Source organism: Hemitrygon akajei, chromosome 23 (assembly GCF_048418815.1).
Source record: "Hemitrygon akajei chromosome 23, sHemAka1.3, whole genome shotgun sequence".
NCBI lineage: Eukaryota > Metazoa > Chordata > Chondrichthyes > Myliobatiformes > Dasyatidae > Hemitrygon > Hemitrygon akajei.
Window position 1 is genome coordinate 36,592,368 of NC_133146.1, and position 144,179 is coordinate 36,736,546.

General features: G+C 38.4%; 3 protein-coding genes across 5 annotated transcripts; 1 reads left to right on the forward strand and 2 right to left on the reverse strand.

Moving 5' to 3' along the window:
- Positions 1 to 8,292: 8,292 nt before the first annotated feature.
- Positions 8,293 to 81,827, reverse strand: LOC140715353 (kinesin-like protein KIF20B). 3 transcript variants are annotated; one of them, XM_073027418.1, is made up of 34 exons: positions 81,709 to 81,827; positions 78,736 to 78,892; positions 72,491 to 72,589; positions 72,289 to 72,399; positions 67,718 to 67,853; positions 67,445 to 67,629; positions 64,996 to 65,047; positions 63,328 to 63,552; positions 63,103 to 63,214; positions 62,883 to 62,951; positions 58,021 to 58,167; positions 56,318 to 56,480; positions 54,939 to 55,211; positions 53,964 to 54,103; positions 52,931 to 53,078; positions 50,769 to 51,006; positions 48,332 to 48,387; positions 46,927 to 47,031; positions 41,408 to 41,555; positions 39,291 to 40,521; positions 36,986 to 37,124; positions 33,256 to 33,378; positions 29,745 to 29,882; positions 29,373 to 29,472; positions 25,478 to 25,603; positions 24,968 to 25,119; positions 24,236 to 24,391; positions 22,092 to 22,268; positions 21,482 to 21,679; positions 20,539 to 20,607; positions 15,830 to 15,934; positions 10,910 to 11,045; positions 9,050 to 9,189; positions 8,293 to 8,531 (listed from the first exon to the last, which is right to left on the reverse strand). In XM_073027418.1, the coding sequence occupies exons 2-34, from the start codon at positions 78,889 to 78,891 to the stop codon at positions 8,448 to 8,450; spliced, it is 5,637 nt and encodes a 1,878-aa protein (XP_072883519.1). In that variant the 5' UTR covers position 78,892; positions 81,709 to 81,827; the 3' UTR covers positions 8,293 to 8,447. The 3 variants fall into 3 exon arrangements, with proteins under 3 accessions (XP_072883519.1, XP_072883518.1, XP_072883520.1); XM_073027417.1 differs by having other exon boundaries at positions 63,328 to 63,555; XM_073027419.1 differs by lacking the exon at positions 20,539 to 20,607 and having other exon boundaries at positions 63,328 to 63,555.
- Positions 81,828 to 81,913: 86 nt separating this feature from the next.
- rpp30 (ribonuclease P/MRP 30 subunit) lies at positions 81,914 to 119,145 on the forward strand. Its single transcript, XM_073027421.1, has 11 exons — positions 81,914 to 82,341; positions 84,973 to 85,028; positions 87,238 to 87,294; positions 91,320 to 91,394; positions 93,680 to 93,751; positions 95,287 to 95,376; positions 107,715 to 107,831; positions 110,045 to 110,074; positions 110,874 to 110,911; positions 113,708 to 113,787; positions 118,739 to 119,145. The coding sequence occupies exons 1-11, from the start codon at positions 82,260 to 82,262 to the stop codon at positions 118,852 to 118,854; spliced, it is 813 nt and encodes a 270-aa protein (XP_072883522.1). The 5' UTR covers positions 81,914 to 82,259; the 3' UTR covers positions 118,855 to 119,145.
- A 3,765-nt stretch (positions 119,146 to 122,910) lies between these two features.
- ankrd1b (ankyrin repeat domain 1b (cardiac muscle)) lies at positions 122,911 to 129,505 on the reverse strand. Its single transcript, XM_073027420.1, has 9 exons — positions 129,371 to 129,505; positions 127,428 to 127,634; positions 127,124 to 127,255; positions 126,937 to 127,044; positions 126,742 to 126,840; positions 126,370 to 126,468; positions 126,171 to 126,269; positions 125,528 to 125,626; positions 122,911 to 124,233 (listed from the first exon to the last, which is right to left on the reverse strand). Exons 1-9 carry the CDS (start codon positions 129,395 to 129,397, stop codon positions 124,135 to 124,137), a joined length of 969 nt encoding a protein of 322 aa, XP_072883521.1. The 5' UTR covers positions 129,398 to 129,505; the 3' UTR covers positions 122,911 to 124,134.
- Positions 129,506 to 144,179: the final 14,674 nt, after the last annotated feature.

The following is a 144,179-nucleotide window of genomic DNA, read 5'->3' on the forward strand; positions in this document are numbered from 1 at the left end:
AGGAGCAACACCTTGCATTCCTTCTGAGTAGCCTCCAACCTGATGGCATGAATATCGATTTCTCCTTCTGTTAAAAGAAAAAGTTTCCTCCCCCTCCCCCCTTCTCCCATTCCGGCCTCCTACCTACCCAGCACTTCTCCAAGGTGCCCTTCCTCTTTCCCTTTCTTCTATGGTCCATTCTCCTCTCCTATCAGATTCCGTTCTCTCCAGCTCTTTACCTTTCCCACCCACCTGGTTTTAACTATCACCTTCCCTTGCCCCCACCTTTTTATTCTGGCACCTTCCCCCTTCCTTTCCAGTCCTGAAGAAGGGTCTCAGTCTAAAACGTTGACTGTTGGTTCACTTCCATGGATGCTGCCTGACCTGCTGAGTTCCTCCAGCATTTTGTGTGTTGCACTTCAGGTTTTCAGCATCTGCAGAATTTCTCATGTCTACTCTTTAAAATCTCTTTAGGTATTTCCAAGAGAACAACATGTTCCACTAATTCTTTCTGCTCCCTGTTTAACAATAGTACAGGTTAACCTCAGCTCTGTATCTTCAATATTGTATTCATTTATTTTAAGTGAAAGTAAGTAGACCAAATAATTAATTTGACCTACATGACTTAGCCTTTGACATACATTCACATATTGTCATTTCAAGGCCCAGGTAGAATTGAATAGTTTAGAATAGAAATTCATTTTAAATGGTATTGCATTGCTGCATTTTCAGTTCTATTGCAACAAAAATACTGTCGCATTAAAAAGCCATAATTTGTTTTGTCCCATTCTTCAAGCTGGTTAAAGTTATGATGTGGTATTGAGGGATTTGTTGCAGAAGTCGAAGCAACATAGTTTGGATGAGATGTTAAAGAGTTTCTGGTGTTCAGAAAGGTCCTTTGGCATTTTTCAAAGATGAGAGTAAATTTAACAATACAAAATGGTTGTTTCTTCCCATATATGGGATTTATGCAAAACAAATCTGCTGGGTATGCCTGCAAGACAATTGCTCTTTAGAAATAATGCAATGGTTTTAAAGTGCTTCAGGCCATCATGTGTACATTGAAGCATTACATATATTACTTTTCTATGTCTATCAGGCAAACTAAAACAATATATTTTTCTTTGACTTGATTAAAATTATTATTGGTAATTAGAACCCTTGTTTTACATGGTATTTCATGAATAATTTAAAGTTTACCCCAAGGCATAGAAAACATATAATGTTTCAGAGTATTCACTCTGTGCTTTATTATCTTAAGCAGCACCTCTGCCCTCCAGGAGAATCAATGGGTACCTTCTATGGAATAGTTCCATTATGGTAAATCTCTACGCAAAAAGACAAATTAGGCTTGCATTAATTTACTTCAGTTTCTTAACAGAGCAAAGCATGTTCAAAATCATTCTTATCTATTACACTGAAGAGGCAAGAATTTTTATTAGTATGTTGTGTAAATTCTTACAGCTTCCTTGTTTTTATGTCTGCTCAATGCATAATCAAAACAAAAGCTTAATTGTGTTTCCTTTTACATCTGTCCAGATCAGAATCTCAGACTTGGGCTTGTTTAATTGAATGATGTATATCATAATTATGTGACTCAATTAATTATGCAAATTTGAAGCCCCGAGAGTCTGACTTCACTGATTTATTAATTAGAAGGAAAAGGAATAGCAAACGTAAATGTCAAGTGGAAGGACATTGGAAATGAGTAGACATTATTTGCCTACGTTTTGCTTTGAGAATTCTGAACTAAAAAGAAACACACTTCAAAAGATCCACAAAGCAGACAAGATGTCAACATTTTGTTTGTCCGACTGTCCTTACACCAATAGAGCAAGAGAAATAGATCAGAAGACAGTAGAATGGGGTTGAGAAGCCACAATCAAATGACATAGCAGATTTGATGGGTTCAATGGCTTAATTCTGCTACGTCTTAGAGCCTTATTACGTGCCTATGGCCCAGGCAGAAGCAGAGAGCAAATCTACCACATCTCACAGTTGGTGAATTATTTTCTGTACAACATGGCAGTTCTAGATGGCAGTAGCACAAAGGGTACACACATTGTCAAGTGGTAAACTAGAAATTGTGCATTGAAATTACCTGTCTTTAGCTGATTATAATCAATCTGTACTATTAATAAAGCACCTCTGTATTATAAAAAATTCCGGCAAAGCCACTGCCATATTCGGCCATCTTTTACAAGGGTATATGATGGTAAAGAGCCACTGCTGAAAACTAGATGTTCACAGAATTTCATGTACATCTTAATGAAGTTGCCAGGCCAGGATTCCCTTTCATGATCTAAAGCAAAGTTGGGGTGCCTTATACCTTGATTGGAACACAGATCCATCTGTACATAGAGATCACGTGGAAGTGTTCAAATAAGAAAAGGGCACTGTACTTGGTATCAGAACATTTGTCATCCAAAAGATGCTGCCAAAAGTACCAATTAGCAGATCATTCATAGCATTACATTTCCACGTAATTGCATGCTGGTTGTAGAACTGACTTCCATATTTGCCTGTGCAAATGTTGCCATGTACCCATTATGAAAAACAACCAAATAATACAAAACTGATGGGATTTGTAGGCTTTATGATTATTTTTAAAAAACATAGAAAACCTACAGCACAATACAGGCCCTTCAGCCCACAAAGCTGTGCTGAACCTGTCCTTACCTTAGAAATTACCTAGGGTTACCCATAGCCCTTTATTTTTCTGTAGTCTAGTGTAGTTTTATCTGTTTTTTTTTTATATACATAGTTCAGTCTAGTTTTTGTAATGTGTCATGTAACACCATGGTCCTGAAAAACATTGTCTCATTTTGACTATGTACTGTACTGATCGAAATGACAATAAAAGTGTCTTGCCTTGACTGGACTTCGGAGCTGCATGTACCTATCCAGCAGTCTCTTAAAAGACCCTATTGTATCCGCCTACACCACTGTGGCTGCCAGCCCATTCCATCCACTCACCACTCTAGTAAAAAAATACTTACCCCGACATCTCCTCTGTACCTACTTCCAAACACCTTAAAACTATGCCCTCTCATGCTAGCCATTCCAGCCCTGGGAAAAAAGCTTCTGACTACCCACATGATCAATGCCTTTTCTTTGAAGGTGACTCAGAAAAATAATGACTTAAGATTCTTAAAGGACTGAATCACTTTAAGATGTTTTCCATTAGTTCAAGCTCTGAAATCTGACATTACAGACTCAAGTTTAAAACAGTAGATGGAGCTCTTTAGAGGATGGAAAATCTTTACAGAGGACAATGGAAAAGCAGAAATGAAAGGTGAAATGGAAAGATAGTTGAGGAAATGTATAAGTGAGAACAGAAGAATCGGTTATAGTTAGTGTGGTTTTCCTTTTTTTTTCTTCTTGAGTCATTGCTAATTTGGTTCCTCCAATATACTTACATCCTTGGAAACTGCATTTCATCTATCAATATTCTAAGCTAGATTATTGGCTCCTCTGGGGTACAGCAACTCAATAGGTAGTGATCCATGAGCCAGCCTCATTAGGAGATCAGAGGTGGAGAGGATCAGTAACTTTAAATTTCTTGGTGTCATCATATCAGAGGATCTTTCCTGGAACTAGCATGTAAGTTCATTTCAAACAAGGCATGGCAACACCTCTACTTCTTAAGAAGTTTGCACAGATTCAGTATGTCATCTAAACATCTGTATGAAACCTTCTCATAATATGAGTAGGCTTGCAATGGATAATGGAGTGCCAGCAAAATCAGTCCTCCAAATTCAATACATATTTGAATGGTTGTGGTTAGCTCAGTTAACAGAGATATCGGTAAGAAAGCAAACATTGTGTCAGGAGAAGAGTGATTAGAAAGGGTGACCAGTTTATAAAGAGTGGGGCAGGGAGGCATTTCCTTTGATTCTTATATTTCTGTTGTTCTTGTAAATTTCCACTACACTCTCTCCAGACTCTGCTATCCATTCCATACTATGCCAACCAGAAATGCATGTAGTATTTCCACATGTGGGCTAGTCAATGTCTGATACATGTTTAGTATAACATAGCAGGAGTAAGTTCAGCAACAAATTCAGAAGCTTAACCTGCACATGTCAAGGGGAGCTCAGAAATACCAGAACTGCAATAATTTTTTAAAAAGCAGAAAAGTTTGATTATAATGACTGCAAAAGGATTTCTGCCATAGGGAATGTTGTTTCCAGGTCCTCCTCAAATGTCTTGTCCAGTATGGTCAAAGAACTACTCCCCAAATTGCATTACAGAAAAATGGACAGAATTTCAACTGCACTTAAGTCCATGAGAAATGCAGGGAGCAGCATCAGCTACTGTTTGTGGTCCTTTTTAGCCTCATTACAAAGGGACAGAGGATCATTCTTTTCAAATCTGGCTTATGGAAAATACATTATTCACTGGTGGCTTGTAATTAATGGTTTTAGATCAATAGATCCCATCATTGTACAGAATGATGTCAAGCAAAGTTGCATCATCTCATTGACACACCAACCATTGTTGTCCCTATGATACATCTCAACTTTAACAAGCTTCCTATTAGAGTGTAGCTAATCTACAGCTTTATCTCCATTGCCTTTACTCCAGAACCTAGTGTAGTAGGAATATTTAGGGGAAATAATTAGCATGGTTAATATAATTAGGCAGGATAAACAAAGGTGCAGTTGCACAAGTAAGAACCATGTGATCTTGATTTTCAATAACATGCATTGTCACAACCTTGTGAAACAGCTTAACAAATAGGATGTATCAGCAAGACGTACTGCTCCTGCAGCTGGAAAATATGTACACACAAGCATCTTGTGTGCAGATGACATTCTGATTGAGGAAGTGCTAGGCTCTGTAACAGTATATTGTGTGGCAGAACAAGCCAGAAACATTTTGTTCTCCTAGTGCATCATTTAGGTTCAGCTCTGAAATAAACCCTCTTGCTGACTCCAGAGCTGGTTTTGAATTGCTCCAACACAGGTCATTCATTCCTACTTCAGTCAGTGAATTGCTGATCAAAGACACTATTTTTTGCTTTGTATTAGTTGAATAAATATTAACCCACAAAAACCCTGCCCCCCCCCCCCATAACTATATAATGTGACTGGATATTTTACATTTACCTCCACAGGCAAACAAGATATTCACTTTCTGAAAGCTAACGTCCAAGTCTGGACACGACTGGCAAGGTTGAAGTTTCTTCATTCTTGGTTACTTCAAGGTGGCAACCCTTGGGCCATCATATAGGAAACGCTGCATCTCTGAAGGATAATTTTTTGATCAAGGCAGAATTGGAATGACATGGATATTTTGTCACTTTATCAGATTACCAATATTGCACTACAAGTCCAAATATCAATAATAATGATTCCATGAATATAAATCAAGGGATAAAGTCAGAGCATAACTTTACAGTAGCACCTCCTGTACTGCATTATCATCACCCATTTGCACTATTTGGAGCAGGATGCATGGTTTATGGACACAATATTTGTCTTTGCTCTACATTTCTGGATAATGGCAAATAGATAATGGTATTTACAAATTCCTTTTACAGCTGACCCCCATGTCAGAGGGAGTCTTGTGTTCCTAGAAAACAATCCATTTTGTGATCATTTTGCCAGATTTGGATTTCTGTTTTTTTTTTCTCCTTTTTTTAATGTCTTCTGGCATCTTTCAGAATGAAAACCTTTTAATATATATCAAATAATACAACACTGAGCTATTCAACAGAACATGCAACATTGCCAGCAACCTTAGCAGGAAGCAATATGAAAGCGAAAAATAATGGATCATCCTAGTGATCTTCATAGCAAGATACAATTTTTCCATTTCGGTCAATAATTTGCAGTATAACCATGAGGCATTGATGAAGCATCTGGGAATGGTTAGGTCAAGGGATGAATAAGTCCTATCATTGTATGATCCCCAATGGATATTATTCAAATTTAATAATTTTGAGGTGAATCATAAACATGAGTTGAGTTAAATGTTTGATTAATTCAAAGGTTCATAATCGGAGTAGTGTTTTCCTGGTTATAGTGACAATTAGTACCGCAAGTGAGTGTGCCCAAGATTAAAATTAAGATAGTTCATTTTGATGGGAAGAATAGGTTAATTATTACTTAGAAGACAGTGGGCTACATGAAAAGGGCTCATGAAGCACATAGACGTTCTTCAATAAATTTGCATCATAGGTTAGCAAGGCAGAAAACCAAGCAGCAAGATTTAGCTCTAGATTTCTAGAACTGAAAAGTAGAAAATCATGCTAGATTTGTATTAAGCGTTGATAAACCACACTTGAAGAATATGTATTGTTTTGGCCAACCTCAAAAGGACCTAGAGGTTCAATTTAGATTCCAAGGTTTATTCCAAAAATGTGAAGATATATCAGCAAAGTATGAACAAATCACATCTCTTTACTATTGAGAAAAGGCTGACTTATTTTGATAATGTGGGTACAAAGTAATTCTGCAAAAGGGAAGAGCATAACTAGAAGCCTCCAAATTGAGAGTCACCGAAAGTGAAATGCAGTAGAGAATTCAAAAGAAACTCTACTCAAAAGGTGCTGAATACCTTCAACTTGGATTCGCAGGAAGCAATTGAAGCAATAGCACAAATGTATGCAAGGGGAGGCAGAGAAAGCACATGAATAAGGATTAAAAGGTATCAAGGTGGAGCTTAAATACCACTATGAACTGATTAGACTGAATGGCCTGTGCATCTTTCAAACATCTTTGATGAAATAAGATTGCAATAAGCTTGCAAAATCTCAGTAGACAAAGGGAAATGGTTGCCCTATTTGGCATCATTACTCTGCTAGGAAATAAAAATGTATCTTCCAATAGGCTATAACAGTTATCATTTTGCCCTTAGTCAATTAAATAGGAAAAAAATACTGTAACATTATTCATATAGGCATTAACTTTGAAAAAAGATTCATGCTGGAATCAAACATTTTAATATACAGACCTTGTCTAAGCACTTCAGTAGTGAAGATATAATTAAGTGGGAGTTAAAGAGATCACAACAAGCTAGTGCTGTGGAGACATGTGAAACAGTTTTTGAGTCACCTCTGATGTAATATGCGATTACCAGCATTTCTTATACACAGAAAATCGTTCAGAAAAGTGTACTGCCCTGATTAATACATTTTAAAGAAAAATAGCGGTGTTTCGTCTTTACTCCCACACTATCAATGGATTACAAAACCTGCAAATAACAGTACCAATTACAATGGCAGAATTTCAACCTTGTTGATAAGGTAGATACTCTCTGGTGGAAAGGCCGCAGACTCTATCCATTATAAAGTTAGCTGTTTTAAATGGAGAAAGATGATCTGCCAACAAATGATGAATCAGATTGCATAAAATGTACAACACACCTTGATTGCTGCAATTGTCTGTTACCAACCTGAGACTGTTTGTAACCAGTAGTCGCAAAGAAACACATCACCCCGCCACCCCACAGGACTCTATACTTTCAAAATGACAATATCAAAATTTTAAAATATGCAGATGCTGATAGTCAGAAATATACACAGAAAATTCTGGAAGTAATTACTATTTCACATCAGAAACATTTCAAAATTGAGTTTTAAGTTAGTAAGGAGTTGAGAAGAGATAAATAAGACACAAGCTACAGGTGCTGTGGGCATAGACTGCAGACGTCCTCTGGTAAATGAGTTAGAAGATGAAAGAACAAAAAAACATTTTGAATGAATTGTGACAACAGATTTCTGAAGGATAAGTGAGTTATTTTAAGTTGTGGAAAAATGATCCAGAAAGATCCAACATACCCAGATAGAAGATGAGGTGCTGTTCTTCAAATGTGCATTAGTCCTTGGTGCAACAGTGATGGAGGCCACAAACAGATAGGTAGAATGAGAGTGAGATGGAGAATTAAGTAGCAGGCAACAGGTAATATGGTTACCTCAGTTCACTGAATGCACATTGATCACCCAGTCAGCATTTCAAGGTAAAGACTGCACTGTGTTTGATGAGAATGCAAGTGAACATTAGTTTGGTGGGGCCAGAGTAGATTGAACCAATGGCGCTGTCTGGCAATTCAGCACGTGGATTCTTGGTAAAGGTAGAAATAGACTACAGAGAGTTGGGAACTTACAAGGCTGAAAGTTGTGTAGAGGCTATTCGGTACCAAGGGTCTTGGCCCGAAATATCGACTGTTTATTTCCCAGCGTAGATGCTGGCTGTTCTGCTGAGTTGCTCCAGCATTTTAAAATAAGATCCTTAATATCTGGTTTAAATTATGAAGCTCCATTCCTTGCTGTATTTTTCATTTGTTTTCAGATGTTATAATTCAGAATTCATTTACTCTGCATTTATTGAGTTATACAAGGTAAAAGCATGTACAAAGCATCAAACATATTTACACCTCTTTTTTTTAAACAGTTAAGAGGTCAACATACAGGCAAAAATTTTGCAATTTTAATAAAAATTCTGTACAATGAACGATGAAGATCACTTAGTCACTTTAGTAGATCTTGTTCGTAATCGTCTTTTCATGATTAAATGGTCACTTTCCTTACTGTTCAGCTCTATTATCTGTAATGTTTAAAGTTTACTGGTTAATTTCTTGTTAACATTACACAGAATTACTAAATTCTGACCATCTGATATTTGAATTACACAGTCATTTCCATCAATAAATGTATTGGACTGCTAGCTTTTGCTGATCATGAAGTATTCTCAACATTGTAGTACTGATTTATACTTAGATCAAATATTCTGTTAACTGTAGTTCTATATCAGATGATAAAATGCTTATTGCTAACATACTTTTCTAAAATCGAGATTGTTCCTAATACATAATAAAATTAGCAATTATTACTGTGTATGCCAATTGATTTTCTAGTTGTACAAGCAAAACTTTGCCTTTCTTTCTGAGCTGTAATTCTTTACTATTTCTAAATTACTAAACATTACAAAATATGCATCACTATAATCTTGTATTACCTGTATAAATACTATTCATGAAAACCACTTCAATTAAAGTACACTCTTCTGACAATAGAAAGAAACCAGTGTATTATGATTTACTGGTTTCCATAAAGTGCACTTACTGGTTGAGATGGGAAATTCATAGGTGATGATATATCTTGTTTATAAAGCTTCCGCCTTGCTCTTTTGGGTTTTGAATTGTTACAAGTAGCTTCAACTTCCAGGTTCTTGGGAGAACTTAATGTTTCCATTAACCTTTTCGCTGAAAACAGATACAAGTTATGAACAAGCAATCCACAATCTTGTAAGAAAGTTGTGCCTTATAAACACTACCATTTTATGACAGATTTCTTCAACTGGTCTTGTATCAAGTCAAAAGTAAGCTTACAATCCAATTAAGACCAACATTACTGAAAAATGTCAATTATTTGTGTGCAATATTTAGTATCTCATTCATTTTAAAATTAATTCAAGTTTTGCAGACTTAATGTGGGCTAGACCAAGTCTGTTCCCTGTAATTCCTACATTCCCTGCCCAATTGCTGTGGCATAGTTCCAATGACAACTATACCTTGGATATCAAAGTGAGGGAAAACTGCCTCTAAAGCAACAGGGGATAGGGCTTTACTAATTGGGAGGCAATTTAGCATTTTTAATTCCTCCAACACCAAGAAATATTAAAACAAGGTAATAAAAATAATTAAATAAAATTTATCAAAGCAAAATATTATTTTAAAATCACCCAATGTAAGCTGTGTATAGCAATATACCACAGCAACAGTTACTGTGGATTAATTGAATCCTAAAAAGATTGCTCTGATGCTGAACTCCTTGAATTGAGCAGTGGAGCAAACAGTGGGAATAGTCCTGACAATTAAGCCCATTATTTCACTACAGACCCTCCTCCATGTTACTATCACCCAACATGGACATATCATATAACTGAGCTCCCATAAACATTATAAATTCAAAGAAACATTCTTAAAAGAAAACCTGCTCATATACAGCTTTCCCACAGAAAAACACCATTGACTCTTAAAAGACACAGGCTGCTGTTTTCACTTCTGGAATCTACTTGGAGTGGCTTTGAAAGTTGACAAGCAATCACTTCTATTAACACTGATGCAATGATTAAACAATGTAACATGCACTGATACTTCAAGCCAATCAAATCAGACATGGAATATTGTGATTCTTTATCAACATAACTAGGCAAAGGAAGATAATAAATAAATGTTCATGTTAGCCCTCATCACAATACCGTGGACTCTGGAGGATTGGTTATTGTATTGAGTGATAAATGTGCATTTTCCAAATAATAGACTATGTTGACTTCTGCACATCTGTAAAAGTGCAACCCGTTTGTTTCCAGTGATGACATATATTTGCACGTTACACACGTAATTTGGAGAATTCTTGAGATTCAATTGACTCAATGAAATATTAAATCAAAGCATATTCTGAACGGTGGAAATATGCATAGTCTTTAAGCCTAGAATTGTAGAGAATGAAAGTCACAAAAAAATGGAATCAGGCTCTTCTGCTCATTGAGTCTACACTGCCCATTGAACATCCATTTGCACTAACTGCAGTTTACTCTCCCCACACTCCCATCAACTCCACCCAGATTCCATTACCCAATTACACATCAATGGCAATTTACTACCAATTAATCTACCAAGCCATATCTTTTGGATGTGCATAGAAACTCACAGTCACAGGGAGAATACGTAAACGCCAGAGAGCACTGGAGGTCAGGATTTAACCTAGGCCATCAGAGATTTGGGGTAGCAGTGTTACCACGCTGCCCGATACAAGTGTTTGTTCCTGTATTCACAGCAAGTGTGAAACTTGCTTGAGTTTGAACAGTCTAACCACAGAGAGCATGATTACCAAAAGGTAAACAGTTAATTTTTCCACAATTTGTCTGGTGTTCACAAATAAATTTTACAACAACTTTGGAAACAAAATTGGAATACTAACCTTTGCTCTGAAGAGCTGTTGGGGAATTTTGCAATAAATCTCCGATTTTCTGCAATGTTCCATCTTTCTTCTTGTGTGACCTGAGGCTTGAGACTGGGCAATTCTTTTCTATCCTATCATTAGGACAGTTTGCATCCTGAAACAATAGATTCTGAATTAAGACCCTGTAATTCAATAACATTGTTTTGCCATATTTCCAATTTATATTTACAATGGACCCATTCTCTAACTAGCAATTTAGTTTGACAGAAAAATTCAATCCTGAAACAAAAGTTCCATTTATCTGCTTAAAAAAAAAGCTGTAATTTACAAGCCAGAAAGGGACAAGGTATTTGACTGTCCTGCAGGAAGATGCTTAATTGATTTGTGACAAGCTAAATTATTTCTGCTTCTTGTCTGTGGTGAAATAAATGTCATCAGCATTATGCTCTTCATTTACTTGTTTTCAACACTATAAATTGTGCAAATACAATCTGAATTATGTAATTGAAAACTAATACTCTTCACACCATCCCATACACTTCTAGGTTGTTGGACATCATTTCAGAATTTCAAGAGTGTTTTCAATTGCAAGATGCTCTCTCCCCCAATGGAATTTCTGTGTCAAGAACACATACAATAATGCCACCCCCCCCCCCCCCCCCCATTCTTTGCTCCTTTAAGAGCAATGCAAAAGGACTTGGATTCTACTGCTCCAGGATTACCCAGTGAACATTTGCGTTTTAACTACCATTACACTGAACAAATAACAACTGCCAATTAAGTTAATTGCCTGATCTCCAAATTTAACTTTTCACATCCATTTCTGTCCTACCCTACCAGACTTATCCATAGAATTGCTCAATCTGGATCCCAAAATTTCCTCACCCCTCTGCAACTACTACAAACCTCACTTCCAATTGATTCTGTTGAATCCCACATTACAACCCTAATGATGCTGGTCTTTCTCTAATCTTTCAATACCTCCATTCACAGGCGACCCAATGCCATTCTCCTTACTCTACAGAATAACGCTTGTCCTGATTATCTCTGCTACTTCTACTGCAAAATGCTCATTCTAATCTTTACACTATTGGAAATATGCTTGAAACATACGCATATTTGCACAGTCATACTCATAGGATGGGCACCATGCACAGCTGAAGTTTTCAGTAGAGGCATTATAATTAAAAGGTTTGTTGGCATGTTGCTGCATACATACACACCTCATTAGGACTCACTTGAACTTTAGCATAAATCTTTTAAAAGTACACAAACTTGCACCTGACTTTCTAAGCTGATTTTCCATTGAAGCTATGTATCCAAACAAAGCAGTCCAGTGGGCAAGACACTGTTTTACATTTTAAAAGTTACATATTATTCTGATTGTTCAACAATTAAGAATGTTTTTTCCTTAAAGGTTATATTTGAATACCCATTCAAAAGCTTGCAATTTCTTTAACTACTCTTTTTTAATGGCTCTTTGCTTCATTGTCAGAAGATCATTTCTAGAATCCAAAAACTCTGAAGACTTCAGATGCTTTATCATACATGAGCTTTAATACAATTTCATTCCTGCATTTTGCTTTTCATTTAAAAATATATACTCTAATTTTTGGTCCAAACTTTGTCTGACAGCATGCTTTCCATCTTTTGTCAGACATGGTGACAATACCATACAAATAAAAAACAGAGAAGCAAACGCTGGAAATCTAAAATTAAATCAAATTACTGGAAGCATTCAACAGATTAGACAACATCTGTTGAAACAGAAAGAGATTTAACACTTCAGGTCAAAAATCCTTTTGTCAAGTGGGAGAAACTGTGTGAGAAACAGATAAGTCAAAGGGCATATGTGACAAAATAAGGCTTAAGTTTCTGTGGAGATAAGTTTTGAGGTCTCTTTGTAAATAACATACATGGCAATGAAGCATTTCCTTTATCCTAAAATGTAGCTTGCCCACTACCATATTGGGCAGAACCCCTTGACTATATCATATTACTTTATAGCACCTTTGCTGTCACTCATTCACCTGTGCAGAGAAATGATGGAATTCCATTCTAGAAGACTGCATTCAACAGATCATTCTTCATAATTTTTATTAGCAGCAACAACATTCCTTTCTAAACTCCCTGCTCCATTCTTCCATCCCCAACAAACACTCCCATTCTTAGGGCACTCTCCCATGCAAATAGGGGAAATCAAACAGTTGTCCTTTTGCCCCTTCCCTTCCAAATATCCAGACATTTCAAAAAGGTGAAATAATGCTTCCTTTTCACTTATTCCAATCCAATGTCACCACAATGTTGAATGCATGTGTTCAGTCTACAATGGCCACACTGGGCTTCCTGTTGCCTGCTGCTTTAACTCTCCATTCCACTCCTTTACAACCTCCTGCATTGATAAAACAACGTCCAAGACAAGCTTCACACCTTCCATCTGGGGATGTTGCAGCCTTCTGGACTAAATACGAAATTCTGCAACTTCAGGTAATTTGCTTTCTTATATAAGAACTAGCTATTCTTGTATCCAGCTGTGATACTGACCATTAACGCAATATATTTTTATTCAAACAACACACACAAAATGCTGGTGGAACACAGCAGGCCAGGCAGCATCTATAAGGAGAAGCACTGTCGACGTTTCAGGCCGAGACCTCTTGACCCGAAACGTCGACAGTGCTTCTTCTTATAGATGCTGCCTGGCCTGCTGTGTTCCACCAGCATTTTGTGTGTGTTGTTTGAATTTCCAGCATCTGCAGATTTCCTCATGTTTGATACTTTTATTCATTATACTTTCCACTATCTGATGAGATGGTTCACATTTTATTTGTTTGCATTTTCACCCTGTAACTGTTCTCATTAACCCACTGATTTATGCCCATGTCAACTCTGACCTAACTATGCCACATATTCCCTTTGTCCTTCCTATACTTTCATATATCTTCTCTGTAAGTTAAGAAAATCTCCTTATTTTTCCCCAATCCTGACAAAGGATAATCAACCTGAAAAGTTGACTCTATTTTTATTTCTACAGATGCTGCCTGATATGCTGAGCATTTCCAGCAACTTATTTTTGCAATGCTGAAAACAAAGACGATATTTCTTTGTGGCCCACTATTCCATATTCCAATTCTTCATACATATGCTGCCAAAAATAGGCTTTTTTGGTCTTATTTCCAATATTTAGGCATGACAAGTCGATGAGGAAGCTATGCAAATTATTGATACCTGATGAAGTTTGAGGGAATTAGCAAGGAATGGAATGGGTTAGAAGCAGAACATCAAATTTCAAAAAGAACAGAGTGAGGGGAAGAGCTCAGAGGAATTGCTTGAACTAATAGAAAGCAATTTCATAGAATAATCAAACAACATTTGGAATATTGTCATTTACAGATCCTCCCCTGCTCATCAATGCTCAACTTACATACAGCCCATACATATGAATGGATATGACAGCTGTTGCGGGCATCTTCTGCTCTGAGGAAGCTCAGTTAACAGCTGCATATCTGACTTGCAAATAGTCAGATTATGCATAGCTCACAGGAACAAAATGCTGCTGTAACATGGGGAAGATCTGTAGCTTATTTTGTAAGAAAAAAACTTGATCTGAAATTTTACATTTAATATTAGGAGTCAATTTTTTAGATCAATTCAAATAACGAAGAAAGGCAGAAAATGACTTTATAAGTTTACCAATAAGATATTAGTACTGGAAAGAAAAGGGGCAAAGCTTGCTATATAATCTTTACCCCAAATGAGTAAAAGTCCCAACTATCACTCACTAGTCTATGCATTGATATCGTACATAGCATATTGTGTCAAGGTCATAACTTCAAAACACATTCATGAATCACTATCTACGAATAGTCAAATTCTAAGGTACTGTACGATGGTACCTTTTATTGTAAAATGCAGTCATGCTAATCAATTGAAGTTTTCTGTGACATACTGGAATAAAGGCAGAGGGACTATGATGATTGATGCACTAACACTGCAGTAAAAATTGAAGCTATTTGATATCACCAACAGTAATTTTCAGGCTAAAATTTAGAGCTCTCTAATAGATTTTGCATACACTTTTAAAAGAACACCAAGATGAAAATTCACTGTGATGTAGTTCAGACCAACCAAATGTGTACTTTCATGGACGTGGAACATGTACAATCAGTGGCCACTTTATTAGGTACACCTACTTGTTAATGCACATATTTAATCAGACAATCACATGGCAGCAAATCAATGCATAAAAGCATGCAGGCATGGTTAAAAAGTCCAGTTATAGTTCTGACCAACCATCTCAATGGGAAAAAAAAAGTGATCCAAGTGACTTTGATCGTAGAATGGTTATTGGTGCCAGACGGGGTGGTTCGAGCATCTCAAACTACCGATCTCCTGGGATTGTCACACACAACAATCTCTATAGTTAACAGCAAATAGTGCAAAAAAAAAACTGAAAAAAATCCAGTGAGTGGCAATTCTGTGGGTGAAAACACCACATTAAAGAACAACTTTGATTGCACAACACATCAAACCTTCAAGTGGATTGGCTCCATCAGTAGAGTAGCAAGCCTGTTCCACTCCTGTGCCTAATAAAGTGGCCACTGAGTCTATATATTCCAGTTGTACCAAATAGTATTACAACACAAGATTTCTACAACATGAGGAAGGAAATAATTCTTTATAATATAAGCACACAAACTTCTAATTGTTACTATACCACTAGGTCTACCCTTAGATAATACTTAACAGTCAAGCTAGCTATCCAGTCTATTGGTGGTCCATGGAACTGCAGACCATCCTGACTCAGTTAAAACATAGCTTTTCATTGCAATGGGAATAGTCAATACCTGCATGATAATGACAGAATTGAAGTTATTAACAATTATGCTCTATCATAATAAAATTACAAGTTTCTGAAAAGTTAATAGATAGACCAACCTTCTCTGCCATGCTGATAATGGTGGGAGTAGAAATAACGTGAGATGCATTGCGTCCCATTCTAGATACAATTATATTTTTCCTGTTTTCGCAGTCATCATCATTCTAAGTACAAGAGAAGGTGAAAATTATTTAAAAAATTAAGCCTCAGTTCTATTTTCTTAGGAAAGGAAATTTCCAGTGCAAGTGACAACATCTGTGCATGTGTACAGATAGGGGATGGAAATTAAGGGTGAAGAATTCCATATTAAGTTACTTTACTTTGTAATGAACATTTTACAAATAGGAAATCTCTATTCCTTTCTAATTCTCGCTCTCAAAACTAACATTACCCCTGGAAGCTATGAAAAGATTCGCCCATCTCAACTAAGGCATAAAGTCTAGAATAATGGTCTCTGTAATTCACGTAACTAAATTAGATTATACATTTGGTTCTTGTAATAAAAACACTCATCTCAATAAATTATAGTAGCAAAATATACTTATAACCAAAATGTAGAAAGTGAATATCAATTAAACCTGATCAGAGACTTGCTTAACATTACTAATTCTACCACCTCATGTTGTAAACCTCAGATGTACTTTATTTTCTCTTTAAATTTCTGCCATTTAACTAAAAGTAGTGCAAATCTTGCATTATGTTTCACCAATTCTAAACTGCACTCCCTTTTCATTCTGAGACATTAAAAAATATTGATGTCATTCTTTTTTAATCCTTTGAACCACAGAAAAACAGGATCCATCTTTTTTTTTAAAATTAGTATAGGATTGAAGCTGTGCACATCAATTTATCCAATTAAATTGACTATGGTAAAAATTAGTCTTGTGAAAAACAAGCACAGTGTCAATTTCCCATTTATTTCCTAAATTAATACTATGTTTAAAATAAATCAAGCCAAAGGAATAGCTGGAATGAGTGCTGTAAAGACTAAGAGGATTTTGGATTTTGCCAGGACTAGAGCCATAGGAACAGGTTGGCTAGGCTAGGTTATCATTCCTTGGAAAATAAGAAAATAAGGGCGACCTCACAGAAATATTTAAGATCTCGAGAGGCATAGATAAGGGAATAGGAAAATTAAGGGGACAAGGATTCAAGGCCAGAAGGGAAAGATTTAAAAGGGACCTGAGGGGCAACCATTTTCATGCAGAGGGTGGTGAGTATTGTGCTAAAATCTTAGATACACATACAGCCACAGCAACTAAAGTTTTACGTAGTACTGTATTTGCCAACATGCAGCAGACAGTTTGGAAATCTGGCAGGAACAAAGGATGTGGGGAATAGCGAGGGTAGACTGTCGAGGGAGGGGTGTGGGACAGGTGGCAGAGGAGAACCAGAGGCTGGGGGGGTGGGTCAGGGAAGGGGGAGGTCATTTGATTCTATACAATTGGTTCATTACAGAACGACTCTCTGGTGCTTCCCAGTCCCTCCCTTCTCTCATCCGTTTCCCAACCATAATTCCCCCCACACCCTCTTCCTACTCTCAGTCCACATTAGAGACCCATATCAGAATCAAGTTTATCATGACTCACATGTCACGAAATGTATTTTTTTTTGCGGCAGCAGTACAATGCAATACATAAAATTACTATGGTACTGTACAAAATTCTTAGACACTCTAGATATACACATGTATGTGCCCAAGACTTTTGCACACTACTGTACATGGAACAATCTGCCAGAAGAAGTGGCTGAGGCAGGTAAAATAGTATTATTTAAGAAGCATTTGGAATAGGGATGGGGCTTAGAGCAATGTGGGTTGAAAATGGGAAATTTGGACTAGCTGTGTGGGCACCATGGTTGTCATGGACCTGCATTCATGGTATATTGTTCTATGACTCTCCAAGGCTACCTACGGTACTTATCAGCCTGGCCTGACATACTTACGGTAGGTTATGCGAGTCTGCCAAAATGCTATTTTGTTGGGTGTCTGCGATTGACCAAGTCATTGTTTCCTTTCAGTGAATATTTAATGTTACTTTCCACATGTGCACATTGGGCAATAGTTTATCACACAGGCTACTATTATTTCTTTCTATTTTCCATGGATCCCAAGTTAGAAATAAAATCTAATGCCATAAATTATTAACAAGAGAGGAAGGAATTAGGTTTAATATCTGGAACAACATTTATCAAATTTGAGTGAATGAACATTGAAAAAGTACATCTTGAAAGAAAAGTATCCTTTAAAAAACTGCAATGAAACAGTTGTGTATGAAATTTAAAATTCATTTGTCCAATACAGGCAACACATTCCTTTAGATACATTCAAGAATAGAGTGAAATTGAATCATTATTCTTCACTGCCCCGCCTCTACACATGCACATTTTGCAATGTTGATGCGTATTAGTAAAGCAATTGTTGCAAAATGCAAATTGTAAAATAGGAATGAATTTAGAAATAAGCAATGGTATATAATAAATCTCTAAATTAAAGATGCAAAAATACAGATGCTAAGAGGTTTGTTAATACTATATAACACTTTCTATACATGTTGTTAATAGGACAGCAATACTACAATGTGACTATACTCTCAAATACCAAGATTTTTATTTTGTTCTCATTAAATCTAGTTCTTTAATTGTTGTATTTTGACAAAATAGTCACATTTGTCTACTGAAGGATAGTGTTCTATTTAATTCTAGCCAACCAAAGTAAACATAATCAGCTTTCTCATCCTGAACCATACAAATTTAATCCTGGAAAAAGCCACATTTAAGCTTCCTCCAAGAAACAAAAACTGTTATCATGATGACTATAAAAGGATATTTATTAGAAATATGCATAAGATATTTACACCACACCCACTTTCAATCTAATCACCAAATAATAGAATACACTGCTAAGAGCAGTAACAATGAGCATCAGACCTATGGAGCATATTCTGGCTTGAGGTGGGCGACTAGTGTTGTTCGCGGGGATCTGTTCTGGGATGGTTGACCATTCTTAATTTTATAAATAACTTGAATGAGGAATTGGAAGGGTGTGAGATGACATGAAGATTGGAAATGCTGTAGGTAATGCAGAAGGTTGTCATAGGCTACAACTAGATAGGGACAGGATGCAGAGCTGACTGGAGAAACGGATGATGGTGTTCACTCTGGAAAAATGTGAGCTGATGCACTTCAGAAGATTGAACTTGAAGATAGAAAACAAGGTCAATGACAGGATTCTTAGCAAAGTGGAGAAACAGACAGATCTTGGGGTCAAACCCTTACATCCCTCAAAGTTACCATGCAAGCTGACAGGGTCTTTAAGGTTGCAAATTGTGCTGGCCTTCATTAGGCAGGGGACAGAGTTAAAGAGCTGCAAGATAATGTTACAGTTCTATAAAACCCTGGTTAAACCAAACTTGGAGCATTGTATCCAGTTCTGGTCATCTCATTATAGGAAGGATGTAGAAGCTTTAGAGAAGGTGCACAGGAAATTTACCAGGACGTTGTCTGGATTAGAGAACTTGTTTTAAGAAGAAAGGGTGAGTAAGCTAGAACTTTTCTCTTCAAAGCATAGGAGGATAAGAGGCGATTAGATAGAAGTGTACAAGATTATGAAAGGCATAGATCAAGTGGACAGCCAGCACTTTTTCCCACAGGGCAGCAGTAGCTATGCATTTGAGGTTCAGTAATAGCTTTTCTTTAAAAAACAACTCGAGTGGCAAGTACCTGGAACAACTGCTGGGGGTGGTCGTAAAAGGCTGATATAACAGGGACATAAATGACTCTTAGATAGGTATAGTATATGATGCAAGAAAAATTGAGGTTATGGCCTGCGTAGGAAGGAAGTATTAGATTGATCGTGGATTGTATAGGTTGGCACATCTTGGGCCAAAGGGCTCATACTCTGCTGTAGTGTTCTGTATTCAAGATTTATAGCTAGAAATGAAATCTGGGAACACCTTTCTTTTAAACACAAAGGGAGAATGAAACTCTCAAATCATCTTTCCCCAAAGGCTCTAGATTCTGAGCCAAGTTAAATTTAAAACGGAAGTCAATACTTACTTTGATGAGGTGTTGATCAAATGATTAGTAAATTAAAGATAAACCTCTTTATATCCATGGGAAGATATTGAAAACAACCATTGCTCTTATTGCATCACTAAGCTCAGAGGAAAATAATCTATTAGGGTTCCTACGTGTGACCGAACCAGCTGAACCAGACAATGCTGTCCTTTATGATAGAATCACCCACTTGCTTTGCCCAGTGAAATAGTTGACATTGGCTGGTGCCCATAACAGATGCTCATAGCCAATATTGAATACAATCAAGATATTTTAAAATTTTAAACTGTGAAGCTTTAAAAAAATTAAGATATTCAAAATTAAGACTCCAAATCATAGATATTCATAGTTTTTGAATGGCAGTTGACTTTTTTTTTTGTTTTACACATCATATACAAGCCCTGCCTCCCTTTTTGAATACTGAATTTACAAAGGAACATTTTATATTTGATTTGGATTTATTAGTTGGAGAGAGGCACAGTAAGCTGCATCCTATAAAAGCCTGGATTGCAGCTTTTCATACTTGAACTGCAGTATAATCAGAATAAGGCTTGAAAGACTCAAAAGGCTTATACTATTTAAATAGAACACTGAATTATAGATAATCAACAATTCCAATTGATTAAGGGATTAGATTGATATTTCAATTATATTTGCATTAAAGTCTCGTTGAGAAAGCTATTATGGCTTCATTCAGCTCACTAATCTGTACCTTGTAAGTGCCAGCCACTGAGGATTTCTTTGGTGAATTGCTTTTCCAGCAGGCTGACAGCATACCACTCTTGAAAAGTAATTGTAAAATGAGGGGAGGGGGAATGCATATTTCAGTAATCATAACATTTAGAAACTTTAATATTGCACCATATTTAGGATGTACCTATTTAAAATTCACTTCAAAAGATTAAACAGACCTGTTTGAAAATTATGGATAAAAGATTTTCTCAAAACAAATCACAGCTTTTAGAACGATACATTTTACAATGGATCAAAAGAAATACTTGAGACTTCAAAGATTTGAACACATATACATTAACTATAATTTTCATTCCAAAATGGTGAAAAAAATTTCAGTAACCTTGTAGATAAAAGTATCTTCGGGATACAAATTATACTAAGCAGCTGTTTAGTGGTATATGCAGCTGGCCAAATGACGGTCTCTGAAACCAGTTTTGAAAGGCTATACACATGCATGGACTGTTTCGGAACAAATCAAAACTGAGGTTCAGTTCCCTAAATCTCAGAAATAAAGTATCCTGTTTCGTTAATCTGCTCAAGCGTTCACATAAAGTCACCCAACTTTGTAAACAACTTCATGAAGCTTTAAAACTTATTTGTGTGCAACATTGCCCCACAAGCAGCAATGCAGTGACCAGAAGTGTAGGTTGAGGGATAGAACACTGGGACGCAAATTAGTACTGTATCTCACTTTTTTTTTTTTTAAAAAAAGGTACTGTTGACAGTGCAGAAGTATTGGTACTACAAAAGAGTGACAGCCCAGAATTTGAGCTCGTCTTTAAGTGGGAGTTGAATCCACAAGTTTTCTGACCCAGATGGAATGGATGCAAGGATTTAAAAAAATACATATTGTATCTACTGAACATCAAGTAGAAATCAAACAAAACTAACATAGCATGTATTTTACTTGGATTCTTTACCTCCTCCATTGCAAAGCTTTTTCTTTTTCTGTTCGTTCTGGGTATTTTCACACTAATCAAATTGCCACTTGATTCTTTCACTGACAACTTGTTCGGCTGAAGAGATGCAAAATGAATCTCTACTTCTGGTTTTGGAAATCTACTTGATTTTTCTCCATTTTCTGTTGAAATTTCTGAAGAATCGAAGACAGCCTCAGACTGACCAACAAATAGTAAAAATAAAATCTCAGTCACATAATTAATTTTAAAGTTCAAGTTATCACAATTTTACATTAAAATTATAATATCATGCTACTACTTTATCTGCTTTAGATTATTCAAGATCTGAACATGAAGCCAGCCCCTATTGTAATGAATCTTCTGTCCAGCGCCCACCCAAACCCTCCAACACAAAGAGCACCTGACCAACGTGCTACCCTGCAATTTAATATTTTCTGTTAGATAAGCAAGTAGGAATTTGCATTTTACAGAGCATCAGTCTGTCAGCCTCTTTATAACAACCTGGCCAGAATAAAGCCCTCCATCACCCCCAACATAGATCTTTCCTGAAAATGCACTTTTTCTTTAAAAAAAAAATGGAGAATGGATGTACATAAACCTCAACCCTCACCTCCACTGAGCACTCCTTTACAGATGCCTGGAGTTTTTTTATTTCTTCATCTTTCTGTTTATTGCTGGTTATAAGATTCCTGAGCTGCACTTCCAACTCCTTTACTAAGCCGTCCCTTTCTTCTCGCCATTTCTGCATTTCCTTTTCCTTCTTAGCAATTTCAGATGTTAGGTTTTCCTTAAAGAAAATTTAAAAAACTATCAATTATTCAAATATAGTTGTCATAATTAATATCTACAACTACAATTTATGTAGGAACCTCACACTTAGGACCTGCCCAGCCAACAGCATAGTTATCCTTTGGAAGATGCTATAATTTACTTTGCAATACAGTGTGGAGAAGGCCCTCCCCAGCAACCCCAATTTAATCCTAATCCAGTCTACAATGACCAATTAACCTACCCAATAGGTCTTTCAACTGCGGGAGGAAACCGGAGCACCCGGGGAAAATAACATATTCCATAAGGAGGACATTCAGAGACTTCTTACAGAACAGCACTGGAAATGAGTTCTGAACACCAGAAAGCCCAGAGCTGTAATAACGTCACACCAAATGTTACGCATTTCTTTCAAGATAAACTTTGACAAAATCAGGGATGAGGGCAGCACGATAGCATTGTAGTTAGTACAATGCTTTATAGACAGGTGACCTGGGTTCAATTCCTGCTGCCCGTAAGGAGTTTGTATGTTCTCCCCATGATTGTGTGGGTTTCCTTCCATGGTCCAAAGACATACCAGTTGGCAGGTTAATTGGTAATTGTAAATTGTCCTGTGATTAGGCTTGGATTAAATCAGTGGGTTGCTGGGTGGCATGGCTCAAAGGGCTGGAAGGGCCTATTCCACACTGTACTACAAGAAGAAAAAAATAAAATGCAGGCAAACAAGATACCATGAACAGCAAATAAGACAATTGATTCATTAAGCTGTTTTGTTTGTTTGTTTGTTTCAGAAATAATTATTAGCCAGGCAAATGACAGAATTACTCAGTTCGTACCTAAGAGGTGTCATAGGATTTTTTATATCATCAAGCTGTATACAAAATGCCCTTTAACGTATCCAAAGAATAAAGCAGCAGTTTCATTTTTCCTTGCTAGACAGAAATTTTAGCTTAAGTGAAAGACACACTATGGTAGGACTTGAATCTATAACTGAGTATTGCCAATGAAGCAACTTGAAGCTTAAAATATAAATTGCTGGAAGTTTAAAAAGACACTACAACTTGACTGCTTGAAGAGGAAGCTTTCACAACCATATATTTTTTATTAGAAGACAAATTTCACCATCAATAAAGTAATTGGATTAGGATGAATAAACTTGAGGGATCACTATTGTTGCAAGAAGTCTTTAAAGATTACAAAAAGATTGCAATTGCATTAAAAAGGAAGCAAAGTTGGAAAACATTGTTTCAGGTTCTTGAGAACTTACACATTTTCTTGATAATATTTGTGCAATTTAGTTTCTCATTCAACCTGAAGTAACACCTTGTAGTATATTAAAGTTACAGAAAAAGCAGAACTCAAAGCTAAGTATATACGAGCATAATATTTAGCAAGATTCAATTCTTTAAAGTGTTTTCACAGTCTTCAGGGTGAACTCAAGGACAGGATTTTTTGAAGTGACTAAAAGTTAGGGAAGAGCTGAGTGTGAGGTGACCTTATTGAAAGCCATTGAATGGTGAAAGGCCTTGGTGGAGTGGATGTGGAGAGGAAGTTTTCTATGGTGGGAGAGTCTAAGACCAGAGGACGTAGCCTCAGAATAGAGGAGTGTCCTTTTAGAATGGAGATGAGGAGGAATTTCTTTAGCCAGAGAATGATGAATCTGTGGAATTTGTTGCCACAGGTAGCTCTGGAGGCCCTCTTCATGTATATTTATGGGAAAGGTTGATAGATTCTTGATTGGTCAGGGCATGAAGGGATATGGAGAGAAGGCAGGAGATTGGGGCTGAGAGGAAAATTGGATCAGCCATGATGAAATGGTGGAGCAGACTTGATAGGTCAAAAGGCCTAATTCTGCTCCTACATAAGATGGGTCTTATGAAACGAAAGTGATATTTATTGATAATATTTTGTTGCAGACTTTAAATAAAACTCACGTGAATAAATTGGCAACTATATATACATTAAATCTGAATAGATTGCCCTTACCATCTCTGACTGCAATTTAGAATAATGTTCCCTTTCTTCTGTCCATTTTCTCATTTCTTTATTACGCTGATCTTCAGCTTCCTTTATTTGCTTAAAGAGAAGCATTTTCTCATTAAGCCATTTCTCCCGATTACATGTCTGCTTTTCTTCCATTTCCTAAAGAAATTGAATCAGTTTTACATTGTACACTGTAAAATGTTAAGGCATCAGCTATGCTCAAAAACCTTTAACTGTAAATAAAAATATCATTAGAAAATTAGTCTCTCCTAATAGCCAAAGATCAAATTAGGTTTTGTAGATGATCTCAGTTTTTCATTATAAATTTCCTACATCTTGAATCACAAGAAAAACTGCTTGCCCCAGTTCTACAGTATGGGCTGCTAAGAGCCCTCTTACTGGAGCTGCAAGATCCCCTTCAACTTACGACAATACATAATACGTGTCTTATCTCAGGAGAGCAATTAGATTGATGAAGAATTGGCTCAATTTTTCTTAAATAAATTAGGAAGTGAGGAAAAGGTTACCAAAAGGCAAAATTAAGTTAAGTATGAGGCAAATTATAATTTGGATAGGAAAAGAGCAATAAAATGCATCTTATTTTCACATCTCATTCTAAATAAACAACTATCCATTAATCGGTCAGCATTATACAAAAATATAATTCCTAACCTTGAATACAGGACTTGAACCAATCTTCTGATTTATAGTTATTGAGTTAATCAGAAAACTCACCACTAACTGCTTTTTCAAAGCTTCCATTTCTCCTTGAAACTGTGTTGTTTCTGTATTAACACCTTGATGTGCACTTTCCACTAAATGATTGCGTTCAAGTGTATCGCATTTCTTCTCAAGTTTTTTTGCTTGGTGCCTCCATTTTTCTAATTCTAGAAAGGGGAAATAATACTTTAAAAATCTTTTGAAAGTATACAGCTGGTCTGTTCAATAGGAAAACATAAAAGATGCTCTTTATATATATTGAAATATCTGTAGTCAGAATACAGGATTTTCAATGGATTATGTTGGTAGAAATCAGCTATAATAAAGCTCTGATGATTCCAATGGGCTTTTGCAAAGCTTTACTTCCAAAGATTCAGGAACTGAACTTTATAAGAAAGAAAAGTGTAACTTTGGATGGCTCACAAGGGTTAATCACAAGGGCAACTGCAGTGACTGACAGGTTTATATAATTCAAAATGCTTCTTTGTGGATAGCAACTATCAATAGTCATAACTGAACAATCACCTGCATTGAGTTCTTCAATTTCATTCAACTTAGCTTCAAGCAATTCATCCTGCTCAGTTTGTGTTTGTTCTTGTTCAGTTAATGTAGTTTTCATATCTTGAATTAGTCTCTCTTTGTCTTGGAGTTCTTGATGTGAATTAGAACAAAATCAACAAATTCATATTAAAGATTTAGAACTCAATCTTTAATCAAAAAAAAAATCAGTCATTCCATCGATCAAAAGTGGTGAAGTGCAGAAACATGTAGGATCTTGATTGACAAATCACATCAAAATATTATAGATAGAAGTATTCAGATAGTAGTGGCACTACAAACAACACATTTAGAATATTAGCTTGTACATTTTACAAATTTTCAGTGAATGAGATATATTATAATCCAAATGAAAAGTTATTAAATTCAACCCAAGTAAAAATCAAATCTACGCTGCCATTTGAAGAATCAGGATATTTGAATATAATCAAATGAATCTTCGCCACCCCTACTGACAAACATCTGAAACATCATCTGATCCATCCATATAATAGCAGTTAATGACTGTACCATTTGTGAGGTTCACCTGAATTACTTACATCACTTGGACAAGGGTTAATACTGGATTATCCATTCAATTTAAAATGGACCATATTGACCAAAGAAGCTCCAAACATGAACACCAAATTTCAAGTCAGGAGCATATATCCATCACATTGTCGTCTCAGGACTACTTCACCAATACAGAACAAGTGTGCTCCACCTGCTCTATACATTACAAATGGCGTACCAAAAGAAAACTATCCCAAGAGTTTAGGGACCAAGATGCTTACCAGTGATATCAAATGCACGATATGGCAAGCCAGCAAGAGCAAAATTGAATGGATTCAGGCACTTTGGCCCAACATGGTGCCCACCTAATTTCCTACATTCAGCCATATCCCTTTAAGCTTCACCCTTCCATGTACACATCCAAGAGCTTCTTAAATGGTATTATTGTACCTGCCTCAAACATTTCTTACTGCTCGTTCCATATACTCAACAACCTCTGCATGAAAGAGTTGCCCCTCAGGTCCTTTTGAAATTTTTTCCCTTGGTAAAAGACTTACTATCCACCTTATCTTTGCCTTTCTAATTTTAAACATTTCTATAAAGGACATTCCCTCATTCTATGTTGTCCCAAGAAATAAAAGCTGGCCAGGCCATTTAGCCCTGACAACATCCTCTTAAATCTTCTCTGGCTCTCTCCAGTTTAACAACACCTTCCCAATAACAGAGTGACCCAAACTCTACACAAACTCACCAATGACTAACAACTGCAATATAATGTCCCAACTCCTATACAGTGCTCTGACTGATCAAGGCCAGGGTGCGAAATGTCTTTTTCTATCTACCTGTGACACTGCTTTCAATGAATTATGCACTTCTACTTTTCAGACTTCCTATTCCATTATTCTCCCTAGTATTCAGAGGACACATCCTACAGTAGTTTGACTTTCCAAAATGTATTGCGTTACACTTATCTGTATTGAAATCCATTTGCCATACTTCAGCCCACTCCCCTAACTGATCAAGATTCTCCTGTAATCTGCGTAGCTTTCTTCACTATGAAGAACACCCATTAATGTTGTATCATTCACAAACTTACTGATCAAGACGTGTGCATTCGCATCCAAATCATTTATATAACAAGAGTCCAGACGCCAACTGCTCTGGCACATCACTAGTCAAAGGCCTCCACAACATTCAAAACCTCTGCTTCCTACCTCCAAGTACATTTTGAATTCACCTAACTATCTCTTCCTAAATATTGTGCGACCTCACTTTCCAGACCAACCTACCATGTGGGAACAAGTTGAAGATCTTGATCAAGTTCATACAAACAACATCCACTGCCCTACCCTCATCTACCTTTTTAGTCACCTCTTCAAATTAAAATGTTCATCAAGCACAACTTTCCATGCACACAACTAAGCTGACTTCTCCTAATCCATCCAAAAGCTGGTAGATCTGATCTCTCAGATTTCCCTCCAGTAACTTCCCCACATGTGATGTCAGGCTGACCACCCTGTAACTCCTTGGCTTGTCCTTGCTACCTTGTTTAAACAATAGAATAGTAGGTGCATTCCAGTATTCACCAGTAGCTAATGATTAAGCAAGTATCTCAGCAAGGCTTCTGCATTTTTCCCACTTGCCTCTCACAAATAATGTACATGGTCAGGCTGTTGGGGTTTATTAATCTTAATAAGGCTGCAAAGACCTCCTCCCTGGAAATATGAATATACTCCAAAACATGAATATACATTAAAAATCTCACCCATCTCCTGCAGCACAGCTGATCTCCGAGTCCATTCTATCCCTAGGCATCACTTTACTCCTAAAATAGCTATAGAACTTCTTAGGATTTTTCTCATGCTTACCTGCCATATCCATCTTGTACTGTCTTTGCTCTCTTTATTTCCCCTCTTAAGAGTATTAATCTTTTTATAGGCATCGAGGGTTTGCTCGATCCTGACCTCTTAAATCTAATTCCTTCTTCAGTCGATTAGAGCCTCAGTGTCTTGTCAGTCAAGGTTCCCTAAACTTGCCAGGTTCGCCCTTCACCGTAACAGGAAAATGCTGCTGTTGAACACTTGCCATTACACTTTTAGAAGCCCCCTACTTGCCATTCACTCCATTCCTTTCAAAAAGGCTCACTCAATTGACCTCAACTGGATCTTGTCTGAATCCCAGCATAAATAACTTTACAGAAACAGGTTAAACAACAACAGATGAACCAGAAATGGTTTTAAGGATCTACATTATGGAAGGAGATAAAATGGATATTTAGTATGAATTTCCACAGCTTAGGTCCTTGATAATTCAAACAACATACAGCTGCAAGTAGTTAATTTAATAAAAATTAGGACATTCAAGAGTTGAAAATTTAAAAAATGAACTGAGATGGGACTAAGTCAGGCAGCCTTAGGTGATGGTAAAGATAGATGGATGAAGACCAACTGCAAGATGAAATATTACACTGAAGTTCCAAATAGTGTGCAAGAAATTTGGTTATTAGGAATTAGAGGAATGCAAGACAATGATTTCAGGCTTCCCAGTATTTGGAGGTGGAAATTTCTTCCCACAAAATCCTATATGGTAGGCAAGCAATCAGACAATGTAGACAGTTCAGAGATTAAGAAACATGATATTAAAACTAGAGCGGGGCATTTTCAAAATACATGAGGAAATTACTAATTGAGATGGTATCACCAGGATACATTATGCACCACCCCCACTACATATATGTACATCACCTGACGTCACTTTGTGTACCTAAAATTAGTCTATGTGTACCTTACTTATACATTGAGTTTTAAAAGATAGCTTTTAACTTCATACTTATTGCGTTTTTCTTCTATTGTGCTTTTAATGCCTATCATGTTTGTATTGCTGCATCAGATTCTTCAAGTTTGTCATCCTTCAGTACATGAGTATAAAGGGAATGAATTATTTCATTGTAATCATAGGAAAGATTTAGGGAAGATAGGTAGTGGAATCAGAAGAATGAACATATGATTTAAGATCTTGATGGAAATTGACTTGGTTGTAGAATCACTTAGTGTAGAGGTAAATTGAAAAACCAATGAGGAAGTTTTATGGCACTATGTGGGATGGTAGAGAGCAGGTGGTAAATTGTTCCATTGTGTCATCTCCCAAAGAAAGAATCCAAAAGGGAAGGATTTTGTCAGAGAGGTGCAAAGACAAATCAAGAACCATTTGGAGATAAGAGCCAAGCCATTAATGGGGAAACAAAACAGACAACGAGGTGAAGAGGATTTGTTTAAGAGGCAAGGTATCCAAATATTGAGTTCCCTTGGCTAATCATTAGTAACAGAATAAAGCGAGCATTGTAAAAATCTCATTTGATGTCTTTAAATACCTTTGGTAGTAGTCTGCAAAAGACGTATAGTTTCTTCTACTTTAGTATCAGCTGGTATGTTGCATGGGTCAGGCATTGGTTTATTTTCTTCATTTGAGCCCTATGTCAAAATTATTATTATTGAAGCAATGTAGAAATCTATGTTTTGTTACAACATATGAATACATTTCAGGAAAACATTGTTTTAAAATTTTAGACACTTCCAGAAAATAATTTTGTTACTGCAGTTAGAAGGATCAAAAAAATGACATGACTATTAATAAATGCATTCAATATTTCCTCATCCCTCCTCCGATGAAGGCTGAATATTCAAATATTTAAACTGAACATTTGTAACTTGTTTATCTCTGGGAATTCTAGGACTACACCAACCTGCTGCTCCCTCGCTTGATGTTGAGTTTTATTCTCTTCCAAGAGATTTTCCAGTCCTCTTAAAGCAGCCTCTTTCTCATTTAAGTTCGTCATTAACATTTCTACTTTACTTTTCAAGTCAGCCTCATTTTGGCATGCCTAAAATAATAAGATACTTAGTTAGTAATTTAAAAGCCATCTGCACAGTATTGACAAAATATTGAGCTACTAATGTGATGCAACTAGACTTATTGAATATTGTTATAACTAAGTGATGAGGACACAGAAACCTATGGGAAGAGAATTGAAGAGCAATACAAGAACATACTTAAATGTGCAGTAGACCAAATTTATATATGGAATTAAGTTTTTTTTTTAAAAAAAACACTCCACATTTGGACATCTTCCCAGTGGCAATTTGTGAAATTACTGTGTATGTAAAGAGGCTAGATCAATCTTGTCCAAGGTTTGAGGAAAAATTGCATTTTGAAGGACATGATGAAAGAAAGACACGACTCAATTTAACTTAAACCTCAAAAAAAAAATCAGAATGCACCTGAACCTTCAAGAAAATTAAACAAGTTTTAAAAAATAGAATCAGAATTAATATCACTGGGATACATCATATTTGTTAAATTTATGGCAGCAGTACAATGAAATACATGATAAATAAATATGGAGAAAAAAACTAAGTACATGTGTGCCTATTAAATAGGTTAAAACAAGTAGTGCAAAATAACAGAAATAATAAATGTAGTGAAGTAGTGTTCATGGGTTCAATGTCCACTTAGAAAATGGATGGCAGAGGGGAAGAAGCTGTTCCTGAATCGCTGAGTGCGTGCCATTAGGCTTCTGTACGTCCGTTCCAATAGTAACAGTGTGAAGAGGGCATATCCTGCATTGTGGGCATGGACGCTGCCTGCCTAAGGCTGGTACTCGTGATAGAGACGACTAATTTTACAAGTTTCTGCAACTTATTTCAATCTTGTGCAGTAGCCCCCTCATACCAGACGGTGATGCAGCCAGTCAGAATGCTCTCCACGACAATTTGTAGAAGTTTGAATGTTTTTGTTAACAGATCAAATCTCCTCAAACTCCTAATGAAAGATAGCCATTGTCTTGCCTTCTTTATAGCTGCATCAATGTGTTACATCCTCAGAGATATTGACACCCAGGAACTTAAAATTGCTCACACTCTCCACTTCTGATCCCTCTTGAGGATTGGTTTGCGTTCCCCTGTCTTACCCTTTCTTAGGTCTTGCTTATGGTGAGTGTGAGGTTTTGCTGCAATACCACTCAACTAACTGGTATATCTCGCCCTAGTATGTATGCCCTTTCAGTTCCATCTGTAATTCTTCCAACAATGGATATATCATCAGCAAATTTATAGATGGCATTTGAGCTATGCCTAGCCACATAGTCATGGGTATAGAGTAAAGCAGTGGGCTAAGCACACATCCCTGTGGAGCGCTAGAGTTAACTGTTAGCAAGGCAGAGATGTTTTTCCAATCCGCACAGATTATGGCCTTTTGTTAGGAAGTTGAGGATCCAGTTGCAGAGGGAGATAGAGACCTAGGTTCTGTAGCTTTTTTAAAAATCAGGGGTGTAGGAATGATGGTGTTCAATAAACAACATCCTGACATAAGTACAGGTCGACCTTCTATAATCCGGCAGGCACTATTGGTACCTGAGGAGTGCTGGATTATTGAAAATGCTGAATTACAGAAGGATCATATTAAGCAATAGCTAACCGCCTCATCATACCTTTAAAATATCATGTAAGTCAGTACAAGTTAGATAATAATTTAACAGAAACATTAAATAAGTAGCAAGTGAAATTTTAATAAAGTAATACACTGTACGGCCACAGATAAAATAAAGGATACAGGTAAATGTACAGGAATTAACTTATAGAACAGTTGAGCACTTCTGCTTCTAAAGTGAGACGTTTAATAAACCTACAAGCCAAGTTACATGTCTGCAAGTGTGGGTTTGTCAGGATCATCAACATCTTCATCTTGAAAAATGAGTGAGGCGTTAGGAACTGGTGCTGAAAGTGGCACAACAGTTACTTCAAAAACTGTTGATGATGGTGGCAGCACATCTGGGTGAAGTCAGAGCAAGGAGGTCTTCTATATGCCACATTTCACACGACCGCCAGGGATTCCGGCGCTGGGCTCTTCCGTCTTCACTCGCAGTTACTGAAGGAATCCTCGTTAGGTTTCTTTTCCTCCACTTAGAAATATGCTTAAATTCAGCAGGTCGCCACATCTGATCTGAGGTCGTAGACAGAAGGGAACAGAGCACAGGCAGGGCGACGCCAGAGGGCAGTGTGCGACTGCTGGCACGCGAGCGAGAAGGCGAACCGACCCAGCGTGTGCCAGCTCCTCTGCCGCTGGCAGGTGCCGGGTGGCCGTGCCTCACATAAACGATATTAATAAATGCAAGGAAACAAGCAAGAATCACCTATCTGTGCTTACAAGAGCACGCCAACACATGAACAGATCTAATGCAACCAAAACAATGCACAGCAGATTGGCACAGTGGCCCGGAAAATTTGAAATTACAGTTGCGCGGAAAATTTGAAATCAGTGCCGGATTATCGAAAGAACTGGATTACAGGTAGTCTGATTAGTAAAGGTCGACATATATTTGCATTATCCAGGTGATTCAACGCTATGTGGAGAGCCACTGAGATCGCATCTGCCATAGACCTATTGTGGCAATAGGCAAATTATTGTGGGTCTCGGTCCTTCCTGAGACAGGTGTTGATTCTAGTCATGATAAATCTCAAAGTAGATGTGAGCACTACTGGAAGATGATCAGTGAGGTAGATCACACTGTTCTTCTTGGGCACTAGTATAATTGTTACCCTTTAGAAGCTGGTGGGAACTTTCAACTGTAGCAGTGACAGATTCTTAATTGCTCCCGGCAGTTGGTTGACACAGGCTTTCAGAGCCTTACTCCATCAGGCCCTACTGCCTTGCAAGGGTTTACACTTGCAGAGATCACAAGAGACAGAGATCACAGGATCATCAGATGCTGCAGGGATCCTCATAGCTGTGGCTTCATTCTCCCTTTCAAAGCAGCATAGAAGGCATTGAGCTTGTCTGGTAGTGAAGCAATACAAGCACCATATTGATCAAGAGCAAAATGGGCAGATCATTTTCTATTTAGATTTCTGCTCACATATTTCTGAGGGCGAGAAGGAATTCCTTAAAATCTTGATGAAGAGTTTAGGCCCAAAACATCGACTGTCTATTCCCCTCCAAAGATGCTGCCTGACCTGCCAAGTTCCTCCAGCATTTGTATGTGTTGCCCATAAACAAAGTGATATTTTTTTAAAATTTAATTCTCAGTTTACCTTCATCTACTGTATCTTTCTCATATGATGGCTAATCTTATTCAATTTCACTTTCCTGACAACCCGATGATAATCAATCCCTTTATATTCTAAAAATGCATCTAATCTTTGTATTTGTATCTTAGTATCTTAGCATTCAAAACAGCTATTTATTTAAACCAAACATACCTGTTTATACTGATGAATCATTCGCTCTTTAGTGTTAAGCTCTTGAATAGTTTGTTTCTTTATTCTCTCAAGTTCAGACACTGTTTGTCTCAGAGATTTTTCTTCTTCCCGCTTTGAGGATATCTGAAAATTTGCCAAACACACGAAAGTGAAAAATAGAATGCCAAAAATGTCCAGCAGGTTAGGCAGCCTCTGGAGAGAAGCAGCTTTAACTTTGTGGCTTTACTTTTCCTCCCCCTTTTTGCAGTTTTAAGACCCAGTTGCATCACTGCGCATCTACTGACTACACAGTTCTGTTCTACTGTCAGACTTTTGATTTCTTAGGAAATATCACAAGGTCCATACAGCTCCACTTTTCACTGTACCAAATGACTCCAAATTTCAAATTTAAACAAAAAAAAAAATCACAAATTTGCTGATTGCTTTTTGCTATCAATTTCACAAGCGTACATCAGTATTAGACTCAAAGAACCATCTATTCAATGAACATTTTCTGAGTTTCTCTAACATTGAGATCCACATACATCAAAGCTTTCCCAAGATAACCCTAACACAGGAGCAACAACTCAAAGCATCTACATCAAGAAAAAGGACGCTGCAAAACTGCATTAAATACTACATTTTAAAGAGTTTAACTAAACCCATTTAAGTTCAATTATATGTTAACAAACATTAATATATTTAGAAATTCAATATTGGATTAAATCTTTAATTAAATCTCCACCATTCGGGAGCACAAGAAGAAGCTGTGACTTCACAAACATTCACCATTGAAGATTAAAAATGCAACACTTTGCAACAGTTTAAGAGATTGGATTGTGTCCAATCAGTGAACAGGATTCATTAGAAAGGGCAAACAAAAATAAGGCAGGGCATCTGGAGTGGCCATTGTGTGAGTGGGCCAGTGTTAAAGTGAGGAGGCTTTGGTATTGGCTCCTCATTCGTTTTCTGTTAGGGCACAGTTAGTACAGTGAGGATGGCTCCAGGGGCTGTGTTGTTTTCTTTTGTGTGATATGGGAAATCTGGGAAACCTCCAGCCCCCCAGGTAGCTACATCTGTACCAAGCTATCGCTCCTTGGAGTAGGTGTTAAGGAACTGGAACTGCAGCTCGATGATCTTCAGCTAATATGGCAGATTGAGGAAGAGATAGATTAGTGCTACAAGGAGGTAGTCACCTCTAGGTTGCAGGAGGCAGGTAATGAGATGACTGTACTGGTTGCCCATTTCCCTATCTTCTCCTGTTAAGAGGGATGACCTACAGGAAGCTGGACCAACTAAGCCTTTGGCACAGAGTCTGGTTTTGTGACTCAGAAGAGAAGAGAGGCGAAGAGGACTATGGACATGATAGAGACACACAGATGGAATGTTGCCTACCAAATGCCAGTGTCAGAGATGTCTCAGATCAGGTGCATGGCATTCTAAAGAGTGAGTGTGAATAGCCAAAAGTCTTGGTATATATTGGCACTAATGACATAGATAGGAAAGGTGAAGAGGTCCTGGGGAGAGATTTTAGGGAGCTAGGCTGAAAGCTATAAAGCAGGAGCTGCAGGGCAGTAATCTCTGAATTGTTGCCTGTGCTACGCATTAGGGTAGAATAGAAGCATTTGGCAGATAAATGCATGGCTAAGGAACTAGTGCAGGGGCAAGGGTTCAGCTTCAGGATTATTAGGATCTCTTCTGGGGAAGGTACAACCTGAACCCAAGGGGGACCAATATCCTTGAGGGCAATTTGCTAAAGCTGTTTTAGAGGGTTTAAACTAAATTGACAGGGGAACCAGAGTGATAGGGCTAGATGGAGTAGTTGGTTTACAAAGGCAGTGTGTAGTGAGACTGCTAGCAAGGACAGGCTGAAGATAGGACAAAATTGCAGTTAGTAGAATGAGTTGCAATGTAAAAAGGGGGACGAAAATTGAAAAGGGTGATGAATACAGCACTGAAGGTGTTATTTCAATGCATGCAGGATATGGAATAAGATAGATAATAGCTGGGAGCTTAACATCCAAGGATTCACGTTGTATCAAAATGACAGGTAAGTAGGCAGAGGGGTTGGTGTGGCTCTGTTGGGAAAAAATGAAATTATGTAGGATCGGAAGGTGTATAATCATTGTGGATGGAGCTAAGAAAATCCAAGAGTAAAGAGACCCTAATGGGAGTCATATACAGACCTCAAAACAGTAGCAAAGATATGGGCTAGAAATTGCAACGGGACATGGAAAATGCATGTTATAAGGATAATGTTACAATAGCCATTGGGGATTTGAAAATGCAGATAGATTGGGAAAACCAGGTTGGTGCCGGATCCGAAGAGGGGGAATTTCTAGAATCCATAAAAGATGGCTTTTTGTGGCAGCTCATGGCTGAACCCACTAGGTGATCAGCTATTCTGGATTGGATGTAGTGCAATGAACCAGAATTGATTAGAGAGCTCAAGGTAAAGGAATCCTTATGGCCAATGATCACAATATGATAAAATTCATCCTGCAATTTGAGAAAGACAAAGTTAGAAATATGAATATTACAGTGGAGTAAAGGGAATTAGAGGCATGAGAGAGGGGCTATGAAAGGATGTGCTAATATTGGAGAGGGTTCAAAGGAGGTTCACTAAAATGATTGAAAGGCTTATCATACAAGGTGTTTGATGGCTCTGGGTTTGTACTCACTGGAATTCAGAAGAATGGGGGGGATCTCATTGAAATCTATTGAATATTAAAAGGTCTCAATAGCATGGACATGGAAAGGACGTTTCCTTTGGTGGGGGTGTCTTGAAGCAGAGAACATAGTGCAGAACAGAGTGAAATCCATTTAGAACAGAGTTGAGGAGAAATTTCTTTAGCCAGAGAACGGTTAATCTGTGGAATTCTTTGCCATAGGTGACTGTGGAGACCAACTCATTGGGTATATTTAAGGCAGAGGTTGATAGGTTCTTGATAAGTCAGGGCACGAAGGGATATGGGAGGAGGAGGAGATTGGGACTGAGAGGGAAATGGATCAGCCATGATAAAATTTCAGAACAGACTCGATGGACCAAATGACCCAATTCTGTTGTGATATCTTATGGTCATTCATACAAATTTCACTACTTTAGGGGCTGACAAAGTGGAGGGTCATGGCTTAGCTGGATATTAGGCATTCAGCAGTTATGAGAGTAATTTCCTCATTACAACCAAGTAACAGTGTTACATTGCACAAGCTGCCCATGTCTTGTAAGACATCACCAGTAGTGATTAGTTCAGTTTTGGGGCACAAATTGACAATAGTAGAACATCAAAAATGTAAGTAAATACTTAACACACAAACCACCATTAAGTGAGTCACCTCCTGCTGCCAGAAATTATTGGTGCATTAGCTTTGCAGACTGGTAAGAAAAAACAGCTGAAGAATTTTATTTTAAGTTAGTGGTTGCCTTGAGTTGATAGCCACTAAAGTCAATTCACTTTGGAACAAATTACAATAGAAATTTCACAATTAACACTATCAAAGCTGACAAAAGTCTTGGAAAGCTGAAAAGGCTCTTGACAGCAGAATAATATCAAATTTTCTCTACATCAAGAGATCAGTAATGCTGTTAATTACACATTTAATAATGCAATCTGTACAGTCATTCAAATGACCATTTGCATTTCAATTTCACACATCACTTAAAATATGCCTTTACTGAAAGAATGTATTTCCAGCACCTTAAAACCACATTTCAGCAGGTTTGTTTTTAAACTTTAATGATTAAACTCACCTCTGACTCAACCTGTTGCATTTGTTTCTTGACATCTACGTATTTTTCCTTGAGTTCTCTGTACTCCTCATCTTTCCTCTGAAGGTCAACTTCCAATCTTTGACATTCTGTGGCACTTTCAGAAAGTTCAATTCTCAGCCTTCAGTAGAACAAAAATATCAAATTATATTTACAAATTCTAAGAAAATGGGACAACAAAAAGCAAAATTTTAGGTGTAGCCAACTCAATCCAAACTTAACGTATTCATTCAGGTCAAACTGTCAAAACAGCAAAGTTACATTTGATTATTTGTAAAGTGCAAATTTCAAGATATCTGGATAGTTTGATGGAAACATAGCAGATTCTGAAGTTGTGTATTTGATTCAAATTGATGCATTAGTACAGAAAGGAATAATATATTGTTGTCATACTGTACCTTGGATGCTAGCTAAAAATGAAGTCACATTAATATAACTATATAACCACATAACAATTACAGCACGGAAAAAGGCCATCTCGGCCCATCTGTGCCGAACGCTTACTCTCACCTAGTCCCACCAACCTGCACTCAGCCCATAACCCTCCATTCCTTTCCTGTCCACATACCTATCCATTTATTTATTTATTTATTTATTTATTTTAAATGACATCGAACCTGCCTCTACTACTTCTACTGGAAGCTCGTTCCACACAGCTACCACTCTGAGTAAAGAAGTTCCCCCTCGTGTTACCCCTAAACTTTTGCCCCTTAACTCTCAACTCATGTCCTCTTGTTTGAATCTCCCCTACTCTCAAAGGAAAAAGCCTATCCACATCAATTCTATCTATCCCCCTCATAATTTTAAAAACCTCTATCAAGTCCCCCCTCAACCTTCTATGCTCCAAAGAATAAAGACCTAACTTATTCAACCTTTCTCTGTAACTTAGGTGCTGAAACCCAGGTAACATTCTAGTAAATCTCCTCTGTACTCTCTCTATTTTGTTGACATGTTTCTTATAATTCGGTGACCAGAACTGTACACAATACTCCAAATTTGGCCTCACCAATGCATTGTACAATTTTAACATTACATCCCAACTCCTATACTCAATGCTCTGATTTATAAAGGCTAGCATACCAAAAGCTTTCTTCACCACCCTATCCACATGAGATTCCACCTTCAGGGAACTATTCACCATTATTCCTAGATCACTCTGTTCTACTGCATTCCTCACTGCCCTACCATTTACCATGTATGTCCTATTTTGATTAATCCTACCAAAATGTAGCACCTGACACTTATCAACATTAAACTCCATCTGCCATCTTTCAGCCCACTCTTCTAACTGGCCTAAATCTCTCTGCAAGCTTTGAAAATCTACTTCATTATCCACAATGCCACCTATCTTAGTATCATCTGCATACTTACTAATCCAATTTACCACCCCATTATCCAGATCATTAATGTATATGACAAACAACATTAGACCCAGTACAGATCCCTGAGGCACACCACTAGTCACGGGCCTCCAACCTGATAAACAGTTATCCGCCACTACTCTCTGGCATCTCCCATTCAGCCATTGTTGAATCCATTTTACTACTTCAATATTAACACCTAAAGATTGAATCTTCCTAACTAACCTTCCCTGAGGAACCTTGTCAAAGGCCTTACTGAAGTCCATATAGACAACATCCACTGCTTTACCCTCGTCAATTTTCCTAGTAACCTCTTCAAAATATTCAATAAGATTTGTCAAACTTGACCTTCCACACATTCTTAACATTAAAAACAAGACTTAATATTAGACTAGGTTTCACTGATGTCTTTAATTTCCTGTATTTTTTAAACAATTTATAGACATTTGGAAGACAAAGACTGTCAAATAAAAATTTTGCACTTGAATCTTATAGATTTTGTAAACTTGCCATTATTTTGCTCATATTATTGCTTCACTATGTGCAGGTCACTTTCCTATATGTGTTTTATGTGCTGAAACAATATCCAACCAAATTTTGCTCAAAATTGGTCATGCATTACATCAAATATAATCATTGTACTTTATGTCAATTCAGGAACGTATATCTTGTATAATCATAAACTAACAAATGTTTATCAAAAGTAGATCTATATTTGCAAACATTCTTGAAACTACAATAGAAGCAAAAATTAGATGAATAAGATGATTTAATCACTATTTTCAATTTAGTAATTGTTTTTGTATTAACATGTTTGTTATTGTAAACTAATATTGCTCTGATCAAAAAGCCATTCTAGAGAAATGGATGGTCACCATGAATAGAACTTCGTGTATTTGTCATGTAATGCATTTCACGATACTTACTTATTAAATTCAAGATGCTTACTCTCCAGTTCTCCTTCCTTTTTAGATATAGTCTCTTTTATAGCATGCCAATTATCTTGCACCTCTCTGACCTCTTTCTTAAATCTAACTTCTTGAGATTTTAAATTTAGTTTAAGATCATCAACACATTTGTTGGAGTCAACAAGTTTCTTCTCCATACATTGTAAATTATTTTGCAGATTGGCAATGTATTCTTCCCTCTCTTTCAATTGTTCTTCAAATCTAGTAAGATTGGCTTTATTCTTTGAGATTTCCAACTCTTGAGCTTCCATTATGTGTCGATAATTTTCAATCTCTTTCTCAAGATCTACAATATTTCCTTTGTTTTGCATTAGAGCTTGGATCTTATTTTCAGTCTCTTTAAAATTTGCTTTGAATTCTTTAAGTTCGGCATCCTTTTCCTGAAGCAAATTCTGAGTTGTAGTTTCATTTACTTTCAGTTCAGTACATGTGGCCTGCAGGTCTGCGTTTTGCTTCTTCAGACACTTCAGCTCTTCATTCAAATCTTGGATTTGCTGGCTTTTTTGTGATGACAATTTAACTACAACCTCGTACTCTTTCTGCAGCTTTTCAATTGTCTTATGGAAGGGACCACTGTCTCGTCTTTGCACTACAGCTTTTGCCTCATCTAATTCTTGAGCAAGAATAGATAATTGTTTCTGTAGAGATTCAATTTCTGTCATTTTTTCCAGAGATTCTTTCTTTTCATTTTCCAGGAGATCCTTGGTACATTTCAGTTCTGCAATACTCAATTCAGATTCCTTCTGGAAATTTCTTAGTACGTCAATTTTATCTTCCAGTGTTTTATTTTGTACTTCTCTCTGTGTAACTTCATTCCTACACAATTCGATCTCTGTCTGGAGCTGTTTAATTTTTTCAGACTGTTGCATATTTAATTCCTTCTCCAATTTAAGTTCAAGTCCTAACTTTTCACAATTTGAATTTTGCTTTTCAATCTGTTCTGTTAGTTTGGAAATCGTCTCAGCTGAAGAAGTTAGATCCAACTGAAGCCTTTCAACACATTGATTCAATTCTTCATTTAAGCTTTTGTCATTGTTGAGATTTTCTTGGGCTAAGGTTAACTGATCCTTTAAGTTTTGTATTTCTTCATGTAATGTTATCACTGCTTTCTCTTTAGCAGTTAATTCATTTCTCATACCTTCAACTTTCCATTCAAGAGTTTTCATGCTTGTGCATTTGTTTAATGAACCTATAAAACAAGTTCAAACATCTTTGCTAAATAAAATGAAGTACATAAATTTAACACTTGATTATCAATAACAAAAGAAAACATATCAGTACTTTAGCGTAGCAGACTTCAAAAAATACTTACACATAAGCACAAATGGGCTTGTTAACATATTGCTTTTCAAACCAATGTATGAACCATAAAAAGTGAAATAGGAGAATGCATTTTTGGGAGGAATGGGAATGGGAGCAAAAAGCAGCCCATGCACCAACACTGTACCTTCACAATATTGTATGACAGATTGAAATAAACAATTAAAAGCCGAAGCAGCAACAAGTTTTTTTCTCTAAGTTTTTTTTAGAGAACGCCGAATACACACACTATTTCAAATTCCATGCATAAAATGATCCACGAGAAACCTGATGGTTGAAGATAACTGGTAGAATAGATAGGGCTGGATCCATCAATGAAGTGTACTTGAATTTTCAGAAGGCTAATTCATCAAAATTACAAACAGAAATTGCGTATAAATCCATTATGGCATCTAAAAATACAGTTTAGCAATTTTGGGGCATGCTGCTTGTCAGAAAAAAAAATCATTGCAGACTTCATTAGATTGAATGTGTGCTCACCCAGAGTGGCATTATCTATCAATTAACTTAGCTAGGTCCACACAAATTAAAGTGAAAGATTATTTTTGGCAATCTAACAATCAAACCTCTGTAGTTTGCTTTAAAAAAGTGTTCATAAGAACCCTGTGTACAAGTGCTGCAGGGAAAAATAAAAACAAAATATAATTTATAGACATGAAGATTTGTAGAAAATGCAAAACATACTCTTCAGCAGTCTAAATGCTTAACCATCAATCCTATCATACAAATATACAGCTCATAATAAAAAGTCGTACCTTTCTTGAAAGGTGGTTCATCTTCCTGTTGATAACTTTCATAAGTACCTTTGTTGTTTATTGAAGGATTTCCCATAAGCATATTGTTTGGAACTTCAGTTCTACTATATGTTTCCAACATTCCTTGAATGCTTTCCATAGTTTTGCTCTACGTATAAGAGAAAATATTTATTTAAAATACTATAGAGTCACACTATAAACTTTTCTAAAAAGATAATTGGGGCAAAGTAAAAAAAAAGCTGAAAAGGCTGATTTTTATAAAGCATACCAAGGACACAAGTCTAATTCAGGCATATTGAGGAAAAAGTACTTACTGTATTCAAAAAGGTTTTATATAATAAAGATACTTAAAATTTGAGTTCATAAGAATAACAAAGCATTATGAACCACACCCATCTAAGTATTTTATACTGATGACAAAAAAATTATCTACCAAATTATAACAAAATTTCATCAAGAAAATCAAAATCAGATTTATCACATGAAATTTGTTTTGCAGCAGCAGTACAGTGCAATACATAAAAATGCTACAGATTACAATACATATAAAAATACATAAAATTAGTGCAAAAATAGTGAAGTAGTGTTCATGGGTTCACTGTCTGTTCAGAAATCTGATAGCAGAGGGAAAGAATCCATTCTTTTTCCCTGATACTCTGAGACACAATTTTACACAATCATAAAGGATCGATTTCTTTATCTTAGATTCAGCCTGGAATTATGCAAGATAATCTATCTAGCTTCTATGGTGAAAAATACCTTTTTCTATATTTATGCCCCAATGAACAGCAGTAATATACCCATCCACATCCTCTGGAAGAATAAACAAATACATCAATAAGCAAACAATATCAGGTTGCAGCATTGTCCCATTTATACTCAGAGGTGGAAAGGACAAAGAGTCAAATATGTTGTTGAAGTTTCTTGAAAAATTACAATGATCCCACATACTCCTGGGAATCTTTAGTCCATGATCACTTAAAGAGGAAAGGTGCTTGTGGAAGGCATCAAGAACCAAATCCATGTGTGATAAGCATACTTCCTCATAAGCTACTGATCTCCCTGTCAGACACCCCCTGTTTATTCCTATGGTAGAATCTACAGGTTCCACATTGATTTCAGAACCCACAGTATCTATGGAAGTAAGCCATAAGAGTGATCTAGGAATAATGGTGAATAGTTCCCTGAAGGTGGAATCTCATGTGGATAGGGTGGTGAAGAAAGCTTTTGGTATGCTAGCCTTTATAAATCAGAGCATTGAGTATAGGAGTTGGGATGTAATGTTAAAATTGTACAAGGCATTGGTGAGGCCAAATTTGGAGTATTGTGTACAGTTCTGATCACTGAATTATAAGAAACATGTCAACAAAATAGAGAGAGTACAGAGGAGATTTACTAGAATGTTACCTGGGTTTCAGCACCTAAGTTACAGAGAAAGGTTGAACAAGTTAGGTCTTTATTCTTTGGAGCGTAGAAAGTTGAGGGGGGACTTGATATAGGTATTTAAAATTATGAGGGGGATAGATAAAGTTGACGTGGATAGGCTTTTTCCATTGAGAGTAGGGAAGATTCAAACAAGAGGACATGAGTTGAGAGTTAAGGGGCAAAAGTTTAGGAGTAACACAAGGGGGAACTTCTTTACGCAGAGAGTGGTAGCTGTGTGGAATGAGCTATCAGTACAAGGTAGAGGCAGGTTCGATTTTGTCATTAAAAAAAAAAATTTGGATAGGTATATGGACAGAAAAGGAATGGAGGGTTATGGGCTAAGTGCAGGTAGGTGGGACTAGGTGACAGCAAGCGTTCGGCACAGATGGGCCGAGATGGCCTGTTTCCGTGCTGTAATTGTTATATGGTTTACAAAGTTTGTATATGGTTTATATATCATAGCCAAGCTACTTTCCATGGAACATAGGAGACTGAGAGGAGATAGTATAGAAATCATAAATGGTATATTAAAGGTGAATGCACTCAGTCTTTTTCCCCATGGTTGGAGAAATCAAAAACTATAGGACATAGGTTTATAATGAGAAAGGAAATATTTAATAGGAACTTGATGGGTAACTTGTTTTTAATACACGAAAGGTGGTATGTATGTGGAATGAACTACCCAGAAGAACCTCTTAAAGACAGTTGGACAGGTTTATGGTTAGGAAAGGTTTAGAAGGACCTAGACACTGGCAGCTTGGATAGGCATCTTGATCAGCATGGATGGACCAGTTAGCCGAAAGGCCTGTTTGCATGCTATATGACTATAATCACTGAAAATGTGTAGTTAACAATATAAAATACAAGAAGCTTAAACTAATTTGAGTAGGTTTGCAGTTATAGGTCAGATAAATGGGGAGGATTTTAAAGGAGACTCTCTGAAATGTCTTGAACAGGTTGCAGAGGTGGTAGTGGAAGATGTATCATGAAGATACAACTACAACATTTATTAGTATACATGAGCATCAAGGTGGGCTGAAAGAACCCTTTCTCTGCTCTATTGATTTTTTTTAAACTTTCAATAAAGAAATATCCTGAAAATCACCATCTGTGATAAGTGACAGCACAAACAGTACTTTTTTTTTTTAAAGTTAGGAGTATGCAGTCTACTATACCTTATTATAATTTAGTAACAGCAACACAAAAATGAAATGGGGACCTTGATTATTTTAATAATTTGGAAACCAAATTGAGGAAATTTGAACCTTTGCAGCCCACATCAAAATAACCTATTACATTTTAGTAAGACATAATGCAAGTCAAATGTGAAGTTGAATATAAACATTGCTAATGTGTGCTGAAACACACCATTTTGACAAGAAACAAACAATTCAGATTTATGCAACTTAGTTTGAGATTAGATAGATTAGGTGTGAATGGGTAGCAGAGTAGAAGTTGGTTAACCCAAAAACCAAGCATAAAACTGCAAAATATATGATTGTGTTCAGCCAGACTGCAAACACTCTTCTATCACCTGACAACAATGCAATGATATTGTTAAAAGTACACTAAAGTACAAAAGTTCATGCCCAATCAATCGGGGATGACATCAGAGAGGAGAATCAAGCTAGTTAACAGAGCAAAATTGACTGCACTTTGACTTGATCTAAGCATTAGTGTAGTGAAAAGTCACTGCAGGATGATAGCTCAGAGCAGAGAAGCATTAGGTTACGTAGTATAATTATCAAAAGTACAAGTTTGTAATATTAACAATTGTACAATAGTTGGAATTAGATCACTACCTGAAGATAACACATAATGGAAAAACTGGGTATAATTGCAACTAAAAAGGCATAGAAGGTATTATTGAAATATAGTATTAACTAAAATAATTGTCAATAGCCTTTTTTGCTTAGTTGCACATTTCCCCTCTCAGAAGGATTCATCCAAAGCTACTGAAAGTAGTATAGATGAATTTAGGGTTTAAAATGTAAATTGCAGTCAGTACTATTTTACATGTAAACAACGTTAAATTGAAAAAGATGTGCAAGAAACTACTGCAGACCCCAGACCTAATTTGATTTTCTATAGACTTTCAAGGAGATTGGAAAAGATCCTTACGCTTTCAGCCCAAGGACAGCAACAGGTATGTTTTTGAAACAAAAGTCAAATTTACATTCAGCTGTTCACTTTAAAAAAAATTAAAATTACCACAAACCAATGGTTTTTAACCACTGTTATGTTACAATCAAGCTACACTAAGCTGTGATTCTTACATATTTTTCACTTTTTTAAAAACAAAACATTCAAGATGTTACAAAATTTAGGTGATTAGGATTCATGCACATTTGGATCTGCATAGGGTCAGTCAGCATGGCTTTGAGTGCGGTAGGTCATACCTTACAAATTCAACTGAGGTGACAAAGGTGCTTGATGAGAGTAAGGCAGTAGTTATTATCTCTATGGGCTTCAATGCACTTGATGAGGACCCTCGCAGTAGGTTGATTCAGAAGATTACAATGCATGTGATCTAGGGTGAATTGCATGTTTGGATATAGAACTGGCTTGCCCACAGATGACGGAGTAGGAGTGAAGACTGTTACTCTGGATGGAGGTTTGTGACCGGTGACCCATGGTGTTTTGCAATGATCGGTGCACCGAGACTGCCAGTTCAATAATGTGCTATTAAAAAAAACTGTTCTATTGGAATAATCAACGATGGTCATTCTAAGGACAACATATCAATAAATGAGGGTCTAACGATTAAATACAGTCTGACATGTTAGAGCACCAATGTGTTCAGTCAAACATAAGTAACTAAAAACAGTCCAGAAAAAAATCTTCATGTTTCACTCCATTGAACGTGCATTCTTTTTTTTTTTTTTTTAAAAACATGAGATAAATATAACTCTGCAGTTGGATTTCTAGACCAGGATCTTTAACTGGCCTTTAAATTTCAAAGTAAGAATGGTATAGTTTCAGTCCACCTGACTCCAGAACTTCAAGGTTTTAAAATAAAATGCTTGCCAATTGTTTTAACTCCAGGATCTCTAAGCAGGGTAACCACTAACTTCAAGCACATAGTCCTCATTAAGTATTTCTAATATTTTAGGAAGTGGTCTGCTTTGCCACATACAGAAGTGACTGAAGTGCAAACAAATATGTGTAAAAGAAACAAGAGAACAGAAATGAGAAAAAATGAATACTCATGTTAAACAAGTGTAATGCCCTTGTTAGCATCTTTACTGTTATGTTGTAGGTATTTCATTTAGCCTATTTAGGTTATTGTTGATGATAAGGAATAATGAGGAATGTGTGCCATCCAATAAGGATGGTGGGACTGGGGGAGGTTTTATTTTGGTAAGAGACATTAAGGTTGGCCTTGGAACTTTTGTTCAGTGGAAGACGAAGAGAGAAGACACTGGGGAGAACAAGTCATAGGATACGACCTGGTAGGAAACCTGTATGTTTGAGATAGATTGCGAGCGACATTCAGAAGGTGGTGTGTGCTTTCACACAGACTGAGTGCCCAGCGCATGAGCATGACCCAACTTGTGCATATTTGACTGTTTAATTTTAATGGACCCTTTTTGTTCTTTCTTTACTAACCCTTCAGTTAAGTAAGTTTCACAAGCATAACTCCTTTTGTCATATGCAGTATGCTGTCTGTTATTTCTTGACACTGAGTTGTACAGGGTAGCAAATTACACAGTATCCACACAAACCAGGGAGGGCCATTTCAATCTCATGGGTTTGGCGGGACTGGAGAGCATCTTCCCTAGATTTGCGCAACCAAGGAAACCAGTGGGGTTTCACAAGGAAGCTAATGTAGACATTAAACTTATGGGGCTCAGTATTGATATTTGATCGGATGAAAGCTCAGCACTAAGAAAATCATTTCCAAGCCCAAAAGGCATTTGAGAGTCATTTATCAAGGCAATAGTCAAATATCTTAAATTCAAAAAAGTAAGAAAGCTTAACTTGAAAGTCTTAAAATGTGTCAGTTCATGATAACTAATATAAAGTGTAAAAACTTTCATACTAAACAGATCGACTGTTCCATAATAATCTTCTAAATCTAATTAGAAACTCACATATTCGTCCATTCTTTCTTCATAACTTGCAAGCAGGTTTTTCACTTTATTCAAATCAGCATCCTTGAGAATCAATTCATCCATCAACTTTTTGATCTCCATTTCCTATGTATTTTTATTTAAACAAAAGCAGGTCAAAACACAAAATTTTCTTTTAAGTTGTAGCTGTATTGGAGCATTGGCAGTTATTAAATAAAACAGCCTAGCAGAAAGGAGAATAAAAAATAATTCCTGTACAACTTTTCTATGTCACCTTAGGGATTGCACTTATAACTGAAATGGGTTTGGCTCTTCCAGTTTTTCAGAGCATGTAAACAGAAAGCAGCTTAAATATAAGGGCTAAGCTGTGATTCATAGATGACAGAAAGATGGTGGAAAAGTAAAAGACCAAATCCCTTCCTGGAGTAACAAGTTATGTATCAGTAAATAATCAGTCAGGACATCAGACAATGTATGCACAATTAGTCATTGCTATCATTAAACTTCAAAAATCATTCCTCATGCTCCACTGCATTTCCCTTGGGTTCTGGAATTGTTTAACTCATCCATCTATCAAGCCTTGTATAGTAAACAGTTTTCTTTACAAGTTTTACTGTGCTATAAAAATAGGCTTTAAATGAATAAAAAAAATCTGTGAAAATAACTATAAGATGATTTTTACTCCATCTCCATTTTCATTTCTACCAACCATCACACTCTGCCACATTAGCTCTTGTATTAATTATTGCAGTTAAATTAATCAATCTGCAAATAGAATTGACATTTTTAAAACAAGCTACATTACAACCAATTTCATATATTAGATGAATGATGGCATCACATTAAAAAGAGAAGTCAAGGGTGCCATTAAAAAGTAACACAGAACTAACAATTTATACAGAACAAGGCACCAAATCTGACTAGAATATCATTATTTAAATTCTTGGTGTGCTATAGTAAAATCCTTCAACAGGAAAATGAAATGCAAATTGGTCTTTTTAAAATTTTATTCTCAAAGAGCTCTAAAGCAAAATGCCAAAGCAGGAGACGGGGATTCTCTGGGTACAATTGCCCCGATTTATGAAAGCTTGATTTTATGCCAATTCTCCCCATTAAAATTCACTTTGCAAAATAGAACAAATAAAATGTTTCATGGTATTCATTAATGATTGGATGCAGTATATATTCCATGAGATTAATGAAGAATAGTTATAGGGCGATTATTGAATGAAATTATACCCAATCTACATACAATATATATGATATGGTGAACTATTAAAAGCAGACATTACTGACAGAATGACTGTTTCAGGAATAGAACCCTTGCGTAATTCAGGTGCTGGCTGTACTAGCTCTTCAATAGAAACAGATATAAACTTGAGAATATTTGAAGACTTGATGTGTACTGTAATGTTAAAATAGTCACCTTATGCGCTTCATTTGATTTTCTCTCAACTTCAGTTTTTTTATATGTCTCCAATTCTAAAAAAATTAAAAACAAGAGCATTAAGTATAGAGACCTACACAAAAGTTCTGACAGCTTAGAATAAAAAAAGACAATACAGCTTTGGCAAACATTATTAGTTAATTTACTAAAAAACCTGCATAAAATTGATCAAATAGGAATTCATAACACAAGCAAGGTGCAATAATGGCTAATGGCCCAAGTGAATGATGCTTTGAGTTATCAAAACCCCTTTCTATAGGATCTTTAAATGTGTGCCTGAACATCTACATTTCAGCGACTTTGAAATTGAACTTGCTTATAACATACAACCAAAAATAACTGACAAGCCAAACAAGTATTGATAGTAAACTACGCCAACTCCAAAAAAATTCAAGTAAAAGGCAAAGTTGACCCACCAAAAAAAAAAAATCAACTCCCAACTTCCCACCCAGTATTTGGGTTGGAGCAAGTAGGTGATCAGATTCACTTGTTGGATATGCTCACATTGTATAATGAATGTTGGGCTACCATTTTAGGCACTTACTAACACATGATTTCTGCCATTTAGATCTTGCTACACTCCAACAAAAAATACCATCTTCTGAAAAGATGCACACCTAATTAATGTTTGTATAACTATCATGAAAGACGCTCATGTTCCTTATGCTGAAAGTAAGGTTATTGATTAAGCAGCTAAACATGGTTAGGCCTAGCATAAATGCAGTTATGTATTTCAACTGAGATGACTGACTTCCAACCTCTTAACCATCTTCCTTATGTGAGGTATCATTCCAGACAGTTGTTCTACTCTATCTACTTACTTCAATTTTACATGAGATGCCTCAGTCAAAGTCTACTGCAAGTCAAGTGCAATGACCCTTTGAAGTGTGATATTTCTGGACCAAGGTTACAACAAGAACTAAAGCATATTGGTCCCAGTAAAATCCAAACTTATGTGTGAGAGTAGCTTATTAGTGAGCTGCTATTATACCACTTACTAGTATTGTGAATTACTAATTCCATTATATTACTGAAGAAAAGATTCACTGATTGGCCAGGAGTTATCCAGATTAGATACGTATTATAGTGGACAGAACATAACTGGAGAACAGGACATAACTTGAGAACTTTCGACATTGTTGAGCAAATCTAGTATTGTGGCTGTAAAGGAGCAGTTTTGCTGAAGACACAACTTAACCTGGAGCACATTTTCATCATTACAGCTGTAAAGGTTATCTATCTGGTTCTGTATAGTTTGCTGTATCTAGTATTCTCAACCATTTATTAATACCACCTATACAGAATCAAATTGGTTGAAGACTGCTCTATGATGGTGGGTCCTCAGGAAAAAGCCCAAAGCAGATTTGTCTTTTTGTACTTCTTCCTGAAGATGGATGCAAGGGCTTCATGCTTCCTCTGCACTTGCTTGTTAAACTCTATTATAACTAAAGGGGATAGGAGTGCTCTTGAAGTCTCCCATGAGATCATCCAACACAATATATGACTAGATGTGGCAGAATAGTACCTGATCTTTTGCTTGTAAGATCACTTGCCTTTGGCCATCACATACCGCTTTTGCTGCCATTGCTTTTTTTTTGTTTTTAACTATGTCCAGCTTTGGCCCTTGCATGCTCTATTACAATACTCATTAAACTACTATGATACTCTTAATGGAGTGAAGGATATGCTTTGACCATGATTTTATTGATTTTTGTGAAATACAATTCTGTTGTTAGTTATGGCTCAACACCATCTTGTAAATAACTAATCTTGGTTTGCTAGTATTGCTTTCAATTTTTTTCCCCATTCCACATCATGGTACACAACATGGAAGATTCATATTAAGTCTTCAAAATGGTTTTGATTCTACAAATGATTATTGATTAATCCTATAAAAGAATTAAGTTTCCCACTTCTAATTATTCTTTAGGATGACTTTCTAGCTTTTCATTCCTAAGCTATTACTCCCATTAGGCTCTCCAATAAGTCAACCTATAGCTGGGGAAGTGATGAGCTGCTCCTGTTAAATTGTTTTTGGCAACTTATTTTTTATTCTTTCTACTTCTCTTCTAATATTTATATCTATGCACTTGTAATGCTACTGTGACATAGTAATTTCCTTTGGGATCAATAAAGTATCTATCTGTCCATCCATTCATCAAGGCTTAAAACAATTGAACCTTTCCACTGCTTTTCCATATTTCACATCAGTTGCTCAGATATCATTTATGATTGTACCATATAAACAAAGTAGACCTCTGGACTTGGTCATAGTTTCAAAAGTGAATTCTGCTATGCTATCCTTTTACTTTGCTCAGTATTAAAATAACTTCAGTTATATCCCTCCCAAAACACGACTGTAACATTAAATAACGTGCTAATTATAAAATTTCACACTATTTTCATTGAGACTTACCAGCAGTGTTCTTATTCAATTCTTCATTTGTTTTGTTAAGCTCTTGAATGACACAAGCTAAATGAGCTTCCAGTTGTGCAACAGTCTCCTGAGGATCTGGAGCAGATACCAGATGGTGTTGGATTATTTCAGCTTGCTTCTTGATTTCAGCAACATCTGGCTCCAAGGATTTGATGTATCCCATAACATTAGTATTAACCAGACTCTCATATTTTGATGAATTTGGTGGATTGGACAACTACCATTGTAAATGAGAGAAAAGATCATTGAATTGGAAATGTTAATAGCATGCTGACTAAATATCAATATTTAATCTTCCATCATATGATTAAAAACCATTGAATGTCTTTGAATATTGTTCTATTTTTAAATATGCAGATCTTAAAACAACAATCTTGCACTCGATGTCAATAAAACCAAGGAAATGATTGAGAACTTCAGTCACAGCAACACACAACCAGTCCTTATCAAGGGATCACAGTGGAAAGAGTGAGCTGCTTCAAGACAACATGTCTGAAGATCTATCCTGGGCCAAACATATTGATGCAATTACAAAGGCGGCAGAACAGCTGCTATATTTCATTACGAATTTGAGGAGACTTGTTATGTCACCAAAGACTCATGCAGGTTTCTACAGATATACAATCTACCGATAGACAATCATAACTGGTTGTATCCTCATTTGGTATGGAAGGGTCATTATTCAGGATTGAAAAAAGCTACAGAAAGTTGCAAATTCAACCAGCTCCACCATGGGCACTAGCTTCCCCAGCATCGAGGACATGTTCAAAAGGCAATAGCTCAAAAAGCTGGCATTCATCATTAAGGACCCCCAACACCCAGGACATGCCCGCTTCTCATTGCTACCATCAAGGAGGAGGAAGAGCCTGAAGACACACTCAACAATTTAGGAACAGCTTCTTCCCCACCGCCATCAGATTCTGAATGGACAACATATTTATTTATAATAGATATATTTCTTAATGTAATTTGTAGTCTTTTAATTATTTATTGCAATATACTGCTGCTGCAAAACAACATACTTCACAACATATGCCAATGATATTGAACCCGATTCTGATCTGATTTTTCAATCTGGGTATTGAGTATAGAAATGAGAAAATTATGTTGCAGTTGTACATGTCATTGGTGAGGCCATACTTGAAGAACTGGGTATGGTTTTGTCACCCTATTATAGGAAAAATGCAGTTAAACTGGAATGAGAGTATACAAGATTTATGATGAGGCGTCAGGACCAGAGGGCCTGAGTTATATGGAGAGGTTGGCCAGACTAAGTCTTTATTCCACAGAGTGAGGGGCAACCTTATAGAACTGTTTAAAATTATGAGAGGCATAGATTAGATATGATGGATGGTAACAGGTAAGAGGGGAAAATTTAAAAGGGACCTGAGGGGCAACTTTTTCAAGCAGAGGGTGTTGAATATATGAAATGAGCTGCCAAGGAAGTGGTTGAGGCAGGTGCAGTAAAGCAACATGCCGCAAGGCTTAGATGGATATCAGCCAAATACAGGAAATTGGGCCTAGCTAGATTGGCATGATGTTTAGCTTGGATTTGTTGGGCCATAGAACCTGTATTCATGCATGCTCCATGACTCTAAATATTTCCCAAAAATGAGATTTTCCCCAATCTCTATGCAAATTGAAGTCCCCCATTACAACTGTGACATTACCCTTATTACGTACCTTTTCCAGCTCCCTTTGCAATCTCAACCCCACATCTTGGCTACAACTTGGAGGCCTTGCAGTTTCTTAACTCTACCCACAAAGATTCAACATTCTCTGACCCTTTGTCACCTCTTTCTAAAGATGAAATTCCATCTCTTACCAACAGGGCGACACCACCGCCTATGCCTTTCTGCCTGTCCTTTCGATACAAAGTATACCCTATGATGTTAAGCTCCCAACTATGGCCTTCTTTCAGCCACGACTCAATGATGTGTTACATTACATTGATATGATTCTACTATTAACCAGTGCCAGAAATAACCTAAAAAAAAAACAGAAATTAGATGAGAAAGACAAAATTTCAAACCAGAGTTGGTTACATTAGGCTTTAAAAAAGCAAATACACATGTGGTTTCTCAAGAATACAAATGAATTTCTTAAATTATAGTTTCAACTGAAAACATAAACATACCCACCTGACTGACTTCTGGTTGAATACATTCTTCAGAAATAGAATTCTCATTTTGGTCAATAGCAACATATGTTTTGACTAAAGTTTGAAATATATTGTTGCGTTTTTCAATTCTATCTTCTGTTAATCTACTATCTTCCTTTGCACGTTCCCTAGGAAAAAAAAAACAATGACCTAAATGAAAAGTAAATGTAATGAAATTCCATTTAATGAATGCCATAAATGCCCAACAGGCAATGTTCCAGCTATAGAGAATCTCAATTTAGGTTAGGTTTTCGTACAGGATCTTATGAAGTGAAAAGAGTGGGAAAATTTGCATTCCTAGTGGTTCAGAGAAACTTGGAGAATGAAGTATAAAATATGGACATGGAATACAATAAACAAATGAGGATCTAGACAATATCTGAAATATACTGTTACCCTGCTATGAAACTTTCTCCTTGACAATCTGCACTGATATGTCTTTAAGACTCTTACTTTGCTAGTTTACCATTTAAAATAGGTCATGGTACTTGATCCAATGATTAAAAAAAGATGGAAAGAAGAAATCAAAAAATCAGGAAACAGGAAGAGAACCTGTTAACACTTGGAAACAGAACTGATTTGAAATTGATAATGTAAATTTGCTTTTTGCTGATTCACTGGGGGAGTTTTCTTTGATTGGAATAATCCCAAAACAATTTATTGTAGCTTATTTTGCATTGCCTAGGATATGAAAAAGACATAATAATGTTTTAAAATCTGATGATCCTTTGTACTTAAGCAATTAAGTACTCAGGAAATACACAATTATGTAACATTTACATACAAATCCAAGAAACTACTTTTTTTAAAAAAATGTCAGATCCCTCTTGCATTTTAATCGTCACAGTTTCAGACATGAAGAGGTTGAAAGCAAAGAGTGGCAGTTATCTCATATCAAAAGTTATCATAGCTTTTCTTAAGTGATTTCATAATATTAAAAATCATTCTCTCTCAAAATTGTACTTTCAAAATTGAGAACATTATTAGCTTCATTAAAATCACCCACAATATACCTTAAAGCATTTTCAAACTGAGACATGTATTTTTCCATTTCTTGGCAAACTTCTTCACGGATTTTATTTTCCATGATCACCTTTTCTTTTTTTTCCTCAACAATCTTGTTTTTCAGATCTTGTATATAAGCCAGTAGTTTCTATATTTTGAAAACAAAATTCAGAACCGAACAATTTTGTTATTTAACTCTGAAACATTTAAAAGTATAACGTGGAAAATACCATCAAACAGCACTAAACATGATGAAGTGTAGTATTCTTACAACAGCAAATTTGCAAAGCTTCTGTGCAAAGCCACAGGATGAATGTTCTACACCAATGATCCATTGGTAGGGAAAAGTTAGAAATCAAATCAACTTTACATTGGCAAAGAGGAATAGCTGACTATAATACCGATTTCTCTTCATTCTTCCCTCATCATTAAATGTTGGATTCCAAAAAGCACTATCCATAAATCTGAGGCTGACCTCTATAGACCCCTACCTTAGGAGGATCAGATAGCAGATTTTTCTCATTCAAAGAAAATAACTGCAAATCAAGGACCTGTTTCAACCAAAGTTTAAGGTAATGAACAGAATTATAACTCTTATAATGTGGCCATTTTGCGCACTGTTAAGTTGCGGAGAACTTCCATTAACAAAAACAGCCAAAGGAAAAAAAAACATGAACTAAGTCACCAGTTTTGAGATATTGACTTCAGCATACATCACAAAGTGTGGTGTTGGCTGGAACTACTAACTTCTAATTTACATTTAATAGATTAGTCACTGCTTTTTCTTTCTAATGCACATTGAATTCATTATCTGGAACATTGGTTATCAATGTAATGAACCAAACCACATCAACAACCTCCATTTAAAAATATATCATGAAGTTTATGAAGCTTTTAGCAAATAATTATCTTCAATTTAAGATTGTACACAGTAAAAAATATTTTCAGTTTTGTAGCAAGATGGAAAAATGCAATGTATTTACCTCATAATTGCTTTTTCCTATTACTATATTCTCTTCCTCTTCTTCCTCCTCTTCCTCCTCCTCTTCCATCTGCTTCACATCATTTAGATCGATTGCCTCTGAATCACCTTCCTCCATTTCAACAACATCCTCAAGACTAGCATCCCAAGAGATTGTTTCTCTTTTCACCAAAGAGGATTCAGTTTCTGCATTATTGATAATCAGTGAAAGAGCTCTGGCTGATCGTTTTGAAACCAAACGGACAGGAAAAAATTTTGAACAATCAAGCAGAATCTAGGGGAAAGAATAATTCAATAAGGCATCCAAAAATATTTTATGGGATTTACCCAAAATTGTTTAATTTCCAAGTCCATCTGGCAATAATGCGCTTAGAACGAAAAGGAAGTGCTGCTCCAAGTCATACTATAGGAGGCAGAGTCAGTTGATAGAGTGAGATCGAGAATTGAGCAACATGAGACTTATTGTCCCCACAATTCCTTTATCAAAACCTGGAAAATAGTAACTGTGCTGATAAATCTGATTCCAAATTGCAACTAGATGCTGTTAAACGATTCCCTTTGACACAAAAAGTGCCAATTACTGTGTCAAGTGTTTGAAAGATCTATACAATTAGTTCTAATCAAGACTTTTCAAATATTCAACTCCCAATTAGAATTTATCTACTACCAAGTGTTTCAGTCAATGACCTACGGACCATACCTACATGTATATGTAAGAGAAATAAACATTTCCCTTCCACTTATTGAACTATCATTTACTCAAAGCTCCTTATCATAAATCCATACATGTATGTCAATGGCTGTATGTGCAATTTGGCTTGCATTACTCTGCGTGCTTAGCAATGAGAAATGGAATAATACATTAAAAAACAGAAGCTATTGTCAGTATCTATAGATATCTAAGTTCTGAATGGCAATAGCAGTGCTAAGCATACTAAGAGTCTAGTGAAAAACAATGGTAATTTGTATTTTCCAATTATTTTCATATGCAAGTTACAGATTTGATAATATTAAATTAGTAGAATATTTGAACTGGTCTTCATTTCAACCACAATTCCTGGAAATTCTGATTAAATTCATGGAATCAAATGAGCTTACTAAGTGCCACAAGGAGAAGGTATGATGTTCTTGAAATAAAACTAAAGCAGTTATAAACTTAAATTTGTAGGAAAACAACTAAAATTTACTCAAATCCACATAATTTTGTTCCCTACCCCCAATCTGTTTGTATAGAATAAAACCATAATCACAGGTTGTTAGAGAACTTTAAACTACCACAATTATTCTGTAAATGATAGAAACCACAGAGGCATTCAATTATACAATTGAAATTTTAATCATCATATCATGACATAATAGCAGTTTATAAACTTAACTTACCTTCTGTGCGACAGCAGAGAATTTTAGGACATTAAGTGTCTCTTCATACATAGAAGCACATTGGTTGATATTAACAATCATGCAAACTTTTCCTCTCCCAGAGAAATACCCTTGGAAATAGCGAGTAAGCTTACTCTCTCTGAATGGAACATGGCTGTGTGTCCTAAGAGAAATAAAATATTTTTAAAAAGGTCATTATTTTTTGGATCTCACTGATAAGACAATCCCTTTTCTAAAGTAAGAAATGTCCAAAAAAATAACTTACAGAAATTTCATGAACATACAGTATGTCAACAGAAACTTCAATTTTAAAGAGTTCATCAGCAAAATGTTTTAAAATTTGTCTGAGATGTTTAATGCAGCAGCAGAAAACTTTAGATTTTCTGTACATTAAGCTGCTATGATTAAAAACTTGATGCCCTTGATTATAGCAGGCAAAATGAAGTTTTATCAGAGCTTTGGCAAATAAACCCAAAGTTTGAATTGTTAGGATCAATGCATTAAGTAGTAACTTGCTGGTGGATTCCGAGTCATGGTGTTAGAGCTAAGTCAGCTATTCTCAAACTATTCCAGAGATTTAATCTAGGCAAAATCTTAATGCTGAAATGCTAAAGATGCCATATTTCAGGCAAGACATTAAATCAAGCCTCTTCTGTTTCTTGTGTAGATGTAAAAGATGATTTAAAAAAACAAAAAGAAAACAAGATTATAATTCAGATTGATGTACCTTTATTTCCCTGAGTAAGATTATTCAGGTGTGTATTAAACTTGCTTTCAATGAATAAACATTCACTTCATTTATCTCACTTTACTATTTAGTACCTCAGTTAGAGCCTAAAGTTCTCAAATTTCTCTCCAGGTTCTAAGTTGATATATCTTTTTATCTCATGGAAACCCAAGCTAACTAATTTACATCAACCAGATGCACACTGAACTCAGGAGAGGAATAAACAGTCAATATTTCATCAGGGGTTGAAAGGAAGGGAAAAAGGCCAGAATACAAAGATGGGAGGAGGGGAAGGAGTACAAGCTTGCTGGGGATGGGCAAAACCAAATGAGGGGGAAGGTGGGTAGATAGGGAAGGAGGGATGAATGGATGGATGAAGTAAAAGGTTTGGAGATGTTAGGTGGAAGAGATAGATAAAAGGCTGAAGGAGGAATCTGATAGGAAAAGACAGTGGACCACATGAGGAAAGGGAGGAGGAACACCAGAGATAAGTGATGGACAGGTAAGAAGAGAAGGGACAAGAAGGAAGACTACTTTCAGATCTTTGGACGTTACACCTATCAATTGCCAAACACATTTTTATTTCAGCGTTTTTGTAAAATGTTAGTGTACAATAAATTTCCAATGAACTACCAAGATTAAGGATGAATATGAAGTTTACAAGTTTTCCAATTACAAACCTATTCATGTTCCTAAACTCACCCTTACCCTCTGACCACAAACCCTCTCTATCACAAATTCCAAACCATTAATTGTTGGATTATCAGAGATTACAAAACATCAGTCTCTCATTATTAGGGATTTCATCTTAAAATAACATGTAGACAGAGGATGAAAGCAAATTTTTAAAAAAAATCATTCATTTGCAATTTTTAACTCTGCTAAAGCTGCATTAAAATTGCATTAAAACTTAAGAATAAGTTTAAGCAAGCACTTTATTTATGAGTAGAGAGCATAGAATAAAGGTTCCTCTTACTTTGAAATTTGGTTATGTCTCAATGCATTAATGCATTTTCCAAGAATCAGCAAAGAGGTATTAATGTTTCCAGCTTCTTTCAATCTGTCACCTTCATTCTTTGTTTTTGCATTCCGTTCTGATCCCGCAAGATCACAAAGAGACAACCTGTAGGTGGAGTAGCCAAGAGCAAAAGTAACAGAACCAAAATTAAATGATTTATGCTAATATTCATCTTCTCATCATGAATTTAAACAAATCCAAATAAGTTAACCTCATTGTACCTTACAACCTCTCCATCTAGGTTTGCTGATTTACCTTTTAGAGAAGTCTTTTTAAAATTATCTTTTTAGTTAACAATTCCTCCATGGCTTCATATTTCTTCTCAAAACTCCTCAGCCTTGCATTCATCAAGTGATATCTAGACTTCCCTATTCTGACAGTCGTCAATTTTATTTATTTAGCAATACAGTATAGAGTAACACTAACCTAGTCACAGGGCAATTTACAATAACTAATTAACCCATGGTACATCTTTGAACTCTAGGAAGAAACTGGTGCACCCAGAGAAAATGCCTGCATTCCACAGGGAGGATGTACAAACTCGTAACAGAACAGCATTGGAATTCTAATCTGAACTCCAGAACTCTGAGCTATAATAGTGTCCACTAACCGCTATGCTATTCATCATAATTAAGTCAACAGTGGCAGTCGTGCTTCAACTACCACAGCCCCCATCAAATTACTCTTAAATCAATGGGCAACTCACACAAAATACCAGAGGAACTTAGCAAGTCAGTGGAGGGAAGGACTATGAATGGGATTAAATAATATTTCAAGCTGAGAAACTTCTTTTCTTCAAGATGTTTTCTTTTTTTAAAAACTGATTTCTTTGGAAGGATTTTTGGTTATCTGTTCAAACAATCTGCTAAGTGACCTAGTATCATTATTTTTTGTGTGCTAATGCCACAAATACAGTACCTGGGACATTTTTGCAATGTTAAAAGATTATTTTTACAAGATATCATGACCTTTAATTGATTGCTCTGGCAGATGCGAGACTTTTCTTGATCTGGGCATTGCTTTGCATTACAATGTGAACTAAAACTCAAGTGCAGGACTAGGACTAAACAGTATTCTGCAATTATAAGAGGTTACTCAAGTATACAGTATAATAATGATACACTTAACATAGTCCATTACAGCACAGTTAGGGACTTTCAGTCTACAATGCTGTACTGATCCTTTAACCTACTCAAAGATCAATCTAATCCTTCCTACGTAGCCCTCCATTTTTTTCTATTATCCATATACCCAAGCAATTATTAAATGCCTCCAATCTATCTGCCTCAACCAGCCCTGACAACATGTTTCATGTACCCAGCAATCAGTGTAAAAAAAAAAACAACTTAATTCTGACATTCCCCCTATACTTTCCCCCCAAATCACTTTAAAATTATGACCCTTCATATTATCCTTTTCCACTCTGGAAAAAATTCTCTGGCTATCCACAAAATCTATGCCTGTTATCATCTACATCTCTATTAAGTTACCTATCATCATCCTTTGCTCCAGAGAAAAGCCCGAACTCACTCAACCTATCCTCATAAGACACGCTCCCTAATCCAGGCAGCATCCTGATAAATATCCTCTGCAAACTGCCACATCCTGCCCATAATGAGACAACCAGACCTGAACACAATATCCAAAGTGTGGTCTAACCAGATCTATCCTAACCAGGTTTTATAGTGCTGCAATATTACCTCATGCTCTCGAACTCAATCCCAACTAATGAAGGAAAACACACGATATGCCTAACACCCCTATCAACTTGTGCAGCAGCTTGGGAGGGATCTGTGGGTGTAGACCCCATAAACCCTGTTCCTCCACACTCCTAATAATCCTGCCACCAATCTGCCTTTAATTTTGACCTCCCAAAGAGTATCACATCATAATTTCCTGGATTAAACTCCATTTGCCTCTTCTCAGCCTCTATTATGATTATTATTCTGTTACGGATTTATTGAGTATGCTCACAAGAAAATGAATCTAATGTTGTGCATGGTGACATACGTATACTTCGATAATAATTTTATTTTGAACTTAATAACCTTCCATTCCATTTCCTCAAATTTGATTATAATAATTTTTTTTAAAAATCACAAAAAGTAGGGGACCCAGAACAGATCACTGCAGAACACCACTGATCGCAGAACTCCAGGCAGAATAAATTCCATTTACAACCATTTACCTTCTATCGGCAAGCAAATTCAGAACCCACCCAGCCAAGTTTCCATGGGTTCCATGCCTCCTGACTTCATGAATGAGCCCACCATGGGAAACTTACCAAAATCCATATTTACCATATCCACTACTCCACCTTGATCAATGTGCTTTATCACATCTTTGAAGAATTCAAACAGCTTGTAGGGCATGACCTGCCCCTCACAAAGCCATGCTGACTATCCTTAATCAGACATTTCTCCAAACGCTTGTAAATCTGGTCTCTAATTCCCATGATCAATTTGACTACTAATGAATTAAAACACTACCCCTACACTTCTTCTGAACAAAGTAAAACATTCACCACCGTCCAACCTTCTGGTATATCTCCTATAGCAAGGAATATGTAAAGATGATCACCAAAGATACAGCAATCTCTTCCCATACTTCGCAAAATACCCTGTGTTATATCCCATCCAGCCCTGGGGACTTAGCTATCCTAATGATTTTCAAAACTTTAGCACATCCTCTTTCTTACTGTTGACATGTTCTATCATATCAACCTGTATTTACACTTTCGCCACATATGTCAGGGTCCCCCCTTCTCTTACTGGTGAATACTGAAGCAATGTATTCAATAAAGACCTCCCCTACCTCTTCTAACTCTAGGCACATATTTCTTCTTTTATCCCTAATGGGTCTTATCCTCACTCTAATCATCTTTCTGTTCTTTACATACATGTAAAGCACCTTTTTGTGTTTTTCTTCATCCTACTCACCAAAGCCTTCTCATGCCCTTTTCTACCTCTCCTAAGTCCATTGTTCAGCAAATTCCTGGCTACTCAGTAACTTCTAAGAAGTTAATGAGCACAGTTTTTTTTATAAACATGTACTGGACCAAGCCCATAGCTTTCTTGTCATTTATTTGACACCAACTAAATAATGGAAGCTATGAATTTAAAGAACATTTAAAGGGGAAACATCTTATGTCCCCTTGCCAATTCAACTGCCTATATACCTTTCTTAAAAACTGGTGAAAACCGAGGCATCATTTCTGTTTCTCTCCACGTTGCCTAATCTGTTAATTATTTCTGGCAATCACACTATTAGACACTGAGATAATACATGTCATTTAAACAATAATTACATATCACTGGTGCTGAAAGAAATGAAGATTTTGGTATCAGTTCTGGTTAGTGCAGAAATCTATCAACATAGAAAAAAATATTTTGTTTAAAAAAGGAAAAAAAAAGTTTCCAGCTGAATTTAAACTAATTCCTTAAAAATTAAAACAAGGTAGTAGTCATGAAGAGTCTCGGCCTGAAACGTTAACAGTTTATTCATTTCCATATGTGCTGCCTGGCCTGCTGAGTTCCTCCAGCATTTTGTGTGTTGCTCTGGATTTCCAGCATCTGCAGAATCTCTCGTGTTTTAATAGTCAGCTGTTTAGATGTACATTTTTTCTTATTTGTCATTTTTAAAACTTTATTTATCATTTTATTTCAAATTATACAAGTTGGCCATTAGGGCACAAATATACAATTTCCTGGCCTCCAGGCAAAATATTAAGATAAAGGTTCAGCAAGGAGTATTTTCTGTGCATTTTTAATAGTATACATCTTAAATTGACACGAGGAATCAAGCTTGTCCAGTTTTCTTATACCACAAGTTTGTATTGAATCTCGATTTATCATCACATATTCAGGACTTTGTACTTTTCCTGCAAAAATATCTTTGCTGTCGAAAACCATTATCCAAAATATCATTAGTGAGCAATTGTCAAATGAACAGTGTTTGCAAATGAGTGATGGGTAGAAGAACAAATTGCAACTGTCATTTTGAGTAATCTTTATACAACTTGATGCAAGAGATATGCAAACTCTACTAGATAAATTGCTTCTGAATGACAGGAATTCTTCAAGAATTTCAGAAGCAGCGCTTGTGATAAAGTGATACAGATGGAAAAATTAGAATCAGAAAAGGGCAAGGTAAATCTTCAAATGAAAGCTTTTTAAAATCATGCAGGTTGCTTATATAGCTAGTTTCAAGTGGCTTAAAAATCTCTTAACAAGTGTCATAATGCAACTACAGAAATAATTTAGGCTAGAATGATATAATAACTGAGTTTGGTTTTTGAAAACTTTGATGGAACTGACAAGGTAGATAAGATGCTGTTTTCTTCAGCTGAGCAGTTTAATGCTGAGGTCAGATCCTGGACTTCAACATTAAGGGCGAGCGAGCTAAGAATAAGATGAGATTTTTTTTTTCTTTTTACGGTGAGTGATAAATCAAAGTGTATCATAGGAATTTACTACCATATGGATTCTTTGTCCACAACCCTTTGAGTATACTCAAAGTGGTGATTGATAAGATTTTTGAACGTTATAGGAAGAATACACAAAAGGTATACTTCAAGCATAAATTGGTCATGATCGTTATTGGTAGAACAGACTCAAGGGAGCACATAGCCAACTTCCATTCTGTTGAATATCTGTGGTGAAGTTGTTGCCCAAAACATTGAGAGAATAGCAAACCTTGAAAGTTACAGTACATCATTCTCTTTTCTACAAATATTGGTCTGATAAACCTCATTGGCAGTTCTGCAATTGTATTTTCATTGAAAAGCTATCTCCTTGATTAGAATATACTACGGTACTTACTCACTGACTCGGGCAACCCGAAGACCATCTGCTTCCATGTGCAAGATTCTTATTGAAAAAGTACAGTGGCTGTAAAAAGAGCATTTTAAGAGACATTTTAAATGCACTTACAATTACTAGTTAAAAGCCATGTGTCTTTGCCCGGAAGCACACAACCAAAAGTTCAAAAATTTAATTATAACAATACACCTAATATAAATGTTGTTGAAAAGTAAAATACCTTCTACTTGAAAGATGATTGACTTTTGTAGAAGCAATACTTTGTTGTTTTCTCCCTTGTTTCAGTATCATGCATGCTTCTTCTGCATTGGAAATCTGAATCCATTTTAGATCTAAAGGAAAAGCACACTAATATCTTGGATGGATCTTAATTTATGGAATGGATAAAGTAGTTAAACAAAAAGAAAGATTACTTAATAATCAGAAATAAAATACACTCAATTACCTTTCACGTAAGTGTTGCCTTTTGCATCTTGCACAAGTCGAAGTATGTTTCTTTTCTGATATTTACATTGTACTGGATCAAGTAAATCATAAAGCGTTTCATTGTATATTTCACAAAATGAAACCCAGATCGAAAATCTGAACCTTTCTGGAGTACGCACAGCAACTTCTTCAGAACACTTTAATTGTTCACCATAATCTATACTAAGTGACTTCAGTGACTCTCCTGCTTTAAAAAAAATATTATTGTTAACCAAAACTATATCCTTTTAAAGGAGACACAATTATGAAATGGAACACAACTATCAATTGGTTTAAAGTCCATCATACAGAGCAAAAAATAGCTCCTTTGATTCACTACATCTATACTGCCAATTTACCCATCTACGATATTCCACTTACCCACTCAGTGTATAGCTTTCTATGCCTTGGCAATTCAAATATTCATCAAGATGCTTATTAAATGTTGAGAAATTATCTGCCACAATCACTTTTCCAGCCAGATCATTTCCAAATCCCAACAATCCTCTGAAAATAATTTCCTCTCAGATCCCTTCTAAATCTCCTCTCACCTTAAACTATACCCAACACACAAAATGCTGAAGGAACTCAGCAGGACAGAAAGCATTTATGGAGGGGGTGGACAGTTAAAGTTCCATGCCCAGACCCTTCATCTGGCCCAAAACTATGACTTGCCTTTGCACCTCTACAGGGAGAAAAAGATCTTTATTATCAATATTTCTCATCATTTTATAAACCAAAATGAAATCATCGCTCAGTCTCTTCCACCTATCTAGTCTCTCCTTCTAACAGAAAAGCTCCAACTCGGGCAATATCATGGTGAATCTCATCTACTCTCCAGTGCAACACATTCTTCATATAATGTGGCCATCAGAATATGCAAAATTGAGACAGACTGAGTTCATTACATAAAATTACATGATGGAAAATTGCAAGACCAATCATCTTAAAACAATGGACAAGTATTAAAAACGACCATCTGAATAGGTTACACTCTTTTGTTTTAACCCCCACTCCCTTTTTAAAAATTTTAAAACTAGACAATCACTGATATTGTTCTGGATACAGCTTACAAATCCAAGTGGAAGTACTGGTAGCCAACTATATAACTAGATCAAATAGTCACACTGTTCTACCAACGCTGTTGTACTGGGGATGTATTTCTACATTCTGCAGTTCACATTTAATTAGTCAAACTCAGACTATTGGACTCTAGAGTATCAAAGACCATCAAGATAAAACCTCTATATTTGGCCCAGTTAGATCAGTCCACGTAAATTCCTTGGACAGTAATTTGAATCAGTGGATTCCAACATCAATCTATTTTACACAACTTGCTTATTAAAATCAGTTAAATTATTAAATATATTATTTTTAAAAGTGGAACTTCCTGCATATTGTTACTTTCCAATTCACATTAAGACTTCATTGGAAATCTTATTTGCTGCAGTTTCTGGAGATCATTAGCCAAGCCAATAAAAGCCTGCCAATAATACCTTTCAATGGGCCTGTGATCTAGTCATCAACAGCACATTAGTGTTCAGTTTTCAAGGAAGCATTTTTAACTTCAATCTGTGACTGAGGTTTACATTATGCAACATGAATTCATGCATTGTACATCTTATGTTAATATGCACGGGCAACATACCTTCGGTAGCATCTAGTGAACTATGCTGATTGCTCCCATTGCACTGGTCACTCTAAAAATAAAATTAAAATGTTAGGAGCAAAGCAAGCAATGACAAATAGGAGTAGAATTGTTCTTTCAAATATGTACCTGCCCATAATCTAAATGGTTATGATACAGAGGGCTATTACATAAACTCTTCAGAATCAGGTTTAATATCACCGGCGCATGGCGTGAAATCTGTTAACTGTGCGGTAGCAGTACAATGCAATACATGCTAAATATATTTTTAAAAACTGAATTACGGTAAGTACATATTCATATATTAAATAGTTAAGTTAAAATAAGTAAGGCAAAAACAGAAATAAATTTTAAAAGTAATGAGATAGTGTTCATGGGTTCAATGTCTACTTAGAAATCGGATGGCAAAGGAGAAGAAGCTGTTCCTGAATTGCTGAGTGTGTGCCTTCAGGCTTCTGTACCTCCTTCATAACCGTAACCATGAGAAGAGGGTATATCCTGGGTGGTGGGGGTCCTTAAAAATGGACACCACTCCTTGAAGATGTCACTGATACTATGGAGGCTATTACCCATGCTGGGGCTGACTAACTTTGCATCTTTCTACAACTTACTTCAATCCTGAGCAGTAGCTGCCCCATACCAAATGGTGATGCAGGCAGTTAGAATGTTCTCCATGGTACATCTGTAGAGGTTTGAGTGTTTTAGGTGACAACCAGATCTCCTCAAACTCCTAATGAAATATAGCTGATGTCTTGCCTTCTTTATAGCTGCATCAATATGTCGCGAGCAGGTTAGGTCCTCAGAGACATTGACTCCCAGGAACCCAAATTGCTCACTCTCTCCACTTCTGATCCCTCTACGAGAATTGGTTTCTCATTCTAATTATGGCATTAACAATCACATATATGTAAATCCTGAGAAAAATGCACAACCTCCCCAATTTATTACACACATGCTTGATACAAGTTTTACTATTTTAACATACTTTAAGTAATTCCTGCAAGTTTCACACAATGATGTTATTAATATCAAAATTAGTAACACAACTCAAAACTCACCTTTCAAATTTTTATTTTATATCTCAAGTTATTTAAAATATTAGCTAGAAATTGTACTTATTCCTCAATGCTTGATTGAAAACAAATAGAAAATTCTCTTAAGAATTTGGTTACTCATTCAACATCACTGCTGTTGGATGCCAGTCACCAGACAGCATAAAACTTCAGAAATGTGAAAATTTACCAGACTTCTGTCAATTTTTTGAGGTCAGAGGTAAACAGCATATTGTGAGTGACTGCAAAAATCATCTTTTTCTTCCAGCAACCATCCAAATTTAGTGATCAATACTAACCTAAACAACTGGCTTTCAATGAGACAAAGCCTTCCTGGAGGCAACAGAAGAAGCACCCCACTACTCTCAGCTTATTGACTACCATAAAAACACTTTCCTTCTGGAACTAGCAATTCCAGTCTTTCTTTCATGCTTACGTTTAGACTGCATTAAGAAGCATGTCAGCGATTAAATTCAAATCAACTGCAAGGTGCAATCCATACATAAATCTATAACTGAAGTGCCTGGGTCTCATAAAGTAACACATTTCCTACACCAGTGCTGAAGGTTGTCCATTGTAACGTCATTCTCCATTGGTGATAGACAATTACTGGCTACTTTATTAGGTACACCTGTACACATGCTTGTTACTGCAAATAACTAGACTATCAAGCGCGTGGCAGCAACTCAATGTATAAGGCATGCAGACATAGTTAAGACATTCAGTTGTTGTTCAGACCAAACATCAGAATGGAGAAGAAATGTGGTCCACGTGATTTTAACCATAAAATGATTGCTGGTGCTAGGTTTGAGTACCTGAGAATCTGCTGATCTAGGATTTTCAAGCACAACAGTCTATAGAGTTTATAGAGAATATTGTGAAAGACAAGACATCCAGTGAGTGGCAATTTTGTGGGCAAAAATGCATTAATGAGATTGGAGAATGGTCAGATTGCTGCAAGCAGATGGGAAGGCGACAGTAATTCAATTAACTATGAGTTACAACAGTAGTGTACATAAGAGCATCTCTGAACGCAAAACAGTGAACCTTGAAGTGGATGGGCTACAGCAGCAGAGACGACACTGGGTTACACACCTTTGGCCACTTTATTAAGTACACCCCTGCATCTAATAAAGTATCCACTGAGATTATTCATTTTAATTGTAATCATCTTTGTTCACCTAGTAGAGGAATTGGATTTAGCATTCCGAAATAATGAAGTTTTTAACTTGATACAGCTCTACATAGAGCTCTTCTTATAAAGGGAGATGATTAGATTTTTCACTACCATCTGCGATAATAAAACATAACTAAATTTGAATTCATAATAGCGTAAATACTGTTTATGCATCACAGGTTTATTTAACAAAAGAAAGCTGGTAGCTTCAGTGATTTACCTCATTTAATAGGTGAAGTACTGACTTCTTCAATGTTTCCTCCTCTTTCACTTGTACGTCTGTTAATTTACTAAAGTCTGCACTTCTCTGTGGTTTAATATTCATATTTTGATATACTTTTCCTTCAATACTCTTAAATAGAACACTCATCGCCCTTGGTATGATACCCACATCATGGTCTGGTCCTGTAACAAAATAATAATTTTATGAGCAACAGTTAAGATAAAGGAGAAGCTACTTATTCCTTCTACAGAAGTATTTAAAGACCCAAACCTTGAAACGTGTAGGTTTTCCCTGAATTGGTAACACCATAAGTGAAAATTAAACAGTTCTGTCCATTCAGAACTTCCTCAATAAGGGGTTTAACTGCTCCAAATATATCTCTTTGTTTGGTTTCCGGCCCATAAACCTGGGGTGGAAAAATAAAAGAATTAGAAGCCTCCACTAACCAGTGAAACAATATTGCTACTGTCCCTATGGAACAACCTCTATACTATGCCATAAATCAAATAGTATAAACCCAATCACCAAGTCAAACACACATTTTACAATACTTTACAACAAGGAGAATACAAAGATTATATTATGGATTAATAATTCAGATCATGGTCAGTTTCATGCCTAACTTGAGTGAAACTTTGGTCAGCTCATGAGGGGAGGAGGAGGAGGACACACAAACACGCAGTTGATCTCAGTTTACAACTGATGTACTTAACATTGACTAAATCATTGCATTCAACACCTTGGAATGTCAGTCTGAGGTCTGATGTTTTAAACTGGGATTGCATTTGTTCAACTGATAAAACTATCAACTGACAAATTCATCTTCACTGCAATATACTCATGAGTCAATCCCTCAAATTCTTCAATCACAATCCAGGTATCTCCCAAATGGTGGCAACATGGGACATCAAGAAGTGACCCTGGAACCTCAACATTGATATGTGACTCTATGACATCTCATGACATGCAGGACAAACAAGCACACAAATCTCTTGCTCAGTTTTCATTTCTTGCCTTTGTCACCTTATTGATCAGTACTTCTCAATGTTGAGACTCAGAAGCAAACCACAGAATGTATTCTGGCTGGCTTCAAATACCCATCATCAAAAAATGGCTCTACAGTATGAACAATGAACAATTTGGCCATAACTTGAAGAAAACAGTTGACAGAGTAAACAGACCAATCCACTTGAGTACAATAGCCCATACCAATGTGCTGAATGTAGATGCATCTTCCATAATTTGGAGTAATGACCACATTAATCATGTTGGTATTGAAGTCACATGGGTCATGCAGCAGAACTATATTTCTTCCAGCCTGTAATCTCAGGATTTGACATATCTTTGGTACTACTTTCAGTAAACTATTTCTAATTTAACGAGTTTTGAATAGATCGAGAATATCATAATATAATTAAAAAGCTTGTAAGACAAGCCAAAGATCCCACAACCAACAGATAGGATCAAACAAATAGAATGAAAGATTAACAATATCACAACTTTGGTAGGAATAATGCCAGATGAAGGTTCTACTAACTTAGACCATAGAAACATAGAAAACCTACAGCACAATACAGGCCCTTCAGCCCACAATGCTGTGCTGAACATGTACACATTTTAGAAATTAACTAGAGTTACCCATAGGCCTCTTTTGCTAAGTTCCATGCACCTATCCAACAGTCTCTTAAAAGACCCCATCGTATCCGCCTCCACCATTGTCACCGGCAGCCCATTCCAAGCACCTACCACCCTCTGTGTAAAAAAAACTTACCCCTGACATCTCTTCTGTACCTACTTCGAAGCACCTTAAAACTGTGCCCTCTTATGTTAGTCATTTCAGCCCTGAGAAAAAGCCTCTGACTATCCACACAATCAATGCCGCTCATCATCTTATACACCTCTATCAGGTCACCTCTCATCCTCCATCGCTCCAAAGAGAAAAGGCCAAGTTCAGTCGACCTATTCTCAGAAGGTATGCTCCCCAATCCACGCAACATCCTTGTAAATCTCCTCTGCACCCTTTCTGTGGATTCTGTGAGGTGACCAGAACTGAGCATAGTACTCCAAGTGGGGTCTGACCAGTGTCCTATAAAGCTTTAACATTACCTCTCGGCTCTTAAACTCAATGCATCATATCGCTTCTTAACCAGAGTCAACTTGTGTAACAACTTTGAGTGTCCTATGGACTTGGACCTCAGGATCCCTCTGATCCTCTACACCGCCAAGAATCTTACCATTAATACTACATTCTGCCATCATATTTGACCTACCAAAATGAACAACTTCACACTGAACTGGGTTGAACTCCATCTGCAACATTTCAGCCCAGTTATGCATCCTATTGATGTCCTGCTGTAACCTGACAGCCCTCCGCACTATCCACAACATCCCCAACCTTTGTCATCAGCAAATTTACTAACCCATCCGTCCACTTCCTCATCCAGGTCATTTATAAAAATCACAAAAAATAGTGGTCCCAGAACAGATCCTTGAGGCACAACACTGGTCATGGACTTCCATGCAGAATACGACCCATCTACAACCATTCTTTGCCGTGGGCAAGCCATTTCTGGTTCCACAAAACAAGATCCCCTTGGATCCCATGCCTTCTTACTTTCTCAATAAGCCTTGCTTGGGGTACTTTATCAAATGCCTTGATGAATTTATATACACTACATCTACTGTTCTTCCTTCATCAATCTGTTTAGTCACATCCTCAAAAAAATTCAGTCAGGTTCGTAAGGCACAACCTGCATTTGACAAAGCCATGTTGACTATTCCTAATCATATTATGTCTCTCCAAATGTTCATAAATCCTGCCTCTCAGGATCTTCTCCATCAACTTACCAACCACTGGTTTTTAATTTCCTGGGCTATCTCTACTCCCATTCTTGAATAAGGGAAGAACATCTGCAACCCTCCAACCTCCAGAACCTCTCCCGTCCCCATTGATGATGCAAAGATCATTGCTAGAGGATCAGCAATCTCCTCACTCGCCTCCCACAACAGCCTGGGGTATATCTCGTTCGGCCCCAGTGATTTCTCCAACTTGATGCTTTCCAAAACCTCCAGCACATCCTCTTTCTTAATGTCAAACTTTTCAGACCGCTCTAAGTCATCCCTACAATCGTCAAGGTCCTTTACCATAGCAAATACTGAAGCAAAGTATTCATTAATCACCTCTGCTATTTATTCCATACACACTTTTCCACTGTCATACTTGATTGGTCCTATTCTCTCACTTCTTATCCTCTTGCTCTTCACATACTTGTAGAATGTCTTGGGTTTTCCTTAATCCTGCTCGCCAAGGCATTCTCATGCCCCCTTCTGGCTCTCCTAATTTCATTTTTAAGCTCCTTTATGCTAGCCGTATAAGAGATTACTACCTTTGTGTTCCTGCTTCTCAGCTTCTTTCCTAACTCCCTGCAGACTGTTTTCAGGACCTCCTCCCTTTTCCTTCCTATGTTGTTGGTACCTATATGAACCACGACCTCTGGCTGTTCTCCTTCCCACTTCAGGATATTGTGGACGCGATCAGAAACATACCAGACCCTGGCACCTGGGAGGCAAACTACCATCCGTGTTTCTTTCCTGCATCCACAGAATCGCCCGTCTGACCCCCTAACTATAGAGTCTCCCATCGCTGCTGCCATCCTCTTCCTTCCACTACCTTTCCAAGCCACTGGGCCAGAGGCACAGCCACTGTTGCTTCCCCCAGGTAGGTCGTCTCCCCCAAAAGTACTCAAACAGGAGTACTTATTGTTAAGGGGGACAGCCACAGGGGTATTTTCTAGTGTCTGACTCCTGCCCTTCCCTCTCCTGACTGTTACCCACTTATCTGTCTCCTGAGGCCCTGGTGTGACCTCTTGCCTATAGCTCCTCTCTATCACCTCCTCACTTTCCCTGACCAGACTAAGGTCATCAAGCTGCATCTCTAGTTCCCTAACCCAGTCCCTAAGGAGATGCAGTTTGACGCACCTGGCAGATGTGGCCTTCCGGAAAGTCTCCTGGACATCCCACATCTAACACCCAGTCCAGAACACCAGCCTCACAGACATACCTCTTGTTCCTCACAAGTAGCTTACATCTCCTTGAACTGTTATTGCCGAAGCCCCATTGAACCAAAGTCTTCCTACGCTGTCTCCCTCTACTCCATCACCCGCTCTATAAAGCTGTCTTCTTTTAAATCCTTCCTGCCTGTCTAGCTCGCTGATGTCCATGTGCTTGCGCCTCAATCCATACATAAAAAATTATTTTTACATGATATTTACAGTGATATTATTGTGGCCCTTCATGATGAAGAAAATATTTATTTGGGAGAGGGATGGAATTATCTTGAAAAGTACAGAATTGGTTCTGCTCCCTATTTAAGGCATTAATTACATCACTACTGCATAACTTGTACCCCACCAGTACAAAATTTAATTCAGTCTCTTGATGAAAATCACAGCACAGCAATAATCCAACAATTCTCTAGGTCATCAAATTTATAATTTACATGTGAAGTTTATGCTGCCCATTTTACTTCTTTCAGTATTAAGCTTCATATGAAATTGGACCCAAACCAATTCATTTGATTGCATTCAGTCAGAACTGCTTTTTAAAAAAAAATCAAAATAATTTGTTACACAAAAGTGAATTTCTAATTTTTTTATGCCCTTGGTTTTAAAAGATTTGTACATCAGAGCCAAAATCTTGACAAATGTAATTTTAAAACTATGCATGTTTAAAAGGATCTTACCAAATAGGCAAATACAACTTAAAGTCATAAAAACATGGATTAGTCTGTTCAAGATTACCATTACATCATACCATAATATACATAAATCTAACTTCCTTACGTGGGAAAATCTAAAGCGTTGAGCCATCTGGCCGATTCCTCGATCACTGCATCTGGAACTTCGTGGTGCTTTTAGAATCACACTAGTTGAGTTTTCTATAAACACGCAGTCCTAGGAAGAATGTCAAAATAATACATCAGATGTTCATATTCATAAAGAAAGCATTCTTCATTCAATTTAGTTAGTGATTATAGCAACCAACCTGAGATTCATTTTGTGCAATTTCAGCTTCTGTAAAAGGTCTAATACGAAGATAAACACACATATGGTCCTTTGTAGCTGAAGAATTTTGTTCAGGAACCTAAAATGGTAAGGATGCATTTAAAGTAAATTTCAGGACATAACGAATGCTTGCAGAATCCACATTTAAATTTCCATTCCTATATGCCCTTGGGAGAATAGATTTTCTTGAATAACTACAGCAGTAAAAAGGGTTGAAATATTGTTGTTAAATGAAAAATATCCAATGCTCATTGAAGCTGAGATGCAACTTGGAGCCAAACTAACATTAACCATCCCAATTGGGTTTGAGGATGTAGCCATGAGAGAGCAGCCCTAATAATGTTTTCAAGGCAACAAGGTCCCCACAAGGTTCTAATTAATGAGGAAGATTATGTCAAACAGGCCTGCCGCAGCTTCCAGTAGCACACATTCAGAATAAACTACTTATGTCAGCAATGTTACCTCTGGGGAGAGTATGTTTTTGCTACTAGTGCACACAAGTAATTAAAACTGCACAAAATTTTGTTACTCTCTATCTCATTGGCATGAGAAGTATATTTCATGATCATACACAATCCCTTTTCCCGTTCCTGATGCGGAAGCTGTTGAAAATGTGGATTTTGTGATGATTTGTTTGCAGATTTTAGAACAGTTCTAATTGAAGAAATCATTGATTCACCATGTCTAATTCCAAAGAACCAAAGTATGTGAAGTACAAAAGAACTAGTTCATTGAAAGCAGAATGGCTTAATGAAACAGCAGAAACTGCTACACTGAAAGCTCACGAAGTTAGGAACGGGTGAACTTGCTTTTTAAATTTATGGTTTTTTTTGACTATTTCAAACAACTTTAATAACATGTGAAAGACTGATGTTATTACATGCTGTTGTATTGTAAATGAGAAATAAGTCTCATTAATTGTGTATTGTTTTATTTCTTTTAAACAATGAACAACAAACTAGACTCGGTAGCTTATTATCCTTAGAATAGCTACAGGTTTACTTCCACTTAAAAAATTCAGTGCACGTTATGTTGTCACCAGGCAAAAAATTGCACAGAACAAGGTGTTTGCACACACTGGTCATTACAAATTAGAGGGAACGTTGCATGTAAGAAATAAATCGTTAAGCCAGTTAATGGGCACCTATTAAAGACTGTTCTAATTAATGTTAAACTTAAGTGTAGTTTCACATCTTCTCAAGTATTTAGATTGATACACTTAAAATGTACATCTTAGAGGTGATGCTGTGATTATGGAGAATCAGATGACCTTTTAACAAAATACACCACTCTCTGCAGGGACTGCTCCCGCTGTGATCCCCTTATGAATTCATCTTTCCCCACTAACCTCCCCCCAGCACATATCCCTGCAAGTGACAGAAATGCTGTACATGCCCATTCACCTCCTCCCTTACCTTAATTTAGGGCCCCAAGCAGTTCTTCCAGGTGAGGCAACAGTTCACCTGCGAATCTGTTGGGGTCATCTGTTGTATCCAGTACTCCCAATGCAGCCTCCTCTATACTGATAGGACCCAACATTAATTGGGGGAAAGCTTTGTCGAGTGCTTTTACTCCATCTGCCAAAACTGGAATTTTCTGGTGGCCAACCATTTAAATTCCTATCTTCATTCCTGTTCTGACATGTCGGTCCATGGCCTCCTTTTTTTTTAAATTATTTTTCTCTCTCCCTTCCCTCTTTTTCTAATCCCCATCTGGCTTCTTTTCTCCACTCACCTGCCTACAACTCCCCGCGGTGCTCCTCCTTCCCTTTCTCCCATTGTCTACTCTCCTCTATCAGATTCCTCCTTCAAGCCCTATACTTTTCCCACCCACGTGGCTTCACATATCACCTTCTGGCTATCCTCCTTCCTTTCCAGTTATGATGAAGGGTCTCGACCTGAAACATCGACTGTTTATTCATTTTCATAGGTGCTATCTGACGAGTTCCTCCAGCATTTTGCCTGCTGTTCTGTTTGCCTGCACCTGTAGAATTTTATATAACCATATAACCATATAACAATCACAGCACGGAAACAGGCCATTCCGGCCCTCCTAGTCCGTGCCGAACTCTTAATCTCACCTAGTCCCACCTACCCGCACTCAGCCCATAACCCTCCACTCCTTTCCTATCCATATACCTATCCAATTTTACCTTAAATGACACAACTGATCTGGCCTCTACTACTTCTACAGGAAGCTCATTCCACACAGCTATCACTCTCTGAGTAAAGAAATACCCCCTCGTGTTTCCCTTAAACTTTTGCCCCCTAACTCTCAAATCATGTCCTCTCGTTTGAATCTCCCCTACTCTCAATGGAAACAGCCTATTCACGTCAACTCTATCTATCCCTCTCAACATTTTAAATACCTCGATCAAATCCCCCCTCAACCTTCTACGCTCCAATGAATAGAGACCTAACTTGTTCAACCTTTCTCTGTAACTTAAGTGCTGAAACCCTGGTAACATCCTAGTAAATCGTCTCTGCACTCTCTCTAATTTATTGATATCTTTCCTATAATTCGGTGACCAGAACTGTACACAATATTCCAAATTTGGCCTTACCAATGCCTTGTACAATTTTAACATTACATCCCAACTTCTGTACTCAATGCTCTGATTTATAAAGGCCAGCGTTCCAAAAGCCTTCTTCACCACCCTATCTACATGAGACTCCACCTTCAGGGAACTATGCACTGTTATTCCTAGATCTCTCTGTTCCACTGCATTCCTCAATGCCCTACCATTTACCCTGTATGTTCTATTTGGATTATTCCTGCCAAAATGTAGAACCTCACACTTCTCAGCATTAAACTCCATCTGCCAACGTTCAGCCCATTCTTCTAACCGGCATAAATCTCCCTGCAAGCTTTGAAAACCCACCTCATTATCCACAACACCTCCTACCTTAGTATCATCAGCATACTTACTAATCCAATTTACCACCCCATCATCCAGATCATTTATGTATATTACAAACAACATTGGGCCCAAAACAGATCCCTGAGGCACCCCGCTAGTCACCGGCCTCCATCCCGATAAACAATTATCCACCACTACTCTCTGGCATCTCCCATCTAGCCACTGTTGAATCCATTTTATTACTCCAGCACTAATACCTAACGACTGAACCTTCTTAACTAACCTTCCATGTGGAACTTTGTCAAAGGCCTTGCTGAAGTCCATATAGACTACATCCACTGCCTTACCCTCGTCAACATTCCTCGTAACTACTTCAAAAAATTCAATAAGGTTTGTCAAACATGACCTTCCACGCACAAATCCATGCTGGCTACTCCTAATCAGATCCTGTCTATCCAGATAATTATAAATACTATCTCTAAGAATACTTTCCATTAATTTACCCACCACTGATGTCAAACTGACAGGTCTATAATTGCCAGGCTTACTTCTAGAACCCTTTTTAAACAATGGAACCACATGAGCAATACGCCAATCCTCCGGCACAATCCCTGTTTCTAATGACATCTGAAAGATCTCCGTCAGAGCTCCTGCTATCTCTATTTTGTGTGAAAATATCCAATCTGTGTCCTCTGTCAGTCAAATAATCAGTCATTATGTTCTCATCTTGTTTTAAGGTGGTGATCAATGATTATCCCAAGATATCAAATGAAGAATGTGGGGTAGCTGGTTTTACCAATGGCAATACAATTAAGTATTAAGGAAAGCAGCTGGGCATTCATATGTTGGAGATCATTTGCCCCTTATTAGTTAAAACAGGACATCATTAATGCTTTATAGCACATGGATTACTCATGTTGCTCATTCCTCTCTCATGTTGATAACCTTCAAGAATTCTACTGACAATATATAGAGTTCAGAGGATGGATTAGTCTTATCCTATGTATCTTGCAATCAGGCACACAATAACGTCTAGCAAATCAATCAATTTGAAGAATTTTTAGACAGCATATCAAGGTATAAAAGTACCAGTTTTATTAAGCTGATTAATCATTTTATATGAAAAAAATGGGCAATAGTTCAGGGACTGGATTAGTCTTATTCTACGAGAGGGATAGAGGAAACATGTGCCTGGAGTCAGGAGAGGTAGAGGAGGTCTTTAATGAATACTTCGCTTCAGTATTCACTGAACATGTCAACAGTAAGAGAGGATGTGCTGGAACTTTTGAAAAACATCAAGTCTGTCCAGACAAAATATAATCCAGGTTACTAAGGGAAGCAAAGGAAGAGAATGCGCCTTTGGCAATCATCTTTGTATCCTCAGGATGATTGGAGGGTGGCAAATGTTATTCCCTTGCTCAAAAAAGGGAGTATGGATAATCCTGGGAATTAGACAAGTGACTCTTACTTCAGTGGTGGGTAAATTATTGGAGAAGATTCTTAAGCAATATTTACAAGGTTTTGGAGAAGCACAATCTGATTAGGGATAGTCAACATGGCTTTATGAGGGGCAGGACATGCCTTGCGAACCTGATTGAATTCTTCAAGGATGTGTCAAAGCATATTTAACAAAATAGAGCAGTGGAAGTGGTGTATATGGATTTTAGTAAGGCATTTGTTAAGGTTCACCAGTTTATGCTCATTCAGAAAGTCAGGAGGCATAGGATCAGTGTTCCCTTTAAGATGCGTGTGTGCGCACACATCTTTTGCTACTAGCTCACAAAGGAATTTAAACTGTGCACAAAAGGTTGTCACGCTCTGCATTGTTGGCATGTTAAGTATATTTCACAATCGTATACAATCACATTTCCTTTTCCAGTTTCTGATGCAGATGCTGTTGACAATGTGGAGTTTGCGATGATTTGTCTGTAGGTTTTAGAACTGGCTTATTTATACTGTTTTTATTGAAGAAATTATTTAGTGCACACATGTTGTCACTGTGTATTTGCACGTATGTTGCAAAACAAAAACTGTACAGTACAAAATTTTTGCACACACTGGTCATTACAAATTAGAGGGAACATTACACGGGATCCAGGGAAACTTGGCCCTGTGTATACAGAATTGACCTCCCTATAGAAGGCAGAGGGTGGTTGTAGATGGAACATATTCTGCCTAGGGGTTGTTGACCAATGGTGTTCCTCAGGAATTTGTTCCTGGACCCCTGCTCATTGTGATTTTTATAAATGACTTGGATGAGTAAGTGGAAGGCAGGGCAAGTAAGTTTGTAATTGACAAAGGTTGGTGGTCTTGTGGATAGTGGAGAAAGTTGTCATAGGTTATAACAAGACATTGACAGGATGCGGAGCTGGGCTAGAATTGAATTCAACCCAGAAAAGTGCGAGCCTGATTGAATTCTTCAAGGATGTGGCAAAAAATATTTATCAAAAGTTTTTTGAAAGTTCACTTGGATGGTTGAATTTGAAGGCAGAATACGGGATGCTTGGCAATGTGGCAGTAAAGAGGGATTTGGCGCCCACGTCCATAGATCTCTCAAATTTGCTGAGCATGCTGATAGGATGTTTAAGAAGGTGCATTGTGAGTTCGCCTTCATTAGTAAGGAGGTTAAGTTCAAGAGCCACAAGGTAAAGTTGCAGCTCCACAAAACTCTGGGTAGACCACACTTAGAACATTGTGTACAGTTCTGGTTGCCTAACTATAGGAAGTATGTGGAAACTGCAGAAAGGGCGCAGAGGAAATTTCCCAGAAATACACAAGATGATAAGTGGCATAGATCAAGAGGATAGTTAAGACACATTTTCCCAGAGCTAAAATAGCTAATACGATGGGGACATAATTTTAAGGTGATAGGTGGAAAATATGGGGAGGGGGAGGAGGAGGAGGGAAGGAAGATGTAACAGGTTTTTTTTTTTTTAAAAAGCAGAGTGGTGAGTGTATGGGTTGCCCTGCAAAGAGTAGTGGTGGTGGCTATTACATATACATTGGGGACATTTAAGCAGCTGTTAGGCACATGGATGATAGAAAAAATTGGAAGGACTATGTAGAAGGGAAGTGTTAGACTGATCCTAGAGTAGGTTAAAATGTCAGCACAACAGCTTGGTCTGCAGGGCCTATACTGTGCTGTAATGTTCAATTGTCTGTGTACTATGCTGAATTAAATGAGAAACTGAAGTGAGAAATTTTTAAAACAATAAAATTTCTAAGTATAATCCCAAGGGAATGAAAACCTTAATGTATAATTTGGACCTTCACTGTGAGTACAGAAAAGCAGCTTAACAAAAGCCCAAAGAAACCCAGTTCTATTCAAACTCACATGAAATGGCCGAAGCCATAATTATATTTACCAAGTGTGATTTATTTGAACTTTCTTCCCTGCAAAGTTCATCAATCAAATCCTTTCTAATGTCAGAAAAATCCTCTGCTGTAGGAATCTCTTGATCATCACTCACAATTTCATGTGAATCTAAAAATGTGAACTTGGAATTGAGCATTGGTTCCATTCTAGAAAGAAAACAAATAGTCAAAATGAGATTGAATTTTCTGCATAATGTGATCACAATTCTAATACAACCAGCAGTGATTTGCAGAAGTGATGCATTCATGGAAGATGCTTGTTAAGAAAAATTACGCAAGTACTTGCCAAAATATACGCAGAGTGCCACGCTGAATGTAATAATCAAAGAGCATCCCTAGTGTTACTTGACCACAGGTTTCGTTCACTGTGGACTGACACGTGGATGAGGCAGGAACATGACGTCAGTATAACAAGCTGCGACGGACAGCTGAGATTTCAGTAGTGGGAAGAGAGAGGGAGAGACAGGCTTCGGATTGCAAGCTGCTGGACCAGTTTGCTACAATATGGGTAAAATACACATGCTCAAAAGATTGGGTTGATCAAAGGCATGATCATGCATTGATTGTGTGACTGTCACTTCGTATAATCCGTACGTGGATTTTTGTTGGGAGTATCCTGTGGAACCACTTTTGTTAACCCTTACCTGTATTGTGGTTACCGCTTAGAAGAAGGGATATTTCTGAGAAATGTCACATATTTCTATGTGGATTTCAGAACAACTCGACAGATAAGATCTTCGATGACTTATTTCATTTACCCAGCATGGAATCTGTGGAATTCTTCGTAATTGCCTTCTCTCTACATTTTAAACATGGATTTACAAATCTCTCCCATCATTTATTCCTTGGATTTCTGAACCTTTCTACTTTGCTATCCTAAAACTTTAAGAATTGTTCCTAAGCTTGATAGTTTGGGAGCTACATATACACACACGCATATACACGCTGTTAACTTCTGTTTATTTTGTTTAAGTTTCTATATTTTGAGTAGATACTAATAAAGATAATGGTTTTAACATTAAAACCTGACTCATTTGTGATCTATTGCTGCTAGTACGTAACACAAGTCAAACATTCCCACAAAAGAAATCAATGGAGTTACAGTGAAAATTTGTGAATTGAGGAAATACATTGAATGCTAGATGCAACTAAAAGGCACCATTGCTCAGGTGTGTAAATACCCAAACTGTTATTAAATTTCCATACAACAGATTCCAGTTAAATGCAACACATTGGGACCAGTACAATTTGGCCCAATTAAGCGGGCAACCCCAATTAGCCAATTTCATGTAAATAGTTAAAAAGGTATTAAAAAGACAAACTACTATTTAACTGATTAACAAATTGTATTTTAAATGAAATCCAAAACAGTTTAGAACACTACCAATACTACTACAGTTCTATAAAGCAGTGCATGTCCCTAATAGTTATCGATGGAGGAATTCATCCAACGTTCTTTTGGTTGACTGTAAATGAACAAAATCTGTGCTGACACCTATTGCAGATAATGGACTGCCTTTATACAATGTTTTTGAAGATTGCATCTTCCAAATCTTCGTTTTCATTGTAACATTCAAGAGGATTGTTAATACATTTATTGAATTCCTTGTAGTTCCTACCTTGATGAAATAGAAGTCATTACATTTTTACCCTCAGCTGTTTCAGGCATATGCTTGAAAGTGCATTGAGCAAAACAGTTCTGAGTTGTCTACTGCTTATTTCTCACCAACTATCAGTGCCAAAAATAACTGCATTTTGAACACAAACTCAAGCAACTGATGCTATTTGAAATCCGTTCGCTCAAAGCATGGCTTTGCAATTGCATGTTATTGATGCCAGTTAGAAACTATTCTGCAGATCTTCTGTACAGATTAAGTAGCATAGTGTCTCAAATAAACAAAGAAAGCCCCAGCTATCTTCTTAATTAGTTTTTGTTCTTTAAGAGTTGCCTCAAATAAGTGGCTGTCCTGATTAACCGATGGCCCAAGTAATCAGAAACACTGTACTTTCAAAATTATGTTTTGCTTTAACAGTGTCTCTCTCTAGACTTGTAGGAATACATTTTACTGGAATGATTATAATGAATTTCACCCACCGCCAGATTCAACAAGTGGCCTGCGCTCACCCGACTTGCCAGGTATCCCACCCACATCGCAGTAACAAATAGCTCACCTCAGCCCTCAATTCCAAGCCTCACAATGAGCCACTCTATATTGCATTTGTAGCTCATTCCACACTAAGCCATTCTTGGAAGACAATTCAAAAAAACCTACTGGCTAAATTAGAAAACTGGAAAACAAAGGACATCCAAGCAGTTAACTTATTTGATTTTTTTTTTGTTTTAGAAGATTGGTTTTCAGGCCGAAAGGAAAGAAAGAATGACTACTGTAATCAAACAACAACACACACAAAATGCTGGTGGAACACAGCAGGCCAGGCAGCATCTATAGGGAGAAGCACTGTCGACGTTTCGGGCCGAGGGTTGACAGCGCTTCTCCCTATTGATGCTGCCTGGCCTGTTGTGTTCCACCAGCATTTTGTGTGTGTTGTTTGAATTTCCAGCATCTGCAGATTTCCTCGTGTTTGTTCTACTGTAATCATCTTGGGCATGCAGGCGAATGTCAAAATTGGTGGAAACTTGGACAAGATAATACGAGATCTATGTCGAAAGTGTGAATACGTTTGATTGTCAGTACAGCCTGGGCAAAAGGGCTCATTTTCGTGGCTAGAACTCCGCGTTATACCTACAACTACCTGTAAAGCCACTTACTAAAACTATGTTGTTCATTACATTACTTGCAAACACCCAAACAATAGTGGTTTAAGACTGGTTCCAGCAATTGGTCCTCCAGCGCTATGAACAACTAACAGTGGGACCCACCAACCCAGCCGGTACTGTACTGTACTGGCGGAGCAAAATGTACAGAACCAATGAACGCGAAGTCCTCGGTAAACCCGTTTACCTGGAGGGTGAGGGTCAGCGTACACCAGAGCACAATAACACCGGATGAAGAGCCACCGTCAACAGCCGGAGACCACCACCATCCTCAGCCGCTGTCACACGGCCCGTTAACGCCGCCGTCACCCGCCTCGGATTCAAATATCCACCAATCGCCGACCGGCCGCGCTGCAGGGGCTCACGGGTATTGCCAGTGCGCATGTGCATAGTTCCGGCCGGCTCCTGTCTGTGAACTAGGCAGCGCTGTGTCTTTGGAAATTAAAGCTGAATGATACCTACCGAGATTAGTGGAAGCGATCGTGTGATTCCGTCCGGTGTTATTAGTTGTGCTGTTTTGTTTCAGTCAGATTTATTGGAAATAACGAGCTCGCGCAGAATTCTGGGAGTTGTAGTTTATCACCCGGACTGTTGTCAGTGACTACAGGCCCAGTTCGCCAGCCTGTTACTTCGTGTATGTTGTAGAACGGACGCTGGAGTCAAGCAGGATACGTTTTCAGCTCTCGTCGGGAAGATTAAGCCATTGAAGGAGTTAATTACTCGTCACATGGTGACAGCATGGCGTGTTTCGCAGATTTAAATATTATCAATGTGGGTGATAGAAAACGAATGCAAACTATAATAGAAACTGCGGCGCATCGTGAGTATCGACAAAGTCAAACGAGTTAACTACTTGGGTATCCCTCGTTTCCAGTATGTTTTTGTATGCTTTTGTGTATAGTTCATGTAGTCAGAGTTTTGCATGCAGTGTAGTAAGTGATCCACGTGTCTGTTTAAATGCATCGACTTACAATTTAACCACTTCCCCAAGTTGAAGTTAATAGGCTATTAGTTTGGGAAAACTTTAATTAAACGGTATTTTTCTCTAAAACGTACTAATAAACGTTTTCTTCCTTTTGTATTGCAGTCTTTTTTGTTTTAAAATAAACTTTATTCATAATAAAAATACATGTACAAAGAAGGAAACAGTGCAAACAGCTTTTCCATTCATGATCGCTACATTCAACAACATAAACATTTTTAAAATAAATAAAAACAAACATAACGCCATGCCATTCTGTGGTCCCTGGGATGGTATGTCCTTTTCATCCGCTTTGCTACTCAAGTGTGCTCCTTGGGTGCAGTTACCGAAGGAGCCAATGTTGGGCACCTTCCACAGAGCCTTTGGCTATACCCGGTTTCAGTGCATTCCTCCGCATGCTCTCCTACAAATTGAAATGTACGAGTCTCCAGCATTTCCTCACGGCTATGCTGTGCTGGAAGGTTAGTGACTTTTGGGTAGATTTTCAACAGCACTTGATGCCTGGCTCAATGTGTGTACCGGTGAAAGACTCACAGATCAAAGAGTTTTTTGCTGCACAGCTGTTGAGGACGAACCAGGGCATAGGCCTTAGTATTTGTTTTCATACCCTCTCTGCAAATCTACAGTCTGCAAAGAGGTGGGTGACCATCTCTTTCACACCGCAGCTATCCCAAGAGCAGTGTACATTGGGGGGGGGGGGGGTGATATGTCATCTGTACAGGAAGCCTCTTAACAGGGAGAACACATCTCACTGACAGCTAAGGAAAATAAAATCTTGGTGTGATGTGGCGATGAGGGATTCTGCAAGATTGTTTAAAGAATCTGCTAAGGGAACCACGTTACTCTTTCCAAAGTTTCTTTACAGTCAGTGGCTAAAGACTCCTCCCCCCTCTAGCACATTTTATTTCAAAACTATCCTCCCTAGTTACCTTAAAACCTCTCAGGTTATGTGTTACATCCACGTTCACCAATCATGGCTTATCTATGAAACACTAAAACATTTGCTAAATTTTTGTGGTTAGCTATAGAGTCACCTTCATTGATATCTATCATGTGTCTCGTCTGCATATGTTATGTATTTGTGGCAAATAATTGGTGTAGATCAAATTGCTAATGGGCACAAGTTTAAGTGCATCAAAATAATTAGTATGAATGGAGGCGATTAGCATTTGCTGCATGCATATGGGTTGTTTTGGAACTTTAAAAGTAAAGGCTCGTTTAATTTTTTCCCCAAGATGTATTCCCAACTACACTGGACCACTAGTGACAGGTGATGTTAGTTAGTTTATTGATTAACTAACCATTGTTAGTTTATTGATGCTAGAATCTGGAATAACACAAAAGGCACTAGAAGAGCTCGGCATATTGGGCAGCATTTATGGAAAGAGTGGAACAGTTGATGTTTTGGATTGAGAACATTTACTTGGGGAGGCCAGCCCAGGTGAAGGGTCTTTACTCAAAGTCAACTGTCCAATTTTCCTCCAGAGGTGCTAACTGACCCACTGATTATTAGTTCATAGATCTTTTATGCAGTGCCTGATTTGTATGGGAAGAACTGGTTCAAAAGAGAACTATAGGAAAGATGTCAATAAGATTGAAAAGAGTACAGAGAAAATGTACAAGGATGTTGCCCAGATTTGCGTTATGGGGAAAGGTTAAATTGGTTAGGACTTTCTACCCTGGAATGTAGGGGAATGATAGAAGATTTGATAGAGGTAAACAAAATTATGAGGGGTGTTGATGGGATAAATGCAAATTTTTCCACTGAGGTGGTGTGAGACTAGAACTGGAGGTCATGGATTTTGGGTTAGGACAACCTGAGCAGGAATTCTTTCAGTCAGAAGGTGGTCTAAGTACGTGGTGGGAGTTGTATGGAAAGCTATGATCCAGGTGCAGGTTGGTGGCAGTAGGCACTTTGCCATGGACTAGATGAACCCAAGGGTCTGTTTCTGTGCTGTAGTGCTCTATTACTGTTTTTGTTCCCATTTTTAATTGCAAGTTTTATTGTTGTTAAACTTTTGTTGTTCCTCTCCATGCCTTGTGGTGCATTGGGTGACAACTTTTGCTGTTTCCTTAGCATTTTGTCTGTTCTTTACGAGGCCGAGTTGTTAGCTTGGCACTCAACCCAGCACAAAGAGCGTGCAAGCAGCCAGTCAGATTCAAACCCGGGACCTCTCGCCATGAAGCCACTACATAACCTTCTTAATTTAATTTTTTTCTTTGAATCCAGATAATGCAATAATAGAGAAAAAATCTGTCTATTCTTTTCAAGTCTTTCAGCAGAGTGTTGTTGCTGGCTTGGGGGTATTGACATATGGAACTTAAAGCAGAATGAAATCAACCATTGACTTTTTCAATTGATATAAGTAATAAAGTCAGTTATCAGGATTTTCTAAAAACAACATTTAAAAAGTTGTAATTAACTACTTACACAAAGTATTTCAAATTTATTTTCTTTCTCTTCTTTAGTTGGTTATTCGACAGTTGCAATTAATCACGTGGTTGATTTTCAACAGAAAGGGCAGGTAAGGTAACTCAATCAATGAGTCTATTAAAACTTGATGTGGTGCTCCCCTTTCTAGCAGTTTGCCTAGTTACAAGTTTTAACACCTGGCATGTTTGGTGTAACTTCAGTTTTCATAAGTTAAATCAGAAACAATAACAACGTTTGTGTTTGCAGTCCATCCAACTGCAGGTGGGACAACTGAGTAGGAAGGCAAATGAAATATATCAGAAGTATTTAGAGAGTATAGTCTCTATAACAAGACCACATCCAGAATTTAATTGTGCAGGTTTGGTTTCCTTATGTAAGAAAAGATGCATTTGCAGTAGAGGAAGTGCAGCGACAAATTACCAATTTCTTCAAGGGATGTCAGATTTGCAAGATTAGAGACAGAGAAAAAGCAGGTACATTCTCCAATAAGAAGTTAGAAATACATAATATATAACATTGTAAAATTGTGTCTAAGCTTATATGCAAATCAGAATGGCAGTAGGCCAAATGAAATAGGTGCTGAATTAGGGTATTCAGACCTTCGAGTCTGCTCCGCTGTTCAATCATTTCTGATTTATTATCCCTCTCAACTCCATTCTCCTGCCTTCTCCCTTTAACCTCTGACAACCTTACTAATCAGACACCTATCAACCTTAGCAAGTTGATAGGTAGTGATGTTTATGCACTAGCATATCAGCTGCTCCCTGAGGAGTAACTTGGACCTGCTTCGCTTTGCCTACTGTCACAACAATTCAATAGAAATGCTATTTGTTGTCTACAGCTCAGCAATAATTCCCAAGCATCTATTCTGAATTTGTCCCAGGTAAATGCGTTTTTTTCGTTGCAAAGGATGTTTCCTGGAGTTATACAATCTGCCCTTCTTATCCACGGGTTCCACATGCGCGGATTCAACCAACCGCGGATCAGGAAATCCCTGAAGTTCTCTCTCCAGCACTCGTTGTTTGAGCATGTACAGACTATTTTTTCTTGTCATTATACCCTAAACAATACATGATAACTATTTACATTGCATTTACATTGTATTAGGTATTATAAGTAATCTAGAAATGACTTCAAAGTACAGGCAGTCCTCGGGTTATGAATGAGTTCCATTCCTGAATCCGTCTTTAAGGTGGATTTGAAGTTGGAACAGGTACAACCAGTATTATTTAGCGTCAGTTAGTCAAACGTTTTTCTTAGTATATAGTACATATTTTACCTTTCTATGCATATAAAACACTTAAGAAACATATGTACTTTAATAATTAAACCACTGCGTTGCTTAGTAATAATTGTAGCTTTCATCAGGGCAGGGCCTTTCACATGCTCTATTAAAATTGTTCCGATCATTGACCAACTGTAGCCTAACACTTTTCCAATGACCGATGGCGCTTCACCTCTTTATGATCCCTTTATTACTTCCACATTGCTTTCAATCATGATCGTGATTATTTTCGTGAACAGAAACACTGCGGATTTAGAACTGCACCGCCGAATCCTAATGTCCACTGCACTGAGACAGCTTAAATAACGTCTGGGGTTCCGCTGGGTCCTAAAGACCACTGCACTGAGACAGGTTAAATAAGGGACTTGAGCATCCGTGTTTTTTGGTATCCGCAGGGGGTCTCGGAACCAATCCCCCGCGGATAAGGAGGGCCGACTGTACTATGCAACTAAGACATAATTTGCATATGGCACTATGTGGCTCAGAGTTCACCACTGGCATTGTGTCTCCCATCTAAGTAGATGTATACTTGTTCGATATATACTCTACAACCAATCGCTGCTCTTTGTTCAAAGTAATTTTATTATTAAAGTACTGTACATATATGTCATCATATACAACCGTGAGATTTGTTTTCATGTACGTGATTTCATATATTTTCATATATTCTATATATGTCAAGCCCCATTTCCCTGTCATCAAATAATTATTATAGTAAGAGACTGGAACTCACCTGGTCCCTTTAATAGCTACATTTAAATAAAATCTATTACCAATGATTTTAATTAATTAATGATTTCACAGTATAATGTATGTACCAGCTGTAGCTTATAATTACTTTGTCTCATATAGTTTTATTGTTTTAGAGTGGAATTGATTATATTTGGCTGAATATCTTAATATAATTAGAAATATTATAAACAGTTACATTTTAATCTTGAGTGAAACCAACTCACATGCTTTAATTTAATTGACTTCCCCTTTTTGTATTTATTGTACTTAATATCTTTCTCAGGAAATTACAAATCCAGTATCCATTACAGAGCTATTTCCATCTCCACCTATTGTGCAGGTATGTACAGAAAGTAAGGCTGACTAGACCAATTTTGAAGATGCAAATAGTATTTTAATATGCAAAATTTTAGTACTATGCAGAAGTTAACTAATAATGTGATTATACAGTGGCATGCAAAGTTTGGGCACCTCTGGTCAAAATTTGTTAAATGAGTAGAACATATATGTCAAACTCAAGGCCCGCGGGCCAAATCCGGCCCGCGGTGGAATTATCTTTGGCCCACGAGATAATATCTAATTACTATTAAAGCTGGCCCCAGTAATCGAAGCGCCTATGGCGTATGATATGGCTAATGCAGAGTTTATTCAGGTACCAGGTTTTCAGGGTTTTTAGTGTTTACTCGGCAGTCTTCTTCATAAGAAATGGAATTTGTAAAGTGAAACACTTTGTAGTTATAGCAGAGACTGAGACACATGAGAGCAGGCTGAAAAAAACGGAGGCAACGAAAGCTGCGTTCGCACGCGTCCGACTGATCCGGCCCGCATGAAGCTGCATTTTGCTCAATCCGGCCTGTGACCTAAAATGAGTTTGACACCCCTGGAGTAGAAGATGAACTGATCTCCAAAAGTCATAAAGTTTAAAGATGAAACATTCTTTTAAACATTTTAAGTAAGATTAGTGTGTTATTTTTGTCTTGTACAATTTTAGAGTGGGGGGAAAAGGAAAGGAGCACCATGCAAAAGTTTGAGCACCCCAAGAGATTTGAGCTCTCAGATAATTTTTACTAAGGTCTCAGACCTTAATTAGCATGTTAGGGCTATGGCTTGTTCACAGTCATCGTTAGGAAAGGCCAGGGATGCAAATTTTGAAGCTTTATAAATACCCTGATTCCTCAAACCTTGTCTCAACAATCAGCAGCCATGGGCTCCTCTAAGCAGCTGCCTAGCACTCTGAAAGTTAAAATAAATGATGCCCACAAAGCTGGAGAACGCTATAAGAAGATAGTAAAGCACTTTCAGAAGTTTGCAAAGGAACATCTAAACAAGCCTGATGCATTTTGGAAACAAGTCCTGTGGACTGATGAAGTTAAAATAGAACTTTTTGGCTGCAATGAGCAAAGGAGAAAAAAGGATGCAGAATTTCATGAAAAGAACACCTCTCCTACTGTTAAGCACGGGGGTGGATCGATCATGCTTTGGGCTTGTGTTGCAGCCAGTGGCATGGGGAACATTTCACTGGTAGAGGGAAGAATGAATTCAATTAAATACCAGCAAATTCTGGAAGCAAACATCACACTGTCTATAAAAAAAAAAAAGCTGAAGCTGAAATGAGGATGGCTTTTACAACAGGATAATGATCCTAAACACACCTCAAAATCCACAATGAACTACCACGAGAGGTGCAAACTGAAGGTTTTGCCATGGCCCTCACAGTCCCCTGACCTGAACATCATCGAAAATCTGTGGATAAACCTCAAAAGAGCAGTGCATGCAAGACAGCCCACGAATCTCACAGAACTAGAAGCCTTTTGCAAGGAAGAATGGGCGAAAATCCTCCAAACAAGAATTGAAAGACTTAGCTGGCTAGAGAAAGCGTTTACAAGCTGTGATACTTGCCAAAGGGGATGTTACTAAGTGCTGACCATGCAGGGTTCCCAAACTTTTGCTTTGGGCCCTTTTCCTTTTTTGTTATTTTGAAACTAAAAGATGGAAATAAAAAAGTAATCTTGCTTAAAAATTAAATAAACGTATCATCTTTAACTTTATGCCTTTTGGAAATCTGGTCATCTTTTACTCACTTAGCTTTTCACAGTAACTGAAATTTTGACCAGGGATGCCCAAACTTTTGCATGCCACTGTATATTTCAGTGTTCCGATACTGGTGATGTTGCAGCTGTACATTTTTATTTAAAATAATCATTTTTCTTTTCTCTAAGTTTATTGAAATGAAGAATTTAAAGAAGTTGTAGGTACATTTTTATGTGATTAAATATACAAGAATGAACAGCTTTAAATCATTCTCCAGCAATCTGGTTGTCAAGCTTCAGTTTTTTATTAAACAGCAGCCTTTCATTGTTTTGCAGATTTCTCCTTAAATGTAAATCATTGATTTATTTAATATTTTGAACCTCTGCTTAAATGTATTATTTAATTCTTTGAGGATTTTTTTGCGGAAGAAGTATTCATATACTTTATAGATATGGTTAAAACTACTGTTTGTACTTAAATTCACAAGTATAACACCAAGTTTTAAGTACAAGTCTATTCAGTGTGTGTTCAGTTGCCTTACCGTTCAGCGTAGGCAATCATGACTCTCCACATCTATTACACGTCTATTCATTATATGCAAAAAAAGTCATAATTTTTAACATTGTTTATTTTCACTGCTGTCATCTGTGTTAGACAGTATTGTAGTGAATTGGCCTGCTAAGCTGTTCTCCTGGAGAGCAAGAATACTAAAATTAGCCATCACTTCTTCAGTTTAGTAAGGTTGGTCAGGTTATGAGGAATGTTTTTCTACACAGTGAACCATACCAGAATTGTTTGTGTGGTTGTAGATGGGTCATATTCTGCATGGAGGATGGTGACCAGTGGTGTGCCTCGGGGATCTGTTCTGGGACCCTTACTCTTTGTAATTTTTATAAATGACCTGGATGAGGAAGTGGAGGGATGGGTTAGTAAATTTGCTGATGACACAAAGGTTGGGGGTGTTGTGGATAGAGTGGAGGGCTGTCAGAGGTTACAGCGGGACATTGATAGGATGCAAAACTGGGCTGAGAAGTGGCAGATGGAGTTCAACCCAGATAAGTGTGAGGTGGTTCATTTTGGTAGGTCAAATATGATGGTAGAATATAGTATTAATGGTAAGAATCTTGGCAGCATGGAGGATCAGGGAGATCTTGGGGTCCGAGTCCATAGGACACTCAATGCTGCTGGGCAGGTTATCTCTGTGGTTGAGAAGGCATACGGTGCATTGGCCTTCATCAATCGTGGAATTGAGTTTAAGAGCCGACAGGTAATGTTGCAGCTATATAAGACATGGTCAGACCCCACTTGGAGTACTGTGCTTAATTGTGGTCGTCTCTCTACAGGAAGGACGTGGGAACCATAGACAGGGTGCAGAGGAGATTTAAAAGGATGTTGCCTGGATTGGGGAGCATGTCTTATGAGAATAGGTTGAGTAAACTCGGCCTTTTCTCCTTGGAGCGACAGAGGATGAGAGGTGACCTGATAGAGGTGTACAAGATAATGAGAGGCATTGATTATGTGGATAGTCAGAGGCTTTTCCCCAGAGCTGAAATGGTTAGCACGAGAGGGCATATTTTTAAGGTGCTTGGATGTAGGTACAGAAGAGATGTCGGGTAAGTTTTTTACGCAGAGAGTGGTGAGTGCGTGGAATGGGCCGCCAGCGGTGATGGTGGAGGCGGAAACGATAAGGTCTTTTAAGAGACTCCTGGATGGCTACTTGGAACTTAGAAAAATAGAGGGCTACGGGTAAAGCCTAGGTAGTTCTAAGGTAGGGACATGTTCGGCACAGCTTTGTGGGCGGAAGGGCCTGTATTGTGCTGTATGTTTTCTATGTTCTCTGTTTTTATGAAATTAGCCACAATTAGATAATACTGAATCTATTCAACTCCACTCAGTTTTGAGGACAGCTTTGGTTGGCATATATGTCACCATATGTACAAATATTTTAATTTTTTTTCTCCAAATTTATGACTGTGTATTGTACTGAATCTAGGAATGTATTCAAAATAGGTAGGATTGAATATTTGAACATAATAATCTTGTAAAACTCTTAAAGCAATGAATGCTACCTATTGAGGTTATCATAATGTCATTAATTTTTTGAGTGTTTAAGAGTGCATTAACTTGTATAATTGATCATCTTTACTCAATAGATTATGTATAATATCTGACTGTACTATTGCAGATGCTTTTAAGTGCTTTATAAAATCTTGTTTTGGGATGGTGTTTGTGGATGAATGATTCCAGCTAAAGGAAAAGTACATTTTTCAGTGACTTGTATGAGAAACAACTAAATATAAAACTGGTGACTTTAATAGAATTTCTGTCAAATAGGGAAAATCGAAACCAATTAAAATTCTGACCAGACTTACTTTGATTGCGTCTGATGTTTCACATTACAATCAATTGGTAAGTGTTAACATTTCTTGTCTAAGGTGTGTGTTTGGTAAATTAGTCATTTCTAATAGTTAAAATTATAACTTGATTGCAGAGATATACAAATATGCTGCCAGGAATAAAAATTGTAGAAATGAAAAAAGATAGATAAACAATGGAGATTGTTAAAAGTTGCTGAAAGTCCAGAGTAACACATACAAAGTGCTAGAGGAGCTCAGCGGGTCATGTAGCATTTATGGGGAGGAATAAAGAATTCATGTTTTAGGCCAATAGACTTAATCAGGACTGGAAATAAAGGAGAAAGAAGCCAGAATAAGAAGGTAGGGGAAGGGAAAGTGTTGGGTGAAACCAAGTGAGGAGATAGGTTGGTAGGTGGGTGGGGAGGGAGGATGAAGTGAGAAGCTAGGAGGTGATAGGTGGAAGAGATAAAGAGCTGAAGAAGGAGGAATCTGATAGGAAAGGACAGTGGACCATGGGAGAAAAGGGAGGAAGAGCAGCAGAGGAATGTGATGTGGAGATAAGAAGAGAAGGAGTAAGAGGGTAGACTGCTTCCAGATCTTTGGATGTTATACCTGTCAATTCCGAAACACGCTTTATTTCACCTTTTTTGTAAAATGTTACACAGTGTACAATAAATTTCCAAAGAACTGACAAGATTAAGAAGGAATACAAAATATACAAGATGGAAAAGGTAATTGGGCTAAAAAAGGAATCTGATAGGAAAGGAGAGTAAACCATGGAGAAAGGGAAGGAGGACGGGCACCAGAAGGAGGTGATAGACAGATGAGGAGAAGAGATGAGTCAGAATGGGAAAGGAAAAGGAGAGGGGGAGGAGTGGGGAGGAATTACCAGAAGTTGGAGACATTGATGTCCATGGTATCAGGTTGGAGGTTAACATGAGAAATTCTGCAGGTGCTGGTTGCTCCTCCAACCTAAGAGTATCCTCAAGTCAAGTCAAGTCACTTTTATTGTCATTTCGACCATAACTGCTGCCCCCATTTTCATTACGATGGTGTTGGAGATGCTGCTCCCAATCTGGACTGACTGAGGTCTCCCAGTCAGGAAGTCTAGGATCCAGTTGCAGAGGGAGGTGTTCAGGCCCAGCAGGCTCAGCTTTCCAGTTTCTGAGGGATGATTGTTGTTGAATGCTGAACTGAAGTCTATGAACAGCTTTCAAACATATGTGTCTTTTTTGTCCAGGTGGGTTAGGGCCAGTTGGAGGGTGATGGCAATGGTGTCGTCTGCTGAGTGGTTGGGACAGTATGTAAACTGCAGGGGGTCCAGTGAGGGGGGCACCAGGGTCTTGATATGCCTCATGAAGTGGCATTAGAGGAGACTGTGGAACGACATGTCAGAATGGGAATGGGAAGTGGAATTAAAATGGTAGGTCATGGAAAATCCAGCCTGTTGCAGATGGAGTGGAGATGCTCAATAAAGTAGTCTCCCAATCTATATTGGGTCTCACAAGTATGATGTCGTTCTGGTGCTTATGCCTGAAAGAGTGGGAGAGACAAAGTTTTGTCACAGCGAAACCATTCATGAATGTATATTTACAAAGTTGTGATCTGTTAGTCTCTGGGTCGAGTGATGGATGTTAAGATTAGGCTGATTTAAGTATTTGTAGACCAGTGCGGATAGATTGGAAATATATCACATGGCCAAGAATTCCTGTGAAATATGTGTTTATGACAATGTGGATTGTAACCAACCACGACAGAGAAGAGATGCAGAAAGGCAAAAATTGGATGGCCTATTGGAGCCTATTTTTGCTGCTCAAGATCTTGGACAGATCCTTACAAAGAACAATAAGGACCCAGGAGCTAGAGGAGCAGCCAGAGAAATAAAGTCAAATGCCCTCAAAGTTTATATGGAAACTTTCCTCAGTGAACAGCTTTAATTAGCCAAGCAGAATATTTTTGTTAATTGCATTTGTTGAAGTTGTACACATTGAGTGTACACATTAAATGCATGATCTTTTTGTTATGTATCGGAACAAGAAGTGTTTCTTCGTTTTATTGTGTACACACTTGTACAATATGTAAAGAATGATCAATTGCCAGATAAGTTACAATTCTTAGTAATAATGTTGATACTTCTTAAAAGGTGCAGTTCATTTTCATGATGCCTATTGTATCTGTTTAATGTATTCTATTGTCCAAAGTGGTAAACCTAATTCTGCTTTCAATCAAATGTATTGAGAGCAAAATACTAAAATTTTGTATAGTTTCCTTTTTAGTAGTTGCAGCCTCATTGAAGTGAATGTGCTGTATTGAACACTGAAACTTGTTATGTTACAGAGAACTGCTTGCCCTCAGACGACGCCCTATGATATTATAGCTGTGGAACCCAAAACAGAAAAGTTGTTTCATGTGAGTGAACTAGAATCAAGGAGATATAATTAACTACAATGTACTTACATATGAAACAATTAAAATAATTACCTTGTATTTCAGTGTCTTAGTTTGTATATGACCTTTTTTTTAATTGCTGATAGCTAATAGCAGGGCTAAAATTAACAAATAGATTAACTAAACAGAAGACCCACTTTTCCTTTTCATAACCCTTTTCCAAATCCATCATGGTCTGGTATAATCTTAATTGGTTGTTGCTATTTTAAGTTAGGTAATACACAGCATAAGACTATGCTGGGGACCTGGATCCTCAAAGTGAATATGAAAGGGATCATTGCTATAGATTTATTATAGATATAGCCTATGTGTTGCCCTCCAGTCCTTGCTACTTGGGCAGCCTCACTGTTGTCCCCAAACCTTGATGTATCTGGTATTTGCTGTAGTGCCCTTACTTGAGATATCAGATCTTCCTCCACAAGATTTGAGCTTCCCCAGATCGCCCTCCATAAATCTGGAAACACATTTTCTGCCCTTTGGAGCTGGGGTGTTCTCATTGTATTAACTAACACTCTTTAATAGTTAGATAAGGCTGGTGATGATGAGTGGGCTTTAGTGGGCTGGCCAACGAGATCTCCATTACGGGCTTAGAAGTTTAACAGAAGTTTTTCAGTAGCATCATTGAGATTGGAACAGTGTTTCAGCATTAGGCCTAGCAGTGATTTTCTTTTAAAACCATTTCCAAGATCCCACAAAGTTAGATGTTTACTATTGTTTTAATGCTCAAAAGGTATTTTTAGAACACACTCTTTTGTGTTCCTTAGCTTTGCTCCTTGCTCATTTGTTTCATTTGTAGAAGCCTATCTTCTTATCATGCTACTTCTAGCAATGTGTATGCAGCTTTAGCATAAACGGTGAGCTGGAGAAGCTCAGCGAGTGGAACAACATCTGTTTTGTGGCGGTGACTGGCAGGAATGGTGTTTGGAGAGAAATTGTTGACATTTCAGGTCAAAACTCTGCATCAGGACCATGTAACTTTATGTGCCTCTGCACAGTCTGATTTCACTGTTTATTTCTTAACAATACCTCCTGGGGCCTAGCAAACTGGTCTAATCCTATCAGATTACTGCTAATGTTAAAGACTTAGTCAATTTGTTGAATGGTCTTTGGTTTAAATAATTATTAAATACATTATAATATATTTTGAAAAAGTACTTGCATCCATTCAGCGGCTGGAAATGTAACTAAAAGGCCTGAAAGAGTTGATCATAGGTATAGTAAAGTCGCAATGAAATGTGAGTGAAAATAAATAAGAGGAAGAAAGGACAATATGAAGACTACAAAGACAAGGTAAATTTGTCAAGAGATGAAATGAAATAGTAACTGATCTAGTTACTAATAGTAAGTGAATGGTAACTTTGAGTAAGAGATCCTCTATTTTTCATTAGCATTATGAAAGTGAAAATTGCTTTCTGGAGAAATAGTGGTTAATTAAAACATACTATTTTATTTCTGTCAATAGAAACTTATTTAAATTGCAAACTATTTATTAACAGGTGGCTTGTATGACTTTAGATGTTGACCTAATTTGTATTCAAGGGATCGCAAAACTACCATTCCGTATTACCCGGCCTCCTGTGAACGGGGTACGTATTATTTGAACACAAGAATTGTATTACTCCTTTAACAGTTGGAGAAAAATACCTATTTCATGTGTGTGTTGTTTTTTTTTCCCTTTAGGAAGAACATTAATTAGTGAAATAAAAACTGAAAATGATGGGGGGGGGTGGTTCTCAGCAGCTCAATTAACAGCTGTGGAATGAGAAATGTTTAGTATTTTAGATCTGGGACCTTTCATCAGAATAGAGAGAAAAAGTTTGTTTTGGTAATAGAGGTGGTGATGGAGAGTGATTACTAGAACAATAGAATTAAAATTAATTGGGTAATAAGTTTATTATTGTCACATGTACCAAGGTACAGTGGAAAACTTTGTTTTGTATGCCATCTAGGCTGAGCCTTTCATCTAATCAAAAGTGTATTGAGATAGTACAAAATAATTTAAATAAAGTATTACAGTTACAGAGTAAGTGTGGGCAGACATTAAGGTACAAATCCACAACAAAGTGGATTGTAAAGTCACTTTAAGATGATATATGTAATTTATTGCTAATATTGTATAATCTACCGTAGTTTACTGAGAGGTCCAGCAGACCAGACAGCACAAATGGGGAAAAAAAATAAAAAGGATGACAGGCAGAAATGGCCTATTCTCATACAAAGAAAATGTCTGTTGTCTAAAGTTGAGAATTTGGTATTGGGTCATGCAGGCTACATGATGCCCAGACAGCATGTGGGGGAAGAAAGCAATGATAACATTGTGACTTTTGAATTGTTAATGATGAGGGAAGTTTTATTTTACCAAAAACACTAATAACAGGGTACAAAGGCAAAGTGGCAATGTTACTGAATTAATTCTTTACGCATCCTGCAATCGCTGTTAAATGCATCTGGTCCGCTTGCTTTTTCCCATCCATTGCTTGATTTCCAATGTTGTCAGCTGTTAACCATTTTTATTTGTAAAAGGCTTATCAAATTCCATTGTTCAGTGGCTATGGTGCACTTACCATGTGTATTTTATACATTATCACAAGTATTCACATTTTTGAATGTTATCTAAGATTATTCTTTGTACTTAGCAATTCAAAGTATTTTTCTATGGTTTCAATGCAAAAACCTGACTGAATGACCTAAGGTGTTGGTTGGAGGGTTAAACATTTCTCTTTCATGTAAGCTTCTTGCTAAGCTACATTGATTCAGTCATATGATGTCCAAAGAAATATGGTGCAAATCTAAACCAGCATCATTCTACTCATTAAAACCCTCATCATAATTGAGGTATGATCAGAAATTATGCTCAGATGACAGTGAAGGTAGTTCTAGTCTTGCTCCTGGTCTCTAAGAAGTCAATTGATATGTGGCTCTGAGGATTTAATCCAAAATGCACTACAATTTTACATACTAGTGTCATGGCCCATTCACTAAATCTTACCTCACTGACCTAAAAAGGAAGGGAAACATTCCATATCACAAAATCACATTGTGAATAATTTAATGTATTTTGTTCCAGGTATTGATTTCCATCCATACATTTATCACTTCATTTTTCAGGGGTAATACTTCTAATCTGTTTATGCTTGTTCCATATGTGTCTGCTTGCTTATCAGCTTTTTTAGCATTCATTTTTGTACAATTTTATAATTGCCTGTGTAAAATTTCCATAACACGCCTCTTGGTCAAATTCTTTTTCATATGAAGTAGACATTATGACTTGCCTGGCATATTTTGACTGCAATAATGTGCAAAAGTCTTAGGCACCCTAGCTATATATATGTGCCTAAGACTTTTGCACAGTACTGTATATACTTCAGGTCTTTGTGGATGCATTGTCATTTGGCTAAAGGATTGTTTTAATTCCAGAATGAAATTCAATGTTCGGTTTGCTTAATTGATAATTGTTCCACAAAGGCTGTCAAGCTAAATGCTGACCCTTCCAATGTCCATTTAACCTTGGGAATATCATCTACAGCTACTTAAACATCATTTGTCATTTATCTGTTTTCTCTCAGTATGAGTACCCAATTTTATTTAGTGTTATCTTACCAGCTTGTAGGTTTTTAATCCAACTAGTTGGATTCTGCATTGACATTTTTTTAATGAAAACAAAATTATCATCAAAATCTGGACCACAGGTTGAGCAGCTCCAAACTTTAACTAGTTATGTTTACATTTAAAGTCCGTTTAAATTTATTGTGTCTCTAACTTTGCACTTTGGTGCTAGGTTTTAGAATCAGAATCAAGTTTATTATCACCAGCATGTGATGTGAAATTTGTTAAGTTATCAGCAGCAGTTCAATGCAATACATAATCTAGCAGAGAGAGAAAGAAAAATAAATAAACTAAAGCATAATAATAAATAAACAAGTAAATCAATTACATATATTGAATAGGTTATTAAAAATGTGCAAAAACAGAAATACTGTATTTTTTTTAAGTGAGATGGTGTTCAAAGCTTCAATGTCCATTTACAAATTGGATGGCAGAGGGGAATAAGCTGTTCCTGAAACACTGAGTGTGTGCCTTCAGGCTTCTGTACCTCCTACCTGATGGTAACAGTGAGAAAAGGGCATGCTCTGGGTGCTGGAGGTCCTTAATAATGGATGCTGCCTTTCCTAAAGATGTCCTGGGTACCTTGTAGGCAAGTGCCCAAGATGGAGCTAACTAGATTTACAACCTTATGGAGCTTCTTTCGGTCCTGTGCAGTAGCCCCTCCATACCAGACAGTGATGCAGCCTGTCAGAATGCTCTCCACGGTACAACTATAGAAGTTTTTGAGTGTATTTGTTGACATGCCTAATCCCTTCAAACTCCTAATAAAGTATAGCTGCTCTCTTGCCTTCTTTATGATTATATCAATATGTTGGGATCAGGTTAGATCCTCAGAGATCTTGACACCCAGGAACTTGAAGCTGCTCACTCTCTCCACTTCTGATCCCTCTATGAGGATTGGTATGTGTTCATTCATCTTACCCTTCCTGAAGTCCACAATCAGCTCTTTCATCTTACTGATGTTGAGTGCCAGGTTGTTGCTGCAACACCACTCCACTAGTTGGCATATCTCACTCCTTACGCTTTCTCGTCACCACCTGAGATTCTACCAGCAATGGTTGTATCGTCAGCAAATTTGTAGATGATATTTGAGCTAAGCCTAGCCACACAGTCATGTCTATACAGAGTGTAGAGCAGTTATTATTTTGTGTCCTTCCATGCATGTTGTTTGGCTGGCATTCCACACCATGCTTCTTCATCATCAGTTTCTGATTTGCATTCAGTTTTCTATCCCTATACTTACACTTACTTATTACTCTTCCAAATTGCAGACCGTTACCCATTCACCCATTGACCAAATATCCTACCAGTTTCCCAGATTTAAATCTTTGAGGTCCTTAATCTGTTGCTCAGGTTTGGGGACCCAACATTCATTGTATCTGCTATCATATTTCTTGCAACAGTCATGAAACTGCAAAACCTCTCACATCTTGGAGAAGCAATTTTTCCAGCATAATGTTTGTTGCCCTTTCTACTGTGTGTGTTCTCCTAGCCCCATTCCCCATTCAATTCTGGTGGTTAGTTTCCAGCGACAAATTGAAATTGGTTTTGCTCAGATATCTTCTCTATCATGTAAACTACCTTAATAAGGCACTTGACCACAGGCACTGTGACCTCAATGGCTCTGGTATGGCTCACAACTCAATTTCCCACATTTTCTATTCCATTCTGTTGTGTCTCATACTCAAAATGTTCTCCACATTTGGCACATTGATATTTTAGCCTCTTGTAAGGTCTTTAACTTACTCTTCATCAAATTCTTAGCCCATCCTCTCCTTGGCCAATTTTGTTGTCGAGCGATGACTTCAGTGAATTTGTACCGACCAAAGCCTGTTTGACATGCTGTGTTGGTTTTTCGCCTTGGCTTTTCCTTTGAACTTTAAATCTCTCTCATGCATCTGTGGTCAGCTCCATCACAATTCCATCGCAGCAGTTATCAGGCAATTTCTGACTTTTTGTCGGTCACCTGCTTTTTTATGCTCAGCTCACTACCTTTTAACAGGAGGACTATTATCTGGGAATTGAATCACAATTTGAAGTGTTTTGATGCAGTTATATGAAAATTAATGTTCTATGATTAAATCAAAAAGTTGTCAAAATTTGACCAGGTGCCTGCACATTTAACAATTAGATTACAGGACACACAGAGTATTCTGTTGAAAATTGGCAGTTGAAATTTGGTCACATTTGTTTTATGCTGGCCACAAACACATGCATGTTTTGAAATGGGAAGTTGGGGAGGGGGGGGGGAATCCTCATCTCCCATTCAACTTTTTGAACTGAACCAGAAATCTTAGCATTCCTCCTGCTATATTTCATCCTAAGATAAACTGCAGACCTCTGCACCGTCACAATGATGACGGATTTCTACCTCTGTAAAAATACTATAGTTCAGCTGCTGAAGCTTGCAACCTTGGCTTTGTTACCCCCTTAATTGACTATTAATTCCTCTAAACCAGTGGTTCCCAACCTTTTTTTGGCCATGCCCCACCTAATCACCTCTAAAATCCTGATGCCCCCTGTGGTGATATATAATTCTTATTATTCAAAAAGTGAACTCCTGTTCACCTGGAGGAAGCCTAAAAGACCATTAACTTGGTTTAAACAAGCTTCCAAAGAACATGGCATTCATGAAAGAGAAAAATAAAAGAACCAAAGGACTGTTAAAGTTCTGAGGAAGAAATTACTAAGAAATTATTAAAAAAAAGAACAGTGATATTAAAATAATAATAATAATAAATAAATAAAACAATGCCGATTCGTTTCTACAGCATACAAAGACAGATACATCGTTTAAAAGAGATGACGCAATGTACACACCTTCACACCACCAAGAACCGAAAGCTACTGCAAAAAGCAGCATTGGCGCGACCTCGTACGAGTTTCTTATGCGTTTGGACGTTCATTCGTTCCTTCCTACATCAGTCAATTCATTAATTTAATTATGAAAGCCATTTGATGGTTGTAATGATGGTGATACACTATATATACAGTACATACGCAATTACACATGTACATACAAGTATTTTTATGTATGCATACTGTATATACACATATTTATTAACTTGCACACACACTCATACTCGCACAGACTAGAAAAAATTCACTGTTAATAACTCATTCTCGAATTGCCCCCCTTAAAAATCAAATTACCCCCCTGTGGGGCGTATGCCCCACGTTGGGAACCACTGCTCTAAACCCTTGCTTCCAAGCTGTCTGAGTCATCACAATTTCTTGTTCAACCATTGGTGGTTGCTGATGCACATGTTGACTCTCGGTTAAATGACATTCTAATTTAAGATCATCCTTACTTTCAAATCCCACTATGGCTTCATCCTTTTGTTACTCTGTAATCTTCCCCAGTCCTTTAATGCTTCAGTTTAACCAATTTGGGTGTTTTAAAAGCAATCAGTTTACTTGTTCCAAGTCTGTTTCCTTAGAAATGCTTGGCTACTTTATAGCTTGTGTTCACACGGGGTCTTTAATGCGGTGGAGTCTTAATGTAGACACTTCTCCACCCATGTATAGACACTTTAAATTAGGAACGCAGTAATCAATTATTTTTACAAGATTATACAACTCATTAGATTCAGAGGTCTTCCTCTCAGTCTGCCTTTGCAGAAAACAATCATGAGGGCAGAGAGGCTTTCTTGGTGGTAGGGTATTTTCATGGTGTGTTACTTTGGTGTTGTGTAGCAGTCCCTTGAGTCCTTTTGGAGAATCAAGAAGAAGCAGTTGTGGCTGCTGTCAGCTGTTGTGGAGAGGGTGTGCTTGGTTGAACAAATTGACAGTTGTGGCTAGAGTTGGTGTTGAGGGTCTCAGAAGGTCATAATCTTAAGGTTTAATATTTTATCTTGACAACTGGATGGTTTCCACTGCTAAATTCAATGACAATGAATGTCACTAGACTTGTTCAAGAACCTTAATACAATAGTGCATAAGACATATCCTCTTTGGCTGCAGGGGAAGTGCCGGAGGACTGGAGAATGGCAAATGTAGTTCCCTTGTTTAAAAAAGGTAATAGGGAGAAACCTGGGAACTATAGACTGGTGAGTCTTACGTCGGTGGTATGCAAATTACTGGAAAGGATTCTTAAGGATAGGATCTACGAGCATTTGGAGAAGTACAGTCTACTCATGGATAGTCAACATGGCTTTGTGAAGGGAAGGTCGTGCCTCACAAGCCTGATTGAGTTTTTTGAAGAGGTAACAAAAGAAATTGATGAGGGTAGGGCAGTGGATGTGGTCTACACGGACTTTAGCAAAGCATTTGACAAGGTCCCTCATGAGAGACTCATCCAGAAAGTTATGAGGCATGAGATAAGTGGAACCTTGGCTGTTTGGCTTAAAAGTTGGCTTAAAGGAAGAAAGCAGAGGGTAGTTGTGGATGGAAAGTATTCTGTCTGGAGGTCAGTGACTAGTGGAGTGCCGCAAGGATCTGTCCTGGGACCCCTGCTATTTGTGATTTTTATAAATGACCTGGATGTAGAGGTGGAAGGATGGGTGAGTAAGTTTGCAGATGACACGAAGATTGGAGGAGTTGTGGATGGAGCTGTAGGTTGTTAAAGGTTACAAGAGGATATAGACAGGCTGCAGAGTTGGGCAGAAAAATGGCAGATGAAGTTCAATCCGGGCAAGTGTGAGGTGATGCATTTTGGAAGGACAACCAGAAGACTGAGTACAGGATTGATGGTCAGTTACTTAAGAGTGTGGATGAACAAAGGGACCTTGGGGTTCAAATCCATACATCCCTCAAGGTCGCTGCACAGGTTGATAGGGTAGTTAAGAAGGCCTATGGGATGCTAGGCTTCATTAACAAGGGAATTGAGTTCAAGAGTAGAGAGCTCATGTTGCAACTCTACAAATCTCTAGTGAGACCGCACTTAAGAGTATTGTGTTCAATTCTGGTCACCTCATTATAGGAAGGATGTGGAAGCTATGGAGAGGATGCAGAGGAGATTTACCAGGATGTTGCCTGGTTTGGAGAACAAGTCATATGAAGCAAGGTTAGCAGAGCTGGGACTTTTCTCTTTGGAGCATAGAAGAATGAGAGGGGACTTGATAGAGGTCTACAAGATTATGAGAGGCATAGATAGGGTGGATAGTCAGTACCTGTTTCCCAGGGCATCAATAGCAAATACCAGAGGGCATATATACAAAATTAAGGGTGGGAAGGTTAGGGGAGACATCAGGGGTAAGTTTTTTTTACACAGAGGGTTGTGAGTACCTGGAATGACTTGCCAGGGATGGTGGTGGAGGCTAAAATATTAGGGGTATTTAAGAGCCTCTTGGACAGGCACATGGATGAAAGAAAAATAGAGGGTTATGGGGTAGTGTGGGTTTAGTACTTTTTTCTAAGGATTATATGGGTTGGCACAACATGGAGGGCTGAAGGGCCTGTACTGTGCTGTAGAGTTCTATGGTTCTATATCAAGAGCATAGGGAATCAAAAACTAGATTTTGTGTAAAAATATTTAACTGTTTTGTCATCAACCCATTAGAAACCTTAAAGCTTTGGAGTTCATTCCGTAGTTCCAAATGGGAAGACAAGAGATCAAATGTCAAGACAAGCTACCATAGTGCAATCCTGTTGGTGACTTGCATTTTTCTATCTGGGGAAAGTAGAAGAGCTGTATTTAATTTTATTTATTATGCACTTAAGTGTATTTTAAATAAAAAGAAATATGCAGATAGAAACTAAAAGCGTCCTTTAGATGGTGCTGTTGGTACAGATAAAAAAAAACTTTATCAGAGTGCACACATGTTACCGTACACAACCCTGAGATTCTTTTACTGCGAGCATCCTTAGCAAATCTATAGAACTGTAACTGTAAACAGGGTCAATGGACAACAAACTGCAAATGCAAAAATAAATAAACAGCAATAAATAACAAGATAAAAGAGTTCTTAAGTGACTGTAGGTCTCCCCTTTTGTTCAAGAGCCTGATGGTTGAAGGGTAGTAACTGCTCTTGAACCTGGTGGTGCGAATCCGAAGGCACTTGTACCTTCTACCTGAGGACAGCAGCGAGGAAAGAGCATGGCCTGGGTGGTGAGGATCTTCAATGACGGTTGCTGCTTTTCTACAGCAACATTTCATGTAGATGTGCTCAATGCTTGGGAAGGTTTTACCCATGATATAATGCACTGAGTTTACTACCTTTTATAGCATTTTCCGCTCAAACCAGGCCATAATGCAGCCAGTGAGCACACGTTCCACCACACATTGGTAGAAGTTTGCCAAGGTTCTCGATGACACGCCAAACCTCCGCAGACTCCTGTGGAAATACAGGTGCTGTTGTTCTTTCTTTGCAGTAGTATTTATATGATGAGCTCAGGACAGATGCTCTCAGATAATACAATTTAAAGTTACTGACCCTCTCCAACTCTGATCCTCCGATGATTACTGGCTCATGGACCTCTGGTTTCCCTTTCCTGAAGTCTACAAAGAGTTCCTTGGTCTTATTGACATTGTGTGAGAGGTTGTTACTACACAGCCAAATTTTCAATCTCCCTCTGTATTGGTGATTCATCGCCAACTTTGATACAACCCACAACAGTAGTGTCATCAGCAAACTTATATATGGTGTTGGAGCTGTACTTAGTCATGCAGTCATAGGTGTAAAGTGAGTAAAGCAGGGGGCTAATTACACATCCCTGTGGTGCTCCTGTGCTGATGGACATTGTAGAGGAGTTGTTTTTGCCAATCTGAACTGACTGGGACCTGCATGTGAGGCAATCCTGCTTCAAATTGTACAAGGGGTTATTGAGACACAGGTCTTGGAGTTTACTCATTAGAGTGGATGATAGTGTTAAATGCCAAGCTGTAATTGATAAAGAGCATCCCAATGGCCAGATATTCCTGGGTTGTGTGAAGAGCCAAAGAGGTAGCATCTGCTATAGACCTGATGCTTCAGAAGGTGAATTGGAGTGGATCCAAGTCACCACTCAGATAGGAGCTGATATGCTTCAATACCCACCTCTTAAAACACTTCATCACTGTGGATGTCAGTGCCACTGGGCGATAATCATTTAGATAGGTTATCACACTCTTCTTGGCACTGGTATGATTGAAGCCTGCTTGAAGCAGGTGGGTACCTCACACTGCCGGAGCGAGAGGTTGAAGATATCCATGAATATACCAGCCAGTTGGTCAGCACAGATCTTCAGTACTCGGAGAGGTACTCCGTTCAGACCAGATGTTTTCCTTGAATTCACTCTCTTGAAGGCGCCAGCATTTATTGTGTTTTAAATAATCCATATTGATTCATACAGGAAAAAGAAGATACAGGTTGAGCATCCCGTATCTGAAATGCTTGGGTCAGAAATGTTTCAGATTTTCGAAAATTTCCATCTATATAATGAGATATCTTGGGGATAGGACCCAAGTCCAAACACAAAATCCATTTACGTTACATACACAGCTTATGTGCAGCGAGTGTGAAGCTCACAGAGTGAACAGTCTGCAGATGGAGCACAGTCTTACGTGATGGAGCTCGGTCCTCCAGAGATTGTCGGAATTGAACGACCACCCCCGACTGCATCTTTAACTGGGTTATCCACCATCAGTTTCGAACAGCCACCCATTCCACAGCAACTACAACAGGAGGGGAGTAGTTTGATATATTTTTAATAATTTTGTGCATGAAACAACCATCTTCAATTTTCAGTGTGTTGTGAGAGATCTTTGCTTGTCTCATGATCAGCATACCATTAGAGCAGCATATGTTCACTCTGCTGAAGAAGCTACTCATTCAATACATGATCAAGATCTTCATTTTTAACTTTATGCAGTGTTTCTCTATTTTTCGTTAACCTCAGTTCCTTACATATGTGAGGTGACTTCTCAGAACTGTCGGTGGTACACAGAGTGCTGGGGATCGCCTGGGAGCCTTCCCAGCACCTTGTGGAGTTTTCAATTTGTGATGGCATGTCAGTGCTTGGGGGTTTTCGGATTTTGAAATTTCAGCTAAGGGGTACTCAACCTGTATTGTGAAGTTCTAAATGTTTCTATTAAATGATTATCACAAAATAAATTTTGTACATATTTGGAGGTTCAGCTGCTAAAATGTCCATTCAAAATTTATAGCAATAAATGTAATTGTCAAACATGGGCTGTTGGTTCAGCAATTGCATTTAATTTTTTTTTAAAGGAAGAAAAGTGCCATGTAAAAGTTGGAAAGTAGAACAGTAGAGCACTGGGCACACAGACATTTGGTCCACAGGGTTGTGCCAATCTTGATACCAATTTACACTATAAATGTCCTTCATTCCCTTTGTATAAGTGTGCCCATCCAAAGGCCTCTTAAGCTCCACAACACTGCTGCTAGTACACCCCCTAGTAACCCATTCCAAGTATCTACCGCTTCTTGAGTTTTTAAAAGCAAATTTGAGGGAGACCTGCTCCTCACATCACCTTTAATCTACAGTACTCTGCAAATCTCTTGGGCACATATATATAGCTAGATTACATAAGACTTGTGCACAGTACTGTAGTGATTGTATCTATTGCACTGTACTGCTGCAAAAAAAAACAAATTTCATGACATACGTGACTGATGATAAACCAGATTCTGATGTGGGTCTCTATTGTGGACTGAATGGGAAGAGAGAACATGGTTGGGAATAGCAGAAGGGAGAGGGGAGGGAGTGGGAAGCACCAGAGAGACATTCTGTAATGATCAATAAACCAATTGTTTGGAATCAAATGACCTTACCTGGTGTCTCAGGGCTGGGTGTGTCTGCACCCATGCTCCCCCCCCCCCAAAACCCTGGCACTCCTTCTCTGTCACCTATCCCACACCTTTTCTGCAGCCCCCCACCCTCACCATTCCCAACATCTTTTGCTCCCGCCAAATTGCAATTCGCTGTCCACTGTACATTGACAAAGACAGTATTGTGCAAAAGTCTTAGGCACACTAGATATATATATGTTGTTTTACATTCTGCCCTGTTTCAAGAACTCCTCTTGGATGCACTGAAGAAATCTCGCTCCATCTAAGCCTCTTGTATTAAGGAAGTTCTAGTCAATACTGGAGAGTCCCTACCATGACAACCCATTTCTTTCTGCACCTTTCTATAATATGTTCTTCCACTCTCAATGGCTTTGAGAAGGGTGGGACGGAGAGATGGCGCTATAGTATAATCTCATCAGCATAACCAAATCTTTTTAATTTCCAAACTCCACTCTAATTGCCTCTGTGGATAAACCCTCCAATGCGTCCTCTCTGAGAACTGTTGAGACATTCTCTCTTTTCAGTAGTGTAATCCTTCCATCTCTTCTTCCCCGCCTCCCCCCGCCCCCATCACATATAAAACTAACCAGGAACTTTGAGCTACCAGTCCTGTTCGTCACACAAACAGGTCTCTGTAATGGAAATGACATTGTACCTATGTACTGATCCAGCCTCGAAGTTCATCCTCTTCATCTCGCATTGAAATAAACACATTTCAGCCTATCGATCTCACCAGGTTTATTAACCTGTTCCTTGCTGTCTTTCCTCTCGGTCGTGCTTGTTATACCACCTTTCTTGCCTTCAAACCTCCCAGTGAGGATATTGATTTCCCTCCAGTTCAGATGCAAACAGTCTGGTTTGTACAGGTCCTACTTGCCATGGAAGAGGGCTCAGTGATCCATATTTTTAGCTAAGGTAGTGCAATAAGCAAACAGTGTAGCTGTTTTAAAACAGTGTCTGACTTGAAGACCAGTGCCTGTGGTGGACTTCAGTAAGGCCATTTGGAAGGCAACAAATTGGGACTTGACTGGCATAGCAGTAGTTGGAGATTGCTATTAAGTTTTCAGTAGAAGATTTGAGCCATTGAATGGTTACTCTTTAGAATCCAGTCATGATGTTGTGTACACAGATTAACTGGTTGCTGTCAAATTGGAAATAGATAAATATTTACAGGAGAAATATTGCAGGCACATGGAGAACAAGGCAGGGTGATTTGTATTAATTGGACAGCTCAGAAGACATATGACAGACAAGGGCAGCTTCCAGCATTTTGTTTCTGATAAGTTTATCTGATTTATCCCAGTTGCTGCTTGCTTCTCCTCCACTGTTCAATTGAATACAGCACCAGCACTGGCAGGAAACGAGGATATGTGTGGCCTCAGGAAGTTAATGTGGCGTTGATCATAAAGCACTGGCTGGGTCAAATGGAATCCAGCCCACTGCTACAGCTTTTGGTTTGAGGAAAATATAGGAGTTAAGTCATTGATTTTTGAGAAAAGTGGATCCTTTTTTATGCTCCCTCTGCAATGAAAATGCTGATGGATTTGGTTGTCATCTTAATTAGCCATTTTCTACTTTTGTTTTAGGCTATTGCAAGAGGAATCTATTTTGAAATAACATATTTTCCTGCTATTAATGATTCCACACTAAGAAGATACACCATTTCAAATGGAATCTGCCTGATAAATGTATGCAAAGGAAAGGTAAGGAGTGTTATTCAGATGTCTCAATGTTTAATTGAGATGAATATGGAGGAGCTCATACAAGTGTACAATTTTACTCGAGCATCCTTTCAGAAGCTGCTTTGGAATCAGAATTGGCTAGCCCACAAAAGGCAGAGGGTGATAGTAGATGTAGCTATTTGCCTTAAGGTCAGTGACAAGTGGTGCTCCCTTAGTGTCTGTTCTGGGACTCCTGCTCTTTATTCATGTTATAACTGACTTGGATGAGGAAGTGAAAGGGTGGGTTTAGAAGTTTGCAAATGACACAAAGGATGGTGGTATTGTGGATAGTGTAGAACAGTTTCCCAACTGTTTTTTTAGCCCAATGCCCCCCTAAAGCACTTTCATACTTGCCAACGCCCCTTTTAGGCACAATATACTTCCTGGCACCCCTATAGTGTAAAAACATGTCTACCATATTCTAACATCAGAGAAATGATTCTGCTTTAATTTTCCCTATGTCTTTAAACCTACACAGTACCTTTGCGTTGCACAACAGCTTCGAGATCAATGTGATCCTTGAGCTTGAGTTGAAATATCTGGTTCAAGTTATGACAGCAAAAGCTGTCCCCACACGTAACAATGTCCAAGTGATTTCTGTTTTTTGTGAGTCCGTGGTTCATTGTACTGAAGCCTCTTTCAACAAGGTAGGAGGATGGAAATGCAATAAAAAGCAGTTTGGTTCTTCTAAGACCAGGAAATGTCACGTGACAGTGTAGCCACATACCACAAAATCCAACATTTTTGAAAAGCATTTTTGCTTCTTCTTCATTCTGAATTTCAATAATATCTTCTTACAAGCTCTCTTCCTGTTCTTCCACCTTGCAAAAAAATAGGTTAACTACCCAGTTTGAAATTTCCAGATTGTTCAAATCCTTGAATCAATTCTGAAAATCCTTTAGTGACTGCAGGTGTAAGCAGTTGTCTTGCAAATCACTGTCTGTGACAGAGAGTGCTATACTTTCCATGCAGGGAAACTGTGAGGACATTCTTTTCCCAATGTTTTGCTTATATATTTCCAATTTTCCAATAAAAGTGAAATCGCACTTTTTGCCTGGATTAAATTGTAATTCTCACCCTGCAGTTTCATATTTAGAATGTTTATTTTGGGTGAGGAGTGATTTGATGGAGGTATATAAGATAATGAGAGGCAGAGGTAGAGTGGACAGCTAGCACCATTTTCTCAGGGCAGTAATAGCAGAGGACATTACTTAGCATGATTGAAGGAAAGTTTAGGGGAGATTTCAGAGGTAGATTTTTTTAAACAGTGGTAGGTGCTTGAAATACTGTACACTACTGGGGGTGGTAGTTGAGGAAGCAATAGAAACAGGGTTATGTGCTGTGTTGGAGGGAGGGGTTAGATTGATCATGGAGTAGGTCTATATAGGTCGGCATAATATCATTAACCAAAAGGCCTATGCTTTGCATTTTGTTATTGCTGATGATTATAGGGTTTTTCTGCATTCTATAATCATGAGCAATAAGAAAATCAAATTAATTTGCAAATGAGAGTGTTTGTGGTTATAGATATTCCATCTCCAGTACTGGGCCAAAACTCCAAAGTAAAAACATGAGGAGAATGGAAGTGGCACTCACTCACATTGCCATTCACTCCAATCTCTAGACTTCATGAAGAATTATTGAATCGCTAGCAAAACTGATGTCTATAATTAAGCTCCAGAATCATCTGTGTGTTCTATTAAACCTTGCTTTACTTTGTATTGCTATTAACCAGTGCACTGAATTGGAACTTTTGCTGCCTCACATTTGATCTTGTCCTGTTCTAACTGCATTACAATGTTAATGCATTGTGTTTTGTTAATATGCAGATCTTGAAAATGCAAAAGTATTTGTAAGGCCTGGAGTATTTTAATCTATTTGATTCTAAATCTTTGTAATCAATTAATCAAACTCATGGAGCCTCATTTTTTCCATTCTTCCCCTTTAGGTATACTAAATTTATCATGTCATAGTTGCCACTTAGATTAAGATCATTGTGCTACTTAAGAAAAGCCTACTGTGATCACCATAGCGATTAGCTTTCAATTAGCTTAGAGTGCTTTGGAGACCATTTTTTATAAACAACTCTAGCTCTTTAAATTGCTAATCATGTGAAGTTTCTGTGTATTCAATGGTATAGAAATCCTACAGTCTTGTATTTAAACTTGACAATATTTATGTTTGTACTATTTTAGAATATAATTGTGTCAAGTGCAACTGAAGAGGTACGTTTAATGATTTATTATCCAATATTGTGTCTTTAGAAATGAGAAAATTTGATTATACTTGCTTTCATGTCACAGAAATATTTTCTCCTACTGGAGTAGTAATATTTTCTACAGTAAGTTTATTTATTATAATCCCACCAGGAGCAGTGTACTTAATCAGCTAACTACAATTTAGTGCTTGCAGCAGCAGTTATTTCTAAAATGTTTTGAAGCACTGCTGAATAAGTTGATGTTCTTGAAGTTAATGATGTTGCAGTTTGGTTTCCCCCATACTTACTATCATTTTGTCCAGATTTGAAGAGGCCTACCTCACTAACCGTCTGCATCCTCTGGTTCAGTGGCATGGTCTTGTTGGTGCGTCAGCCTTTGGTGTTTCAGTGTTGGATCTTTGCCCCCAAAATGTCTCTAACATTCAGCAAAGCTGGGGGCAGTATTTTCTGCTGTAATGTATATTTGGTCTTAATTTTTAAATGTTTATTTAGAGTCATTGAAAAACTTAAATTCTTTACAGAATTATTTGGATTGATTTTAAGAAATAAAATTTTAGTTTGAATCATATAAGACTTCAAAGCACAATAATTTCTAATGATTTCCCTTCCCCTTGGAACCTAAATTTTCAATATTTCACTGTTGAAATAAGGCAAATGCACTAAGACTATTGTCTGTCACCATATTAGAGGTGGATAGTAAATGTGACCCTTTTCAGTTGCCCAAACCATAGTAATAAATACCCAAAATTTTACATGCTAAAAATGTTTTCTAAGTCAGAATATTAATGCTTTTTTTTTTTTTGCAGTTTTTGGGACTGAGAGGACCATATGATATTTCTAACTTGTATCCTTTAACAAAAATGTTTGTGGATATTAATGGTGTACAGCTTGCATTGAGTTTATTCATATGCATCCTCTATCTGTAGCCATGTTCCTTTACTGAAACAAAAGCAGCTTCTCAGTTCAGTTCTTGTGTGTAAGGGTACATTTCATGAAATAACTTTTAGAGCAATTTGCAGATTACAATGTAAAGCAAAGACAGAGGCTTTTCCTCCATTACAAACCACCTTCTTGGGCTCTTCCTTCCTGACTGCATCAATTAAAACTACAAGGAGTTCCTTAAGTTTTGGGTCAAACTGATTTGTTCAGCTCACTCTGCTTCTGACCCTCCTCCTTATCCTACCTATCCAAAGTTTCAGGCATCACCCCCGAGTTTGTCTCAAACTTGAATCTCTCTTCATTCCTTCCTGTCTCTCTGAATTCTCTTTACCCACAAGACCCATCACCTGCTGCATTTTTTTTTAAACTGAACAGCTCAGCACCCAATTTCTCTTTCTGTTTTACCTGTGGTTAATGTTGTTCACAGCTCACTTTCCTTGCGTGCAGATCCTTCTTCAAATCTGCTACTTTGCCTTTAAGTTACAAGATAGGATGTTTTTGGCAAGGCCAGTATTGGTTGCCTGTCCCTAATTGCGCTATGATAATAGTGATTAGTGGGCTGTCAGCTTGAATTACTGCATTTTGCTGTGAGCAGGATGTATTAGTTTATGGGATCCCATGAGGAAAATAATTGGTCATGGGGTAGGGTGAGGGGAGGGGGTGTATCTGGTGTCAAGGGTTTGCAGGTTTGGACCTGCTGCCTGCCCTTGGTGGAAATTGTATAACTAGAAGCTGCAGTTGAAGTACTGATGCATAACTCCAAGGTGATTTGCTGCATTCACTGCAGACAATGTGCTAATTGTGAAGGATGTGGATGGGAAGATGCTGGGTGTGGTGATAATAATAAGTGAGCTGCTTGATTTACATTTTTGGAGCTGCATTCATCCAGGCATGAGGAATTCTTTCATCATGCTCCGGATGTACCACGCAGTTGGTTGCGAGGTAAATCATTTCAAGTTGTAGAATAAGACGTCACGGAAACAGGCCGTTGGGGCCAACTGGTCCATAGCAACCAAGAGACCTATCTGAGCTAGTCCTGTGTGCCCATGCGTGGTTATATCACTGTAAATCTTTCTTTTCCACATACTTGCCCAAGTGCCTTTTGAATGACACTTGGAGATTAAAGTACTTGCCCTAAACACTTGCTGTCAGCACATTCTGTATACTAGGTAAAAATGTTGCCCTTTGAGTTTTTATAAAATCTCCCTCCTTACACTTAAGCTCACTACTTCTTGATTACCCAGCCTTGGGGGAGAAAGACTGTACACTCTATCAATGCCACTCATCGTGTTACGCACCTCTATAAAGATCACCCCTTATTCTCCTGTGCTCAGCCTTTCTCCGTACTCTAGTCTCGGAAACGTGCTTGCAAATCTCCCCTGCACTCTCTCCAGATTAATGACCTCTTTCCTGTAGCAGAGTGACCAGAACTGGGCATAATATTCCAAATACAGCCTCACCAGCATCTTGACAAATGTCACATAACAGTTCAACTTCCCTGGACCTTCCTGTTCACTATGAAAATCTTTCTCTCATTTGTCTTCCCAGATGCAACTTCTTGCATTCATCTAAAGTTACTTGCAACAGGATATCAATGTCTCTTGACATCACACCAGGGTAGCTCATTCAGAAGTTACTGATCAGAGTGACTCTGGATATTGGTGATGAAGATTTAGCAATATCAATACAATTGAATGTCATTTGTAGCCAACTAGGATCATTACCTAATACTTAATAAATGTTACTTCTCCCTTTTCAAGTCATGCCTGAATATTATCCATATCTTAGTGTATTCTTCAAATTTTAAGATTTGAAAATGGATTTGAATTTTCTGCCATCATTGGCAAACATCCTCACTTTCAACACAATTGAAGGAATCTAGTTGATGAAACATCTGAACGTGATTCAGTGATCTACTTCTGTAACGAGATACCCAACCCTAGGTTAGTGCTCAGTTAGTTATCCGGGGAATAACTATTCAAAATGTAGATGTATTTAGGATGGTATTGAGAATCCCATCTGTGTATGTGAAGGGCACAAATCCAAAAGGTAGCAAAAGGAGTGCATCACCTCAAACTATCCATCCCCTTGTGGCCCTGTGGGGAGTCTGCATTTCCCACATTACCCTTATCAACAGCCTAAAAAAATAACCAACTTGATAAAGGCAGTTTACTTATGATTTTTGAGAAGAAGAGAATTAAATAGATTGGTTTGTAGTTAGAATCCAGTAATTACAGCCTTCAAAGGAGCCAACAATATGGGAGAAATGGGGATTTGGTTTTGCTGAGGGGCATAGATATCAATTCAAAAATAAGATCTCAAGGTGCACTGTTGAGGAGATATCTCAAAGATCATATCTGTTAGTTGATGAACAGTTAAAGGCATGAAAATTAAGTCATGCTCTGTAATGGAAACATTTGATTTGCTTATGTCTTGATACAGAAAATAATATGGAAGCAAAAAAGAATTGATTTCTTCTCTATTAGGACAGGAATAAATAATTGTCATCAATATGATAATGTACTATATACATGGTGCCTCCAATCTGTAAATCATGAGAGGAATACCTAATGAAAAACTTGCCTTTGAATGTTGCTTTGCATAGAGCAAATTTTTCTACTGCTTTGTAAAATATTTGTCACAGGAACAAACTTGTTGCTTTGGTACGTAAAGTTACAATCCTTGACTAAGTTACTGAAAGTGGAATGCTTTTTGGCCTATCTGAAGGAGATGCCAAAGCTGCTATATCAACAAACTGCAGAGCTGTCCTTCTGCATGGACGTGAGTAAATGCACTCAATTTGTTATGTTCTTACTCACTCAGCTAAGCTGAGCAAAATTGATTAAGGTACCTTGTTTATCTATTTCTCTACTAAATTATTATTTCAGTTTTTATAGTCTGCATGTTTCAAATTAATAAAATAAACAGAATGGTAGAGCAAATGTAATCACGCAAATGCACCAGGACTAATGTCTGTCACCAGATCAGATGCGGATAGTAAATGCAGCAGTTCATATTAGCAAGTAGTTTTATTGGATGTTTTACTAGGAGCTCATCCTATATGGAATTATGGAGAGAGCCCAATATCCTGCAGTTTGATGAGACAATATCGTACACTAGCGTCTAGCAGCTGGATACATTTAATAATCTAAGCTTAGACTTCCCTTTCATAGGATACTGCATCAATTCTGAAGTGCTCAAATTAGCAATCTGTTAATTCTTCTTTAATTAAACCAACTGATTGCCACATTTCAACTTGAATAAAAGCAACATGTTGAAAATCAAAAATAAAAATGAAAAAAGTTGGAAACACTCAGAGCTGTCTTATCTGAAGAGAGAATCAGAGTTAATGTTTTAGGTTTTTATCTTGCATGTTGTGTATCTAATACTGAGATGATGTTCAATAAGCTTTGTTGAGCTTCGTCACAACAGTGTAGGAGTGTAAGGGTATAAATTCAGAATGGCAGTGGGCCAGAACATTGAAGTAGAGGTTAGCTTATGTAGAAGAGGCTCTCAGTGCAATCCCTTCTAAACCCTGATGATAGACACTGTTCTCAGCAACAGTCTAAATATATTATTACTTTGAATGAGATTATGGAGGTCTGGCAGGATTTGATAGGACAAGAAGGTACTGTGAAGGAAGGAAGAATGGTTCTTTGGGATGAAGAATGTTTTTCACCATTATCATGGGAGAACCAATGCTATTAAAGTACTGTCATGTGAGGAGAAGAGTTGGTGGAATTAGTCTGGACAAAGCTGAGAGGAAGGAGAATCATGTTGTGGTTCTAAGCAGTGGGAGCTGAGGAGTGGAGAGTAAGATTGTAATGAGAATAGCAGTAAATTGAGTATTTCCTTGAATTGGCCGGTAGGGGAAATCTTGGTTAAGGATTTAAATAAACAATATATTGGAAGCTTTGAAATGAGAGGTTACTGGAACTAAAACAGATACAATGGATAAGAAGGACTGAGAAGCTGTTTGGGAAAAAATATGATCAAAGCAGCTGTGGGAATCGATGCGTTTACAGTGGACATTGGTCAATAGCATTTCTCCAAAAGGTGGGGGGGGAATAGAAGAGTTAAAGATAGCTCAAAGACAGGTCTTTGTAACGGTATAGTAAAGGTAGAAATTGAAACCAATATTGCTGAAATATTCAGATCAAGAATAAGAAATGTCAGTAATCTTGCCTTTGTACTCTTAACAAGGATGTAAGACTGGTAGCAAATACAGTGGATTCTGGTTAATTGGGACAATGTGGGACCAGTACACTTTGGCCCAATTAAGTGACTAGCTAAACTTAACGAAATAGTTTAAAATAGTTTAAAAGTATAAAAAAGATTAACTAAATAACTAATTATGTATTTAAATAAAATACAGAACAAATAACACTACCAATGCTACTACTGGACTATAAAACTGCATTAGTTCCTAATAGCTTTCAACGGAGAAATTCTCCAATATACACTACCGGGTTCTTTTGATTGATCGTAAATGAACAAAATCAGTACAGAGTTGTAGTGTAGATAAGAACTGCCTTCATATAATGCTTTCAATGATTTCATCCTCCAAATCTTCATTTTCATTGTAACATTCAAGGTGATTATCAAAACCTTCAAATTCTTAATAGTTCCTAACTTGTTGAAGTAGTGAAATTGTTTCATTTTCACTCCCTGCCGCATCTGGCATCTCGAAGCCTGAATGCTTAAAACTATAGTGAGCAAATCAGTTCTGAATTGTCTTATTGCTTATTTCTTGCTAATTATCAGTGCCAAAAATCACTACTTTTTCAATACAAACATACTCAACTAACGCTATTTAAAAACTGTTCACAGTGTAGTGCCTAATGGCCACAAAAGTGCACGCAACTGATGCTAATTAGAAACCATTCAGCAGCAATATTCGGCCCCATTGTGGCAGTGTCTCAAATAAACAAAGGGAATCCCACCAAATTTCTCTATTAGTTTTTTTTTCTTTAAGAGTTAGCCCAAATAAGCGGCTGCCCCAATTATCCAATGGCCCAGTTAGCCGGAATCCACTGTATATTGCTGACATCCCTGAAATAGGACTTAAATGATTATCTTGTCAACACTTTTTACTTGAAGGAAGTAGAGTTCCTTTTTCAATATAAGAATATGTTGAATTAAGTAACTACGGTATGGTGATGGATTTTGACTAATTGACTTTTTTTTTGTTCACAAGGGGGTTTGGGTCATTCAAGCCTTTACCATGTGAGATGGGTCTGTAAGGAATTGGGTGTGTACATAGTGAAAGGGAGAAAGGTCCAAGAAACTGACGAGTGGCAAGAAGTATCTAGAACCAGAGAGAGATGGAAAGTACTAAGAGTAGAATTTTAATTTGGAATCTGAATAGAACAACCTGAAACCAGAGATGCCAATTAATGAGATGTTGCTACGAAAATGAGGTTTAGAGAAAACCTGATGAAAACAGAAAGGAAGTAAACCAGTGGAAGCAGGCATGGAAGGATTTCCATATGTCTCTTAATGCAGAACTAAATTCCCTGGGATGGGCGTCATGTATATAATACCACACACACACACTAAAATATAAGGTATATACATACAAATGAATGGCTTTGATCAATTTAACTGGGAATTTTTATTGGTGAATCACATGCTCCTTTTCTCACAGTGGAGCCCAAAAAATAGGGAAAATTGTAAAGCATGAAAAACTAAAAATTCAAAAACTTGAAATGTCAGTGGTTCAAAAGTATTCATCCCGCTTTGCTTCAGTACTTAGTTGAACCACCTCTTGCAGCTATTACAGCCAGTACTCTTTGTAAATAAGTCTCTATTAGCTTTGCGCAAAGGGATGCAGTAAGAGTGACCATTCCTCCTTGCAAAATTGCTCAAGCTGTGCCAGGTTAGTTACAGTGGACAGTAATCTTGAGGTTTTCCCAGAGATGTTCAATCAGGTTAAGGTCAGGAGTCTGACTGGGCCAGTCAAGGACATCAATTTTCTTCATTTGAAGCCACTCCATTGTTGCTCTGGCAATGTGCTTTGGGTTATTGTCCTGTTGAAAGATGATTTTCTTACCCAGTTTAAGCTTTCTGGCAGAGGCTAGCAAGTTTTTATCCAGGATCTCTCTTATTTAGCAGCATTCATCTTCGCATAAATCCTGACCAGATTTCCAGACCATACTGCTGAAAAGCATCCCCATAGCATGATGTTACCTCTACCATACTTTACAGTAAGGATGGTGTTACCAAGCTGATGTGCAATATTAGATTGATGCCACACATGCTGCTTTGTGTTGAGCCAGAAAGCTCTGCTTCAGTCTCATCTGACCACAAGACCTTCTTCCACATCTTTACAGTCTTGTCTAAGTGATTCTTTGCAAAGCCTTGAAGGGCAAGGATGTGTGGTTTTTTTTAGCCAGGGCTTCTTCCTTGCCACTTTTCCATAAATACCCATTTTGTGCAAAGTCGTGGAGATTGTAGGGCCATGAACTTCATCTCCTGTTGCAGCCACTGACTTCTGCAGCTCACACAGAATGACTTGGCGTCACAGTAGCTTCTCTTAGAAGTGCCGTTCTTCTCCAGTTCTTAAGACCTAGGTAGTATGGCCGTGGTTCCTTTTTTCCACTTTTTTGCAATGGACCGTACTGAGCTTCGCGGTATGTTCAGTGACTTTGAGATGGTCCGTCCCAGATTTGTGCTTCTTTATTATCATTTCCCTGACTTCTCTTGAATGCTGTTTTGTCTTCCTTTTGGTTCGGCCTGATGAAAATCTAACAGACTGTTGGACCTTACAAAGAGAGGGGTGATTTATTCTTATAAATTCATTAAAAATGGGTGATCTGCCAGTTTTTTACATGAACAAATTAGGTGAGTTGGGAAGGTAATGCATAGTTTTGCACCTGAGGGAAGTATTTACAAAGGGGATAAATACTTTTTCAGCTTTACTATCTTGGATTTTAATTTTAATAAATTGTTCACAGGTTTTGGAAATTTTCTTTTGATTTGACATGATACACAATGTTTTATAGATTAGCTGAAAAAATCCAATGTCAATATTTTAAAAGCGAAAATAGTTATTGGAGCTGAACAGCTCTGCGTGTGTGTGTGTGTGTGTAATATATTTGTAAATATCTTATTACATGAAATGCAATAAAGTTTGCCGTTGAAATACATTTTTAAAATTTTAGTTTTAGAAAAATTGACTTTCATAACCTCAGAACTTTCCAATGCATTTCGTAGATGGTGAAGTACTTTTGAAGTATTGAACTCTTGAAAAGTGGAAACTGCAACAACCAGCTTCTTTACTTCTGTTGGGAATCGTGTCCAATGAGAAAAATCTGGTTTTTAGACTTATAATTAGTTGCCTCAAGACTTTTCTGGTTGTATGGAGTACAGTATATCAGACTCAAGGGGCTGAATATGAATGATATTTTACAGAGGTTATGGACACAATTTAATTAATATGAAGCCTAGGGGAAATTAGTATACTGACTCTACAATTTCTCTTTAATTTAACATCTCTAAATTGTCATATAACCATATAACAATTACAGCCCAGAAACAGGCCAACTCGGCCCTTCTAGTCCGTGCCGAACACTTACACTCACCTAGTCCCACTGATCCACACTCAGCCCACTCATGTCTTATTGCAATCTGCAAATCAGCAGAAATACATAGAAATTGGCTGCTTCTTCTCAACGTTGGTTCCGTAAGAGACCTTGCATTAAAATCTCTATTGCCTAATTTTACTATACAGAAACCAGGAAAACTGCATTAGGTGTGATCTACACTACAAGAAAAGTTACAGCAACTGAAGATAGAGAAGAAGGAAGGCCTTGTTCCAAGAAAGCCAGGACTGAAAGTAACCGATGATGGGATGAAAACCTTGTTATTACCTAAATTTCATTTACTCTACAAATATGAAAGTATGTCCATATTTTTCTGAATAGTGATCTAACAACATTGTGCTGTTGAAGTAACTTTTTAAATTGACATTAGATATTTCAGCCATCAAAAATGAACTTCAGAGTTCATAATTAAGTTTTACAACCAGTTAGGTGCAGTGTTAACTCAAAATAATATTCTGTCAATTCTGAATTCCAAGCTGTGAGAAATTCAAAGATGGAAACAAATAAGACAGGGAAATAGTGAATAATTTTTTTTTAATAAGGACCACATTTTGGTTTAGTTTCTTCCTGAGTATTTCTAAGGCAATAATATGTTCCTATATATATAAAATATGTATTTCATGCAAAAAAACTGTTCCATGGATGGATCACGAAAAAGGTGGGAGGTGGAGTCTGGAGATGCTCTTTTTGCCCCCTTTCCCCTTTCCTTAAAACCACTTGGCATCATTGACCCAATGTTGGGGAGAGGCAGCATTGCCTCTCTAAGGTACTTTCTCATTGTTTGTACTGAAATACTTGTCCATACCATAAAGAATTATCTGGATGTGTGTGGCAAATTTTGAATACACCATTTGTTCAATAGCTAGGTCCAAGTTTTGCTCTACAAGTCCTATTCAGCATGTCCAGCATTTACATTACAGACAGTTCATTGGATGCAGACCAGATTTTTATGCCAAAGTTTCTTATAGACAGCGTATTCATACAAATGCAGCTCTGAGTCTTCATGCTCACAAAGTAAGGTCCAATCTGGTCTTGATATTGTATGATAGTATCGTCAGCCAAGTAACTGGAATGGAATGGTGTCAATGGTTTCCATATTATAAACAGAATACATGAGCTACTGGAAATGATGCAAACTAGGTTTGTCATGATGGTGCCATAAATGGAAGGCTACAACTGTCACAAAAGCATCCACTCTCTAAGCCCTTCAGTATTCAATAGGTTTCAATGAGAACCCCACCCCCCATTCTAAACTCCAGTGAGTATAGTCCAAGAGCAATCAAACACTCCTCAGACGTTAATCCTTTCATTCCGGAATAATTCTCATTAACCTCCTCTGGACCCACTCCAATGCCAGTATGTCTAATCCTAGATATGGGGCCCAGAACTGCTGAATACTCCCAAGTGCAGCCTGACCAATGTCTTATAAAGCCTCAGCATTACATCCTTGTTCTTGTACTAGTCCTTTCGAAATTAATGCTGACATTGCATTTGCCTTTCTTACCACTGATTCACCTACAAGTCAGTGTTGCATAAGGACTCCAAATCCCTTTGTACCTCCGATTTATTTTTAAATTTTCCCCTCATTTAGAAAATAGTCTACACTTTTTTTCTACCAAAGTATATGACCATACACTTTGCTACACTATATTTCATCTGCCACTTCTTTGCCCATTCACCTAATTTAAGTCCTGCAGACTCACTGCTTCCTTAACCATACCTGCCCCTCCACCTATCTTTGTATTGTCTAAAATCTTGGCCACAAAGCTATCAATTCTGTTATCCAAATCCTCGACACATAATGTGAAAAGAAGCGGTCCCAATACTGGCCCCTGCGAAACACCACTAGTCACCAGCAGCCATCCAGAATAGGCTCCCTCTTTTCCCACTCTTTGCCTCCTACTAGTCAACCAATCTTCTATCCAAGCTAGAATATTTTCTGTAATACCATAGGCTGTTGTTAAGCAGCCTCATGTGTGGCACCATGTCAGTGGCCTGAAAATCCACTCACTCCCTGCCTGTTATTTCCTCAAAGCATTCCAACACATCTTCTCAGGCAAGATTTCCTCTTAAGGAAACCATGCTAACTTTTGCGTACTTGATCATGCGCCTCCATGTACCTCGAGACCTCGTCCTTAATAATGGGCTTCCAGTATCTTTCCAAGCACTGAGGTCAGACTAACAGACCTATAATTTCCTCTCTTCTGCCTGTCTTCTTAAAGACTGTAGTGACATTTGCAATTTTCCACTCCTCCAGAACCATTCCAGAATCTATTGTTTCCTGAATGATCATTACTAATGCCTGCACAATCTAGGGTGGAGTCCATCTGGTCCAGTTGATTTATTGACCTTCAGACATTTCAGCTTCACAAGCAGCTTCTCCTTGGTAATAGCAGCTACACACCCTTGTGACCCCTGACACTCTCAAATTTCTGGCATACTGCTGGTGTCTTCCACAGTGAAGACTGATGCAAAATACTTACTGAGGTCATCCGCCATTTCTTTGTTCCCCATTACTGCCTCTCCAGCGTCATTTTTTAATGGTCTGATATCCACTCTCGTCTCTCTTTTAAATCTTTATATATCTGGGGAAAAAACTTTTAGTTTCTTATCTTATTGGCTAGCTTGCCTTAATATTTCATCTTTTCTCTTTTAATGGCTCTTTTAATTGGTTTTTAAAAGCATTTCTATCATCTAGCTTCCCACAAATATTTTGCTATTTTTATGCCCTCACATTAGCTATTACCCTATCTTTGACTTCCCATGTCAGCCACAGTTGCCTCATCCTCCGTTGAGAATACTTCTTCATCTTTGGGATATATCTTTCCAGTGCCTTCCAAATTACCCCCAGAAACTCCAGCCATTGCTGTTCTGTCGTCATCCCTGGTAGTGACTCCTTCCAATCAATCTTGGCCAGATATTATCTTGTACTGCTGTAATTTCCTTACATCTGACTTTTTTCTTCTCATTCTCAAACTGCAGGGTGAATTTCATCACATTATGATCACTGTCTTTAAGCTTCCTAATCAAATCTGGTTTATTACACAATCCAGAATTGCCTTTTTCTTGGTGGGTTCAACCACAAGCTGCTCTAAAAAGCCACCTTATAGACATTCTACAATTCCCTCTGTTGGGATCCAGCACCAACCTGATTTTTCCCAATCTGCCTGCATATTGAAAGCCTCCATCACTATCACAATATTGACCTTATTACATGCCTTTTTTATCTTGCATTAATTTATATCCCACCTCCTGCCTACTGTTTGGGCTGGCTATGTAACTCCCACCCGGGTCTTTATACACTTGCAGTTCTTAACTCTACTTACAAGGATTCTACATCTCTTGATCCTATGTCACCTCTTTCTAAGGATTTGATTTCATTATTTTTTTTATCATCACCCACCTGACCCCCTCTGCTTTGTGATTTCAATTCAAGATGTATCCTTGGATGGTAAACTATGAACTTCTTTCAGGCAGAATGAAGTGATGCCACATCATAGCTGCCTATCTAGCCGTACTACAAGAGCACCTACCTTATTCAGTATACTTGGTGCATTCAGATACAACACCTTCAGTACTGTATTTATCATCCTTTTCAATTTTGCCTGGATGTTGCACATCAATTCTGACTGCAGTTTTTGCCCTATTATCTGCTGTTCGTCCTCAGAAGGCCAGAGGTAATCAATTTACAGAGGGCAGAAAAAATGCAGTTTCCAATAATATGGTGAGGGACCAGAAATAGGGGTTGAAGATGGACACTGCTAGGGTGCTGGTGGAGTAATATGTAACCTTTCATGGGGGTAGGAAAGCAAAAATAAAGATTGAAGCACTCAGAACATTACCAATAACAATTTGGAAAATTGTCATCACCTGGAAAAAGAAGAAAGTTAGGGAAATAAATGGAATATTAAAAGTAATATTCCAGTTAGGTGTAGGAATTGGCAGACCTGTTCCAGACATGAGTAGAAAGTCCATCACTTGAGATGAGCTTGACAGCACCTTTCACGTAAATGAAATAAGTTATGGCTTAGATGCCTCTCAGCGCTAATTCAATTTTTCGGTTTGATCACAATTCTCTTTGTGGCTTCTACAATGATTATTTACATAAGTATTTGGATTTTTGCTCAGTCACACACTTATTTGACAGTTATAGCCTTGATTAATTAGTTATTTGAATTAATCACACCTGCTTACTAGATAGCATTGACATCTTAATGGCCTGTGGCTATTGAATCCTGTTACCTCCATAAATAGCACAACTGTGATGTGAATATAAATGAAGTTACCAACATGCCTCAAATGATGGAAAAGATCTCAATTGTGTTTATTTTTGTTCTGCTTACAATATGGTTTTCAATGTTTAAATAAATCACAAAGTAAAATAGTACAATAACTATTCAAAATAAATCACAATACCACTTTAAATATTATATGAATAATATCACTTTCTGAGGAGAAGACATGAAGATATTCATTATGAGAGTCTCCAACTGTACCTCAGGTCACATGCATGTATTCATGGGCGGATTCATGGGCACAATCACCCAAATGCACTGGCTAGATACAAAAGCTTGCCTGTGACCAAAGGTCTTGGTCACATCTTTGCTGCAATTGTGTTTAAATCTGCTAGATGACCATTGATATACATCTCAGATTCTCGTCTTCTTGGCCTCAAGAACCACAACCCAGGTTGGAGACTTGCTTTCTGTTTTCCTCCATTATTGTATAACTAGTCTTATAGAAAATACTATTTTTCTTAAATAGATGTTTGGAATCATAACCCACTTGCAAAAGCAAACTCGTTTTGTTTAAGTTGCAAATAAATAACAGTACATAATGTGTACAAAATTTACAAATTTGTAACATGTAAATGTACAAATAATACATCATAAATATAGTTCATTACCTCATAAAGTTTCAGTTCATAACTTTCAGTATCATTACTTATTGACTTTCTGCTTACATCTGGCCCATACCTAAATTCCATCCAAGAACCCACTTTCAAATCCAACTATCTTTTAATAAACTATTTTAATAGCTGAATTACCATCTTAGTAATATATGGAGGGTGGTAATCAAACATCGTTCCACCATTGCCAATTAATTACAGAACAGTGAAACTCTTAAAACACCTTGTCCCATATATTATCTCTGAAACATCAATCCTGTATCCACAAACCACTCCGAATTTCAGTTCTTCAGTGTTCTCCAGTCTCGTTCCTTCAACTTCCTATTTTCTGAATAAACCCTTACTGACAGCTGAAAACGTCAGCAGGAACTTCAGTCTTCATATAAAAAAAGTCGCGACTTTTCACTTCTCTAAGTTCATTTTCATTATGCATGAACTGAAGCACTTTCAATAGATTTTGTCATATTGAGCTTTGAAGATTGAACATTTCTAATACTAAGCATGTGGCGAATGTGTTGAAGTTCTCAGAAATCAAAAGCAGAATGCACCTGGCATCCTTGGGGGTGGAGGAGGGGACAGGGAAGAGGCTCCCTTTACTCCTCGGTACAGCAGGCTTCATTTTGATGACATCTGCGAGGTTTCCATAAATTGGTTAAGTATTTCCTTTGTGCCAGTTTGCCACTGAAGAACAAGATCCAATGGTGTCTGTCCGTTCTGTAATAAGACAACGGGAATTACATTAAGCAACAGAGCGCTGAACTGACACATTCTAAAGGGGGAAAAAATGTGTTTTCATGGGTTCAAATTTTCCATGGTTTTCGATTTAAGAACACGGGCGCTTTTATTTATTAATTCATTGATTCCGCTATCCTGACACACGATGACTTTGCAAAATCTTCAATTTCCCTCAGACTATTAACATTTTTTCTTTCAAGTTGATGACAGCACAATCCATTGACATATGTCTGACTTTCCTGTTCTCCCTCCTGTTAAATATTTATTTACGTATCTTCCAACAATTCCATTCTGATGAAAGGCTACATCCTGAAACATTTTTTTCCTGTACTACTGACTGGTCTATGTGCTCAACAGAACAAAGTGAGCCCCGTCTGCATCTCCCCTTTATGTGCTTTTTCGATTCTCCTTGCCTTTCTTTATCCCCTCTCCCTCCCCCCTCCCCATACACAAGCGCCTCTTCAATTCTGCAAGGGGTTTCTGCTGCACTTCGACCCAGGGGTTACCGTTACATCCAGCCTTGGGAATGGGATATCCCGACAGTGTTGGTAGAAAAGGCCAGCAACAGTGGGCATCCATTATAATGAACCAATATGTGCCCAATTTAATATAAACAGCTCAATTTAGATAAACGCCACGGAGTTGTGAACTTTGTGGAACCTGTCCGTGTGTCTATGATGCTCTAGGGATGTGTCCGTTATATGTTAAATTTAACACTGGCAGACACAGCAGTCAGTTGCTCTTCACGGACTTCAAGTGCATTCTTGTGCTATCGAATATCTGGCTCTGTAAACTTCCGAATTTGGAGAGTAGATCGCTCAGCCCCTCGAGCCTGTTCAATAACGCAACCCTCTATACTGAATGTAATCACAAGTAACCCAAGCGCGTAATGTCCACACCAACATCAAATGAGCCGCTGCCTTTAAAATCAAACAGATTACTCTAACATTTGCCATTTTAAATTGCTTAGTTTAAATTATCTTGCCATTCAGGTTTAAGCACCAAATTATCTAGTCACTATAATATATTTCGTAGCACAATCAGCTGAATAATTCAGACTGACGCACGATTGAATTAATTAAAAAGGAGAAACACTTTAAAAGCAAATTGTAATGTCGATCATCAAAGATGGACTTTAACTTAGTTTTTGCTCAGACAAGTATTCATCAACAAAAACTCTTTAACAAAAGCACAGCCAAAGAATCTAACCACTAATTCAGGTTTAAACCCTGTAAGATTAAAGGGGGTCTGTTTGTAGATTATCTGCACTTACACAATTTTTTAAAGTGATTTTGGCTCCGTAGATCATCAGCAGCTTCATTAGTCGGTAACGGTTTAGTCGCACTGCATCGTGCAGAGGCGTGTCTCCTTCCTTCAGAGAACGATATTTGAAAGACGATAGTAAATTGCAATGAACTTATGACTAGCACATCCACAAAGTATGATTGGAACGTTCTCCTTAATACAGATTTGGGACTAACTTTCAGCAGCCCCAAAACCCATTAGACTCAATCACCAAAAGCAACAGTGTCAGAATCAAAATGACCTAGGAAACTGGTCAGGATATCCTCTATTACTTAAAAAAAAAGCTCAAAAATACTGCATTCTAACTCTATCGGCTACAATATAAATGAATTCCTGCCATAAGGTAATAAAACATAGATTAACATTTGTGTTCTTGCGCCCTTTTGCATTATCCCAGTCTGGGCACAAGTGCACTGCCCTCCACGGACATTAAAACGAACCAGTTGTCATTCTGAAGTTCTATCATCACGCTATCACTGGCTCATCGATTTTTAAAAAACTAAGGCATTGTATTACAATCTAGTCTTTTTAACTGTTTTATGGAAATAAAAGTTCAGTGTAGCTATATTAGTCCCGAATAAATATTCTTTAGTGCTCCAGTTGATACTCACAATGTCTCTAGCATTAAGATCGGCTCCGCACGCGATTAGATGTTCAGCACATTCATAATGTCCGGTCCTGACAGCGACGTGCAAAGGAGTACTGCATAACTGTAAGGATCGTATAACAACAGGGAGGAGTTATTGTCAAATTGGCTTGAATACCGGCGAATCTTAGTCAGAGATCTGATTAGGTGGATAATCTGCTCACCTTGTCTTTTGCGTTTACAGCTGCGTCTTTATTTAGCAAAATTTTTAAAACTTCCAGGCTGCCTCCGCGACAGGACCAGTGGACCGCTGTTGCGTCGAGCTGTGCCAGAAGCAAGATTGTGACACTTAGCAATGGGAGGAGGGAATCCAAGTGCTCCGGGACTTGGCTACATGCAGTCACGTGGTGTGATGACGTAAACATGCATACAGACAGTATTTGGTGCTTCTTTTTGTTCCCACCCACAACAAACCGGACAAACACTTTGTAACTGACAATGAAACCTCGCAGGATTTGAAGATAAAGCGCCCCTTGGGTGTTTGCGTCAGCCATTTTAAACCCTGGTATGTCTGATCGTTATACATGATACCGTACCATATCGCGAAACTCTGTGGAGGCTCCGGCTTCCAGTAGTTTCAATACAATCTCTTCGTTTCCCTCCGAGCAGGCGCGATGCAGGGCAGTCCTGTTGAACTGTGTGCAAAAAATAAATTAAATTAAGATACTTAATTTCCTTTAATCAGCCCGAGTTACAAACCTCATTCGATTAATAGGATTGAGTCTTATTACCTGGTCACAAGCATCCGGTTGGCCACCATCTGCAAGGTATTTCTCCACCACAAGGGGTTTGTTGTCCAATGCCGCTCTCCAAAACGCTTCAACTTCTACAGGTTCAGTCTGGGACAGAGCACAGGACGGGTTAGTTTCTAGATGAATGGATTTATTTTTAATTTTCTCACACAATGCCTAAACTTACTATAATTTCCGGTTCTTGTTCCTTTGGGAGTCCCGTTGCAATAGTCTTAGACTGTTTCTTTTTCTTCAACCTAACGATGAATTGAAGATCGTCTATAGTTTCAAGCTTCAGTCTCTGTTCCACAGGTTTTATCTAAAAACACGCAATGAAAAGGGATTATTACTGAAACCCTCGAAGGTGTAGAAATGTCCGCTAAATGTAATTTGATCAGGAATATATCACAAACATTCAGAACTAGGGAACCGACGTGCATTGCAGAAAGAATATTGGCAATCACTAGCTATTTGAGGCATATTGCACGTACATTTTTGCTGTGTGCCACTGGCTGGAGTTTCTCTTTCTGGTGCTGGTGGCTGGGTATGAAATGGAATGGCTCTGTCTGGGTCTTCAGATCATCCTGCTTCTCGATCGCCACCGCAGAGCAGTATCCTCCACTTCCGAACTCCTCCTGCGCGCTCAGCGAACCAGCCTCCCATTCCCCGGGTTTAGCCAGGCTCTTCTTACCGGTTACCTGTTGGAAGAGAGGCACGGCTTAAATTTGGATGAAGAAGTTCGCTTCAGCGCTGTGAGATGTACCAGCCTAAGTACAGTAGAGAGTAGAGGATTGAAATCACCCCAATTCCCGTTCTCTAATTCCAGATTTAAGAACTCCCTGTGATATAGTGATGTGAGCCCTGTTCTTTATCCCCAACTGAAATACAGTGAAAAGACATTCACATTCTAATTCGGATGTATTTGTGTGAACTCGATATACTCGAGAGAAATACAATTGAATCTTGAGCTTCTAACGATGTATTATTGTTCCCGTGAAGGTTTAAACTCCAAATATTCGGCGCGTATCTGCTCCCGTTAATGCATTTAAGCCGATCTTTCCAGCGTGATATGGGGAGCTCTCACTATGGAGCCAGACTTCCCGCCATCGGCTCTGATTGCATCATCGAGAAGTAGCGGAGTGATGTCGATCCCAACCAGACTTTTCCCTTCTGGTCCTTTTAGCTCGCGGTCGTCACTTCCTACTGACACCACCAGTTTACCATTCGCCACCTTCTTTCAATCGAAATCACCACCATTCATTCTCTGCTGGTCCCAGCCCTCCTTTGTTCTCTCTGTCTCTCCCCCGTCAATGCTGCATTAAACTTATCTTATTTCCAACTCGATGTAAATTAACTCAATTTCTCTTTCCGGTTGTTCTGCCTGACCTGCTGCATATTTCCAGCATTTTCTTAGATGTCCCTGGAATTATATATTATCTTCTCAAATTGTAAGTCATCACAGTCATAGAGTCAAACAACATGGAAGCACCGCACCATGCTAGGTAATTGGCACCATCTGTATTGAACCTCCCCTCCAGCACTTGGCTGTTAACCTTCTCTGACTGGGCGATTCGAGCTCTCATCAAGCCAAGTCTTCAATGCTGGCGGAGACTCTGCTTCCAGTATTACCTCCGACGGCGTCTTTCATGTACTCACCAACCTCTGGGTGAAACAATTCTCCCTCAGATTCCCAATAAATCCAAATCCTCCTACCCTAAATCTAATATTATCTACCTCTGATATGGGTATAGGCTTCCAGCAGTCTACTGTTACTGTACTCCTCATTATTATATCAGTCACGTCCGTTCTTCACCTTCTCCGCTCCATGGAAAGATGACGCAGCCCAAACCATCGTTGTCATTGTATATGATTGCATTTTATTAAACTGCATATTTTGCCTGTTATAAAGTACCCAACTTGTTAAAAGTCCCTGATGTATTTGCCTCTACCACCACCCCAGCTTGTTGCATGCACAGCGCTCCCCCTGTGCAACAGCGGATGAAGTGTAATCAAGAGCAGCACAAAGTGAAGAATTGAAGAATTGAGGCAATGCGATTGTGGAGGTCTATTCTAAATCAGTTTCAATAAACGGAAACTGGGCTGCTTCCATCAGTCAAACAGATCTTTGACTGTCTCTGGACAAATTATAGACAGAGTTAAAATGCATATAAGTTTTTTTTGTAAACAGATATTGAACAGAATAAAAGTGGGTAAGTTAAAGATTACAATAAAATATTTTAACTACTCAGACTCATATCTAATAGATCCATTACCGTTTCAAGAAATCCTATACAGTATTTAAAACTTACACATAAGGTCATAACTCTACAGGTATGCTAACTTTATATTTTTTAAAAACTGTGGGATATTTATCCTTAGCAAATAGAAAATTAAAGTTTAATTAAATACTGTTTGCATGCAACAAATATCCTACCAGATCTTCAACTCTTAGCATCACCATGTTGTCGGTGGGTCTTAGAACTCCCTGAATGTAGCTGAGTTTCGTGGGTAGCCAACTGCTAGCATCTGATGAGTTTCCCAGCCTCAACTTCCCTTATATATAAAACCGGCTGCTCTGAATGAGATCATGTTCCAAGATGGGAGCTGGACCCAGAGCCTTGGTCAGCGGCTACAGCTTCCTCGTCATTCCGGGCATAGCGGTAGGCGTGATTTCATGTCACAAGACCTTTTAACCGCGGGTGATAGACGCCTTCAATCCAGACAAAACGACATATATGAAACATCTGAAATATGATCCTAGTGCTATTAGAAATGACTAAAGAACCAAGCTATGTTAATCACGTTGCCACCTCATGTTTTGTGTGACAGCTGTTTTGCTGGATGCCAGGGATGTTTGTGTGCTAGTCCAGCCGAGCCGAGTATGCCTAAAATGAATTAATGTTGCAGTTCACCTTGACTCGCAGTCAAGTCAGCAACACGGTGCTAGTCCCTGTTACATTCCGGTTTAAACGTAATCCTTTGAAAGATCGACTAATCATTGATACATAGGAAGATATTTCAAATCAGAATGGCCCGCTTATTTTATCAGATCGAAGATTCTGTGTATGACTTCATCAGATCTTCGTCCACTTCCCGCGCAAGATGCAGTCAGCGTTTGCGGAAATACTGGCTGCATGGTAAGACGATATTGCTGACCGTGTGTAAAAGGACATTAACAACATACTGTCGAGGAGTAAAAGTTCTCTGTATGGGAATGATTGTTCCTCAATAGATTACCATAAATCATTTTAAGGTGCTTTATACCTGGTATGTCTCGTTCCGCAGATGCTATGTGACCCGCTGATCTTTAGTTCACGTTCTGGCATCTGCACATTTTTATCCTGTGTCATTTTTTTTAATGATACGCTCACGACATTTTGCCTTTAGTGTGTTTGCACTAAGTGGCGTTTCCTCGTCCTACCATCTCCAATTTGATGGATATAACCTGTCAGCACACCTTAAAATATGACTTGGGGGAATTTGGGGCATTTTCAGTGGGAGGGATTCCATGAACCATATAACTACCACCCGCCAATCTGGTGAAGTGAAGACCCAGGGCCACGCAACTTTAGTAAACAGGGCTTTCGGTTTGACAAACGTGTCCCCAGTGGCTCCTTTCAGTTTGCTAATTCATCCTGGCTTGACGCAGCGGCGTGAGTAACACAACTGTAGGCAGCGGACACATAGACGAAGTCTGACATGCCCAAACACAGCGGGTCACAGCAACGAGATCGAGATGTTGTCCAAATTCCCGGCCTGCTACTGTTTATCGTTGGCTGCCAGATCAGATAAGACAAGATAATACGAGGCCGAGTGGGAGATATGAAATTCCAGATTAGAGTCTATTAATATTTACTTTTATTACCTAATGGTCTCACTGTGTGTTTACGCGTCTCTCGTTTACACCCAATGCGTCCCTTTGTGGAGTCGCCAGACCCGCACAGCCGGAATGTCCAATTAGAAATAAAGTTTTATGAGCGATCTCCGGGTCTCTAACTTACAAATTAAATAATTATGAATATAGTTTAATTTGCCGCACCAGACATAAAAGAATGGCAAATATATGCATTGTTCCGAGCACGGCCACATTATTTCAAGGTATACAGCGCAGACATCCTACACCTATCTATTAATATTAATATTAATATTTATAATCAACTTTGCAAGTGCCCCATTCTAGAATCTCATTAATACACCTGCGGCTACTTTCCCTGTAATTGTAAACACGGGGCACCTCGCAGACACGGATGGATTGTCCCAAACACATCACATAAAGCGAGAACACCCTTTCGCCAAAGGATGACGGAGAAGCTTAGCGGGACAGTGCTGCCAGGGATATGTTCCCACAAATCACTTGTCCAAGCTTGGGAGTACTCCATCAATTGGTCAGGCGGTCGCTAGTTGGGGGGAAACTGAGTGAGAGGAACAGATATAATGAACTCCTCGGCAAGGAAGGAGGATGCAGAAAGCCAACAGGGAACCTACTCGTTCAGTCCCGAGAAAATCTGCAGATGCTGGAAATTCAAAGCAACACACACACATAGTGCCGGAGGAACTCAGCCGCTCAGACGGCATCGGTGGAAAAGAAGGAACAGTCGAAGTTTCTCGCCGAGACCCTTCTCCCGCCCGAAACGTCGACAGCTTACTCTTTTCCATCGATGCTGCCCGACTTGCTGAGTTCCTCCAGCACTCTGTGTATGCTGCTACCTGTTCAGACGCCTCTTTAAATTTCACACACAGTACAACAGAGGGTATTTGCCCCATTGAATTCATGCCAGCTTTGAAGCAGATTTTTTTTCTAATAAGTTCCAGTGTACAAATTTGCAAAATGTTATAACCATAAGATCATAAGGCATAGGAGCAGAATTTGGCCCATCAAGTCTGCTCCACCATTCAATCATGGCTGGTGTATTATCCCCCTCAATTCCATTCTCCTGTAACCTTTGATGCCCTGACTAATTAAGAATCTATAAAACTCTGGTTTAAATATATCCAATGACTTGGCCTCTACAGCCATCTGTGGCAATGAATTTCACAGATTAATCACCCTCTGGCTAAAGAAATTCTTCCTCATCTCTGTTCTTAAGGAATGTCCTTCTATTCTGAGCCTGTGCCATCTAGTCCTAGACTCCCCCATTGTAGGAAAAATCCTTTCCAATGAGCTACCATTTGTTACATCAGTAAAAGCTGAAATGCTCTGAAATCTTATATGTTATTGATTAAATGTTTTATCATAACCAATATATGGAAATTTAGTATCAGGGCAAGCCAATAATAAAGCATTTAATCAAATTATGTAGAATTTATGGAATCAAATTGTCCATTAACTCCTTGAACTTCATTAACTTTCGTGGTGTTTATACAATATTTATTGACCATCCTGCTTCAACAAACCCTATAAATATCTCATACGTTCACTCCCTTTGAATACATTAGTACTCTTCACCTCAATTACTCCTGTAATACACATTCTCTGCATGCTAGATACACATTCTCGTATCTGCTTGGCTGAAGAAATTTTGTCTGAGTTCTTTAACAGTATTTATATTTCCAAGCAATCATTGTAGAACTATAGAACATTTTATGCATTTTAATTCTACATTGGAGCCTCATGATTCATGTGATAAATGAATAGATCAAGCTTCAGGTTAATAAGACGTAAGGTCATGAGACATAAAGACAGAGTTAGGCTGCTCCATCATGGCCTAATTCAGTTCACCAAGTCTGATCCACAATTCCATTATGGCTGATTGATTATTGCTCTTAACACCGTTCTTCTGCCTTCTCTCCTTAACATCTGACATTCTGACTAATCAAGAACCAATGCAATGTATATTAAACATGCAGAGACTTGGTAGTTCTGTATCCCTACCTGCTCCAAGACATAAGTGGATAGCTGGTGTCAACCCACTTATAGGCTTGGTACATTTATTATTCCAGCTAAGTCTGAACATGCAGAAGTCTGCAATTGCACTTGGAATAAGCAATCGCTTCAGATAAAGTGGGACGCTGTCCTGTGGTGCTTCATGCCATCCCTCACTTATACAGCAAAGGCTGGATTCTTCCTCAATTATGGGCAGAATATTTCATATTTGACTGTTTTTCTTTTAGAATTATAGCACTCCATTGGTGGTATTAGACTGCAGATAGCATTGGCCTGTTCAATGTAACTAGCATGAACTGAGGAAAAAACAGTCAATGGGAAAAGAGATTTTTCAATGAAGTTCTTGAAATTAAAGGGACAGTGGATACAAAATTGGCTTAGACACCCAAAACAGAGCAATTGTAAATAGTTGTGTAGGCTAAGTTCACTGAGTGTTCCTGATATATATCATTGATTTGGGTAGCAGAGCATAATTTCAAACTCTACAGATTATACAAAACTTGCAGGAGAGTTATATATTAAGAACAGTGAAAGATGTCAAGAGAATATAGAATAGGTGGGTCAATGGTATTGAACAGCATAGAACAAAGAACAGTATAGCACAGTAAAGTGCAGGCCCTTTGGCCCCTTTTAAACCGCTCCAAGATCGACCTAAAATTTTGCTCCCACATAGCCCTCTGTTTTTCTTTCATCTGTGTGCTTTTCTAAGAGTCTCTTAAAAGTCCCTGATGTATTTGCCTCTACCACCACCCCAGCTTGTTGCATGCACAGCGCTCCCCCTGTGCAACAGCGGATGAAGTGTAATCAAGAGCAGCACAATATGATGCATATTGGTGAGAAGAATTGAGGCAATGTGATTGTGGAGGTCTATTCTAATACAGTTTCAATAAACAGAAACTCTGCTGCTTCCATCAGTCAAACAGATCTTTGACTGTCTCTGGACAAACTATAAAGAGAGTTAAAATGCATAGGAGATCATTTTTTTGTTAACAGATATAGAGTAGAATAAAAGTGTGTATGTTATAGATTCAAACATGAGGAAATCTGCAGATGCTGGAAATTCAAGCAACATACACAAAACGCTGGTGGAACACAGAAGGCCAGGCAGCATCTATAAGGAGAAGCACTGTTGACGTTTCGGGCCGAGACCCTTCGTCAGTGCTTCTCCTTATCGATGCTGCCTGGCCTGCTGTGTTCCACCAGCATTTTGTGTGTGTTATGTTATAGATTAGTAGGTTATAACGATTATAACAGCCCTTTATCCGAATGCCTGTAGCATTCATAGCAGGTTCAGTGAACTTGTGGCACAAATCAGTATAAAGGAATATGATTTAGTGGCCATTATAGAAACGTGGTTGCAGGGTGGAGAGGGTTGGGAATTAAATATCCAAGGATATCAGGTAATATGGAAAGATAGGCAGGACGGTAAGGGAGGTAGGGTAGCACTCTTAATTGAGTGTGAGATCAGGGCGACAGTGAGAGATGATATAAGATCTAAGGAGCAGAATGTTGAATTCATCTGGGTAGAGATTAAGAATAGTAAAGGGAAAAAAAATCACTGGTGGGTGTTTTTTATAGGCCACCGAATAATGACATCACAGAGACAAAGGCAATAAATCGAGGAATATCTGAGGCATATAATAATGGAACAGCAGTTATTTTGGGGGACTTTTAACTTGCACATAGATTGAGTGAATCAAGTTAGTTGAGCAGTCTTGAGGAGGACTTCATAGAATGCATACATGATAGCTTTCTTGAACAACATGTTACTGAACCTAGAAGGAACACGCTATCTTGAATCTGGTCCTGTGCAAACAGACAGGTAAAATTAGCAATCTTGTAGTCAGGGATCCTCTTGGAAAGAGTGATCACAGTATGACTGAGTTTTTCATACAAAGGGAAGGTGAATAGTTTGATCTAAAGCCTGTGTATTATGCCTAAACAAGGGAGACTACAATGGGATGAGGGAGGAGTTGGATAGAGTAGTCTGGGAACACAGGCAACATGGTGGGACAGTTGAGGAACAGTGGAAGACTGTCAAGGAGATTTCTCACAGTGTTTAACAAGAGTATGTTCCAGTTAAAAGTAAGGACAGTGAGGATGGGGAGAGCCAGCCTTGGATAACTAAGGAAATAAAGGAAGACATCAAACTAAAAGTTCATGCGTACTAAGTCACCAAGAGTAGTGGTGAACTGGAAGATGGGGACATCTTTAAAAAGCAACAAAGAACCACTAAGTGAGCAATAAAGAAAGGGAAGATACATTATGTAACACTTACCCAACAGGCTGGTATATGTCTAGGGGAAAAGGAGATCCAGCCACTCACCAACCCCACCTCCCGTACACGCAGGTGCTATGGGAATCAAGTTTATGCCACGCGCACACACACAGTATCAAACACACACCAGATACCGTTATGAAATACACTTTAAAGATTTTACTAAAACTAAAAGAGTACTATGCAATACAATATATATGAAAAAAAAGAAAAAGTAAAAGGCGCCAACTTATCAAAGTTCAGTCAGTTTAGTGCACATCGTTGGAGCTCAACCATCGAACCATTCGACCCCTCGTCACTTTCCTCCGACCTCCACATCCTTGCACCTGGGACCACCCCAGTGGTCAACCGAGCAGTGCAGCGCACGTCCACCTTCCTCGGCGTCTTCTTCCCGACTCCCCTGAAAAAACCACGAAAACCCCCAAGCTCTCAGCCTCACCAGACAAAATAACATTCCCCATTGGTTAACAAATGAATACAATCCCGATATCAGCAAGTCTAAAGCTAAACAACTGCGAGAGAAACACTTATCAGACAAAGAAGCATTCCTACTCTTAACAAACCAAAGAAGCCATTTTGAGTAACATACACCGGACATTGCACAATTATAAAAATAAACTAGCACAAAATATAAAAAATGGATTGTAGAAGTTTTTATAATGATATAAAGCAGAAAAGGGTGGCCACAGTGAATGTAGGTCTCTTGGAGGATGAGAAGGGGGAATTAATATTGGGTAATGAGGAAATGGCTGAGGCGTGGAATGACTATTTTGTGTCGGCTTTCATGGTGGAAGATGTATCTAACATGCCAAAGAGAGATGATATGGATGTGATAGGAGGTGAGGACCTCAATACAATAGCTATAGCTAAGGAGGTACTGCTGAGCGAACTGGTGGGCCTAAAGATAGACAAGTTGCTGGTCCTGATGGAATGCATCCCAGGGCACTGAAAGAAATGGCAGAGTTATAGTTGAGACTTTGGTGATAATTTTCAAAAATTCTCTGGACTCCAGATAGGTCCCAGTGGACTGGAAGAAGGCGAATGTCATGCTACTGTTCAAAAAGGATGTAGGCAAAAGGCAGGTAACTATAGGCCATTTAGTTTAACATCTGGAGTTGGAAAAGTGCTTGAAGCTATCAGTAACGAAGAAATAATGAGACATCTGGAAAGAAATGGATTCAGCAAAGGCAGGTCCTGCTTGACAAACTTACTGGAGTTTTTGAGGATACAACAAGCACAGTGGATAGAGGGGAACAGATGGATGTAATTTACTTGTATTTCCAGAAGGCAATCAATAAGGTGCCACATAAAGGACTTCTCCATAAGATAAGGATGCATAGAGTTGGGGATGATGTATTGGTAGGGAATTGGTTAACCAATGGTAAGCAGACAGTTGGGATATATGGGTGTTACTCTGGTTGACAATCAGTGGTGAGTGGTGTGCCACAGAGGTTGGTGCTGGGCCCGCAACTGTTCATGATATATATTAATGATCTGGAAGAGGCAGCTAACTGTAGTGTATCTAAGTTTGTTGATGCCACTAAATTGAGGTGGAAAGCAGATTGTGCAGAGGATATGGAGAGTCTGCAGAGAGATATAGATAGGTTAAGTGAGTGGGCAAGGGTCTGGCAGATGGAGTACAATGTTGGTAAATGCAAGGTCATCCAATTTGGAAGGAAAAATAGAAGATCAGACTATTATTAAATGATAAAAGATAGCAGCATGCTGCTGTACAGAGGGTCTTGGGAGTGCTTGTGCATGAATGGCAAAAGGTTGGTTTGCTTGTGCATCAGGCTATCAAGAAGGCAAATGGAATGTTGGCCTTTAAGAGCAGAGAGGCTATGCGGCAACTGTACAGGGTACTGGCAAGGCTGCATCTGGAATACTGCGTGCATTTCTGGTCTTCTTACTTGAGGAAGGGTATACTGGCTTTGGAGGCAGTGCAGAGGAGGTTCACCAGTTTGATTCCAGAGATGAGGGGGTTAGACTATGAGGAGAGATTGAGTCTCCTGGGACTGTTTGGAATTCAGAAGGATAAGAGGAGATCTTATAGAAAAATATAAAATTATGAAAGGGGTAGATAAGATAGAGGCAGGAACGTTGTTTCCTCTGGTAGGTGAGACTAGAACTAAGGGACATGGCCTCAAGATTCAGGGGAGTAAATATAGGATGGAGATGAGGATGAACTGTTTTTCACAAAGAATGGTGAATCTCTGAAATTCTCTGCCCAATGAATCAGTGGAGGCTACCTTTGTAAATATATTTAAGACAAGGTTGGATAGATTTTTCCATCGTAGGGGAATTAAGGGTCATGGGGAAAAGGGAGGTAGGGGGAGATGAGTCCATGGTCAGATCAGCCATGATCTTATTGAATGGCGGAGCAGGCTCGACGGGCCAGATGGCCTACTCCTGCTCCTTTTCCTTATATTCTTATGTTGTTATATCTGATCTCTGAAACAGTGATCTGGGTGCAAATGGTGCATTGGTCACTGCAATCTTGGACACTGCACTCTAGGGAGATTGTGAAGGTATTAGAGATATGGCAGGAAAGGTCATTGCCAATTGTTCTGGAATTTGGACTTCAGTCATGTGTAAACACTGGAGAAAACTCTGAATTCCTCCATCTCCACTGCATCTGCTTTCAGGATGAGGCTGTTCATTCCAGACCAAAGGAACTGTCCCTTTTATTCAAAGAAAAGGGCTTCCCTACCTCCACCATCAATGCTGCCCTCAACCACATCTCTTCCATTTCACACACGTCTGCCCTCACTCCATCCTCTTAGTACCCTACTTGGGATAGGGTTCCTCTTGTCCTCACCTTCTACCCCACCAGCCTCTGCATCCAGCACATAATTCTCCAGAACTTCCGCCATCTTCAATGGAATTCTAGCACCATGTACATGTTTCCCTCCTCCCCACTTTCTGCTTTCCGCTGGCATCGTCCCCTATGCGACACCCTTGTCCATTTGCCTCTCCCTACTGATCTCTCTCCTGGCACTTACCCTTGCATGTTGAACAAGTGCCAAACCTGACCCTACTCCTCCTCCCTCACTACCATTTAGGGCCCCAAACAGTCCTTCCAGGTGAGGCAACACTTCATCTGTGAGTCTTTTGGGGTCATTTACTGTGTTCAATGCTCCATGTGTAGCCTCCTGTATATCGGTGAGTACCTATGCCCCATCCATCAGAAGGAGCAAGATCTCCCAGTGGGCCACCCATTTTAGTTCCATTCCCCATTCCCATTATGATATGTCTATCCACAACCTGCTCTACTGTCGCGATGAAGCCGCACTCAGATTGGAAGAACAACACTTTATATTCTGGATAGCCTCCAATCTGATGGCATGAACATCAATTTCTCAAACTTCCTAGTTTCACCTATCACCCTCCCCTCCCCACCTTTTAAATCGACTCCTCATCTTTTTTTTCTCCAGTCCTGCTGAAAGGTTTTGGCCCAAAACGTCAACTACACTCTTGTCCATAGGTGCTGCCTGTCCTGCAGAGTTCCTCCAGCATTTTGAGTGTGTTACTTGGATTTCCTGCATTTGCAGATTTTCTCTTGTTTTAGAAACTGAGACTGCTCTCTTTGGAAAGAACTCTGAGTGGTGATTTTAAAAGTGTTGGGAATCATCAAGGCCAAGACAAAGTGAATAAAAACAATCTGTTGCAATTGGTGGAAGTGTCCACAGTAAGTTGACATAAAATGATGGGGAATATTGGAGGCTGTGCTCTTTGCAGTAGAAAATTCAGCTCCTTCTCAATCCATCTGAAAGGCTCAAATCAAGGCAGTGTAAGGCCAAAACACTGAAAGGTGCACTCTGCTTATCTGTACCAGTGCAAATCTGACACTGAAAGATGCCGTACCGTGATCAACCCCATGATGCTGACTGCTGCAGTGACAATTCCACAAAGCTCTTTGAGTTTCTCTTGCAGACCCGCGATAATGCAATGCCTTCCCGTCAAAAGAAGGAAGCCTTCAGTTAGTAGTAATCAGAAAGAAAAGGGCAGCTGCTGTTTTGGATCCAATAAGCACAATAAACTTTCTTGAACAAACAGGAGAAAATCTGCAGATGCTGGAAATCCAAGAAACACACACAAAATGCTGGAGGAACTCAACGGGCCAGGCAGCATCTATGGAAAGGAGTACAGTCGACGTTTCAGGCCAAGACCCTTCATCAGGACTGGAAGCAAAGATGAGGAGTCAGAGTAAGAAAGTGAGGGGAGGGGAGGAAGAACCACAAGGTGATAGATGAAACCGAGGGGTGGGGGTGAAGTTGATTGGGGAAAGAGATGCAGAGTTGGAGGGGGGAGAATCTGATAGGAGAGGACAGAAGGCCATGGAAGAAAGAAAAGGGGGAGGAGCACCAGAGGGAGGTGATAGAGGGAGAAAGGAATGGGGAATGTTGAAGAGGGGGGCTATTACCGAAAGGTTGAGAAATGGATGTTCATGCCATCAGGTTGAAGGCTAACCAGATGGAATATAAGGTGTTGCTCCTCCAACCTGAGTGTGACCTCATCATGACAGTGGAGGAGGCCATGGATTGACATGTCAGAATGGGAAGGGGAAGTGGAATTAAAATAGGTGGCCACTGGGAGATCCACATTTTCTGGTAGGTGCTTGGTGAAGAGGTCTCCCAATCTGCATCAGGTCTCAATGATATGTAGGAGCTTACACCAGGAGCACCAGATACAGTGGGTGACCCTAAAAGACTCACAGGTGAAGTGTCGCCTCACCTGGAAAGACTGTTTGAGGCCCTGAATGGTAGTGCACGAGGAGGTGCAGGGGCAAATGTGGCACTTGTTCTACTCGCAAGGATAGGTCCCAAAGGGGGATCAGTGGGGAGGGATGGATGGACAAGGGAGTCACATAGGAAGCGATTCCTGTGGAAAACAGAAAGCGGGGGGAAAGATGTGCTTGATGGTGGGATCCCATTGGAGACGGCAGAAGTTACAGAGAATTATGGGCTGGATGCAGAGGCTGGTAGGATGGTAGGTGAGGACAAGAGGAACTACCCCTGGTTGGGTGGTGGGAGGATGGGGGGAGGGCAGATATGCATAAAATGGAAGAGACGTGGTTGAGAGCAGCGTTGATGATGGAGGAAGGGAAGACCGTTTCTTTGAAGAAAGAGAACACCTCCTTAGTTCTGCAATGAAAAGCCTCAGCCTGAGAGTAATGCCGCAGAGAAGGAGGAATTGGGGGGGGGGGGATGGCATTTTTACAAGTAACTGGGTGGGAACTTGTATCGGATTCCCTCCTATCAGATCCCCCTTCTCCAGCCCTGCATCTCTTTCACCAATCAAATTCCCTGCTCTTTACTTCACCCCTCCCCTCCTCCCAGTTTCATCTATCACCTTGTCATTCTTCCTCCCCTCCTCCCACTTTCTTACTCTGAATCCTCATCTTTTTTTCCAGACTTGATGAAGGGTCTCGGCCTGAAACATCGACTATACTCTTTTTCATAAATGCTGCCTGGCCTGCTGAGTTTCTCCAGCATTCTGTGTGTGATATTTCCTTGGAACAATACATCTGTTGCAACAATTTTCTGCTGGAGGAACTCAACAGACTGGGCAACATCTATTGAGAGGAGAGGAGTTATCAATGCTTGGGTCAAGACGATTTTGTTTGTTTTCCTTGTTGTTCACTGATTCCACCGTTTAGAACTCTTCCCACAAAATCAGTGATAGCAGATTCCTCACCAACATCAAAGGTTCAAAGGTTAATTTATTATCAAGGTATATAATTCTGAAATTCTTCTTCTCCAGATAGCCACGAAAACCGGTCTTCCCTCTCCATAGCAAAGCGATCCCCCGGCGATCAAAAGGCATTCAGCGGCTTCTCATCTTCCACGTACACCTCCATGTTTCAACCCCCCTCATCGCTTTAATTGGGAAACAATGGAAGCTTTAATGGGTGAAACGGAGTCGCGCATCGGCTCATGCCCCACAGCTGGCCTGCAGCCTTCTCACCACGAGGCTCATGCACGCTGCCTCTGCCTCCTGGAATCTGCTCGGAGATTGCAGCGTGCAGAACAACCGAATGGTCCTCAAACTGCAAATCACAGGCTCCAGAAGTTGCAGAGTCACATTCAAGATGAAAAACAAGCATAAAAGACATAAAAGAAGTGAAATATATGGTTTCATGATCTATCCAGAAGATGTCGACTAAAGGAGCCTTATATATAGGCACCACCTTCCCTTACCATTCTCATTGCCAAATAGATTTGATCTCCCAATGATGCATATCAGCTATGCAAAACTCATATCTCCTCAGAATGCAGTTGTCTTGGTTAGTAATCACCTCTGCATGTCTCGGTATTTGTCAACCATGTACGTGTGTGTTTCTTGCTGCTAACGGGCTGGTGGATGGCTGCTCCCTTGCTGTGGAGAGAGCGGCAGATGAAAGTGAAGGGAGACTCTGAGCAGCGTGTGGGCTGCACTCTCTCACCAGGAGTGTCAGCAGGCTGAGCCGACGGGCTGATGGCCAACTACAAGAGCACTCCTGGAGTGGTACGGGTGAATTCTTGTCACCTTGAGGGCATGACAACCAGTCTCTAATCTACTGCCCCTGTCTAACAGCAGGAAATCAGCTGGCCTAGATATAAACCCTTGAATCATCTGCAGCCAGTGGAATCTGGAGCAATGACAGTGAAAAGCAGAGCTTGGGCAGCCGACACCAGAGCAAACATTGCAGTACCCCTTCCAATATGCTGGTGACACCTTCCGGTTTGTCGCAACAGATTGGTGCTACATGGAAAGTAACATCACCCAGTGTGTTGCAGAGACTTTGCACGATATGGCTACGAAACTGGAAATGCGTACAAGGTGTTGGATGTGTCTAAGTGGTCAGTCAGAGAGTCTGGTCATACCGTTGTAAGTAGTTGGATTTCTTTACCCCACTGGTATTGGTCCGACATATAACTTAGCAAAATTATCTTTTTGCATCGGCACCAGGATCTCACCGAGGTATTTTTCTCTATAGTCATAGAGCTGTACCACGCAGAAACTGGCTCTTTGGCCCATCTAGTTCATGACAAACTGTTATTTTACCTGGACCCTTCAACTGCATTTGCACCATAGCCCCTTCAGTTTCATTCAGGTTCTTCCACTTCTCTTTGGTTCCAGGCAGCCTCTGGCCTCCCCCTCTCTCTCTCGACTGGTCGACACTAGTAGAAAGGCCACGGCTTTACTGCCTCAGCCATCTTAATCTCACAGCAAACTGCACGTGCTTGGTGTCCACACTTACCCTTTTACCACACATTTATGTGTCTGGAACAGCGGCCTGATCCTTGCAGATGGGTAACAGTGCTGGAAATGGTAAATTACCACCCCCACACTCCCAAAATGTTTCAACAGCTGACTGGGCCACGTCCCAGGTGCCAGCTGTCAAAACTGTGAAAATACTTTGAATACCTACTCATGTTTTACTCACACACAAGCATTTAAAAGCAATCAAAATCTATTGAAATGAATATAATTAAAAATATAACTACTTACAAAATAATAAAAGTATAAAATGCAAAAACACCAAAAGCAATTAATATTTTCTTAACTCAATGAAATAAAAATGTGTAGGTAATTTTCAGGTATTTTATCTCTCTCAGACCAATTCCTCACCATTAAAATGAATGGAGATTGCATCTTATAACAATTCAGGAGACCACTCACCCCACAGGTTGCATGCTATCTCCCAGAGAAGCAATCCGATTAGCCCGCATCACTCTTCTTGCAATTTAATCTCTCTCAAGCATGTCTAGCAGCCTTGTTAGATATGTTAGATAAGTTAGATGTGGCCCTTGTGGCTAAAGAGATCGGGGGTATGGAGAGAAGGCAGGTACAGGGTTCTGAGTTGGATGATCAGCCATGATCATACTGAATGGCGGTGCAGGCTCGAAGGGCCGAATGGCCTACTCCTGCACCTATTTTCTATGTTTCTATGTTATGACTTTTGTTGCCATCGATCTCCAGTGAAGTTACTTTCAATAAACAGTTAAATTACTACCATTATTTTTGGGAAGTGAAAGAAAATTGGAACTCTCAAAGGAAATGTGCGTAGTCACGGAGAGAGCAAATAAACTTCACACGGAGGGAACCTGGTGTCTCTGGGGTCATAAGGCGGGTAGGACAACTGCTGAACAAATTTTGCTGCCCAGCTCTGAACTGTTATAAATTAAGTAAGCAGCTTTCTCAGTATGGCTGCTGGATAGTTACAAGAAACTAGTGCTCAGTTACTGGACTCGAAGCAACACAATGATTTCAGTAATCATTGGATTCAGTGTTCACCTGCTCTTTAAAAGAGAAGACATGACTTGGACTATTGCAGGCTAATTCTAGTTAGCTCTTGAAACTAATCACAATTAACTTTTCAATAGGTCAGTAGTTCCATTTAATATCAGAGAAATGTGTGCAAGACACAAACTGAAATTCTTGTTCTTTGCAGACATCTATGAAAGCAGAAGATTGCCCCAAAGAATGAGTGACAGGCAAAACGTTAGAACCCCAAAGCACCCACTACTCCTCCCTGCTCCACTTACGCAAAAAAAGTGCATCAGCACTCTCCACCGCCAAGCAAGAAGCAGCAGAGCCAGCAAGAAGGACAATGATCTGCAGTACAACAAAAAACAATCATTCACCCAACAATTCGACATACCACAAGTGCGCTCCCTCTCTCCCTCTCTCTCTCTCCCTCTCTCCCTCTCCCTCTCTCCCTCTCTCTCTCTCCCTCTCTCCCTCTCTCTCTCTCTCTCTCTCTCTCTCTCTCTCTCTCTTTCCCTCCCTCCCTCCCTCCCCAATAAAGGGACAGAGAGACACCACCCTTTCACAGTGAAAGTGGAGACATAATCAATTTTGCTGTGTCGCTTTTTTTTTCTCAATTCTCCAACTTGAGGATCAGCAGCAAACTCTCCCCCACAAATGAGAGAGAGAATGAGAAAGGGCATGATCTGAGTACAGAGCACCTGACTGCCGATGCATTGTTCCCAATGTTCCATTTTCTCCCACGACACTTCAGTCAATGGCACCAGCATAGAGTCGACTCATCCACAGGCCTTGGAGCCTCGGAACCCTGAAGGCGCACTCATCTTC

What these genes read in the sequence shown, in the direction of transcription:
- LOC140715353 (XM_073027417.1), bottom strand. Translation starts at nt 78,891, where the DNA reads ATGGAACCAATGCTCAATTCCAAGTTCACATTTTTAGATTCACATGAA. An exon ending in AATCATCTTTCAAGTAGAAG is followed by an intron (nt 62,952 to 63,102) that starts GTATTTTACTTT and finishes CTCTTTTTACAG; the next exon opens with CCACTGTACTTTTTCAATAA. An exon ending in AAAGCTTTGCAATGGAGGAG is followed by an intron (nt 20,608 to 21,481) that starts GTAAAGAATCCA and finishes TTACTTTTCAAG; the next exon opens with AGTGGTATGCTGTCAGCCTG.
- rpp30 (XM_073027421.1), top strand. Translation starts at nt 82,260, where the DNA reads ATGGCGTGTTTCGCAGATTTAAATATTATCAATGTGGGTGATAGAAAA. An exon ending in ATTTTCAACAGAAAGGGCAG is followed by an intron (nt 85,029 to 87,237) that starts GTAAGGTAACTC and finishes TATCTTTCTCAG; the next exon opens with GAAATTACAAATCCAGTATC. An exon ending in CATCTCCACCTATTGTGCAG is followed by an intron (nt 87,295 to 91,319) that starts GTATGTACAGAA and finishes TCTGTCAAATAG; the next exon opens with GGAAAATCGAAACCAATTAA.
- ankrd1b (XM_073027420.1), bottom strand. Translation starts at nt 129,397, where the DNA reads ATGGTGATGCTAAGAGTTGAAGATCTG. An exon ending in TGCTAAGAGTTGAAGATCTG is followed by an intron (nt 127,635 to 129,370) that starts GTAGGATATTTG and finishes CTCTTCCAACAG; the next exon opens with GTAACCGGTAAGAAGAGCCT. An exon ending in CCACAGAGTTTCGCGATATG is followed by an intron (nt 126,469 to 126,741) that starts GTACGGTATCAT and finishes CTTCTGGCACAG; the next exon opens with CTCGACGCAACAGCGGTCCA.